Source organism: Vulpes lagopus, chromosome X (genome assembly GCF_018345385.1).
Source record: "Vulpes lagopus strain Blue_001 chromosome X, ASM1834538v1, whole genome shotgun sequence".
Taxonomy (NCBI): domain Eukaryota; kingdom Metazoa; phylum Chordata; class Mammalia; order Carnivora; family Canidae; genus Vulpes; species Vulpes lagopus.
In genome coordinates, this window is record NC_054848.1 from 52,635,895 (window position 1) to 52,780,073 (window position 144,179).

Here is a 144,179-nt window from a genome sequence, read left to right on the forward strand (position 1 = left end):
ACTGTCCATTGGAGGTGAGTGGGAAGGAGCCTTGTCTTGTCTAGGGCTGATCATCATCCTAACAGGGCCAAACAGAACAGACATCTGAGTCAACCCAGAGGTCCAGGCTAGAGAGAAAATGAGAGGTCAGTTATCATAACCTCCCCAGGAGACAAATGGCAAAACAGGGTCACAGAATAAGTTGTAAGCAGGGGTGGAAAGATTCTTGCAGACTCTTGGGACAAACCTCTGGATCAAACCACCAATGAGGAAAGTCCTCAAAGACCCCAGCTGGGGTCTCTGAACAGGAAGTGAGGCCAAGGGGAGTACGTTATTCTCGGCCTTGTGATGACACATACCCCCAGAGACTCACGCCTGGCCTTTTGCCATGGGGTTCCTAGGAGTCTTCTGGCTGCCAGCCACAGCACCCGGCCTGCTGAGGCTTGGGGGAGGGAAGAATCACTGCTTCTTAAGAGCTTCCTGCCCATAAAACCTCTAGAACTGCCTAGTGCTAACTTTATTTTTCCTGAAAGAACTGACTTCAGTGTTTCCAGGAGGTTAAAGCTCAGATTCCAGGCTAAACTTCTAGATCTGGAGGTTTCTGAGCATGGGAGTAGATAAAGGAGGAAAACATCATCTCCTCAGATGTCAGAAAAGGGCACACACCCGGGTTATCTGAGATGGAAGAGAGCTATGATGCCTTGAGGCATATCAATGAAATGGCCTTTGTGGGCTCAGATTCTCCTTGGAACATCACCTGACTTGTTACGGGCAGCACAGAAATTCTGAAAGGAGCTGTAATTGTTGTCCAGAATGTAGTTTCATCTAGATTTGTCCTGTACTTAACCCCTAATAGGAGTCATACAAAATACTTGAGACTTAGACACCTGTGACCCTGCCTTTCATTGCACAGAAAGGAAAACAGAGGTCCATAAAGGAAAAATGCCTCCCCAGGGTGCCAGAGTGATTCACTATTCTTAGCTTTAAAGTGGAGTTGGAGAGTGACCCAGTGATCAAGGGCCTAGAGTCTCATGTCTAAGAAAGTTTCCCAGGCTCATAGCTTTCTGCTTCCGCCAATTGCCTTCACACTTGCCTAGGTCCTGCCTGGGTTGAATGTTCTCCTCCTGGGCTCTTTTCCTGGCATTCTTTCCACAGCCCCTGTGTGGTCTTGATTATACCCAGAGGCCTCCACGGATCGCTGGTGTGTCATTCAGCAGGAGGCAAGAAGGCATGCATGCCAGCGTGCAGGTGGCAGACTGGTTGGTGAGCCAGCCGGCAGGCTGGACACTCCAAGCTTGGGAACTGTAATGTTCAAGGAATTTCAACTGTCATTGCTCTCTACTCCCAGCCAATTGCTTAACGATGCCGAGTTTGAATCAGTGACCCGCCTCCTGGTCCCTCCTCCTTAGCTAGCCTCTCTCTCCCTCCCTCCCTCCCTCCCTCCCTACTTTCCTCCCTAGGGCCCTCTGGGAGGCGCCTGAAGAGGAAGCAAGCTGAACTCAGGCCAACCACTGCTCTGTGTCTCTCTTCCCTTCGCTAGGATGGCTGATGGAGCACAGGGCCAGGGCTGATTCTCACAGAGGCCTGCATCCCCTCTAGTCTAGTCCCTAGGGAGAAGGAGGCCTGTGCCCAGCAGAACTCTGCTGGACTCTCCCAGCTCCCTGCACTTCTCCACCATGCCTCTGCTGGATGTTTTCTGGGCTTGCTTCAGAAAAGTAAAGGTAAGTGGCTGCCCAGACCCAGCCCACTCCACTGCTCAGAGGAGAAGAAGGCAGCTGGGGAACCACTGTGTGCCAGCTGGAAGGCAGGTGGGCTTCTGAGACTACTTTGGAGCTTGAAAGAATTGGATTCAAGTCTTGCTTTTGTCACTTAACCAGTTCTGTAAATGTATACTGCTTTCCCATAAAATTAAGTAGGCTAGCTGAGTATCATAAAAGTCTATTGCTTCCCAGGCCTTGCCACAAAAGCAAGATACTTAATTCCTTTGATCCTCAGTTTCCTCAGCTTTAAAATGAAAACAATAGTGGTACCAATCTCTATAAGGTGATGAAGTTGGTATTATTATTTATATACTGTGTGTTTGCAAATAAAAGAGATGTGTGTAAAGTTCCTAGCATGATGCCTTGCATATATATAGATAGATAGATATAGCATCCATATGAGAGGCAGTAACTATTATTATGATTACTCTTACTAATTTCTGTCAACATATATCAAGCTCTGTGCTAGGCACCATAGGAGTTACATGAAGACAAAAAGGAGCATGGCTTCTGTCCTCAAAAAGGTGGTAAAAAAAAGTGACAGGTCTTTATCAAGAACCTACTATATATGCTAGACAGTCAGTAAATGTTTTTAAAGATTTTTATTTATTTATTTATTCATAAGAGAAAGAGAGAGAGAGAGAGGCAGAGACACAGGCAGAGGGAGAAGCAGGCTCCACACAGGGAGCCCAACGTGGGACTTGATCCCAGGTCTCCAGGATCACGTCCTGGGCTCAAGGCGGCGCTAAACCGCTGGGCCACCGGGGCTGCCCAACAGTCAGCAAATTTTTGTTGAGTGCCTACTATATCCTGGACATGGAGAATACATGAGCACAACAGGACCCACAAGGATATGGAGGGCATAATTTCTGCTCTCAAGATCCCAGGAACTGATGGTTATTTGGTATCTGCCATGTACTGGACATAGGCACTTTCAATTCATTAACTGTGGTGGTAATCTTTGCCAAAACCCATTGTTTTCCTGTTTTTATAGGTGGTGAAGGAACACTGTAAAAGATTTGGGAAGGTCATTCAGGTATGCCTGACAGAGTTGGGGTCTGAACTCCTAAAGTCCCTACTTCTCTTGACACTGTGTGATGTCACACAATTTAATTCAGTAGGGAAAATTTTAAATAAGTAGCCTGACTGTAAAATAGGACAAAGGAAAGGCTGAGACCCTTGGAAAGAAAAATCACTTCCACCAGAAGGGACTTGGAAAAGTTTCACAGGAGGTCACATTTGGGCTGAGCCTGAGGCTTGAAGGAAGAGAAGACTTTGTCAGTCCTAAATTGGGGGAAGGGCATTCCAGGCATGCCTGGCAGAGGGAATTTTGTGAGCAAGAGTCTGGAGGCATTCAAATGGTGGCGAGTTGGGGGAGGGCTGGTTTTGTAGGGTGTCTCAAGTACAGGGTCTGAGGGGAGAAAAGCTAGATAAGTGGAATGGGGCTGCCTCCCATAGGGTTTAGAATTGATGCCTGGAGCTGTGGTCTTTACCTAGTGGGAGTCCTAAATGTGATTTTCACCTATCTGCAGTCAAATGGGAGAAAAGTGAGAGTGATGTAGTACAATTTTCAGAAAGCTAAATTAATTCAACTCAGAAGACTATTATTTATTTGGAGATTATTACGTCCTTCCAATGGGGTGGGGTTCAAGAGTGAGAAATTTTAAAAATATCTGTCCTCAGCAAAATAAAAAGTTTGCAGTTCTTACTCTTTCTTTCTTTCTTTCTTTCTTTCTTTCTTTCTTTCTTTCTTTCTTTCTTTCAAAATTGTCTTTCTCACCTATGATATTCCAAAGTCCAGAGACTGTTGTTTTAGGGGATCAGGAGGATTTCAGTAAAGTAGGGATATAATTCAATGGACACTTTTAAGAAATGCACTCCAGCAGCCCTTCCACTCCAGTTTAGAAGGGCCCAAGTGGTGACGCAGAGGCCAAGAAGATGGCAGCGATGGCAATGAGGCTAGGTGGCAAGGAGATGATAAAAAATGGATCTAATGATAAGGGCAAGGCAGAGGAGAAGCAAAAATGTCTGTGAGACTTGACACCTGATTGGCACCACTGTCCTCTACTCTCTGGTTAACCAATCTGGGTGATTGGCAGGGATTTATATCACTTTGTACTCATTACCTCAGTCTCAGACTCCCAGCAAACTCTCTGCTCATGTCAGTCTCTTAGAAATTGTTGGGGCAGGAGAGGCCCCTAAAAGACTTGGAGACCTCTATCACAGTCCCAGACACTAGCACACACACACATACACATCCACTCCTGCATGTCCACAAACATAGGATGTACACATATATATGTTATAGTTACACACTCATGCATAGACACACCATTCAAGTGTGCACACACATCCATATCAAAATAAATACATTCAAATGCACACACACACACAGAGTGCACATCCACAATCATGTAAACTCACACACATATGCCTGAATGCACATACAGAGATAGGCACACATGTACACAAATCAATACCTTCCCATGCATAAGCATGCAGACACACAGAGACCTAGGCACATAGACAAAGTCATGTAGACATACAAAAACACTCACATGGCACAAAGGTAGATATGCATGCATGCCCACACACAGGGCTATGGCAGATATGAATCAACACATGGTTGTATCTCAGGGCTAAGAGGCAGCCTGCCAGACCCACATACATGCTACTTTTGCAATGCTACTGCTTTGAGATCCTGGTCAGAGAGGCAGGCCTTCTGGGCTTCTAAGCCCAGTTAAGGGCATGGGCTTCTCTGAGCCACCTTCCCATTCTGAGCCAGGCCCCCTTATGAGCACTTGCCTGATTGTGGGAGAGCTGACTGCAGAGAGAGGCATGGCTGTAGTAGTCTGCCATAGCTGAAAGGGATCTTTTAGATCACCTCATTCAACCTTCTTGTGGTCCTAATGGAGACACCAAGCCCCCTACCATCCTATACCATATAGTGCTCTCTAACAGCTAAAGATATATGAGGAGGAGGGGAAGCAGAGAAACTTAGGTTTGAATTCCAACCCCCCCAACCTGATACACACACACACACACACACACACACACACACACACACACACTAGCTGCCTTTGAGCAAGTCCTTTCTGAGCCTCAGTTTTCTTATCTAAAAAATGATACTAATCAGTGCCTGCCTCACAGAGATGCTATGAGACTTTGGAGCGGTTGTGTCTTTAAGGTGTTCAGCATAGAGTAGGTGGTCAACACATGACTCGTTGAAAGCAGATTTCCAAACTGCATGCTGGGGGGCACCAAGGCAAAAAACAAGGGTTATTCTATATTTGGAAACTCCAGGGTTAAGATCTCAGGTCTTATTTTTTTAAGATTTTATTTATTCATTCATTAGAGACAGAGAGAGAGAGAGGCAGAGACACAGGCAGAGGGAGAAACAGGCTCCATGCAGGGAGCCCAACGTGGGACTCAATCCCGGGATTCCAGGATCATGTCCTGGGACAAAGGCAGGCACTAAACCACTGAGCCACCCAGGGATCCCCAAGATCTCAGGTCTTATCTGCTCCTTAGGCATATTACCTTCAGCACTCTACTCTGGCCCTGCCTGAGTTTGGGAGCTGAAGGGTGCCACCTCAGAAGCCAGAGATACTGGGAAGGTAGCAAGACAGCAGGCCAGGGCCCAGGACTGCTTGAGAAGCACTGGGGTTAGGGGCAGCCAAGGGACAAGACGTTTGGATGTGAGATGAACCCAGTATAAATAGTTCCATATGTGTCTCATGTGTCTTCCCTGGAGACCAGCAGGGGCCCGAAAGGTATCAATGGCCTCTCAGCACAATCGAGGATGCATATGAGTCCAGTCCCCACTCCAGCCTCACACTCACACATGCATGCACACAGGACTCTTTCTTTGATGTGTCGTTTTGCTTCTTTCCAGCACCTAACATGGTGTTATGCACATAACAAGTGACCAGAATTTGGATCCTCTCTCATGTAACTCACTTTGTATCAGGTGGACATATCTATTTCTGGAGGGCACTGACCTGGGAGGTGGAGAATCTGGCTGGAGCTCCATCTCAGCCATGACCTCTAGGTGACTCTGAGAGGGTAAATACTCCCTGCTGTCTCTCAATTATTTTCTCTTATAACAGGTAAATAGTCATACAATAATCAGAGATGGAAAGGTCTATGGAGGTCATCTGTTCCTCTCCCTTCCCTCCTTCTAAACTGTGGATGAGGCACAAAGATGGAAGGAGATGTGCCCAAGGTCACAGGGGGGCAGTCAGAACACAGCCAGGTCTATTACATAGACCATAATCTCTTTCCTCCCCCTGTGGCAAAATCCAAACACAATTTGTCTGTGGTAGAATCTAACGGCAATACTAAGTGGGACTTTTACACACATGTCACATATACATGTACAATAAGCACACATGGCAATATCCCTGTCTCACCTACTTGCAAAGCTTCTATGGGAGGCAAATTATGGACAGAAAAGTCCTTTGTAAACTGGAAAGCCTCAGAGAGTTTAGCCATCCAGTCATGGTCCAACAAGGGACATGACACTTGTCCCCAGTCACTGTACTCTCATACTTACTCGTATATAGGAGATCAAGGGCTTTCCTGAGTTCACTTGAGGATATATTCTCAAACACCCTCTCCTATGAATGCACTGCCACAATGTGCATGGGACTTGCATGTGGCAGTTCTTATACCTGGCTCCTTGGCGCCTGTTCATATGGGTGTGTGCTTCACACTCCCTCTGCCCCTTCATATTTATGTACATAATATACAGTCATGTGAGCACACATACTCATGTGTGCTTCTTCATACCTGGGGCTCTTTCTGTCCCCTGGCCAGCTCACCACTTCCTAGTTTTTGACCAGAATCAGTCTGGCAGGATGTGGGGTGAAAGTGTGACAGTAACTGGGTGATTTAGCAGCTGTATTCCTAGCTTCCAGGATGTATCTACTTTTCCAGGCCTTTGCCCTTATTGTTCCAAGCAAGACCAATTTGCCACATACAGTATGCATTCATTGTGGGAGGGGCAGGAGGAATTGTAGAGAATTCAGGATAGCATAGGAATTTATAGAAACTCTTAAATGCTTCTGGATGCCATTCCTACATTCCATGTAGGAGTCCTATCACATCTTGTCAAAAGGAGGGCCAGACATTGTTGCATACTTCTAATGATGCTCATGACCTCAAATATCCTGTTTCTTTTTTTTTCCCTAAGACTTATTTATTTATTTGAAGGGGGAAAGCGGGGCAGAGGGAAACAGAGTCCTAGAAAGACTCCTCACTGAGCATGGAGCCCAGTGCAGGGCTCAATCTCACAACTTTGAAATCATGACCTGAGCAGAAACCAAGAGTCAGATGCTTAACTGACTGTACACCCAGCTACCCCTCAAATAGCCTGTTTCATCTGAGGACACTGCCACAGGTCCCTTAGCCAATATGTGTGTGTGTGTGTGTGTGTGTGTGTGTGTGTGTGTGTGTGTAAGTGGAAGGTGTATACCTATACATCTGAGACTTATACCTACAGTTACCTCTCAATCACTGGATCCAAAGAAAGGAATTATTACATACTCCCAGGTCATGGGAAAACCACTTAGTGAGGATAGGACAAGATCTTATATCCCACTGAAGTAGTCTTCACCCTTAGGACCTCTCTTTGCATTTCCATAGCTTAATTGACTTGAGTGTCGGGTAGTGACTCCTGACATGGGTGAAAAATGCACACTATGGATTGTCTCTGTGTGGCTAATTGTAAGTTGCCTAGATGCTAACATATGTCACATATTTGTGAGGTTCTTGTCAATGTGTTGAAGTAAAAGAATAGGTATGCTAATGTTATTGACACACATGGACTTAAAGAGAGCGTGAGTTGGTTTCTGGGTGATCTAGGAACTTTCCTGGGAGGAATTTCCTGGCTCAGAACAGAAGGCAGCTTGGTGTGGCAGGAAGAACACTGGGCATGGAGTCAAACTGGCTTGGATGTAATGCCCACCTCTGCCACATTTAAGCTGAGTGGTCTTGGGCAAGCCACCTCTCCTCAGTGGATAAGACTTAATGGAATTTCCGATGAAATGACGTATATAAAAGCCTAACATATGATAGATATGCAGTTGGATCAGAATCTGATGAGATGATTTATGGAGAAAAAGAGTAGGGAGTCTTCTTCAAGGGAGAGTAAGGTTGGAGACAGAAGAAAGAGGAGGCACAGAGCCAGGGGACTTGCCTTGGATCTAGAAATGGGGTGCGAATGCTTATAGGAGCAGAGGTCAAAATGAGAGACTTGCAAATTTGTATGTGGGAGTTCGACTTTGCCAAGGGTACTCTTGATGCAGTGAAAAAAAAACAGGGTGTCCAAAGTAACAAAACATGAAGTTGAGGTGTTCACTCTCTGAGCCACAACTTGCTAGCTGTGTGACCTTGAGAAAATTACTTCACCCCTTTGAGCTTTAGTTTCCTGCTCTGTAAAATGGAGCTAATAATAGTACTCACTTCATATGAGACCTGAGTTACCATGTATCAAGCACTTAGAAAAGCACCAGGCACATAGTTAGTGAGCATTAACCATTTTTATTATTTATACACTGGGAAAAATTATAATTCCTACCTCCCAAGGTTGCAATGAGGATCACATGAAACAAGGATGGCAAGGCCTGTTGACATGTTCATTTATTATTATCTTGAAGAAAATGGGAGGTTTCCTTAAACTGGGAATAGCCTTGAGGAATTCATTCCTTCACTCATTACCAAGCAATATTTATTCAGGGCTAACTATGTGCCAGATGCTGTGTCAGGCTCTGAGGAGATGGGTAATGGTTAACAAAATAGCTGCAGGTCTCTAACCTCATGGAACTTACTGTCTTGCGGATTTAAAATGACAGATTTTCATACTCACCCCCAAGTGCCCCGTTGGTGTATATGACTGATTCAGTCCAGAAAATGCCAGGGAATGGAACTTAACAAATCTTATCTATCTAGCATCAGTGCATGGCAATCTCACTTAGTCTTCAAGGCAAGAGAATGACTAAATTGGAGTTCCCAGTATTTCCTGCAACAGCATTGCCAGAACAATCTTAACAGTTGGCCCAGCATGAAGGTGAAAATGGAGACCTCCAGAATTACCTGATCTGAACTCCTAACCATTGTGTCTCTTTTTCCCAGTTGCCCCATTTCAGCACAATTAGTGCTATTTGATCAAGTCATCAAGAGACTGAACAGTATTTGTCCTGGGAACTAGGAGAGATGGAGATGGGCACTGGGGAGGTGAGATGGGGAGTAGGAAGCAAAGCTTTGACTCTGACTTATGTCTTGGACATTAATTTTTACTTTACCTTTAGTTTCATTGGCACTGAAAGGAGTGTGAATGCGGGCTGCTGGGGGGGTGGGTGGAAGACATATCTGACAATATGGCTGGTGAAGGCAGAAGTAACTGGAAAAGTTTGCAGATTGGCAATGCCAGGTTTGTTTTCCCTCCAAAGTACTGCAGAAAGTTAAAACTAGTATTAGCTAACATTTATAGAGTACACATTATGTGGTAGACACTGTTCCATGCCCTTCACATATATTAACTCAGTTTATCATCACAGTAACTGCAAGGCTATTATTGCCATCATCCTCATTTTATGGAAACAGAGAAAAAAAGTTAGGAAACTTACCCAGTTAGGAAACCAGGAAACTCACACAGCTATTATTGGGATTTTAAACTCACGTAATCCAGGTCCAAAGTCCATGTTTTATATACTATGTTTATGTAATCTCCGCTCAGTTTCTCTATCTATAAAGTGACTATTTTAGACTGGTTTATCTCTGAGAGTCTTTCCAGCTCTGCCACTCTCATTATATTTCATATATAGTTCTTTGAACCTCCAAGCAAAGTGGGAAAAAACTGCTCCCCGAATGTCAGTGATTTCTATGCAAGGTCCCTGGGGAAGAGGAAGGGAACTCAGGCTCAGGAAAATGAGCCTGCCCTGGAGGTTGGTCCTCCCTACCGGGAGGTCCAGTAGGGCCTGAAAACAGCTGGAGGCTTGGCAAGCTCTGGGAGCCAGGGCCGGCCCTGCATTTCCAAGTCACTAGGAATAATAACAGGGAGCAGCAGCTCAAATGGCCTGTGCTGGGATGGGGGGTGGGGTTCACAGAGGTTTAAAGGAGTGGAGCTCCTTGACCCCACCTCTCTGGCCCACCCCTCAAGCTGCTGCTGCTGCAACAAGGGACCTTGAAGCCCAGTTCAACTGGTAGTTCCAAGGCCGAAGTTGCCAGGGGGCAGAAGAAAGGAAGCCCTACACTTGGGTAATGGGGCTTGAGGCCCTGGAAAGTAGTGTGGGCTAATTTTCCCTGGACTCTCCTCTGTCTTGGGCTGGGTCACCCTTGGATCTTGGGAGAAGAATATGATATAATGATATAATACAGTAGCTGCTGGAAACAGGGCACCAATCTGCTAGCCCAGGGTCAGCCTCTACTTCCCCTCTCTGAGCCCCAGTTTCCTCATGTACAACATATGGAGAATATTATTTACCTCATAACTGTTTGCAATGATGACATTTATAAAAGGGCCTACCACATAGTAGGTGCTCAGTAAATTTGAGCGAAATTTGAAGATAATTGCTTGGTTGCTCTAGGTGATCCTGGCTCCATGGTTTGTGCTCTCAGTTTCCTCATCTGAAAAATAAGATTTACCTGCCTGATGAGAGCCTGAACTTGGGAACATCCTCTGGAAGTTAAAAGACAGTAGGAAATACTGATGTTACTACCCTCAGGTTCAGGAAGTGGTTTTTTTTTTAAGGTGATTTCTTCATCTCCTGTCCCCACCCTTACTCCCACCCCTTGTTGGACTAGCCCAGAGTCTGGAAAAGAGGCTTTACTCCACTTTGGAACCACTGTCTCTCCCCTTCAGTCCCTCCGCGTCCTCACCCCATCCAAGGCCCTTCTCCTAGAACTCTCGAGCTCTGGGCAGGAAGGAAGGTCCCTGTTGGTTGGTGGGAAAGTCAGGCCTTAGGGATATGACATTCCTGAGATTATCCAAAGAAACCCTGGAGGCTGTAGCTACAAGCTTGCTCTCCTTCCTGGCCTGCTATCTTGCCTGCTGTGGAGGCAGAAGGACAGTAAAGGACAAAAGGCTGGGGGAAAGAGGCCCAAAAAGCAAAAGGCTGGTCCTGGAACAGCCCTGCTGGCCAGGTATGAAATGGGGAGCGGGACAGGAGGACAAGAGGCCTTTCCATAACTGGCAGAAAGGAATTAAGGTGAGAAGGGTTCAAGGTAGCAAGAATTTCTGTCGTGGGAGGAGTTATAAAATGATATGCAGATAAGCATTGCTGAGGCTACAGGTCAGGGTCAGGTACTCTTTTGGGGGGCAGGTGAGTAGATATGAGACCACCATATCTAGGGTTCTGGTGGCTAGGAGAAGACAGGCTTTCTGGGAGGCCCCACATCAAGCTAGCGTGGGATAGCTTGTACCCTCAAAGAGGAGACAAAAGAAGTAGATCCTCTGGGAATTCCTCAAAAAGCTGTCCCAGACTCTGGGACCTTCTAGAAGTCATGTCTTTCATTGCCCTTTCACTGCTTGGATTGTCCCTTACCCCCCTCCCTGTGATGGGACAATGAGAATTGTTAAGGACTTGCCTATCATTATAGGCAACAAAGAATTGGAGGACCAGCAAAGAATTGGTCAAAGGCACATGGTCAAGCCCAGAATGCCTGTGCTGGTCAGTCTTACTCAAATCAGGTCTCCTTTCCCCTTTCCAGGAAAGAGATTGACATCCCTCAGGCCTGTAGCATCCCCTGAGATTTCACACCCTGAACATGAGCACATGTTCCCAGTCCTCTGGAATGGGGTTTAAAAGTGGCATCATAACACCAGTGCTCCAATTTAGAACCTGGTGGCAGGATGATTCCAGACTCAGCCCACACAATGCCCTTCATATACCCATATGTCTCCATATTGGACTGTGAGCTCCTGTAAAGACCTAGCCTATGTCTTACCTACCTCTGTGTCCAGCCCCACACAGTACATATTCTAGGCCTAGACTAGAGGAAGTTAGCTGAGTGTATAAGACATACATGCATACTCAAGCACATACTAGTGGCCAGACCCAGTGTACCCCATCCCAGCAGAGAAACCCTAAGATGAAGAGAAGTCAGCTCTTGAGGAATCAGAAGAGCCTGCTTCCCACAGTGGCCTCATTCTGTGTTGGCAAATCACCAGCTGGGGCTGGGTGTGGAGGTGGTGAATGCCCACTCTGGAGGCTGAGAGGGTCATGCTGTGAATATGGCTCTGTGTGGCCTAGCTGATAGGGCTGGGGGAGGCTGGAATGTGAAGAACGTGCTCTTATGACTGGCTCTAGGCCTAGGTCTGTGGCACAGGGCAGGCCAGGGGATGAGGGCAAGCAGAGAAACCAGGCAAAGTTTGAAAAGTCTCCAGGCTTGCCCTGAGATAGCAGGGCAAGGGCTGGTCATAGTACTTGCTGACCCAGCAGAGAGAGAAGTTGCTATAGAGAGTGAGTTATACTGAGTGTCCTAACCAATTATGGCTGAGGACTCCTCGGGTCAGGACAAGCTCTGTCAGAAGCCTTTGCAGCTGGTCTCCAAACCACCCTGCTCAGACTTCCTACCTTCTCACACGGCAACCAGCTTTCTGCTCCCATCCCCTTTTTAGCTCCTGTTCTCTCTTTTTCACACTTTCTTTTCTTTTTCTTAGATTTTATTTATTTATTCATAAAAGATACACAGAGAGGGCAGAGATATAGGTAGAGGGAAAAGCAGGTTCCCCATAGGGAGCCTAATGTGGGACTTGATTCTAGGACCCCAGGATCACAACATGAGCCAAGGCAGGCATTCAACCTCTGAGCCATCCAGTCGTCCCTCTTTTTCACACTTTGAACATGATCCCCTGTTTCTCTCAAAAACTCCTGATATTTGTCTTTTTATGTGGGCTACTCTATTGCCCACTAGACTGCAAGTTCCTCAAGTGCAGGGACCATATCTGTTTCTGTGTGATTTTTCTGTGTAAGTCTACTACAGTGCCTTCTGGACAGCTCCAAGTGGATTCTCCACAGACTCCTCAAATCCAACAGGTTCAAAACCGTATTCATGACAAAAGGAAGATTCCCCTCGCCCCTCCCCCCAACCATGCCTTTTTCTCCATTCCCAGCCTCAGTTACTAGCCCTATTATCCACCCGGTTGCATAGTCCAGAAACTGGATTCATCCTTGACTTCTTTTTTAGGCTCTCACAATCCTATTGCTGACTTTGGTTTTACCACGTAAATAGTGCATATATCGGTCCTCTCTTTTTCTGTCCCAAAGGCCAATGCTCCAATCTGGCCTGTTTCTAGTTTTATCCAACCTCCCCCAGTCCCATTCCCAATCTATTTTTCACTCAATAGACATAATATTTTGAAATATAAATCTGACCTATGGTAGGCTTCTGTTTAAGCTCCTTCAATGGCTCCCCACTGGGCTCAGGATAAAGTCCAAGTTCCTTAACATGACCTACAAGGTCTTTTGTAATCTGGCCCCTACTCCTTGTTCCAGACTCATTTCTTACCCTACTCTTCAGCCAGACTATGCACTTCCACAAACCACATGCTTTTATACCTCCTTGCCCTTTTCTATGCTCTTCTCTCTACCTGCCATGCTCTTTGCCTTCTTGTCTGCCTTATGAACAACTATTTATCCTTTAAGACCTGTTCCAAATGCTGCTTCCTTCATAAAGGCCCTCATGACAATGCATCTGCACTCCCAGCAACTAATTACTCCATTTGCTCAGTTCCACAGGGTTTTATACTTTCCAATAGCACGTACATGGAATTGTGATGATTTGTACACATGGTTTCCCCTCCCACCCACTTGGCTGTGAATTATTCAAGGGCAGGGAATGTGTCTGATTTGTTTGAATCCCTGAGTACTTAGGACAGGGTTGGCCCTGAGGAGGCTTGTAGGGAGTGAATGAATGAATGAACAAATGATGGGAAGACTGTCACCACTAATCCTGGTCCTTTGTAGCCGTCTCTGTAACTGCTGGACTCCTGGGTTCAGAATACTCCCAAGTGTGAGGAATATATTCTACAACAGGAAACAAAAGGAGCCTCCACTCTGAAGCAGAGGTCTCTAATGTAGAAGTTTATACCTCACTTTTCCCTGTAAGGTTCTCAGCTATGAAGATCAGGGTCCAAAGTGGAATGGGACTCATAGTTCTGGCCCAGCCAAAGTTATCCTGGACCCCAGGAAAAAAGAATAGGATGCAATAAAATTGGGAGCTCCATAGGCCCAAAGTATAAATTTGGTTCTGACATTTTCTAGTTGTGTGACCTTGGGTAAGTCATTTCACTTCTCTGGACCTCATTTTCCTCATGTGCTACGTGAGGATAAAACAAAACAAAACAAAAAAACCTACCATGTGGAATGCGTCTGACAAACAAGGTCACTTATTTGTAACCTGTAAATCCCTATGTAAAATTAAAGACTAATTAGCTCCTGAACTATCTTTAATTCTGTTATACCCACGATGGGTTGGAGAATAGAGTGGGAGAAGAGGGAATTTAATGTGAATAGAATAGCAGAGTAACAGTCTGTTCCACACATCAGTTTATCTCCTAATTTCCCAGAATGGTCACATTTAGGACCTCACAGGGGACTGCTTCCACCCTCTGTCCCACTCCCTTATCCTTTTCTTTTACTCCTCTCTTGTCCACCACTAAGAATTTTATTGACTTGCTTAATCATAGGCCCCTTTGTAGCTTATAGAGGAATTCTGTATCGCTTTTGATTAGACTTTCTCCTCTTTTTACACCTATCTCATTCTATGATTTGCCATCTCTCTCATACTAGCATCCCTCAAGGTCCTTGTCAATGAACACTCAGGGGAACACCTCCCACCCTTCCTCTCTCCTGTGGCCAATTGTGGGTTGAAGATTCACCAGATTGTCTTGTAGTCTACCAGGGTGGAGCTGAACTTTACCATTTTAAAGTGATCTAAGGCTGAAACTAACCCCCTAAGACTAGAAATCATTGTAGTCAAATGTTTGCACCTGGTGTGGCAATCATTTCCAGGGGATAAGAAAGATGACAAATACTATGGCAATTCCTTTCTCAGTAAGATTTTGATTGGTTGCATAAGAGAAACCCTTCTTTCTTTTCTTCCTAACTTTCAAATTAACATCTTGACATTGCCTTCCTGAACTACTGCAAAAGCCTCCTAAAAGGTCTCCCTGCTTCCACTCTAGCTCCACAATTCATTCCCCACATAGCAACCAGAGAGTGATTTTTTAAAGGTGAAAATCAGATATTGTCATTCTTCTCTACACCCTCCAATGGCTTCCTAATGTAATTTAAATCAAAGTCCACATTATCCCCCTGGCCTTTAAAGCCCTTGCCTCTCTCTTCAACCTCTGCCTGGAATATTCTGCACCCAGATTGTCACATTACTGGCTCTGTCTTATGCAGTCCTCTGTTCAAAGTTCAGGTCCTCTGTATAATAATAAGGAGACAATCCAACAAGAAGATATAACAATTATAAATATTTATGCACTCAATATAGGACCACCAAAATACATAAAACAGTTAAAAACAAACATAAAGGTACTAATCAATAAAATACAATAATAGTAGGGGACTTGAACACCCCATTTACATCAATGGACAGATAGATCATCTAAGCAGAAAATCAATAAGGAAACAATAGCTCTGAATGACATACTGGAACAGATGGATTTAACAGATATACTCAGAACATTCCATCCTAAAACAGAAGAATACACGTTCTTTTCAAGTGCACATGATCATTCTCTAGAATAGATCACATATTAGTCCACAAAGCAATCATTAAATGCATCTTTTTTGACACAATGCTATGAAACTAGAAGTCAACCACAGGAAAATATCTGGAAAGACCACAAATACATGCAGCTTAAATAACGTGCTACCAAATGATAAAGGAAGAAATAAAAGTATGTGGAAACAAATGAAAACAAAAACACAATGGTCCAAAACCTTTGGGATGCAGCAAAAGCAGTTCTAAGAGGGAAGTATATAGCAATGCAGGTCTACCTCGAGAAGCAAGAAAAACCTCAAATAAACAACCTAAGCTTACACCTAAAGGAGCTGGAAAAAGAACAAGAAACAAAACCTAAAACCAGCAGAAGGAAGGAAATAATAAAGGCTAGAGCAGAAATAAATGATATAGAAACTAAAACAAAACAAAACAAAAACCCCACAGTAGAACAGATCAATGAAACCAGGAGCTGATTCTCTGAAAATAAAAAAAAAAAATAGTAAAACTGAAAAATGTCTACCCAGACTTATAAAGGAAAAAAGAGAAAAGACTCAAATAAATAAAATCACAAACAGGAAAGTAGAAATAAGAATCAACACCATGGAAATACAAACAATTATAAGAAAATATTATGAAAAACTATATGGCAACAAATTGGAAAACCTACAAGAAATAGATAAATTCCTAGAAATGTATAAATTACCAAAACTGAGGCAGGAAGAAATAGAAAACTTGAACAGACTAATAATCAGCAAAGAAATTGAATCTGTAATCAAACTACGCCCAACAAATCAAAGTCCATGGCCAGATGGCTTCACAAGCCAATTCTACCAAATATTTAAAGAAGAGTTAATACCTATTCTTCTGAAACTGTTCCAAAAAACAGAAAAGGAAGGAAAATTTCCATATTCTTTCCATGATGCTAGCATTACCTCATACTAAAACCAGATAAAGACTCCACTAAAAAAGAGAACTACAGGCCAATATCCCTGATGAACATGGATGCAAACATTCTCGATAAAATACTAGTATACCAAATTCAACAGTACATTAAAAAAAATCATTCACCACAGTCAAGTGGGATTTATTCCTGAATTGCAAGGGTCGTTCAATATTTGCAAATCAATAAATGTGATACATCGCATCAATAAAATAAAGGATAAAAACCATATGATCATTTCAATAGATGCAGAAAGAGCATTTAACAAAGTCCACAAAGCAAACCATGCATGATAAAAAACCCTCAACAAAGTAGGTTTAGAGGTAACATACTTCAATGTAATAAAGGCCATCTATGAAAAATCCACAGCTAACATCATCCTTAATGGGCAAAAACTGTAAGTTTTTCCCCTAAGGTCAGGAATAAGACAAGGATGTCCAGTCTCCAGTCTCATCACATTTATTCAACATAGTACTGGAAGCCCTAACCACAGCAATCAGACAACAAAAAGAAATACAATGGGATATTACTCAGTCATTAGAAATGACGAATACCCACCATTTGCTTTGGCATGGATGGAACTGGAAGGTATTATGCTGAGTGAAGTAAATCAATCGGAGAAGGACAATCATTATTTGGTTTCACTCATACGGGGAATATAAGAAATAATGAAAGGGATTACAGGGGAAAGGAGAGAAAATGAGTTGGAAAGATCAGAGAGGATGACAAAACACGAGACTCCTAACTCTGGGAAACAAACAAGGGGTAGTGGAAGGGGAGGTGGGTGGGGAGATGGGGTGACTGGGTGACGGGCACTGAGGGGGGAACTTGATGGGATGAACACTGGGTGTTATACTATATGTTGGCAAATCAAACTTTAATAATATATATATACATATATGAAATAAAAGGCATCCAAATCAGTAAGGAAGAAGTAAAACTTTCACTATTTGCGCATGACATGATACTCTATATAGAAAAACCTGAAAGACTCCACCAAAAACTAAGAGCTGATACATGAATTCAGTAAAGTTGCAAGATACAAAGTCAATGTACAGAAATTTGTTGCCTTTCTATACACCAATAATGAGGCAGCAGAGGAAGAAATCAGGAAAACAATCCGGTGTACAATTGCACCCAACATAATAAGATACCTAGGAATAAATCTAACTAAAGATGTGAAACATCTGTACTCTTATCTATAAAACATTGACGAAAGAAATTGAAGATGACATAAAGACATGGAAAGGCATCCCATGCTCATGGATTGGAAGAAGAAATGTTTTTAAAATGTCTATACTGCCCAAATCAATCTACAATTTTAATGCAATCCCTATCAAAATACTACCAGCATTTTTCTTTTTTTTTTTTTTAAATATTTTTTTTTAATTTTTATTCATTTATGATAGTCACACAGAGAGAGAGAGAGAGAGAGAGGCAGAGACACAGGCAGAGGGAGAAGCAGGCTCCATGCACCGGGAGCCCGACGTGGGATTCGATCCCGGGTCTCCAGGATCGCGCCCTGGGCCAAAGACAGGCGCTAAACCGCTGCGCCACCCAGGGATCCCACTACCAGCATTTTTCACATAGCTAGAACAATCTTAAAATTTGTATGGAACCACAAAGACCCTGAATAGCCAAAGCAATCTTCAAAAGGAAAAGCACAGCTGGAGGCATCACAATTTCAGACTTCAAGTTATATTACAAAGCAGCAGTAATCAAAACAGTATGGTACAGGCACAAAAATAGACACATAGATCAGTAGTACAAAATAGAAAACCCAGAAATAAACCCGCAACTATATGATTAATTAATCCTTGACAAAGCAAGAAAGAATACCTAATGGAAAAAAGGCAGTCTCTTAGACAAATGGTGTTTGGAAAGCTGGAGAGCAATATGCAAAAAAATTTAAGTAGAACACTGTCTTACACTATATACAAAAAAAAATTCAGAATGGATTAAAGATCTAAATGTGAGAGCTGAAACCATCAAAATTCTGGAAGAAAGCACGACAAGTAACCTCTTTGACATCATAGAATGTCAAAGCCATAGGAACTTAGTAAAATATGTCCCCTGAGGCAAGGGATGAAAAAGCAAAAATACTATTGGGACTTCATTAAGACAAAACATTTCCGCACAGAGAAGGAAACAATCAACAAAACTAAAAGGTGACTTGCAGAATGGGGGAAGATATTTGTAAATGATATACCTGATAAAGAGTTAGTTTAAAAAATACTTTAAAAACTTGTAAAACTCAACTCCCAAAAAACAAATAATCCAATGAAAATATGAGCAGAAGACATGAGCAGCCATTTCTCTAAAGAAGACATCCAGATGGCCAACAGACACATGAAAAGATGTTCATCATCACTTAGCATCAGGGAAATGCTAATCAAAAGTATAGTAAGATATCACCTCACACTTGTCAGAATGGCTTAAATGAACAACACAAGAAACAACAGGTGTTGGCGAGGTTGTGGAGAAAAAGGAACCCTCACATACTGTTGGTGGGAATGTAAACTGGTACAGCCACCCTGGAAAACAGTAAGGAAGTTTCTCAAAAAGTAAAAATAGAACTACCCTATGATCTAGCCATTCTACTGCTGGGTATTTACAAAAGCATACAAAACCACTAATTCAAAAGGACACATATACCCCTATGTTTATAGCAGCATTATTTATAACAACCAAATTATGGAAGCAGCCCAAGTATACATTAACATATGAATGGATAAAGAAGATATGGTATACATAAGTGTGTGTATATATATGTATATTCTATTGTGTATATACAGTAGAATATGTATATTCTATTGTGTATGTACATTCATCCATAAATAAAAATGAAGTCTTTCCATTTGTAATGACATGGATGGAGCTAGAGAGTATTATGCTAAATGAAATAAGTCAGTCAAAGAAAGACAAAAACCATGTGATTTTACTTATGTGGAATTTAAGAAACAAAACAAATGAGAAAAGGGAGGAAAGAGAGAGAGAGGAGAGAGAGAGAGAGAGACCAAGAAACAGACTCTTAATTATAGAGAACTAGCTGATGGTTACCAGATGGGAGAGGGATAGAGGGGTGATGGGGATTAAGAAGTACACTTGTGATGAGCACAGAGTGATGTATGGCATTGATGAATCACTATATTGTACACATGAAACTAATATGTTAACTAACTGGGATGAAATAAAAACTTAAAAAAAAAGTTCAGGTTCTCTGAGACACCCTCTCTGCCCACCTTTTCTAAAGCAATTATCCCTATTTTTCCTACCCTACTATTCCCTATCTCATCCTGGTCTTTTTTTAGTTTCTCCTTCTTGGTTCTTAGTGATGTCTGAACTTTCCTTCCTTATTTATTTGTTTACCTATTCATTCTCCCTGCTCCATGAGAATAGGGACCTTATTTGTTTCAATGACTGCTACAGCTTTTAGCATAGTGCATGGCATTCTATATTGTACTGGTGCCCTATAAATATTTATTGAATGAATGAATTTATAATGTGTTTTATCATTTTAAAAAGTGCTTTCATGTAAGTTGATTTCTCACAAAACCTGTGAGGTTGGGATTATTACTACCATAGTCTTGGGATATAAAAACTGAGGCTCGAGAAGGTATGTTCAATGTTACATAAGGTAGTCCTGAACTTGAGCTTTCCAAATCTAAATACTGCCCTTCCCACCAACATATCTTGCTTCTAATCAAGGACGGTATGTGCCAAGAAAACGTTAACTGATTCTTTGATAATCCTTACTGTCCCTTCTCAGAACAGCACTGTGAGCTATGCAGACTGTCTCCAATCTCCTGAGTTAAGGAAACTCCCCAATCCATGAGAGTGAAGTGAACCAGAGGAGTGAGCCAGTGGAGTGGAAGAAAGTATTATGGATCAGGCAGTTAGGAGCCCAGGCTTCTAGGCTCTACTTGGCTTCCTATTGTACTTAATTTTCCTTTTCTGTGAGCCTCTGTGTATCTTTCTGTAAAATGAGTAGATTGAACTTGTTGACTTCAAAAGATTCCTTCCAGTTCTGACGTTGCTTTGGTCTCTGCAAAGTATTGATTTCTTCTCTGTTTCCTTTGCAGTGCTTCCCATTGTGGCAGAGGAGGAAGAATATCGGTAAGCGGTAAGCGTGTGAGGTGGGGTCACAAGGTCACACAGTGGGGCTGAGCTTCTCAGTTGTCTTCATGGGCTGGCTGATCTTGTTCCTGACCAATGGCCTAGACGCAAAATCTGGAAACATCCTCTCTGTCTCCCTCCAGTGAGCATTTCCTAACGTCTTCGAGACTTTCCTTTTGGGACGAAGTGAACATGTAGAACTTCTTTATTTCTCAGATGGAGAGTTTTCTCTGGTCAGAGAGCCAGGGGAGGATTCCCCTAAAGAACCATTAGCAAATGGCAGCCATCCAATATGCTTCCCTTGTTTTTAGGTGCTACTTTCCACTGGAAGTAAATTACAGGTGGGAGGTATGTTGGTAAAAGGAGTAAGTAAGTGGAAGGTAAAGGAAAGAAGCATGATATTTAGGATTCAGTGTCTGTGATATTCCCAACACTTGCTTTATCTGAAAGGGGTTATTTAGGACTGAGGGAATACATATAGCCTTGAGGGGAAAAAATTCCCTCCTTTTTCTAACAAGTTTCTTTGAGCCTGACTACATATTTCCCTTCTGCCTCAGGTGTCCTACTTGGGTGTGGGCAAGTTAGTGGCATTCTGGACACAGCTTTTTCACTGAGGAGGACACAGTTGTCTAGAGGGGGATATCTGGTTCGGGGAGGAAGAGAAAGAAGGATACTGGCCAGGAATGAATTTGCTGCCAGAGTCTGAACTCCTGGCATCCGCTGAGCTTTGCTGAGGTCATTTAGGCTATCCTCTTGGCTCTAGCCTGACTTTAGCCATTCCCACTGGCTACAGTTTTTCTTCAGGATGAGCTCATGACTTGATTTAACATGGGCTGAGGGTCACAGAAACAGAAAGGAATCAATGAACAAGTGACATGATAAGGGCCTGTGTGAAGCGTCTTAGGGAGACATTGGAAGAGATGATCTGATCTCTGGCTCTTGAAGACCACTTCAAGTAGTTGGAACCAGTTTGGGCACAGTTTTACCTGAAGACAGAGAGGGGATCTGGTGACCTCCTAAGTACTTTCTTACCTCGGGATCTTGAGTTCTTGGGTGGTGGCTGTTAGAAAGGAAGAAGAGTTGGCCGGGCGAAGTGTTTATTTGCATTCCATGACAGCAGACAAGAGGGGACCTATTTTAAAGTAGGAACACTGCGTTGATCAGCATACAGCATACATCTGCTCTTCCACTCCCCACCTCCTCCCCCATAACCATTCCAGCACTTCTTGCTGAGCACAGTTCCTGCTTTGAAAAGAGGCTCCTGGGGGTACAAGATCTGCAGGCTGCCCATACTGGGAGAAGGACAAACTTCTCCATTTCAGAGATACCAGCTGCAGAGGCTAAAAAGAAACCCCTCAGACCCTGAAATAGTGACCCCCCCCCCTCAGATTAATGCACTTGCAACTGCCAAGTTGCCTCATTAGAATGTCTGTGCCAAGCTCGGTCAATGGGGCTGAATCCTGGAAGGGTAGGCACCAGATGGCTGAGAGGTCTGTGGCTTCCTGAGGAAAGAGGAGTGTCCCTTTAGCGGGTGGAGCCAGGCAGAAAAAGTTGCCACCTACAAAGCTGAACTGGGACTGGAGCTTATTGCATGGGGCTCTTGTATGCATCATACAAGATAATACATTAAGATATTAAAGTGCTGAACAAATATTATTTCGAGATCTAGCTCAGGGAAGGAGCAGAACTCTCTGGTTTGTTATTCATTTATTTTTGGAATATGTCTTGATATGTCTCAAACTTCAAGAGATATAAAAATAAAGTCTTCCCACCCCCGTCTCTCAACCACCCAACAATCTTCTTGGAGGAGACCAATGTTACCAGCTTCTTGAGCCCTTGATGAGTTTAGGAGGTCTAAAGTGAGTTTACTAGACAAGACGTCAGTGAAGATGGCTGCCTGATTTGGAGTGGGGACACAACTGAGGGAATGCGTGAAAAAGGCAATGGAGAAGCAATTGTGGAGCAGGAAATGTGGGGGCAGAGATGGAATAAGCATTAGCTTGGACATCAGGAGGCCTGGGATCCATCCAGTCTTGACTGTTTCACTCATGGTTGAATTGTCTTAAGAACCTTCCCCTCTCTGACCCTCAATGTTCCATTAAAACTTTTATGTTCTCATATGCCATTCTGACCAATTCCACCAGAGTAGAACATATATGGTGGAGGAGAGGACCAATCAGGGAAATTTTAGAGAAGAAAAAGCCAAGAAATTGACTCAAAGCTGACAATTGAATAGGATTTACATATGTAATCTTCTTCATATTAAGATCAGTCAACCAGTTTCTCTGACATACTACTGCTTTTGTTCTGGTGGTCTCACTGACAGAGGAAACCCTTGGCATTGTCCTCATAGGAGAACATTAGGAATGTCCAACTTACTTCAACATACGTAGTGCTGCCCAGGCCCAAGAGGATGGGCTGAAGGGCCTTTGACAGCTATGCTATAATGGTCTGAGAATCCACTAGCACAATATTTTACATATTTGTGAATCAACTTCACTTCATCCAGTGATAGTTCATACTTATTTTTTTTCTTTAAGCCAATCTGATTTTAAACAATAACCTTACTTGAAGCCATAAAATCTATGAAATTAGTGTTTGCGGTACTAATTACATCTTTCCTAATACATACTGAATTCAATATATATCATGATTCAAAATGTCAGTGTATCACTCCAAATGATCCTGTGCATATATATATAAGCATTGGAAAACACAGAGGTAGTAGTAACACAAACCAGTAGGTCAGAAGGAGGTTCAGGACTTCAGGGCTCATTCCAGGACTCGCTAGGTACTCTTTGGGCTCCCTGAAACACTTAATATTCCTTCCAAGTACTGCTACCATGTTATACAAGTATGAATTGCTCCCTGAGATAGAAGTAGGTTCTGGACCTTAAAAGGAGCTCCTTCCCTTCAAACAAAATCCAAAATTCTGAATGGCCTCACAGGTTAGTTGACTAAGGAACCAGAAACTCCGGGTTCCAGTTTTGGTTTTGCCATTTGCCAGCTGTGTGACCTTGGGCCTGTCCCATTCCCTCTCTGTGCCTTAGTGTCCCCCAACTATAAAATGAATGATTTGGTCTAATGACCTCAAAGTATCTTGCTGCTCTGTCATTCAATGACTCCTTCACTTGTTGACCTCACACCTCTGCTTAACCCATTGGCTCCCAGCAGCTTGCAGAGATGAGGAGGCTTCTGAGCTGACCTCTGCTACCTCTGTACCAAATCCTCCTTGAGGGCCCTTGCTCCCAGTGCACAAAGCTCCTTTTGTTGCCTGAAACCATTCAGAGCTTCTTTCCAGGCTCCTGTAGAAGTGGCGGAAGTGACCTGGGGGTGTGGGGTAATAGTTGGCTTGTAACAAGAGCCTGGTTCCCCAACTCAACTGGCTTTGGCCTGATTGCAGGCTTGGCCTTAGCACCAGACTCTGTGTATCAGCTGCCCCAGACCGCCCCCTCCAGCTCTGAGGGGTCAGGAAGACCAGTTTAAAAGGGAAAAAATAGAAACAAATATATTAATTTAAGTGTGTTTATTTAAGTTGCTGTTTGGTATCACTTCTAAATCTTAGGAGAGCAAGAGACTGAAATAATGAGCCAAAGAAAATAAACATCATGATAATAATTCAATTACTTCCTTTCTTTTAAAAATGATCAAATCATTCTTGTAATTATTTCTTGATAGATTTGGCCATTTAACATTTACTATTTCATGAAGAATATTTGCAGGGTATAGCTTATCCAGTATTTGACTAATAGTTTATCTAGCAACTTGGACTAGTATAAAGATCTATGTAGTTAGAGGATATCTGGAATTGATTATGATTTGAGACAGGAAATCTTTCTATCATGATCTACAATGAATTCAGCCAAGGGAAAATACTGGACTGTGCGTTGAGAATTCTAAGATCTAGTCCCAGGTCTGACATTATCTCTTTCTGTGACTTTGACTTAGTTGTTTCCTTTCTCTAGACTTCAACTTTCTTGTCTGAAAAATGAAAAGATTGAAATAGAAGGTCCCAAAGTCCTCTGCACTCTGATTCTTTATCATCCTTGACCCTCCACCCCTGCCAGAATCAGACTGAAAGGAAGGAGTCAGTGGAAAGGGCAATTTCAAGATGTTCTTTGGGATGGGACAAGGATTTTCAGACCTGGAGAGGAGTGTAATAGCTTCCTTTCGGATCAAAAGAGGCTGGGAAGCCCAGGTTCCCAATGCCTGTTATCAGGAATGCAAAACAGAAAGTCAGGCCCAGGCTTACAGATGCAGGTCAGGCAAAAGGCCTGAGGCACAGCCTAGTGGGACATTTTTACAGATAGGACCAGTCCAGAATATCAAAGCAAGGGCTGGATGGCATAGGATAACTACCCAGGGGTTAGGAAGGCAACGGGAATTACAAGAGGAATGACAGGCCTGGAAAAGACCTGGGAACATCCCATAAATCCTTCAAACTCAACACTAAAAATCTATTCTTCATCATTCTCCTGGAAACCTTCTCCTTCTACAGGACTTTCTTTCTTGATTAATGTACCATCACCCACCCAGTCAAGTAAGAATCATGGGAATCATCTTCCTTCTCTCACATTTGCTGTCATCCAGTTACCAAATCATGGCCATGAAACTTTTTGTAGTGTTTCCTACTTCTGCCTCTTCTTTTCCACCCACACGAGGATAGCCCTCCCTTAGCAGCTTTGGCATGGATGCTTGCTACAACTTCTTAACTGGTCTTCCTGCCACCATGCTTTCCATTCCAGTCCATTTTCCATACTACTGCCAGAGTTCACTATTTTTTATACGATTTTATTTATTTATTCGTGAATGACACACACACACACACACACACACACACACACACACACACAGAGGCAGAGACATAGGCAGAAGGAGAAGCAGGCTCTATGCAGGAAGCCTGATGTGGGACTCGATCCCAGAACTGATTTATATAGAACCTGAGCCGAAGGCAGGTGCTCAACCTCTGAGCCACCGAGGCATCCCCAGAGTTCACTCTTTAAGAGAACAATTTGGTTGTGCTCAAAAACTTTTTTGATTGTTCCTTACCTTTGACCATAGTCCAAATTCTTTGCATTGGCATTCAAGGTATTTCACAACTTAAACAACCTATCTTTCTTTCATCTCCCTCCACATCTTCACATTTCTGAGCTCCATGGGACAACTCTCTTATTTCCTATACATACAATTAACTCTCATATTGGACTCTTCACTGGGAGTGTCTGTGCCAGCACCCAGACACACAAACACTTGGCCTGTTAATCCATCCTTTATACTCCCTTTCCATCAGATCCACATCTCTATTATACACATGATACTCTTCCTCATTTGCCTCCTTTCATTCCTGTGTCTCCCAAAGACCATGAGTGTATGAAAGCTACATCTGACTGACTCCTATAGTCCCAGAACTAAGCACAGAGCCTCACATAAACAATGACTCTGGAAAGGACTGTCTTCTATTTTTGAAGGCATAGCAAAAGAACTGCTGGCGATCAGGCTAGTGACTTCTTCCTCTCAGCAGACTTTCTTCTCTCTCATTTCACCTCTGCACAAATTGTCACACAGACCCCACTGTCTCCAGATGACAAATTGTCTTGAGGTGGGGCCTTGAAGTTCCTGTAGTTCCATCTAATGGTGCAGATCCATGTAAAACACATTTCTACCAAACCCTGAAAACTTTGAGATTGCCTTAGATATCAAGTCAGGAAGGGCACTTAAGGACCTTATTAAGCAGTGGTTTTCAAACCAAATACTGAGGAACTCTAGAGCTCTCAGAGATTCACTGGGTACGTGAAAGAAGGACAGAGTTGAGGGGGGCTTAATTCAACCAAATTTATTTTACCTTTTGGGGATTTCATGAATATTTCATTTGAAGACTGGAGTTGACCCTGTAAAAGCAGATGTTGGAGATCGCTGCTCTAGTCCAGTGCTTAATTGCTAATAACCTCCCTTTTACACCATTCCTGCTATTTATCCACTTGGGCTTGGACCAAATTCTCCAGGTATGATCAAGTATCCTTTTTCATTCTATACTCAGTTGAAAGTTCTGATTTATATAGAACCAGAATCTCCCTTACAACTTTCACCCACCTGTCCTATTTTCACCCCTTGAAGTCTCATGGAAGTCGTTCCTTCTTCTCAGGACCAATCTACTAGCATTGAGAATTTCCCGATGTCTTTGATGGAAGTGACTTTGTAGTTCATACAGTTCAATGCTTTCATTGTAGTTGGAGAGCTCAAAGCCCAGAGAAGGAAAGTGATCTACACAACAGCAGACAACACATCTGTGGTAAAACTGAGACTAGAAACCAAGTTCCCACTCACCCATAATGTCCTCCCCTGAATCTGTCTTTCCCCAGAGTAAATAGCTCCAACACCCAAAATGATTTCTCACTATTCCAATGACAATTCCCTGAACTTCCTCCTGATTGGCAGCAACCAATGGCCAAAGATCAGCAGCTCAGCTGGTGAGAGCTCTATGGTACCCAGGCTTTGGTTGGCCCAGAATAAGGACAAAGGCAAAGGAAAGCAAACTGGCATCAAAAACCAGAGCTGTTCCTCATCACAGCCTGGATGCTATTCTCCTCCTCCTCCTCCTTCCACAGGACTAAATTCTATTCAAACAGTGCTCCTCTCATGGCAGGGCAGCCAAGGGGCAGCTCTCAGAGGCCCCTTCTGACCTATTTGCTAGAGGGTCCCTGCTGTGTGACCTTCCACATCCCAAACCCAGAAACAGGAAGAGCTGGTTTGGTTTACATTTTGAGAAGAAAAATGAAAACATAGGAAGTGAGGCTCCTGAGAACAGAGGCTTCCAACTTTGTGTCCATGTGCTCCTAGAACAGGTATTTCAGAGAATACATTCCACAAGAGAAGGGAACGTCCTCCTTATTAAAAACAAAACACAAAGCCCTTCAAGGTTTGGAAAGAGAATAAGACCAAAAGGAGAGTCTTAAGGAGGGAAGGGCAACTGTTTCGGAATCTACAACTCTTCTTCCCCATCCACCACTTGAAACTGTCGTACTTTGATCTTACTTCTGTTATCACCACATCTGGCCCCCAGAGATTCCCTGCTTCCTTTAACCTATGGCCCAGAAGAAGGTCCAAGCCCCTTTCCCTGTTTATCTGAGGATCAACAAAGTAGGCTGTCACTCAGAACCTTCCTTTAAAGCCAAGAAAAAGCAGACATTAATTATAGAACCCACAAATAGAACAGCATTCAGGCTTTACTATGTAAATGTCTCTTGTCTTAAAGACAGCAAAAGAAGGGAAGCACTTTGTCAGTGCCCAAATATCCCTCAGAGTAACTACTTCATTGCCTCACATGAGCTGCTATAAGTTTGCCTGGCTTTCTCCCCTCTCAGCTCTCTGTCACTGAGAGGTGGGTACCATATTGTTTCCCAACCACAATTACCAAAAGAGACAATGCAAAAGGTTCTTAAAAAAAAAGAAGTTCCACCCTTCCTCTTTGCTCTTCTGTTTTGTTTCTTAAGTTCTACATATGAGTGGAATCATATGATAATTGTCTTTCTCTGATTGACTTATTTGGCTTAGCATAATACCCTCTATTTCCACCCACATCATTGCAAATGGCAAGATTTCAATTTCTGATGGCTGAGTAATGTTTCATTGTATATATTAAAATAAGATGAAAACAGAGAGGGAGATAAACCATAGGAGACTTTTAACCATAGCAAACAAACTGAGAGTTGCTAGAGGCGAGGGGTGTAGGGGCATGGGGTAACTGGGTGACAGGCATTAAGGAGGGCACGTGATGGAATGAGTACTTGGTGTTATATGCAATTGATAAATCACTGAACTCTGAAACTCATAATGCAGCCTGTGTTAATTGAATGTAAAAAATAGAAAATAAAAAAGGAAAAAGAACCCTTTGGGCCTTTCCCAGTTCTGGTTTTGGCATTGAGGAACATGATTAGTTCACAGGTAGTTGACAGGGTAAAAGTGTGGATCATCTGGGTGCCAAAGAAACATGGCCCCACAGAGAAACAGTTTTGGTCACCTCTGGAGCTTCTATAGGCACACATGACCATGTGCTACATGCATGTGTGTGTGCACACACATACTCACACAGCATCTTTACCAAAAATCTTAGTCTTACAGAGTAACAGTTCTTTCGGAACACAAAAATATACTACTGTCTTTAGCTTCTAAGACTATGTGTTCCTTTGGGCCAGTGGCAAGCAGAACCTCTTCTTGGAAGATGCTTCCAAGAAAATCTGCTTGGAATTAATGGCTCATTCTCCTTAAAAGATATGGGCAGAGGAAGCATTATTTTTATATTAAAACAAACACAGAGGGATGCTTGGGTGGCTCAGCAGTTGAGTGTCTGCCTTTGGCTCAAGGCGTGATCCTGCCTTTGGTTCAGGGCATGATCCTGGAGTTCTGGGATCATGTCCTGCATCAGGCTCCTGCAGGGAGCCTGCCTGCTTCTCCCTCTGCCTCTTTCTCTATGTCTTTCATGAATAAATAAATAAATCTTGGGATCCCTGGGTGGCGCAGCGGTTTGGCGCCTGCCTTTGGCCCAGGGCGCGATCCTGGAGACCCGGGATCGAATCCCACGTCGGGCTCCCGGTGCATGGAGCCTGCTTCTCCCTCTGCCTGTGTTTCTGCCTCTCTCTCTCTCTCTGTATGACTATCATAAATAAATAATAAAAAAAGAAAAAAAAAAGAAAAAAAAAAAGAAAAAAAAAATAAATCTTAAAAAAATAAAACAAGCACATAAATGTTATGGAATAGCATGCAAAATTCATGTGAATCTGTGGGATGAAAATGGAGACTTTGAAGAAATTTCATACTTGAGGCCGACTACATGGGCATCTCCAGCTCCTTGGGGCTGTGTGGGGAATGAGTTCATTCTGGTCAACCAATTGGTTTTTTGGTGCAAAAGTTTGAGAAGCACTCACTGAAATGGTGGGCTTCCTGAGGGTAGAAACTTTGTCTCACTCCTCTCTGTATCTTCATGCCCAATACAGAGCAAGCCGCAGACAGGATGTGCTCAAGAACAATTATTTTGTCTTTCCATCCACCCATGTGCCCATTTGTCTTTGTCGAGGAACAAGCCAAAAAGATAGCCTTAAAGTGGTGGAAAGAAATCAGTTTCTGGAGAATTCATACAACTCTGGATTGAATTCTGACTCTGTCACTTATTAGCTGTATGATCATCTCTCCGAGCCTCAGTTTTAAAATGAGGATCAAAATACCCATCTTCTGGGTTGTTGTGGGAACTAAGTGTGGCAGTGTAAGAGTGCTCTATAAGCTCCCAGACAATATACAAATAATAGTTATTAAGATTATAAAATGACCACCATGACTAGCCCAGGCAGTAGGGGGAAGGAAAGAAAAGATATTTTCTGCAGCCCAGAAGTCTGAACTGAGATTAAGAAAACAGAAGCTGTGGCCTTAGGAATGAGCCCCTGGGCCTCTGAGATGGGGAGAGCCAATGTGGAATCTTGGCTTTAGGGCCCCACCCCCACTTCAGGAAAGCAGTGTGCAGGCCAGAGGGCAACTTCTTCCAGTAGAGTGATAGAAAGATCAGATGTTGCCTGGTATACCTTGGGCCTCCAAAGACCAGATCTGCTTGCTTTCTCCTGTCTGCCAATGAGCTCCGAGGTGGCCTAGCTCATGGCAAGGGTCATTTGTCAGTAGGGGCTAAAGTATAACCAGGCATGATGATTTTACTGCTAACAAACTCTGTGACCTTGGGCAAGTCTTTTCTCCTCCTGGACCCGGACTTATTCACCATTAAAATGAAGGGATTGGAGAGAGTGGATTCTAAAGCCCTCTATCTCCTACACACTATGGTTATGTGGCCCTTAACCAAAAAGGTATTCAATCTTAGTTTTCCAAAAAAGAAGTGATCAATCTTATCACCTGATAGTTTGATACTGGACTCCAGTAAAAAAAAAAGTAAAAAGCAGTGTGGGGCAGCTGGGCTGGAACCCTCTTCTGTTTGTAAGTCTGCTGGTCCTTCTGCCTCTGTCTGGCTGGATTGGCAATCTGGGATCACAATCCAGGTGAGGGGTGGGTGGATGAAGCAGGTGTTTCCCAAGCCGTGGGCTCAGACCCAGGTACCTCACAATAGAAAATGAGAAAAGGGAAGAAAACAGGAAATCCTTTCCACTGTATGTGCCTAATTGTTCAGGAAGAATTCCTTCTAGGCTGGCTCGTTGTCTCAGAAGTCAGCAACAGCTGCTGAGCTGGAAAGCTGACTGCTACAGTCTCTGGGATTCTGGGACTCCCCACCCCCATCTCAGTCTGTTTAGAACTTTGCCATTTTTCAAAGCTCTTTTCAAAATACTGTAATCTCCCGCTTCAGTCCCCAGCATACTGTGTATCAGTCTCCTAGCATGGACCATATTCTGCCTCATGTTGGAGCAATTTCCTTTCACATGTGAATTAGAAATAAAATACATTCTCCAAGGAAAACATTCAACCTGTATATGGATATAAAACAGAGAACCAAAGTCCTATAATCCCTCATTATGAAAAACTAACCACTGTTTGGAGGTTTCTTGGTAGCTTCCTAGAAAGCTTCTGTTGGTCAAAGCTATTGAAAAGACAAGAGCATGATGCTTTGGATAGAGTCTTGGCTCTGGAGACAAAACACTTGGGCTTGTGCCTCAGGTCTCCATTTGCTGGTCAGATTAGCTTTGGTGAACTCGGTCTCCTCTTTGATTCTCAGTCCTCTGCTCTGTAAAATGGGATGATTCCTCTCCTGCTATCTCACAGGACTGTTGTAAAGACCAAATGAGATGAGAAATAAAAGCATTTTTGGAAACTGTAAAGGGTGCTTTCTTTCGTTCCATGCTTATATCTGCAACTTGAATGTAAGACCCTGAGAACAGAACCTGTGGTCCCTCTGGGCCTGAGTTTCCATTGCCTTTAGCCCAGACGACTTGTCTAGAACAGACAGGTGGTGAACGATAGGATATATGGAACCAAATCCCAGAGGGTGGGCTATACCTAGAGGGATTGGTGCTTTATTCCTGTCCTACCTCTGGGCACATAGTTCTTGACTTTCCTTTGGAGACAACCCCAGCTGAGAGGCCCATTCCTCTAAAGTTTCTTGGCTTTCAAAATGACATCTGACTTTGAAAATCCTGCAATTAATTGCTCTTTCCAGCCTCTACCTCCCTCAGCTCCCTAGTTCCCCAGATTCTGGTCCAGCTAATGCTTTTGGAGTTCCCCATGTGTGTGCATGTGGATGTAGATATAGATACAAATATAGGTAGGAGAGAGAGAGATGGCTAAGAAGATTCAATTTTTTAAATGGGCCAGCTGTAAATGGTTGGAAACTAGAGCTGGAAAGCTCCTCAGGTATCATTTAGTCCAATCACTATCTAACCTTTAACAGCTGGGGAAACAGAGACCCAGAAATGGGAAGGGATTTTCCCAGGGAGCTACTGGCTCTGACAGCCAAGTTAAGGAGGGGAAAAGTGAGCCTCTGGGCTAAGGGCACTCATGTTAAAGGAACTGGCCTGGAGAAAGTGGGTGAGGGCCAAAAGAGATGAAAATGGGCAGAGAGGGGAGGATCAATCAGTTGGGGCCATCTGAAAAATTCCCCTGGAAAGTGGGAATATAAGAAACATGAGGGTCGTGGTTTAACAAGTTATTGTGAGTCTTGCTGAGCAAGGAGAGGAAGGAGAGCGGAAGAGAAAAATAGTCGGGGCCAGAAAAGGGGAAAAAAGGAAGAAGGAAGGTTAAACCAGGCAGATGGAGAATATTCAGAGTTGTAGGCTCAGTAAGGGCTGAACATAGCAAGTCAGCAGTGTCTCATAGCATGCAGGACATCTAGCTACCTTCTAAGTTCCCACCAGCTATGCTGTCCAGTTTCTTTTAGACTCTGCACATGCGAGCCAGTCCTTCTTAGCAGATGCAGTATTTTTCCACCTCATTGTTTGGGGAAGTGGCCCTGGACAGTAGGCTTTGCCTCAGATTTTGGCACATGAGGGCACCATACGGCCTGGACTGGTTGTCAGAGTGGGAATGCACTTGCTCTCCAGCCATGATCCAATTTTAGGTACATGGTCACATTGTGAGGTGAACTCAGCCCATTTTATGTACGAGGGCTAATATCACTTGCCAATGAAAATAATAACAACCAAAAGAATAATACAGATAGCTACGTATGTATCAAGAACACATAGTTTGCGCTGATGAACAACGGGGCCCCAGGGCCCAACCGCCTATATTCAAATCCCTGTTGCACCTCTCATCAGTGGTGTGATCCTGGGCAAGTTGCTTAACTTCTCTGTCAGTGTCCTTACCTGTAAAGTGGGGATGATGATAATACCTTCTTGATAAGATTTATAAGGATCAGGTGAGTTTACCCAGGCAGAGCCTTGGAACAATTCCTGGCATGTAGTTTTCAACAAATAGTAGCTACAATTGACTTCAGCATTATGGGCTGGGCACTGCTCTAAATGTTTTATTTGTATCACAGTGGTGTATAACGATCACTCAGAAGGCAACTGTGAGACCCAGGTGCAAGAAGAACATAGTCCATTATCCTTGACATTTTTCTTAGATGCAGAGCCTTTCCTCCAGCCCAGACTGAATTCAATGTAGAACTCCCATATATGGAACAGAGAAAAAGTAACATGGCTCTGATTGCACCAATGTTGGGTAGGAGTGGGGGTCTAGAGCCTCCTGGTTCAGCCTTTATGTATTCTCCCCTTGCCCAACATCCCCAAGGTAGGCCTTGAAGGTCTTCTCTGGTCACAGTGAGGAGTGATCTGCAAGCCTGCTGATGTAATCCCTCCAACCTTTTTATGCTCAGATGAAGGTATCATGAACCCAAAAGGGCGAGTAACATGCCCAAGGTTGGCCAGCTAGTCAAAGGCAGAGGGGGGTGCAGGTGGCATCACTAGACATGGAGGGCATAACTTAGTGGAGGAGAAAAGCCTCCTTGGTTAAGCTGGAACACAGAACATGCTAGGCTTGGGCAGAGAACAGCTAGGAAAGGAAGGTGAGCAGGTGGGAAGGGGAGGCTGAGCCAGAAGCCCTGGCCCTCAGTCTTGTGTGTGAGCCAGACCCTGTGAACCCTCCTATCCTACTGGAGCCACCCTAGACTTCAAGACAATAGGACAATGCCCTACTGTTGTGGGACCTCTCACTGCACAGGGGTTGGGGTTCTGTTTTGACAAGGGGTAGTCCCCTGTCCCTAAGGGTTCCAGTCTGGGGAATGCATCTGACCTGAGGCTAAATTTGCCATTCTGGCCTTCTGATTGAACTCTCAGCCTTAACTGGGCATTTTTTAAGAAGGCTTCTTTGCCTCTGGGATTCTGGGATGGCAGCCAGGCTTCCAGCCCATTGTTGTCAGGGAAGTGCGGGGAACGGCCTGATGCTCTGCCCCTGGTCCAGCTCTGCATGTGGGCACCCCTATCCATTCAAGGTGTGCTGCTCTTTAATCTAAGAAGCTATGTTTTGCCAGCTTTTATTTCCAGGCTTTAGCATGGGTTACCTGAGGACATCACATGGAGGAAAAAGTACAGGAGAAATTCCTCCTAGAGAGCCTTGGGACTTCTCTGGAATCCCTTCTTCTGACCTAATCACTTGATCAGCCCAGGCCCCATGAGAGCTCTAGAAGACTGTATTTTCCAGAGGCAAATACGGGTGGGCAAAGCATGGTTGCAGTTGACTCTGAGTTGCTTGCCCATCCCTGGATAGGCCTCAAGATTTTCATCTGGACCATGATGGGGTGGAGCAGATGCTCTCTGAGGGCCCACCAACTCCAGGGCGGTCTTCCATGGAAGTCCCGCACCACTTGGGTGCTCTCTCATGCACTGGTCTAGAATCCCGTAGGAACATACCAGCTGATGGATGGAAATAAAGCCTGCCCACGGCCATGGTTTGCTGGCCCTTTGGACCATTCACAAGAGGGTGGGGATGCAGGAGGCAGATTAAGGACTCCTAACCTGCAAACTACTCCTCTGACATAAAAGCAGCTTTTGCTCATAGCAAGACCAGTTGCTCAAATAGACAGAGCCCTGATCCACTAAGCCATAGTGCAAGATGCATGTTACTGTGGGCTGGGTGCTGCACCCTGCCAGATGATGGGAAGTGGAGGAGGGGCTTTCTGAGAGTTCACCAGGGTAAAGGTGCATGTACTAATGCTAGGGAGTGGGGATGGGGGGATGGCTGGGGGTGGAGCCAGATAAAGGCAGAAAGAGTCAATGAAGATTCGAACTATACAGCATACATGATTCAGGGGCGGCAAGAAAGAAGTAAAGCAGGGTGAAGGGCTAAGGGGCAATCTTGTCATTGATAAAGGCATCTCACCGATACTTTTACCTCTGATCCATATAACATCTTAGGGAGGTAGGTGTTTTTGTCTCCATTTAACAAGTGAGGAAACTGAGGCCCAGAGAGGTGATATGACATGTCATCAAGTGTTAAAGCTGGTGTCCAGCGGGCGCCTGGGTGGCTCAGTCTGTTGAGGATCTGCCTTTGGCTCAGGTTATGATCCTGGGGTCCTGAGATCGAGCCCTGTGTGCTTGGGGCTCCCTGCTCAGTGGAGAGTCTGTTTCTCCCTCTGCCTCTGCCCCTCCCCCACACTCTTGTGAACACTCATGCTCTCTCTCTCTCAAATAAATAAAATCTTTTTTTTTTTTTTAAAGCTGGTGTTCAAACCCAAGGATGCTTTGAGAGTTGCAGTGCAGTGCTCAGGGATTCCTTTCCTCTCTCTGGAGCTGATAAAATCCATACATGGATACACTACTGCTTCCCATCCAGCATCCCTCTTACTAAGCCTTGGCTGCAAGGGCCTAGGAATTATCTTTCCCATTTTATAAAGGCCCAGAAAAGGTGAATGATTGTTCTGGAGTCTCAGGCAGGGCGAGATAGGGGAGAGGCTGAGGTTTAGGCCCCTCACCTACCTGCCTTTACCTGAGAAGCTGCAGAATGCTGTAGCACTCTCACTGCCATTTTCTCTGCATCTCATCATTTTGCACTTACTTATCTCAAGTTGTGTTTGCAGGGTAGAAAAAAACTATTTCTATTTTCTAGGCTCTGTAACTTGCCAAAGGTCACACAGCTACTGAATGGTGGAACCAGGACTTTCAGACCAGAGTTGTGGCCAAACTCCCCTCTGCTTTCCCACAAAGTGCATTTGGCCAGTAAGAGGTGGATGAAGAAAGTTCATTGAAGCATAAATGTTGAGACTAAAAGCAGCAAACTCTAACCCCTTGGGATGACAGACCCTTCACTCTTTTCCATATGAACCTCTGAATTGCAGAGGCAGTCCTAGGGCCTTTGAGGGAGAAACACAGAATCCATTGAGTTCAATTCTCCAGAGCATACCCCAGAGCTGCCAGTTCCTGTGGCTCATGAGATGTCCCATCAACCCAAATGGCCTTGTGGTCAGGGTGCCAGGTTTAGTCTAACCACACAAATGGTAGGATGGTGGAAGAGAGGGCAGGGTTCTCTCTCTTCCCCTCTCACTACCTGTGGTTGCATTTCATGTTTGGTCATTGAGTCACCTTTCACGTTCCTCTATCCCAATGACATCAGGAAAAGAAAATCCAAAATTTCTCAGCAACCATTTGGCATGGTTGAGGCTGCTTTGGGGCCACTTGCTCACTCATTCTCTCAATTGTCATCAGTACTTTAGTGAATGTTCCTTAAGTGCCAACTCAATGCCAAACTCCTTCCTGAGCAACGGATATACCATGAGTAAACACAGCTTTCAGGCAATTCACACTCTTATTGGGCAGGAAGACATCTAGATAACTAAACTCAGTATAGAATGATTGCTGATATAACTGAGCTGTGGAAGCACTCAGATGGGGAATGGCTTATGGTATTCATCGGAAAGGCTACAGGGCTATGTAGGATGTTGCCAGGTGCAGGAGATAGGGCAAATAAGTTAGTCTCTTTGTACCTCTATCCTCTCATTGGTAAAATGGCACAGTCACAATACCTGCAGGGTTTCTGTAAGGAGTCCATGAATTAAAATGTGCAAACAGTTGAGAACAGTGCCGGGCACACAGAAAGCTCCATATAAGTGTTTGTGTTTGTAAAATAAGTCAAAAGAAATAAGAATGAGTGTTTTTGTGACAGAGGAGATCACATGTACCACGTTTGGAAGGTTAATGACATATTGGGTGTTCTGGGAATGCCAGCTGACTTGGCTGTGGGACCTTGTGCAGCGCTTTGAATGTCAATGTTAGAGGCATGGACTTGTCCCTGTGTATGATGTGCAGCCAGAGAAGCTGGACCTTTGCCAGAGAATGGCAGAGGATTCCCGTGTGAAACACTAGTGCTCTTTCTACCAGCCCAGCAGGTGCTAGGTCTAAGAGACTGCCACAAGCCAGGGCAGTCAGTTGCCACAGATGAATGGAAGACAAGCCCTACCTGCAGCCCAGACCCTGGCTTAGCATCATCTGGGAAAGGGTGAGTCAGTGGGAGAGACACTATGTACCTGCCCTCAAGGAGCTGCTCATCTAATTGGAGTAAGTCCTGCTTCTGCCGAGAATCAACTCAATCAGCCTGGTGGAAGGTGGAGATATGTGGGTAAGAGTCTCCTTCGTGGCCTGAGAGGCAGTATGTGTAGCGGTTACCAGCCAAGGCTGACAGGCTGTTGGGGTTTATTTTTTTTATTTTTTTTAAGATTATTTATTTATAAGAGACACAGAGAGAGAGAGAGAGAGAGAGAGAGAGAGAGAGAGAGAGGCAGAGACATAGGCAGAGGGAGAAGCGGGCTCCTCGCAGGGACCCCAATGTGGGACTCGATCCCGGTTCCCGGGATCATGCCCTGAGCAAAAGGCAGACGCTCAACCGCTGAGCCACTCAGGCGTCCTTGTTGGGGTTTAAAACCTAGTGGTCACTTATGAATTGTGTGACCTGGAGCTAATTGCTTAACCTCTCTGTGCTACAGTTCTCCCACTAGAAAATTAGGCAATGCTGATAATTTTACCTCCTCATAGGAGTGTCACAATGATTTAGTCATATGTGGAAAGTGCTCAGAATGTTGGCTCATAAGAAACACTTCATTAACATTAGCTGTTCTCAGTGACTAAGGGCCCACCATGTGCTAGGTATGTGGTACCCCTGGGGTAAAAGGCAGTGGCCTGGCACACACAAATGCCCAGGATCAATGTAGCCCATCTTCTTGGAGCATCAACTTTCCTCAAAGGCTTAAAGGAGAAAAGCCCCCATTTTAGAAGAAAACAACATGGATGTATACCGGAGTTAACCAGGAAATTCAAGTACATGTTTCAGATAAGAGGGACTTCAAAGACATCCTCTGCATAGAGACAAAGCTTCCCGTTATGTCTCCAGCTCCCTAATGGTTTCTATGCATTCTTCCCCCCAACCCTTAGGGACACTTGGGTACAAATGTTCCAGCCACACAGACACATGTGAGCTCAGAGAACTTTAACGATGGCTCATTCTCTGGGGTAAAGATGATCACCGTCAGGATATGGGTGAAAACTGAGGTTTGGGGTTCAAATTCTGCCACCGTCACTTATTAGCTGCGTGAACTTAGGCAAGTCACGTTACCTTTGTCATCCCTCAGTTTCTCCATCTGTGAAAAGAGGGTGATGGTGACGATGATGAGAATAGCAACAAGGAACCTACTTCAGAGGGTTGTGGTAAAAACTCAATAGCCGAATAACCACAAAGCACTTGGAACAAGGCTGGGCAGATAGTGCTCAGTGCACAATAGCTTTTATTAAATCTGTTCTCACATTCCCTCCCACAACAACACTGGCAGGTAGGTGTCCTTCTGTCAGTTTTATGAAGGAGGAAATTGAAGCTGTAAGAGGTTAGATCACATGCCCCCCTCCTCTTTGCTGATAGAGGGCATTCCTGCCCTGGGGGAAGGTGGGAATAAATGAGCTCTGAGGCCCTTTCCAGTAACAAGGTTCCGTGATTCAAGGTAAACTTAAGAGCCCTTTCGTACCACTGTTCTGGCTGGGGCTGAAGCAGCAGAACTCAGGAAAGGGAGGGACTAGCCAGGGAGGGAGATGCCTTAGCAGGGTAGGAAATGGCTGCTGCTGCCCTTCCTTCTAGGCTGCCGCTCTGAGAGGCTGGGTCCTTGCACTCCCACCCCACCAGAGAGCAAAAAGGAAACTCCTGTGCTTGGAGGAAGCTGACTGGGGCCTCCTCTTCCTCAGAGAGGAGCTTGCCCCTGGGGCAGAGGCAGTGCAGCAAGGCTGCTAGAAACTCAGAAGTCAAAGGCTTGGCACTACAAAGCTGAGCACAGACAGGGGCCTCCCAGTGGCTGCTTCTCCTGGCTGAGCTTATCCAGAGTGGGGATTGCCCATAGGCCAGAGGGTTCTGGGGGAGAAGAGTGAGCTCACCACTGATTCATGAACAAATGGGGGAAAAGAATCCATTAAGTAACACGGCCTTGTAGAAAGAGGAGTAGACAAGAGATCTATCGTGACTGTGAAACAGACTCACCATGCGATGAGCAAGTTCTCTTCCCTATGGGTAGAATACAGTCACTCAATGCTTTGTGAACACCTACCATGTGCCAGCACTGCCCTGTGGCCTAGGGTGACACACATGGAGATCGACATGTTAATTTCTCATTCCTTTCCAGCTTTGACATGGAGTCTATGAAAAGTGAGTGCAAATTTCATGCAAGTAAACACATGCCAATTCACAAACTCCTCTTCCTTTTCCTAGCCTGTCCCTCACAAATGGTGCTGCTTGGCCTTAGCTAGTGGCACAAGGTATGGAGATGGTAAAGGGAGGGGCTGTGACCTTCACCTGTGTATCTCTTTATCATTCTGATTGAGTCATGAGATTATTATTTTTTTTACATTTTTTATTTAAATTCAATTTGCCAACATATATAGTATAACACCCAGTGCTCATCCCATCAAGTGCCCCCGGCAGTGCCATCACCCAGTTACCCCATCCACCCACCCACCTCCCCCTTTGCAACCCTTTGTTTGTTTCCCAGAGTTAGGAGTCATGGGATTATTATCCTCATTTTACAGGTGAGGAAATGGAGGTTCAGAGAGGGCTCTGTCCAGTTAGTGCGGAGCCACTATTAGAATCTTGCCTTCTTACTGGCCACCACCAGGAGTGGAAGCGGCCAGGTCTGAGAACTGGTGACTTTCTGCCTTTCCCCCATTGTAAACAAAGGCATATAGAACTCCCCACGATCCCCAAATTGGGAAATGCAAGTTTATTTGCTGTGGGCGGAGGTTAGGGGTAAGGCAAAGAGTCATGTAATTTAGGGTCCTGGTCCAGGCTTTCTTTGTGGTAGATCTCCAGTGCTGAACCTTTGAGAGTAAAAGTTAATTTTTCTTTACGGAGACTGTACTCCGTGCCAAGCACCGTGCTCAACTACTTTAGAGCCTCATCGCAGGACTGCAACAGAGATAATTGTCCCACTGAGACAGTAACTAAGTCATTTACATTCTTGGGCCTCAGTTTTGCTTCTCTAAGGTAAGAGAGTCTCTAAGAAAGGAATGCTTCTGCTCCCAAGATCCAGGATATTCTTGGTACTAGAAGGATTTCCAGGTGTTGTTGCTGGAACCCAGGGTTCTACTGCTCTGGTGAGACACAAAATGGAGCTGGGAGAGTGGTAAGAAGCAGGGCATGGAGGAGGTTGTGGGTGAGCGAGTCAGTTAGTCCCCCAAGCTGGCCAGGGCCATGGTTCCCCTCTCCATCTGGCTGTTCCAGAATGTCTTCTGCCATGGAAGATGGCTGGTGAGATCTGGAGGAAACAGGAGGTGGAGGGGCTGACCTAGTGATAAGACCCTCACTATCTTGCACTGGCATGGGACCGCAAAAAGGAGTTGGCTCAGGGGTGAGAGACCCGCTGGAATAGGGGGCCAATATGGAAAAGGCCGGAGGGTCACTTCAATCCAGGGGAGGAGGCCCATGGCAACGGGAGAGGGCAGACTAGCGGCGCTAAACGACTTGAGGCCAGTGTAAGATAGAGAAGGGGGGCTTCCTGCTCCAGGTGGGGGCGTGGAACTTTCCAGTCGCCACTGAGGAGGCGGGGCAACCCTGACCGTCATTCCCTCAGCCCCTCCCTGCCTACCCCTGCGCCAGAGCCGCAGTCCTCCCTGCCTGTCGTTCTGTCTGGGTGCGACCCCCCCCCCCCCCCCCCCCCCCCCCCCCGCCCAGGAGCCAGTGCTCTGCTTCGGAGTCTCCGGTGGACGCATGGCCGAAGCGCGGGGCGGGGGACCAGCTTCGAGGCTCCCAAAGCCCTGGACGTGGATGCCGTGGAAGCCTAGGGCCGTGAAGGGCACCCGGTGGGACCCCCCGCACTGGAAGCCAGGTGAACAGAGCGGGGGCAGACCCCTGCGGGGGGGGGGAGTCAGGGCTGAGGAGCGCTGCCATCGGGCTAGGCGAAATGCGAGCCCCCTCGCCTCCGTGTCTTTGGTGGCAGTCTCATTTTCATCTCTGTCCTCTGTTCATTTTTGTCTGAATTTCACCCCTGGCTGGCACTCCGGTGTTTTCCGACCTGCCATCCTTGCACCCCTGCTTTCATCTAAGGCTTAGCCAGCTCTTGCTCTTTCTCAAGGTCTGTCCATCTGGATTCTCCTCACCCACCTCCTCTCCCTCTGCTTTCATCCTCCGCTCAAAGGAGGATGCTCGTGAACATGTAGTAGGCATTTAATTAGTGGTATGTCCCTTCCCCCCTAGTCCCCCAGCATTTTCTTTGTCTCTGCCTCTGGGGTCACACTTCCACCCTCCTGTCTATCTTCCTGTCCCGCTGTATGTCTGACCCTCCGCTTACATTTTTGCTTTGACCCACCCTCTCTGCCCTTCTATCCCTCTTTTTGTCTCCTCATCCTTGGGTCTTACTTCCTAGCTGGTAGCTCGCACACCCCCTATCACTCCAGGGGACCCTGACTGCTTCACTCTCTCCCCTTGTTGCATGACATGGCCCAGACACCCTGGCAGCACCTTTGGAGTCACCTTGAATTGCCTCAAAACTCCATCCCAAGGCCTCTTTCCATTCCACAGGTCTCCCAGACTACCTGGCACTTTGTCTTTTTAAAAACTGAAAAAATGTGTTTCTCTGAGCACTTAAAAAAAAATTCCAGGCCCTGATGCTTCCTTTCCCCCAGTAAGTTCTCCCTTGCTCCTGGCAGGTAGGAGACAGCAAAATGGGTTGAGTTTCTCAGCATGGGTTTGTCATGGAGCATAACCACACTTTAAAGGACAGGGCCCACAGAAATCCCTCAGAGCCGACACTCTGACTGTACACATGTGGACCCTGAAGCCCAGAGAGAGCCAGACTCTCAGCCAGGTCACACAGTTCCTCAGTGATAAAAGGAGGGTAGAAGCCAGAGCTGTAGGGTCCTGGTCCCTGATCCAAGAGCCACTTTCCTGGTGTTTCATAGGGGTCTGTTGATCCAGAGATATCAAGTATCCCACCTGGGAGCCTTACTGCCCCCTCTGTCCCTATCCCCTGGGACCTGACCTGGCTACCCACCTGCCTGGGTTGGGTATTCTCTATCTGGAGGCTGCTGTTGCCTCTTCCATTAGCATGAGAGCTCCATTGGCATGGGAGAGACCCTGACTGTTGGGCTTACCTGCTGTGTTCTCTACTCCAGCCTCCCCCACCAGTGCCTGGGTGCCCATGTGTACTGATGGGTTGATGCATATGTGTAGGGAACCCCTGGCTTTAGCTGAAGATCAACTCAGTTGTTATTCAGTGAGAATGTGTGTGTGTGTGTGTGTGTGTGTGTGTGTAGAAGTGTGTGTCTGTGTGGGTAGCTATGCTTGGAGAAGGGCACACTGAGAGGGGCTTCAAGAGCCCAGACCCTTAGTTGAGTGGCCCTCGAGCCTCACCACACATCCTGTGCCCTCTCTGATGCATCCAGGGGCCTCTGAGGGCTATTCTTCAGGGGAAATAGGGTGGGTGGCCAGGGGATGGTTCTATCTGCTTCAATTGAGATTACCAAGCCCTAGAGACCCATAATCATAGGGTTGGACTGGGCCAGACCCTGGAGAGACCTGTGGAAGCTAGTCCTCCTCCCCCACCTTCCACCAGCAGCCCTCCAACCACGTGGGCACCTAATCTGGTTGCATTACTGGGTCAGCCATAATGCATGGATGGGGCAGCCTGTTGAGTGGGAAGGAAGAGCCCACCCTTTCTAACTCCCGCATCCTCCTCCTCACTCTTTCTGTTTTGTCCCAGGAGTAGCTTCCCCTGAGAGACAAGTGGAAAGGTCCCAGGCAGGGGGACAGCATCCTGAGCTATGTTCAGAGGCTCTGTGTGTCCACTGCCACTAGGTGAGCTGGAGGTAATACTGGAGGCAGGAGCCAGATCTCTAGACTTCTGGGTGGTTTGACCTCAGCATCTGCCCCCTACCACCCATCTCTTTCTCTACCTTTTATCTCAGGCTTCCTCCTTCCTTCTTCTCACTTTCCTCTGCTCTTTCTCTTCATTCTCAGAGGACTCTTACACCCCCAAGTACTCCCTTCCTCTGCAAAAGCCCCACAGATGTTGGGCTTCTGGGAACCTTACCCCCCCCCCCCCCCGCCACAGGAACACACAGAGAAGCTCACAGAAGCAGAGAATGTTATGGAAAGAAGGTGCCCAGGGCACCTGGGTGGCTCACCTCATTAAGCATCTGACTGTTGATTTTGGTTCAGGTCATGATCTCAGGGTTGTGAGATTAAGCCCCTCCCTCGCTCCATCCCCACCCTTAAAAACAAAAGGAAAGAAAGATGTACCCAAGAAACCAGGACTCAGCTCTGTTTTTCCAGATGAGAAAACTGAGCTTGGCCAGGAAGGAGCAAGCTCAAGGGCTGAAACTAAGTCAGGCAGAGGGAAATGTTGTTGAGTGGTACAGGGAGGGTTCCTTTGGTCTCAGCTGCTTGTCACTGTGCGTGGGGTTAGAGTGAAGCAAAGCAATGGGGCTTGTGTTAGGAGTTGACTTGCTTTTGCTCATCTCCTCACTGCACCTTAACTGTCGTCTCTGAAGGGCAGGAATGGGGTGGGAGAATGGGAGTGGACATCCTGCTCTGGGTGTCTGTGCCAGGTTCACCAAGTGTTCAGTCCATCTGTTTGAACTGAGGCAGGAAGACCTCCCTGAGGAAAGGGAGGAGGTGCTCCATTTGCCTGCCCTCTTTGAGATTGGCCAGGGGCCCATCGGGTGTGAAATGGGGCCCACCACACTGTCACAGCTCAGTGGGTCTGTTGGGGGGCCAGCTCTCCATCCACTGACATTTTGCCTAGTGTCTGTTAGTGAGATGGAGGCAAGACTCTTGAGCGTCTGGGGAGGAGTGGGAGGCAGGGACTGGGTGGGCCTGGGTCCTCCATCTCTAGCTGCCTAGTTCAAGTGCATGAAGGTTCATCATGAGCTTCCCCAAATATTCCTTTCAATAGTTCTGGGAGGCAGGTGAGACAGAGTAAGTACATCCATGTCCTAGCTTGGGGTTGCAGGAGGTGGTGTCAGAGAGACTAAGTGATCCCTAAAACTCTGTGACTTGTGTCTGGCTCAGCCAGTACTCCAGCATTCCTCACAGCCAGTCCAGGTCTCCTAGCCCAGCACAGAGCTCCCCCTTTCGGGGTACTCCGGAGTGTGGGGGTGGCCACAGCCATAGTGGTCTCCTAGGCTGTGGGCTGAGAGGTGGTCTTTATGCTCCTCCTAGGACACAGCTCTGTCCCCCACTCCCACTTAGCAGTGCACAGTGGGGTGCCTGTTGCTCCTCACCTTTTCAAGCCCCTCCCACTACCAGATTCCTGCTTCCTACATCAGCCACTCTTACTGCAAATACCCTTGCCATGGCATGGCTTCTGAGACTTTTTTTTTTTAATGAACTGTAACTATTTCATGTTGTGGGGATCGGATCCATAGTTCCCTTTCATGAAGCTGGGTGGGGAACCCCAAACCTTTAAAGAGCAGGCCTTTACCCTCCCAAGCTTGACTGGTGGGCTTTCAATGTGGTATGCGGGAATGTGTGTGCAAGTGTGAGGGCATCTGTGGTCATGTGCTGTTCAGGGCCGGTCCAAGTCCATTTTCCCCTCATGGTTCCTACCTCCCACCCCCACTTCTTTCTTCTCAGCTGAGTTCCATGGAATTATTTGCTGCTGCTCCTTTAGCTCCATGGAAAAAGAAGAGTGGAAGCACCTGTTTCATTACCTGCAGCCATTCCCTAGTGGGGCTCTGGATCTGCCTGCAACAGCCTGAAGAATCCCCATTCCTAGGCAGGGAGAGGTGTGGGGGCCATTATGAGTCCAGGTAGGCACTCACTGGGACCCAAATGTCTTGAGGTATGGCTCAGTAACAGCATCTGGAATTTCTCTCTGCCACCTCCTAGAGGAGAGAGCTGATTGGCCTTGGAAAAAAGCTGAGCTGTCCAACACCTTCAGTGCCATCCCATCACCTGCCACCACCCTTTACAGCACACCCTCACACCCACCCATTTTGCCTGCTAGTGGTTATGCGCTAGCCTCATTTCACAGATGAAGAAACTGATTTTTGGAGTGGCACAATAACTTCCCCTTGGTGACACAGCCAGCAAGTGGTAGAACTGGGAGTAGTACCCAACTTGCCCACTTCCTGATCCAGGGCTTTTTTCCCCATGGCTCAGTGTGTCTGTCACCACATCTAACAGTTAGGAGCACTTATCCTGAGTTAGCCACCATCCTAAGTGCAATTTAGCCTAGTGGATCCACTTAACAGCCATATAAAGGTCAGGGCTGTGATTATCATCCACAATTCACGGGTGAGGAAACCGAGTCACAGAAAGTTGCAAAATAACTTGCCCAATGTCACACGACTAGTAAGTAGCAGAGTTGGGCTTGGTACATATGCCCTCTAACTTCAGAATCCATCATACTGCTCTTTGTATGACACAACTGGGCTTTGTTAGTGGCAGACAGAGGGAAGCCCCATGTCTAGGGCATAGAGATGCACACATGCACCCCAAGGCTTTTCCACCTGTCCTCAGACCACCCTCATGCACTCTACATTATCCTGCTTAGTGGCTGAACTGGCATCCATGGTAGTAGTAGCCGCAACAACACTGTAGGACACACAGGCAATAATGGGGCCTATGGGAAAAGGGACACCCAGGATCTAAAGGCTTCAGTTATTACCAGAGCCGCTCAGGATGCAACCCAGAAAGGAGATTGTGTAAAGGTACCTTTGCCTCATTTGTTCCAGGAACCCTTACTGTAGATCTGTTTCATGCAAGACTCTGGCTTAGGTCAGGGCCTGCAGCTAGATCAGGGAGCAAGGATAAAAGGGAATGAGCTATCTCCTTCTAAAGAGGCTGAGTTCTTGCTTTTCTGAAGTTCACGGGATAAGAGATGGAGATCAAGAAAGACCAAAAGAAATAGCCTAGACATTGCTTGGGCTATTTTATTTTATTTTATTTTATTTTATTTGGCCCATTTTGAAATGTCACAAGGTGGGGATCCCGGGGTGGCTCAGTGGTTTAGCTCTACCTTTGGCCCGGAGTGTGATCCTTGAGACCGGGGATCGAGTCCCACCTCGGGCTCCATGCATGGATGGGACTGCTTCTCCCTCTGCCTGCGCCTCTGCCATTCTCTCTCTGTGTCTCTCATGAATAAATAAATACAATCTTTAAAAAAAAATAAAATGTCACAACGTGCATGGCATATATTAGGATTGTCGCTTTCCCTGACTATTGTGTTCACTTAGTCCTTCAAAAGATGTTTTTATTGAGTACCTACTCTATGCCAGGCATTGTGAAGTTCTTGTTCTACTCATTTATAGCAATTGCTCTTTTGTAGGTTTTGTACTTTCTATAGTTTTTTCTTTTTTAGTTTTCTGGTTTGATTATTGTTTATTTTTTAAAGAACTGAGTGTCTCAGAATCCATCATCTCTGAGTCAGTTAAATCTATCTACTAAAAGGCTAGCGGGGTTTGGCCGTTATTTATATGATTGCAATTTCTTCATGGTTGTCCCTTGAATATCTTTAAACAGTACTGAGAAACTACTGTAGACACCGTTCTTGGCACGATGAAGTGGATGGAATTGGCTGACATGGTTTCTTTTTTTTTCTTTTTTTTCTTTTTATTCATGAGAGACAGAGAAAGGCAGAGACACAGGCAGACAGAGGAGAAGCAGGCTCCATCCCAGGAGCCCGATGTGGGACTCGATCCCAGAACTCCAGGATCATGCCCTGAGCTGAAGGCAGATGCTCAACCACTGAGCCACTCAGGGGCCCCTCTGACATGGTTTCTTTCCCTTAGGGAAGCTGTAAGGATCCTGCAGGAGCTGTGCTTTTATACCCTTTTAGGGTTTTCCAAAAGCAAGGTAAATTTGGCTCCAACTCAGGACCTTGGGGATGCTTACAAACATGACAGCCTAGCCTCAGGAAGGAGGTCGTCTACCTTCCCACCTGTTACAGGGGTTCCTGACTCTGGGTAGGATTTTGTTTCCAGAAGGGAGTTCTGGAGTATAGGTCTCGTCTACACCCAAGACCCACAGGGACATGGCTCATCTTGAATGAAATGCCAACTCCAATCTTGCCATTGAGAGAAAAGGGGGGAGGGTGCACACTGGAGCTAGCCTTGCTTCATCATTTCTCCTCTGATTCTCATCAGGGCCAGCAAGGAAGGAAGACCAGAAGGAGGGTGGTACCTGGGACTATGTCTGTCTTTGCCATTGCCTGGGTGACCTTAACAAAGCTGTTGTCCTAATAAACATGAAGTCTTGCTCTCATCTGTGTTGTGTGCTCTAGCAAACAAATGAGGTGGATGTGGGCCCTGCTTTCTAGGAGCTTCAGCTTCTTAACCGATGTGCAGGTATGATCCCTACCATGGATCTGGTGGGTTCACTTGAGAGAGTCATCTCTTCTTAGTTTCTGTATTTGTAAATGTGGAGGATGGTGAATGGATGGCATGTTGTCTGTAGTACTCCCAGTCCTGGCTAATAGGAGGTCCTCAATTCAACAATGAAGTCATCATGGTTTTGAACTTGTATTGGGACCCTTGTGAAGAAAGGCAAGAAAGAAATCAAATCTTAACACTATTTATTATTGAATATAAACCAGCTTTCTGATGGTATTTGCTGTCACACTCTTGGGAGCCCTCGCCTGTCATGATCCATGCATATGCCTCAAGTTTTGCTGGCATTTCTCTGCGGAGGTAGAGTTTAGACTTGAGGTAGAGAGCTGGGGGTAGTGGGAAAGTTGCAGAATGCTGGGGCCTGTGCAAAGTGGGAGTGGCAACTTCCTGCTCAAATATTTAATGTCCAAGATTCTCTCTTGGCTGTCCCCACTAATCAGAGATCTCACTTAAGTTGTCTTCTGAACTCCCCATAAATTATCCGCAGCAAGCCACTAAACCTTCACGTGCACATAGCACATGTATTTAAATCCCCCATACAGTGCGAGGCACATTCAGAGTCCAATGAATAATAGTCTGTGCGTGTGGCCAGCTCGCTCCTTCACCCACGGTCGCTAGTTCTGGCTGTGACTTCTCCCCGCCTACCCCCTCCCTACCAGCGGTGTGACCGGAGCAAGAGGCAGCAGCGCGGATATCAGAGGAGCTGGACGGCAGAGCCCCGCCCACCACGATCTGGGCCGCTTTCTGGGAAGTCCGGTGGGCCGGACTGTGCCCTCATTGGTCGAGGGGCCTGTAGGTGGGCGGGGCGTCCCTAGCGCCCGACTCGCCACGGCTTCCTCCCCACCTGTGCGGAAAGTGGCCTCTGGTTGACAACAGCTAAGCAGCCTCGCGCAGCTGCCCTTCTGACTGGCACCATTACCCTCGCCAGACCCCAGGCTCTGATCGTGTCCCGGACGGAGCAGTCCTTCCTGCACTCACTTCCTGCCCACTGGCCGCTGTGTCAGGGTCTCGAACCCAAAGTGGTGGACGGGGCCTCCAGGTAGGAGTTGGGGCGGCGTCAGGGAGAAATCCCGACCAACAGGGCAGGGCCTCTTGGGGCCCCTTGCCGGGCCTAGTCTCCGGCGCTCTCCAGCCCCCCCACCCCCTGCTCTTAGCGGTTGGGCCAGGCAGCGCACGCAGGAGACCCAGAAGAAGCCAGCCGAGCCACCTTTGCCCCCAGGATTTGGGGTCAGAGTCGCCGAAACTGGGGGCATCCCTGAGCCTGCTGGCAGCGCTTCTCCCCAGGGAAGCCCCGCGAGGAGGGTAGTAGAAGGCTTTCGGCCCGGCCCGTTATCCGGGGCCTGCGGGAGTCCAGAGCCATAGCTCTGGGTCTTTGGAGGGGGACTGGAACTGGGCAGGGATGGCGGCCCTTGGGGCTCTGCGCCACCTTGCCTACCCTCTTCCTTCGTCTGCTTTTGAGGGCATTTCCAGGAATCCCCGGCGGGCCGTATGGGCTTTCCCCTTGGCCATTGTCCTCCCTTCTGGGAACGGATGCAGACTTTCCTGGTGTTAAGGTAGCTGTGGGGATCAAGTGAAAACCTTTGAATAAGTCGCATCTTTCAGGGCTTAGTCTCCCCATGAAGTCCCAGTTGGGTTTGGATTACTGAAGCTCTGAAGGAAGGCTTCCTTTTAGTGGCAGCTTTTGGGATTTCCAAATTATGTAGCCTGGGGTTCTCTCCATTTCTCTTCTCCTAAGTCTCTTTAAAGTGGAGCACTGAATTAGGACTCAGGAAACTGGGGTTCAGTCATTAATTCATGTGACCTTGGGTGAGTCACGCTACTTCTGTGGGCCACAGTGTTTTCAACTGCACTTGTGCACATTCAGCCACACTCAAGTTCAGATGGTGGGCTGGATTTCAGTATCTAAAGGGCCAGTCTCTTCCATGACATTTTGACTTGACCCACAGGTCCAGGCTCCTAACCCATGGGGAAAAGGTTGTCTTTGAGATGCTTGGGGAGACAGGACCTATGCAGATGGAAAGCTTTGTGGTGATTATGCAGCCAAACCAGCTGGAAAACTAGTAGTGGTGAGAAGGGCAAGCAGGACAACAGCCAGACTGAAGGTGGGAAGGAGTGGGGCCAACTCAGAGCCTGGGACTCCAGAGGTTGGGCTGGAGAAGCCTGGCTGCTCTGTGTACCACTTGGAGTGCTGAGGTCTGCCGGCCTAGGAGAAGAGGGTGATGAATCACACCCAGGGCTATTTTCAAACCCTAACTCCTAGTGTGGGAGTTGTTCCCGCCCCCACTCTAAGGGTTCCTGTCTCCACCTACATCTTTTCTTCTTGCTCTCTGAATTTTCCCCCTCACTTCCATCTGCCTGGAATAAAGGATAGACGATTTCTATCTGGGGGATACGAAGGCTGACAGCCCGAGGGCATAGAGGAAGAGGCACCTCTGCAGGTGGTTTATGAATCGTTGATGGAGCAAATGGGTAAGAGTGTGATGGGAACAATGGTGTTGGGGGCTTGGGGGTTCTTTCACCCTAAAGCTATAGCTGCCATAGCACTGGACATTCTGGGCTTGGTCCTCATTTCTGGGATTTGACCTTTGTCCAGTTTTGTTGTGGATTTGGGGTTTGAAATTTCTGCTCCCAGGACCTTTGTAATTAGGGCTAGGAAACACCACGGACAGAATCCCATTTCCCCTCTTCCCTGGCCTTCTGTCCACCTCTTAAGCAACTCTTAGAGAAGTATGCTAAGCCTCACTGTGCATCTGCAGCTCCCCTCCCCCATCTGGAGAGGAGATAAGGTTGAGAGATTGGTATTTAGAGCAAGAAGAGGGGCAGAAGGCGAACAAAGGGGCTGTGTGTCTTGTGCAAGTGCTGGGGAGTGGGGCATGAGTTGTGCAGGGTGGTTGGAGGGGCCTTCCCTAATAAAGCACACCTTCTGAGTTTGAGTTTAGGAGCAAAGAAAGTGCCACAAGGAGGCCTGAACTTTGACCCTCTCTGCCTTCTTGAAGCTTTGAAATTCTGTTCTTAAGACTAGGAATTGGACAGGGAGCAGAGGGGACCGCTGGAGACAGCTACAAGAATACCCTGCAGCAACACAAAAGCAAGAAGGCTCCAGAGGAAGGAGAGGTTGGAGTCTCTAATCTGGATGCTGTCGCAGCTGCTGGTACTTTTCTGCTAGGACACTCTTGGAGTTCTCTGTTCCAGCCACAGGAAGTTCAGGGTCAGTGGATGGCAGTTTTAGTCAAAGCATAAAGCTTCTCTTTTTTGGAGAAGGTGGGGCAAGGGGTCTTTGGCTGGAAGAAGGGACCACCTCAGGCTTGAATAAAACAGAGAGAAGCTTTGGGTTTCAAGTTTGGGTTTCAAGTTTGGGTAAGATTAAGTGTCTTGGCCCTGAACCATGGGCCTTTGGGAGGCTATTATCAGATAAATAGAGACAAGAGATCTCAAAATCTGAGGGCTCTAGGATGGGAAGTGTGAGCTCCCCCATCCTACATCCCTGAACAAAATAGTTGAGCACAAGCTAGGCATACAGTTGTTGGCATCAAGTGTTCATTAAGGCTCTTTTCCTCTGTGACCCATGGTCTTGGTTTGTGTGTACGTGAGTAGGGGGTGAGTAATTGAATTAGTCTGTTACAGGTTTGAAATGCTGTGTTGTGTGCTCAGTCTCCTCTTGCCCAGCCCTCCACCTTGGGAACTCACATATCACTGGTTGCTGTCCCTGTTTACCCTGACCCTCAGGGTACTGATACAGCTAACTGGATGTTAAGTTCCTCAGGAGTGCAGGGTGATGTGGGGCAAAGCACAGGGGACTGGGAGCTGGACATATGGGAGGTTTAAATCCAGGCTCCGTTGCTCCCCTTGTGACCGCTCCGACTCTTGGTTTCTCCACACTGTTTCCACCTTCCTGGATTGGATGAGGGGATCTATGGCTAATGCTTTGTACATTACCAAGTACTGTACAGATTGTCATTAAATTCAGGCCTGCCAGGTCTTATGGAGGATGTAGAGTGTAACCCCCATCTTCAGGGAGGCTATCATCAAGTATGGGGGTTCGTGGTACGAATAATGCATGGCATACTAAGTCTTCACCTCAGCCAGCACTTTTTTTTTAAGATTTTTATTTATTTATTCATAGAGACAGAGAGAGAGAGAGAGGCAGAGACACAGGCAGAGGGAGAAGCAGGCATCATACAGAGAGCCTGACGTGGGACTCGATCCAGGGTCTCCAGGATCAAGCCCTGGGCTGCAGGCGGCACTAAACCGCTGCACCACCAGGGCTGCCCCAGCCAGCACCTTTTAAAAAAAAATGACTATGAAGCCTTTCAAACATATAGAAAAGTAGAGACAATTAGTGTAATAAGGCCCCAGTACTCATCACCCAACTTCAACAGCTGTTAGCTGTTGCCTGGCAGGTGGCCTCTCCTGCTAATTAACACCTCCATCTACTTCACCTTTCTTTGTTATTTTGAAACACATCCCCAGGGCAGCTTGTTTGATGTATATCTCTAAAAGATAAGAATTTGTAAAAAAAAAAAAAAAAAAAAAAAAAGCCATTGTACCATTAGTCCATCTAGAACAGCCCCTTAATATCATCGAATATCCTGACGGTGTTCATAGTTCTAATCATCCTTGTTTCGTTGAGGGGGCTGTTTGCCCCTGGGAGGCCTGACTAGGCAGCCATTGCTTTTGACTGAAGGGAAGGTGACTGATGGAGGGGAGGCAGTGAGTGACATTTGAGTTGAACCTTTGAAGAGAGGCCCAGGCAAAGTCAGAGCTGGATTAGGGAGCCCTAGCCCTTTATATTACATCAGTCGGCTCCTAGAGCCGAGGAAGCTGTGACTTGTAGAAGCTTCTTGTAGAGACTCCGTGCCTTGCTTCTCTAGCAGTAAAAGGGGTGAACTCTCCCACTTGCCTGCCCAGTCCCAGGGCCACCCAGGAGCTCCAGGTCAGCTGTCCCAAGAGAATCCCTGGGAGCCTCCTCTCCTCCTGGCCCCTCCCCTAACCACCCCCCCCCCCCCCCAGCCACTTTGGAGCAAAACAGGATGCATTCAGGATGAGCGTCTTTCCCACTTTGTCATCTAATCATGGAGGCCCAGCTTGGAGCTTCCTCTCTCATGATAAAAACCCTCACTGTTTCCCTTTCCCCTCCACCTCAGTAAGAGTGTGCTGACTTCCTCCACATCGGGGCCAGCCCTCCTCCACCACCATGTGGAGCTGGGGGAGAGCTTCCCTCATCCATGCCTCTCTTCTCACTGCCCAAGCAGGCTGTGAGAGGGACAGAAAAGCCCCATGAGTGCTCTCCCTGGCTACAGCCTCCTGCTGTCCTTGGGAAAGGAGTGGTTCCTTTCCAACAAGCCTAGGATTCTGCCACTGCTTGGTTAATGATTGAGCCACATAATTACCACCTTGAAAAGTCACCTCTGGGGATGGCCATTAACTAACTCCCTGTCTACTCCAGGCCTTAAGGGCATCCCATCTTAAACCTCACCCGCCCCCCCATGTTAACAAGCATTCCTTCATCTGAACTTCTGGGGCCAATTACACATCTGCCCCCTGTGTCTTGGTTTGGGCAAGCAGAAGCTGCTATTCATATTGCCAAAGGACATGCATTCACCTGGGTGGTTATTGAGAGGGTCAGGGAGTTGAGTTGCTAGGGATTCAGATGGGCAGTGGGGTAGGGGGATCTTTAGACACCAAAGTCGGAAGGGGCTGCGGGTGTTTCCAGGAACCCTTGACCCTCTAAGGTCAATTTGAAAGAGCGAGAAATACCCACCCAAAGGATCTGCTATTAGTGGGGCTGTGTGTGTGTGTGTGTGTGTGTGTGTGTGTTTTCTGTATAGCTGCCTTTCACGTCAGGCAGGGACATGAGCTATCAGCCACACTGCTGCTGCTGCTGTAAGGCTAATGCCTCCATCGTGGAGGAGAAGGAGACCTTTTTCCAAGAGCCTGTATCTTGACAAGCAGTAGTAATTGGGAAGGGTCAGGCCAGGTCCAATTTGGAAAGCTCTGGACCCCAAACAGTTTTCTGCAGTTTCAGTGAGAAGCAGCAGCATTTAGTGAACCATGTGGGCCTAATATAGAGTCAGGACACCTGGCTTCTTCTTGTGCCTCTCTGAGTGACTGTAGAGAAGACATTTCCTTCCTCTGGGCCTCAGTTTCCACATCTTTAAAACTGGCAGGGAAGGTGGCAGGGCTCAGTGGTCCCTTGGGTTCCATTCCAGCTGTAAAATTATGCATTCCCAGCCAAAATCTTGTGTTTGTCCACAAGGCAAAGGTCAGTTGGCTTAAATTCTGCCTGGCCTGGTCACTAAATATCATCAGTTGGCTGGTCAGGTCTGGCTCCCCAGACCTTGAACTGCCACAGCTTTGGTTTTCTTCACACATGGGTTTTTGTGTGGTTTGCTCTCTAGCCTCCCTCCCCACATTTACTTCTGTCCCAAGTGACCACCCTTTCTAACCCATTCAGCCACAAGTTAATGAGTGACCTGCTCTCCCTGGGCAATACCAGCCCAAGGTGCTCCTGGGATCCTGGGTCTCTGTGGAAAATGGTCAAGGGCTTAGCCAGCCCCAGTCGCTTTATGCTTTCTCCCACAATACCCTGGAGGTAGGAAGCCGGCAGAGCTCAAGGGAGAAGGGCCTTTAAAGGACACTCAGTCCAACTTTCTTTGTGAACCCAAGTATTTGTGTAGCTCCTGTTCCCCCATCTTCAGTACCTGGGAGCAGTGTTTCAGAGCACTTGCTTCCATTCATAGAATGTCCCAAAATGTTTGCTTATGTTGAACTGAACGCTGTATCCCTGTGGCTTCTACAACCCTAGCTCCTGGCTCTGCCCCACCCCCCCGGGACCACCTAGCCAATGTCTGTTCTCCCTGACTTCCAGAGGTGTGAGGATGGAACCCAAATCCCCCTGCTTCTTCTGGAGGCCAAACAGCCTCAGTTCCTCCAAGTACTTCTCCAGGGACTTGGGACTGGGCCCCTTCCCAGCCTCGTTACTGTCCTCTCTGCACATGCTACTATTTGTGGCCCTGAAAATGCAAAATGGGACTTGGGAAACCCCTCACTCTCCTGTTTATTTTTTTTCAACTGAGCTTTTTAAATAAGACTTCTCTCTTATATTTTTCTGGTGACTCCAGCAGGTATCTGAACCACCAGAGCCCTGGGCCCAGACACTTCATGCAACTCTCTGATTCATTAGTTGGGTCCAGCCAGCCCTCATGACTGAGCAAACCTTGGAGTCTGGGGCCTTCTTCTTGGCTAGGGCCTCGCACCAAGTCTGGTGAGAAGAGGTACTCACCTTTAATGAGCTGACTGCAGTATACTCTGTGGGGGCTGCCAGTGTATCCTGTTTTCCTGCCACATGCTTTCTTCCCTTGAGCTGGGGGAGGTGGAGGGAAGGGAATATTTTGAGGAGCACTGAAGCCAGATAAGAATATGAACCATGCCCACAGTGGGTCCTAGAGGGGTGAATCAGACAGGCAGAAACACCAACTCAGCTATTCCTCCTCTGCAGTTGATGACAATGATGAATCTTCCTATTTCTTCCCATTTCCAAGCCACTTTCACCCCCATGATTCCATTCTGTTTTCAGAGCAGCCCAGTAAGCAGTGTGATCCTTGCTGATGCCCACCTGTGGCCCAGATGGGGGAAGGCATGGGCTCTGAGGAGGGAGGATTTGGAGCCTAGGTCTCCTGATGCTCAGCCTCCCTGTTTCCCCCAAACCACATCTGGCAGCCAAGGAAGCTGGGGCTGACTCGGCAGCTTCCTCACCACAGAGGAACTTCTGCCCAGGCTGCAACTCTGTTCCCATGGTAGAGGAAGCAATCTCCAGGGTAGGCAGCCAAGGATTTCCTGTCCTTTATCTGGGGTGGCCAAAGGCTGGCCTGTCTGAGGTGTGAGATGCACACTTGTAGCCAGCTTTTCTGCTCCAAGGTCAAGTTAGGTTGGGGCTATATGCAGGCAGCTTAGGAAGTGCTTGGTCCCAGACATCTGACCTGAGCAGCCCCCACCTGAGCATGGCTTTCTATTTTTTTTTTTACTTAAAGATTTTTATTTATTTATTTGACAGAGACAGAGACAGAGAGAGAGTGAGTGCACACAAGTGGGGGAGCAGCAGAGGGAGAGGGAGGAGCAAGCCCCCACTGAGTGGGGAGCCCGATGTGGGGCTCAATCCCAGGACCTTGGGACCATGCCCTGAGCCTAAGGGAGATGGAACTCACTGACCCATCCAGGAGCCCCAGAGGAGAGCTTTCTAAATGTGAAAAACAAAGAGGGGCATGTAGGAAAGAGGCCAAAGTAGAGATGAAGCAAAACACATGCTGAGTTGCATACACGGAACTTGGGGCAGGGAAGTGTTAAGATGAGGAGCAGGGGTCCTGGGGTAAATAGCACTGGGCCTCCATTTTGTCAGCTATAAAGTGGAGATATGTACCTACCTTATGGGGTTTTGAGTATTAAATCCAATAATAGAAGCAGCATTCTCACTGTGACTGTTGTTTAATGGTCCTTTCTGCTACCTTCTGTCACTTTGCTATTTTTCACAGGCCGGGGGATATGCTCAAACATGCTGCATCCTGGGCATTAGGTCTGGACTTCTCTGTCCTTCAGATTCCACTTCCTCCAGAAAAGCTTTCCTTGGCCACACCCACCTGTAGGGAGGGATCCTTCTGGCCTCCTTGAGTGGCATTTATGGCCATGATACAAACAATAATAATAGTAAATTACTCTAAATTCTTGACACATTTGAACTTACTTAGCTCCCATGATAATTCTGTAAGGTCGGTACTGCTATCATCCCCATTTTCCATATGAAGGAATAGGCAAGGTGAGGTTAAATGAAGAATGTACTCAAGGTCACATAGCTCGGGAATGATGGAACTGGGATCAGGACCAAGTCTACCACCCCTCCCCCCCTTAGCAACGGTGCCATGCCTCTCCTTCCCCCTTTCTCTGGTGCCCAGCCAAGAGGCTAGAGTGGAGGCTTGGGTCTCCCTTCTGTCCCTGACTGCTTATTGTACCCACCAGTGATTAGTCACTCTTGGGCAAATAGCCCTGGGGTCCTTGCCTGCCCCCTCCCCACCAGGGTAGACAGATGGAGAAGAGAGAAAATCAAAGGGCTGGGTATCCATGCTCTAAAGCAGAGCTGTGCTGTTGGGGGAGGGTTTGTAGGAGGAAGCTGGGAAGATGGTTCTGACAGCATCAGGCCTGCCTGTTTAGAACCTTGCAGCATGAGGGCTGGAGAACAGGGTGCTGTGTGGCATCAGGGAAGAAGAGACATTATTATGAACTCTTTTGACACTGAGATTTCATTATTTAGAAGGTGTGGGTGGTTAGGGGCCACTGGCAGGAGGTGGGCCGGATTGACTTTTGTGCCCCCTCCAACAGGTGTGGCCCATGCTGGTATGGGGCATGTGGAAGGGTAAGTTTTTGTCCAGAAGCTTTAGCCCTCCTACAACGTTCCCACCTCAGGGCCCTTGGGAGCTACAGACTTCCTTCCCATAGGCTGTTCCAGGTGTCAGCTCCATTTTTTTCGAGCTCCTTCTCTGCCATCTTGCCTGTAAGCAGGGGCCAGGGAGTACTTCAGATGATGGCCTACATTAGCTTCAGCCACCCCGGGAAGTATGGGCCTGGTAGCGGCTCTGGCCAGGTGCTCCAGGGGAGTTTGGCTATTGTTCACTTTCAGACCTTGGTGCCTAACCCAGGATCCAGAGGCTAGTGGATTCAGAGAGGAGAGATCCCAGGGAGGCAACATGAGAACAAATCAATAGGATGGCTGTGGACATTTAGGTAGGCTCCTGGCTCCCATCTGTAGTCTAGTGGAAGCCACTTGACCTTTTGTAGCCTCATTTTCCCCATTTGTGCAGTGGACCTGCTTTGGACAGGGCTGTCCTGAAGACCACATGATATGTGGGATGGTCAAGTGTTTTCTCCATGGATGGAAGTTACTTCAGGCAAAGAGTTCATACTGCAAAACACCTGGTGTACGTTTCTTGTATCTATAGGGCCAAGGCTACTTCTATTTAATGAAGAGTATTGTAACTTGGTAGACTTGGAATACTGAATCTAGACCACCTTGATTTGTATCTTGACCTGCAACTTCCTAACTGCTGACTTTAGGCAAGTTACTCACTATCTCTGGGCCTTAGTTTTCTCATCTGTCAAATAAAAATATCCTAGCGCCTAACCCCCACAAGATTGTTGTCAAGATTCAGTGATGTAAACCACATCAAAAGTACCTTGCCTGGAACAAAAAAAATGACTCAGAACCCTTTGGCTGTTGTTATTATTATCATCTCATTTTATACTTATAAAAATCTCCTGTTGTCAGTGCTATAATCATAGCGCTATTTTACAGATAAGGACCCTGAAACACAGAGAAGTTAAGTCTTGCCCAGTATGATCTGTATCAAGTCTTTAGCTCAGGGCCTGGCACATAGTAAATACTCAGTAGATATTAGTGTTTGATATTAATTATTATTCATGATTATGTTCAATATCATAAGGATTATTATCAGTAATGAACATAGCCGCAGCTATGAAGTAAGTAGCAGAGCCAAGACTAAATACCACTTTCACGGATTGCTAGCCTGTTAGTGCACCCAAAAACCTGTTTCTAGATAATACACAGCTGTTAGGTCCCCATTTTGGATTCTTCTTGCCTTCACCCCACATGGCCTAAGCCTGCACCCTTCCCCCCCACTGTCCCCCGCCCCCCAATGCTCAAAATCCCAGCCCTCCCTTTGGCTGCAGGGCTCAGAGAGGGCTTGTGTCCACTGGTTTTCAAAGAGGGAACAGACCCTGCCTGAAGAGGCTACTTCTAGGCTGATTTTCTTTCTGTAAGAGACAATTTTTTCTGGATCTCAGGGTGGTGCCAGGCTTCTTCAAGGCATTTCCTGCCTGGGAGTATATATTTAGCATCAGCAAAAGGAAAAGGAAGTATGCAAGGAGTGGGGGTGGGATATAGAAGTGGTGGCACAGGGTCAAAATGGATGAGTGCCAAGACTTTACAGGCCAAGAGAGGAAGCAGGAGATGGCGTATGTCCCTTCTCATGCAGGCCAGGATGTCCTCAAAGGAGCTTGGGATAGAAGAGCTGAGTGTTCTTGAGGCTAGAGTGCCTACAGCTTTGGGCAGAGGTTATTTTCCCATTTTACGCCTCTGGGCCTTGGTTCCTGGCCCTGTGGTTTCTGCCCTGGGGCAAGGTGTTCTGCTGGTCATCTAGTTGGCTGAGTTGCAAGTGTGCCTTCTCAGTTCTGTGTCTTTGCTATAGTGATTCCAGAGGAATGGGTGGAGTCACAGGCCAGTACACTGTTTAGTTGGAAAACAGGACTTCCTGTCTAGGTGCTGCCAGAACATTCTGTAGCCCTTACCACACTGAAGTGGGGATACTGCGACCAATAGGACCCAATGCATTGGGACTCCAGTTGAACAGGGGAGACAGTCGCAAGCGCTGCTGAGAAGGTAGTGGAAATGTATAGAGGGTCACTTAATTTAAACGAGCCATTGGCAGGTAGGGGATTAGTGAGAAGTCAGGGAAGGAAGATTTCATGAGAGGGAATGTTTGACCTCCATACCGATGAATAACAGGAGTTTGCAGCTTCAAGGCAGGCTGGGTCTAAAGTGTGGAAGGTCTCAAGTGCCATGTGGAAAGCAGTCTGGTGTGTGCCCTGGGCAGTGGGCAGTGAGGAGCCTGCTAGGCTGAGAGTAGGAGAGTGGCTAGGTCAGAGCTGGGGTCTTATAGGAAGAAGCTGGCAGGACAAGCCATTGAGAGACTAGAGGCCGGGAACTTGGAGGGTTTAAGTAATCCAGGCTTGTCCACCTAGAGCATGGTTGGGTTTGGGAAACCATGACCCCTGGATGGAAAAATCGATAGAACTTGGTGACTATATACATGAGTTGAGAGAAGGCAGAATAGGATGGCTGGTGGTTTAAGCCTGGGTGTTCAGTGCCTTGGGAGGCAGGAAAGCAGTAGAGCCATATTGGGAAGGGAAGATGGGTTTGGTCTTGGACCCCACTGAACACCCTCACTGGAGTCTCCCAGAAGAAAATGTGCAGGAGGAAGACAGCTCCTTCTACTGAACCAGCCAGTGTGAATCACACATGCCTCCCACCCCCTCTCTGGGTCTAGGTTTTGGTGAGTGGCCATTAGAAGACAGGAAAACTGAGGCCCAGACAGAGTTAGTGGCTTGCCGAAGGTCACCCAACAAATTCCTAGTAGAGTTAAGGCTAGAATGTAGTTCTCCTGACCTTCAATCCAATCATCTTTTCACCTGTATCATAGTGGAGAGCAGTTGCCACAGGTCTAACATCTGCCCCAGACCAGTTAGGCTGGCACCTCTTGCTTCCAGGCTGGCCACTGGAGGTGAAGGAGTAGTATACAACTTATTAAAACACCTGTCCTTCCTTTTAACCATGACCTTGTCCGTGCACTTGGGACTGGGTTGGGGGCAGGATCCCCCGAGGGCAAGAAAGCTAATGGAGTGACTGAAGCAGAGGAGATGGAAGCTTTGACCTTCACTGTCATAGGGAAGCCCTGGGCTGGGCAAGAATGTCAACTGCCTGCTTTAAAACTGCTGTATCAAGTACCAGCCTAGGAGACCACAGACTGGACTCTGGACCCAGATTTTCAAGCAGACCCATGAGGCCAGAGGGAGGTCTGGTTTAGCTACAGCGCCCTCATGAGCCTCCCTCACTTAAAGCTGCATACCAGATCTCAGGCTACAGTTTCATGTGGGAGAGGGGCACAGTTGGGAGTTTCTTGTATAACTTCTGAATTTATAAAAACTCTAAACTAGAATTGCCACCTATCACTGGCTGACCTGGCCCTGCCTACAAAGGCTCGACAGGATCCACAAACAAGGGACCTCCACTGAGTCATGCATCCAGTCTTTGGCTCATCCCCCGGGACATCCTCAAGGAGGGGTGGGGATACCTGGAAGTGTAAGGTGGGCTGAGGCCCCCAGGTAAGGTAGAGGCCAGCCTCACGGTGTCACACTTCAAGTCTGGAGTCAGCCTTTCTTTTGTTGTGGGGATTGTCCTTCCTCTATACTGTAGCACATTTAGCAGCATCCCCGGGCTCTACTCAACAGATACTAGTAGCATGCCTCTCCAGTTGTGATGACCAAAAATGTTTCTAGACATTGCCAAAGGTCCCCTGGGGCATAGCATCCTTGGTTGAGAATCCCTGAGGCACTGTATCTTTGGTGTGGACATGGAGTGTTAAGAAGAGAGGGGTATTAGCATGGAGAGCCACACATGTGAACCTGCCACTAGCCAGCAAGAAGATTTAGTGGCTTCACTATAATGCCACCCAGTCCCATGGTACTGTCCCTTCCTGGGCTGTGTGCCTTGGTAGTGCCTCATTTCTGACAGACTCCAAAGGTGTTGCTTGCATGGGCCTGGGAGCTTGGCATCCAATTGTAGCTCTGGCTGAGATTGAGACTGGCATCCCAACAGGTGTAGTCGGGGCCCCAAGTCCTGCCTGTGACCTAACAAGCTAGAGGCCAGCCAATGACTAGCACTGCCAAGCTAGCTGCTTGAAATCCAACAGCCCTTGCCGTGACACCCCTCCTGTGACATTTGGAATGTGGGATGAGTGCTATTTTGGTCTTATCTCTTTCCTCTCTTTGTCCCCCACCCCTGTAAAAATCTAGTAAGAATTGTAATTACAGCTAAGAGCAGCAGTAGCAGAGAGACAAGTCTACCCAGTCTCCCAGAGGACAGGGTATTGCAGACTCCTCTGAATGTCCCATCCAAGGTCAGGAAGGGAAGTCTTGGCAGTCTTCAGATTCACAACAGCTGTTATGTATGAGCCCCTGTGAAGGCTCCTCTTCCTCTGTCCCTTGGGGGCAGGGGGCATAGCCAGACAGTCACCTGTTGCAGAATTTGTGCAAATTTGAACAAAGACCCATCTCTGAGAGATCCAAGGATGAAGGCTGGGTGGGCACATTTCTTGTGGCCTAGGCTCGTTAGATGTATCCTTATGGGAGAGTGAAAGGAGCTGCTAATAACCGCTTGGGGCCAAGTAAGATACAAACCCCCTGCCAGAAAGCCAACATCTCTTTCTTAAACAGAATCCCTCTCTAGGAGTGAAGCTGGGCAAAGGAAAAGGGCTTTGCATCCACCCAGAGAAATGATGTAGGAAGCTCTTTGCCAGGACCTAGCATTTCTCAGGTATAGGAGCAGGGCCGCTCATTGCTCTCTTGCTCCTTCACTTAGGCCTAGAAGGAACATGGACCAATGATTGGAATGGGCCTGAATCTGGCCTCTGGCTAGAATTTTTCCAGAGACCTATGCTGCGGCTCTTTCCTGGCTATGTTTGTTCAGGGCAGTGATTCTCTATCTTGCCTGTACTTTAGAATCATCTGGAAAGCACTCAAAAACAAATGAAAACTTTCCCAGAGATTCGAATATAATTTGTCATGACTGGGGCCCAGGCACCAGAATTTTTTTTAAAGTAGGTAGAAGTGGGGTCTGGGTGGCTCTCTCATAGCCCATTGAGTGACCACAAGGCGGAAGGACTCAAGTCCCCCAAGTGTGGTATGAAGAGGGTGAGGTTGGTGAGGCCTGACCTCCCTCAACTTAGTTGCCTTTTTCTTTTCCTTCTAGCTCATGCTCACTTTTTTTACAAGTAGGACGCAATCTGAACTGAGCCTTAAAGATTGTGAATGTGTGCCTACCAAGTTCAAGTAGTCTTTTTAAGTTTTATTTAAATTCCAGTTAACATACAGTGTGATATTAGTTTCAGGAGAGACAAAGAGAGAGAGGCCAAGTTCAAGTAGTCTTAACAAAAGTAGTGCTAATGATAACTTTCATATAGCCACTTTCAAAACCAGGCAAAACCTGACCAATTCCACACAATAACCACAGAGGAGGGCAGGAAAGTTGTTGGTCCTCACTATGTAGATCAAAATCCAAAGCTTAGGGAATGAAGCAAGTTGTCTAAAATGACTTAGGCAGTGAGTAGGGGAGCCAGCCTGATTGGAAAAATGCTCTTTCTTCAACTTAGTTATCATCTTTCAGCATTATTGCATTTCCTTGGTGGGAGACGTTGCAGCCCCTTTCTTGAGTACATAAACTACCCTTTTTCATAAGATGTTTCTCAGGAACAGAAGCCCTGAATTTTCTTCTCATTCCACCCTTCTCTGAAGTGAAAAAGCTCTGCACTAACAGGATCATGGTAACGTGGCCTGCATAAGTGTAGGTGCAGATTCTGTCATTGACCTCTGAAGTCATCTGCTGCTGCTCAGCCATTTCCCTTTGACATTCCCTCCAGCAGACCTGATTTGACTCTGGAGCTTTTGAGTATGTCCTTCCCTCAATTTTTATGGCTAAGATCAGCTGGGACCCTCCCCAGGGAGAGAGTCATCTGGGCTTAAATCTCAGTGGAATTCAGCTTGTGCCAGCTGAATGCCATCCCTGACCTGTCCCAGCATATCATCCTAGCCTCGGCCAGAGAATGGCCTGCGGAATATAGCAGTAGAAACTGCTGAAATCTGCATATCTGGACATATAAGCAGGATTAGGGGTCACAGACATTCCTTTTTTAAAAAATAATAAATTTATTTTTTATTGGTGTTCAATTTGCCAACATACAGAATAACACCCAGTGCTCATCCCGTCAAGTGCCCCGCTCAGTGCCCGTCACCCATTCACGCCCACCCCCCGCCCTCCTCCCCTTCCACCACCCCTAGTTTGTTTCCCAGAGTTAGGAGTCTTCATGTTCTGTCTCCCTTTCTGATATTTCCTACCCATTTCTTCTCCCTTCCCTTCTATTCCCTTTCACTATTATTTATATTCTCCAAATGAATGAGAACATATGTTTGTCCTTCTCCGAGTGACTCATTTCACTCAGCATAATACCCTTCAGGTCCATCCACGTTGAAGCAAATGGTGGGTATTTGTCGTTTCTAATGGCTGAGTAATATTCCATTGTATACATAAACCACATCTTCTTTATCCATTCATCTTTCGATGGACACCGAGGCTCCTTCCACAGTTTGGCTATTGTGGACATTGCTTCTATAAACATTGGGGTGCAGGTGTCCCGGAGTTTCACTGCATCTGTATCTTTGGGGTAAATCCCCAACAGTGCAATTGGTGGGTCGTAGGGCAGATCTATTTTTAACTCTTTGAGGAACCTCCACACAGTTTTCCAGAGTGGCTGCACCAGTTCACATTCCCACCAACAGTGTAAGAGGGTTCCCTTTTCTCCACATCCTCTCCAACATTTGTGGTTTCCTGTCTTGTTAATTTTCCCCATTCTCACTGGTGTGAGGTGGTATCTCATTGTGGTTTTGATTTGTATTTCCCTGATGGCAAGTGATGCAGAGCATTTTCTCATGTGCGTGTTGGCCATGTCTATGTCTTCCTCTTCACAGACATTCCTATATCACTTGCCTTAGCCTGCCCAGTGTCACTCTCCTGCCAGGCACATAAGACAATCCTCAGTCTGGGACACCTGGGCCCCAGCCTCAGATGAGTGGACTCAACTGGGAATGAGTGGTCACTTCTGGCCCCAGGCTGGGGCGGGTGGGAGGGATGAGCACAAAGCACTCTAGCTTTAGCTTTTAGTTTATGCTAAGTGAAATAAGTCCTTAATCACCAAGTCATATGTCTGATTGCTCCATCTGGGAGGGAGTCTCAGGGCCTCCCAGCCCTCCATGAGGTGCTGTATTGTTGGGATATGGTGTCCCTGACATTCTGTTGGGTAATAACCCATTACATTTTCCAGATTCCTGCCAGAGAGTCCTTGCTGGGGATTCAGTCCGCGGGCCTGCTTCAAACTCCTTGACTTCTTTGTCTTTTTGGAGCTATTGTGGCCTCTTTGCGACTTCTGCCTCCTAACAAACCTCTCTTTCCAGAGCCATTTATCTGCGAATTTGACAGTAAAGTGGCTGCAGCCACTTTCCAGAGTCAAAAGGAAATGCTCGCTGGGCCTTTTTTCTGTTTGTTCTTTTTTCTTGGGACCCTTCAATTAGTGGTTATACTGTGTCAGGGGCTTTTTTTCCTCTCCAGTATTTTATTTAATGCTCTCAGTAGCTATTCCAAGTAGACTCTATTACCTCCATTTTAAAGAGGGGGAAACTGAGTCTTGCTTATAGAGGTTAAATAACTTGCCCAAAGTCAGAGAGCTAGTGACTGGCAGCACCAGTATTTCAACTCAGGCTTGTAACTCCACTATATCAGAAGGGAAGAAAAAATTGGGGGCTGGGGCGTGGAGTTGGTTCCTTTGAGTCTAAATCCTTTGTTTACCTGGCATCTGAGGGCAAGTAGCATAATGCAATGGAAAACAGAACTGGACAGGAAATTAAAAAATCAGGGTCATACACAAAGAGACATTTCTCCAAAGAAGTCATACCGATGGCCAGCCAATGTATGAAAAGGTGCTCATCATCACTTACCATCAGGGAAGTGCAAACCAAAACTACAGTGAGGTATCACTTCACCTATTAGGAAAGGCTAAAGTCAACGATACAAGAAGCAACAGGTGTTGGCAAGGATATGGAGAAAATGGAACCTTCCTGCACTGTTGGTGGGAATATAAACCTTTGCAGCCACTATGGAAAACAGTGTGGAGGTCCCTCAAAAAGTTAAAAATAGAACTACCCTATGACCCAGCAGCAGTTTCACTATTGGGTATTTACCCAAAGAATACAAAAACACTAATTCAAAGGGATACATTCAATGTCTATAGATAGCAACATTATTTACAATAGGGAAGATATGGAAGCAGCCCAAGTGTCCTTCCACTAATGAATGGATAAAGAAAATGTGGTATACACACACACACACACACACACAATTGAAATGGAATATTACTTAGCCATAAATAGGAATTAAATCTTGCCATTTGAAATAACATAGATGAAGCTTGAGAGTTTATGCTAAGTGAAATAAGTCCGATAAAGACAATTTAGGAAACAAAACAAATGAGCAAAGGGAGAGAGAGAGACAGAGAGAGAGAGGACACACGAGCAAGAAACAGACTCTTAATTATAGGCAGAAATTGCTGGTTACCAGAGGAGAAGTGGGGGGGGGATGGATGAAATAGGGGATGGGGATAAAGGAGGGCACTTGTGATGAGCCTTGGGTGATATATGGAAGTGTTGAATCACTATATTGTATATTTGAAACTAAAATAACTATGTTAAGTAAATGGAATTAAAAACTTAAAGGAAAATAAAAGATCACGGTCATAGTCTCATCTGTGCCACATAACCCTGTAGGAGTTGAAGAATTCCCTTGGGTCTCAGTGTGTTCCATACTGTAGAATTTTTAAAGTGCTAATTTGGAGAGCCCTACCACAGACCAATTAAATCAGCCTCTGAGGATTGGGCCCCAGGAAATTGGGATTTTTAAGCTTCCTAGCTGATTTTCTTTTTTTTTAATAATAAATTTATTTTTTATTGGTGTTCAATTTGCCAACATACAGAATAACACCCAGTGCTCATCCCGTCAAGTGCCCCCCTCAGTGCCCGTCACCCATTCACCCCCACCCCCCGCCCTCCTCCCCTTCCACCACCCCTACTTCGTTTCCCAGAGTTAGGAGTCTTTATGTTCTGTCTCCCTTTCTGACATTTCCCACCCATTTCCTCTCCCTTCCCTTCTATTCCCTTTCACTATTATTTATATTCTCCAAATGAATGAGACCATATAATGTTTGTCCTTCTCCGATTGACTCATTTCACTCCCTAGCTGATTTTCATGTGTATCCAAGGGTGAGAATCTTTGAGCTAGGTAGGGTATATAGGCGAGTGCTTCTCAGACTTTAATGTGCATGCAAATCAACTCAGGATCTACTTAAATGTGAATTCTGATTCAGTAGGTCTGGTATTCTGCATTTCTTTCTTTTTTAAAAAAAATATTTATTCATTCATGAGAGACGGAGAGAGAGAGGGGGGGGCACACAGGCAGAGGGAGAAGCAGGCTCCATGCAGGGAGCCCGATGTGGGACTCCATCCCTGGTCTCCAGGATCAGGCCCTGGGCTGAAGGCGGCACTAAACCGCTGAGCCATCAGGGCTGCCCTGCATTTCTAACAAGGTCTCTGGTGATATCCATGCTGCTGGCCCAGGGATCACGCTTAGAAAAGCAGGGGGCTGGAGGGTCTAGGTGGCAGTGAGAGAACTTGTCCACCCAAGTGAGCTGGTTTCCTTTCCAACAACCCTAACTAGGGCCACTGCCAAGCATGAGAGGAGCAGGTAGCTCACCACTCTCCCATGGGCTCTGCCTCTGTGGCTCAGGTAGATGGTGCAGATATTTAAGATGTAGGACTTTATTACTGCACTTGCCCACCTCCTTCAGGCTTCAGAAGGAGCTTGGGAATAATGGGCAGGCAGGTGGCTCTCTCATTCCCTTTGCTCTTTGTTCTGCATCTAGCCATGAATGACTGAGGGCTGTGATGGACTTTGAGGGTATGTTCTTGGCATGCAAGATGATCTATGGGGATTGGCTTCCCTGCCTGAGGTGCCCATACTAGACTCATGGCCTTTTAGGGTTCACTGTTTCTTTCTGTGCCTGTCTCTCTGGAAACCCACCAGGTCCCCACTTTGGTACTTTCTCTTTGTCCTAATGATGGGATAGCAGAGCTAGCTGCTGGAAGGGGCTTTGAGGCTGGAGAGGGGCCTTCTCCTGGGAGTGTCAGACAGTCAGGAAACAGGAAAGTGGTTGTAGCAGATGGCTCAGGTGTCCTAACAGCAAAACCACGTCCCTCAAATGCTTCCTGGGCTGACATGAAGTCCCTTCCAGCAGCTCTTGTCACAGTTCTCCCAGACCACCTCTTGCCTAGAGACCTCTTATCCTCTCCCAGGCCTGCATTGCCCCCTGCCAGGGGGTCTGAGCTACTGTTGGCTGAGCTCTGTGGGAACAAACACTTACCAGGACCTCCCAGAAATCCTGATGATTCCTTGATCTTTGTCATAGGTTAGAAAGTTGCAGTAACCAAAAACCCATGCGCATACAGATTCAGGTGCATGCACAGACTGAAGGGCCTGTCTGTGTGTGTGTTCAGGTGCACCATCCCATGAGCAGACTTGGCTACAGCTGTGTGCAGAGACAACTGCTGGGGTGGCACTGACCTGATGTGCTCACTCTGCCCCACTCCTGTTTGTCCCCAAAACCCTCAGGGGCTCCAGAGCCTTCTCTTTCCCCTCCCCTGAAATCCTTATCAGTGTATGACCCTTGAGAAGCCTATTGTTTTTTTGGACTAACTTCTACCTTCCTGCACTCTTCCCTCCCTTGTCTCCCCACCTGGCATCCTCTCAAATACCATTTTGTCTTTTAACTTCTCAGGCCCAGCTGCTAGGATCTCATCCTGGATTTCCCTGTGGGAGAGCACTGGAGAGAAAGAGCTCTTCCTGTCTTCAGAGAAACCTCACAAGTCTCCTTGGAGTTCTCTGGTCATAGGTGCCAAGGAAATCAAGGAGATGTTGGGTGCTTGGCTTTGTGGCCAGAGTAGCTCTGCTGAGCCAGCAGCCTCCTCCACCCCCCAACCCCACAGTGCCTGGTCCCATAGTCCTAGCCCCACTGCTCTCTGGCAGCACGTGGGTATGAAATAAATTGCTGCCTGGGAAGTCCTAGGGCTTTGCTAATGGCATTCAGCCTACATTGGCCTCCTGTAGTCCAGCTGCCTGCCTCCACTGAGGATGGCAGGGGTGCTGGGCATTCCCAGAGCAGAGATGAGAGGCTAACCCAACCAGTGTCCTCCAAGATTCCCACAGGTCCATGTTGTGTCATTATGACAGTCAGCACTGGATTATACTGCATAGGCCTAGCTACAGGGGAGCACTGGAGCAGTCCTGGGAGGTTCCCTGGGGAGGGAGGGCTGGAAATCAATGAATGATAGGGGAGAGTGAGCACCAGGGAATCTGCCACCTCAGAAGCATAAGGAGTCCTGAGTGAGAGTCAGCTTGAGCTTGAACTCTGGCCCCAGCACTGCTACCTTGGTCAACCGTGAGACTGTGGGAAAGTCCTTTCTTTCTGAGCCTGTGTGGAGATCCATAAAACATAGTAAAACCTTCTTCACAGCCTATTACGTGTGTTAAGTGAGACTTGGTTATCAAAGGGCTAGGGAATGTTAGGCATGATGGTGGGAAAGAGAATGATAATTGCTGAACATTTTGTATCCCTAGCTGGACTAGGATGGTCTACCCAGGGCCATGGAAAGGGATCTTTCTCCCACAGGAGGGGAGGGTGAAGGCACAGCTCTGGCTTCATCCCTCAGTAGTATTCCTTGACTCCATTCCTGGGAGTTGCTGCTGGTGGGTTCTTGGGTGCCCAAGAACACTTGGGCAGGGGTGGGAGAGTGAGAGGGGTATTGAGACCAGCAGGGAGTAAGGTTCAAGAAAGGTGTGCCAGGACATACATAGGGTAGGGTTTGGGGAACTGAAGGTGAATCCTAGCTGGCTGTGATATGCAACAAATATGCCAACCCCTTCCCTGCTTTCCTTGCCATTTCCAGATCACGAGAACTAGAGGTGCTTCTCTGCCAGAGGTGAGGCAGTGTACACCCAGGGTGGCTCAGTGCCAGCACCTAACTAACCCTGTTTTTCCACCTGTTGCTTTCCCTCTGTTTTGTGTTAGAAGTTGAGGCCAAAAGAACATGTAAGTGGCTCCGAGCAACAGGATTCCCTCAGTATGCTCAGCTTTTTGAAGGTAAGACTACTCAGTTGCTTCCCCTTCCCTACCCTGAAATTTGCCTCATCCCTCTGTTTTTCATCTCTAAAATGGGGCACTCAGATCCTCTTTCCAACCACACAAGAAACTGTCTACCTTGGCCCCCTGCTCCTATAGTGACAGCATCATCTCTACAGGGTCATTCTCATCAGCTCTCATCAGCTCTGGTGTCACTCTTGTACTAAAGTGCCTTGTCTTGGGCAAGGCCCCTGCACTGTACCACTTGTGAGGATGCCATGTGTCTAGGTACAATGAGGAGGGTGCATCCTGGTGATCCTGACTTCATCTCAACTTCCCCATGGCCTCATTTCTCTGTTTCCCTTCATTTTTCTCTTTTTTCTTTAGAGTGGTTTATATTTACTGTTTCCCCTTTTCCTCTTCTTCTCACACCTCCCCACTGTACTCTGTCTTTGCCCCCACTTTGCCAAGAAAACAGTCCTTGTCCAGATCACCAGTGACCTTCATGTGATCAAATCCAGTGGCCATTCCCTAGTCTTTACTTCATGTCTCAACAGAATTCATGCAGGTGGCCACTCCCTTCAGCTTCTGGAACACTCACCTCTCTTGGCTGTCTCTCTCTGGATGCTGTTTTCTGTCTTCTTAGAGAAGACTCTGCTCTCTCAAACGGCTATCTAAATGTTGGGGTAGCCCAGAGTTCAGTCTTGGTCCCTTTTTCATCTCAACACTTCTTTCCCAGGAAAGCCCTCTCCAAGTACCAATTCTGGTGATTCCCAAATATCTCCCTGCCAGACCTTATTCCCAAGCTCCAGGTTCATCTATTCAACCACCAGTTGCATATCTCCTCATCTGTAGGGTGAGGCATCTCAAATTGAACAGATCTAAATCCACCTCCTGAGGGCACCACCATCCCCTTGAGCCCTGCATTCAGAAATCATCCTTGATTCCTCTTTCCTTTCTGAAAGTCCCTTGTCCCTGCACACTGTATCCTGGACTGATCCACTTCCTAGCACCTCCACTACCACCTCCTGTGTAAACTGCCATCTCCACTCACCTGCCACCTTAGCATGCCAGCCTCCTTCCTATACTCCCTCCTATGCTCTTCCATGTACAGTGAACCTCGGGCCTCACTCTCATTTCTTTGCTCTGTCGGTCTTCCGCTTGGTTTCCCCAGCATGCTCAGAATGAGGTAAGTTCCTATGTTTTGTTCCGGCTGGCAAGACTACATCACCTGACCACGTCTGTTGACTCCTCTTCTGTTTGCTCACGGCATTCCAGGCTCCTTTCTACCACTTGCTCACACCATGTCCTTTCCTTCCTCAGAGTCTTAGTGTTAGTCCTGCCTGGAATTGTCTTCCCAGGCTCCTGGCCCAGCCAGCCCTGTCTTATTCTGCAGGACTCTGCTCAGAAGTCATCACCTTGGAAAGGCCTCCACTAACCACATGTCTATGAGTGGCCCCCACCCCACCAGCCTCTTTTTATCCTATCACCCTGGCTACTGCCTTCCATGGCATTCAGGACAGTATTGTCTTGTTCCACATGTGCTTTATTGTCTGTTGTTCTCCTAAGAGTGTAAACTCCATGAAGGGATCATTTTTATCTCATTCACTGCTGTATCCCCAGCGCCTGGCACAAAGTAGGTGATCAGTTAATATGAGGTGCATGAGAAAATGGGTTTGTTTCACCAGCAATCCAGAGAGGGGTGGGATTTCCTGGCTTCTCTGTCCTCTTAGCCCACTCCTTCTTCTCTCCCCTCCCCTTCCTGCATTCCAGGGAGTGGACCCTGCCATTTTGAGTGGTAGGAAGAAATGAGGTATTGTTTGGCTGCCCACTGTCATCTGTTCTCACTCTTGCCCCGCTCCCTTCACTGCACCTCAGGGAGGAGGTTCCCTGTCTGAGTAGCCCAGGATTCAAAGGGGACTGAGGGGCACCAAGCTTGGCTCTTGGCAGCTGCCCAAGGCCTCAGGCCTGCCATCTCCCGGGGACCTGTCTTATCGTTTGGTCCTCTCATCCAGCTCAGCCCTCCTTTCCCTCAACCCTGGACTCACCTCCAGTGGTCAACCCGAGCTCCTGGAGCCCCTCCTTTTACTCCAGGCCTGCTCCTTCTGCTCAGCTTTTTTGCCTTCCTGCCTCCTCTCTCCCCGGCCTCCCCTTTCCAACTCAAGGGCTGCCGGCGCTGAGTTTCTGACCTACCTCCCTCGACTTACCTTGGCTTTTCTCTGCCATACAGAAGGTCTGTTTCCCCTGGATATTGGCTCTGTGAAGAAGGACCACAGTTTTCTGGATGAGGACTCTTTGGGGGCCCTGTGCAGGTAGGGACCACTGAGGGCAAGACCTGGGAGGTCAGGGCCTGGGCTGGGGCTTCCCGGTAAAAAGAAATAATCCCTTGTCCACACCAGCAGAGGAGGCCCAACCTGGTACACTGCTCATCTGTTGCAGTCACACTGCTCTCTGTGTCTCAGTCTGTGTCTCTGATATCTGATACCTCACCACTCAGACACTCTTGCTAGAGGACCAAGATCTGGCCTTGAGTCTTTTTCCCCCTTCAGTTAGATTCCCAGAGGAATCTGACTGGTCCCCTCTCTGCTTACACTGCTTTGGGCCTTGTCTCAGGCCAAACCACGACTTTTTGGATACATTACAGTGGCCCACTAACTGGCCTTCCTGCCTGTCCCCTTCTCACCCTGATCCAGCCTTTTTACAGCCACCGGATTCAGCTTCCAAGCAGGCACACCTCTACTTGGAGTGTACAACTGCCTGCAGAGAAAAGTAAAGCTATTTTAGCTCGAGGCACTCTTGTGGTCTGGCTTTGACTGGCCTTATCAGCCTCAGTTTCCCCCGTCACACTGGTGGTGGTCTGTTTGCTGACCGTTACCCTCTCTACCCTGTCACGGCCTCTTGTGGAAGCCTGGGAGAGGAGCCCCTGTTTTTACCTCCTCCAGAATCTCACTTCTGGGATGCCTGGGTGGCTCAGTGGTTGAGCATCTGCCATCGGCTCAGGGCATGATCCCAGGGTCCAGGGATCGAGTCCCACATCAGGCTCCCTTCAAGGAGCCTGCTTCTCCCTCTGCCTATATCTCTGCCTCTCTCTGTGTCTCTCATGAATAAATAAAATCTTAAAAAAAAAGAAGAAGAATCCCACTTCTGTCCTCCAGGAAGCCTTCTCTGACTGCCTAATGTCCCTTCACTGAAGTTCCTTGTCCTACCCTCTGTGTGCCTTCTGTGCCTCTGTCTGTGTCTCTGACATCTCACCACTCAGGCACTCTAGCTAGAGGGCCAAGATCTGGCCTTGAGTCTTTTTCCCCCTTCAGTTAGATTCCCAGAGGAATCTGACTGGTCCCCTCTCTGCTTACACTGTTCTTGACCTTGCCCCATCTCTGTAGTGGTTTATTCCACATATACAAGCTCCCAGAGGATGGAGGCCATAATCTCCTTAGCACCGTGTCTGGCACTGAAACCGTTATGAACACTGGGTCTTGGGAGACATTTTGATGGCTTGGGCATGTGACCTTAGTGGAGGGCATCTTGAGGCTGTCTTGGTAGGTTATGCCCTGTAGGCTTTGGTTGGGACTCTTAGGTGAGCGCTGCTTTCTTTCCTTACAGGAGGCTGATGACCTTGAACAACTGTGCCTTGATGAAACTGGAAATTCACTATCAATGCAAGCAGGTGAGTCATGGCAAGGGTGGGGTCTGGGGTCTTGTGGCACTGCGCTGAACCCAGAGCATACACAGTTTCCTTGCAAAACTCGCTTCAGTTTTCTGGGAGTCTGGGGTGTACAGAGTAATGCCTTGCTCCAGCGTGGGAATGAGGTGTAAGGGGTTCTGCCAGGTTCTGGCAAGCATAGCCTGGAGGTTGGATGAAAACAAGTACTCTGGCCCATCCTCACCCACCACCCTCAGCACACCTCTCCCCTACTGAGTTTACCAATAACTTGACCTAGTGGTGGCCCTTCCTCGGGGAAATTTCTCTGCCTCCACTACCTGCTTTGTGATGGCAATAATTCCTTGACTATAATCAGAGACAGAATAATGCAGTGGAAAAATCATGGCCTATATGATCTTAGGAGTCAAGATCCCCAACTGTTTCCCTATGAGGTTTTGTATCCCTAAGCCCCATTTTCCCCACCTCTACACTGATTTGGAGGGGGACATTAATAGCTTCATGAGGCCTTTCTAACTCTGCCAATCTGGGATTGCAGAAACCAAGAAGACTCTTAGTCTCCATGTAGCCCTGGAATGCTAGCGAGATGACCTCATCCTTCCATAGGGCCAGGCTTTGTGGATTTCTTCTGGGCCTTTCTCCACCAGAGGTCTGGAGCCAGGAGGGGCAGCTAGGCTGCCAGAGCCCTGGTCTGGGAAGCAGGAAGCCCCTGGAACCTGGTCCCACCTCTGCCACCAACTTCTCAGTGGCCTTGAGCCAGTATATTCCCCTCTCTAGGCCTTGGTTTCCCCACATTGCAAAATAGAAAATTAGAAAATCTAAAATCTCCTTCCAGTTCTGGCATTCTGTGATTCTAATCTAAGACGATAGCCTAGAGACTTGGGAGGCTGCTGAGCACAGGAGGTCAGAACACCTAGATTCTTTTTTTTTTTAATTTTTATTTATTTATGAGAGAGAGAGAGAGAGAGAGAGAGAGTGAGAGAGAGGCAGAGACACAGGCAGAGGGAGAAGCAGGCTCCATGCAGGGAGCCCGATGTGGGACTCGATCCCAGGTCTCCAGGATTGCGCCCTGGGCCAAAGGCAGGTGCTAAACTGCTGCGCCACCCAGGGATCCCAGAACACCTAGATTCTAATGATGGTTCTGTCAATGACTTGCTATGTGACACTGTATGACCTTAGGCAAGTGGCTTCTCATTTGTGGGTCTGGGTTTCACTATCTGTGAAATGAGGAGGGATTAGATGAATGAGATGACTAGTACTATCTGTCTGGGCTCCGTCTCAGACTCCTGGCTTATTCTGGTACTCCCAGAGCCAGCTCCGCATCTAGGACATGTCCTCAGTCAGAAAGTGGGGCTGTTTACCTCATTGTTACTCCAAGAGTTTGGAGGCAGAGGGTGGAATACAAACAAGGAGTTGTGGACTAGACTTCTCTAACCTGACCCCGTGGCTCCCTCCCCAGAATGAAGACTCAGAAGAAGAAGAGCAGTGTACCATCAGCAACCACTGGGCCTTCCAGCAAGAAAGTAAATGCTGGTCTCATGTGGACTCCTCTGACCTGCTGGCCCCACCAAGCCCTGGCCTGCCAGTGACCTCCAGCTGTGAGAGCATCCTCACTGAGCTTAGCACCACTTCCCTGCCAGCCATCACTGTAAGCCTATCGCCAGAGGCGGAGCCAATGGACCTGCCCACACCCTGCCACGTCCCCAGCCTGAGTAACCAGCCCCTCCTTAGCCCCACCCAGGGCCATGAGGGTCCCCGGGACAAAGCTAAGAAGCGCCATTCTCGTAGCTTCCTTAAGCATCTTGATTCTCTGAGGTGGAAGGAAAAGGGTGGCAGTCGGCAAGCTGGGCCCGACTGTGGCCCAGCCACCTTAGAAAAGGCCATTAAAGCCTCCTCTTTTCGTAGTCACCGTGGCTTCCTCTCAGCTGGATTCTACAGGGCCAAGAATAGGGCAGCCGCCTCAGCCCGCAACAGTGGCACCGAGACTCCAAGGGCCTGGGAGGCCTGGCCTGTGGCCATGTTTCGGCACCCTCAGCAGGTGCACCAGGGTGACTGCCTCGTGCACGTGCCCAGGGACCACAAACCAGGCACATTCCCTCGCTCTCTGTCTATTGAGAGCCTGTTCCCCGAGGATGGACACTGCCTGGCAGATTGGCAGCCAGGTAGACCCTGGGGCTGCGAAGGGCGCCGGGGCTCCTGTGGCTCCACGGGCAGCCATGCCAGCATCTATGACAACATGTCTGAGCTGTACCCATCTGAGCCAGTACTGGTCAGGGCTAAAGCTGAAGATGAGGAAGGTACAGGCAGCTATGCCCACGTAGATGACATCCTCCAGCATGTATGGGGGCTGCAGCAACGGGTAGAGCTCTGGTCTCAGGCCATCTACCCAGACCTGCAGACTAGAGATAAGGAAAAGGAAGAAGAGGAAGAAGAGGAGATTGCTTCGTCAGTAGAAATAGCCACAGTTGAGGTTGGAGGGCAGGCTGAGACTCTGGCCCAGATAGAGGCTCCAGCCTGCAGAGAGTCCTCAGCCCCAGACCAGGCTGATGTTCAGCAAGTAATCCCAGCTCAGGTTGAGTATCAGGCTCAGGCTGAGCCCCTGGCCCAGGCCCAGGCCCAGGCCCAGGTTGAGGCCGAGGCCCTAGACCTGGGCCAAGGTCATGGGCAGGAGGTGAATTCAGGTGGGGAACCCACCTCGGCCTCCAGCGTATCTGTGGAAGAAGGACACTCCATTTCTGACACTGTGGCCTCCTCCAGTGAACTGGGCAGTAGTGGAAACTCCATGAATGAGGCTGAGGTCATGGGCTCGCCAGCTGGACTTCAAGCATCCAGACTACGTGAACGACGAGATTCAGGCGTTGGGGCCTCACTTACCAGACCCTGCAGGTGGGAGTTTTGTGTAGGGGTGGGGACATCTCTCTCTCTGTCTCTCCCCCTCCTTCATCGTCCTTCTCTTCCTTCCCCTCTCTCCCCCACACAACTAAGTCTCTCAAGCCAATTTCTTAGTCCTGAGGGCCAGGGGTAGGTTCTTGATTGCCTCCAGGTTAAGTTCAGGGTCTGCCTCTACTATGGCCTTGAACAAATTCTGGCTCCTCTTCGGGCCTTGGTTTCCCCATGTGTAAACCAAAGATATTAGAGGAGGTGGTCTCTGGATCCACAGCTTTGCCATTCTGGGTTCTTGGATCAGCCCCTCCATTGCGGCTGCTCGTTGGCAATAGATGGGCCTCAGCTCTGTGCCACCCTCCCTGAAAACAGCTTGGCCACTGGGCAGCCCTGGAGACTAATATGAGGTTTCTCCACCATCGGGCCCAGTAGCAAGGCTGACTGCTCACATCTCTCTGCATTTGCTTTCTTTTGGGGAGAATAAAGGAACCAGAAGAGCTCAACATTTCCTAAGGTTTACTCCAAACCTGCTCCTCTGGCCTTCTCTGCTCCTCACCTTTCACCAGGAAGCTCCGCTGGCACAGCTTCCAGAACTCCCACCGGCCCAGCCTCAATTCAGAGTCACTGGAGATCAATTGGCAGTTTGCTGGCCAGATCCACCTCCTGCATAAGGGCTCACTGCTGCGGCTCACTGCCTTCATGGAGAAGTACACTGTGCCACACAAACCAGGGTGGGTCTGGTGAGTGCTCCTGGGCCATAGTGGGTGGGGAGCTTCTCACCCAGGCCTTGGTTCCCTTCCTGTCTCCACTCCAGGACCCTGGGGTGGGGGTCAGCCCCAGAAGGTAGGTATAAGCAGGAGGAGCCCAGAAGCCAAGTAGTGCTAGGTTGGGCCAGGAAGCTGGAGAGGCCATGTCCTGAGAGGTCAGCATGGCTTGCATATGTCTGTGGGGGATGCTCATGGGACACGTGTGAGTATGTGTGCCATATGTGAGGAGGAGTGGGAGGGGGGTACCATAAGTCCTTGAGCAGTACTGTCTCCATCCCAACCTCCAGGCTGCCACCAGTGAGATTGTCTTAAAAGGCAGCCTTGGTTGCTGCTCTCCTGCTAGACACCCTTCAGTGCCACCACCAGCCTGCCCCACACCAGGGCCAAAGAAGGTCCAGCTTCCTCCCCATCATGATCCATTCATGTTCTGGTCCTGCCCCAGCTGTTGGTTTCTTTAGCCTGCCACTGTAGAGCCCAGCAAATTTGTTGCCCTTCCCTGAATGTGCCATACTCTTTGTTCTGCCTCTTTGCCTTTGTCTGTGCTATTCTCTCTGCCTGGAACGCCTTTTCCCCATTTCTCCTCTGGAACAACACCTACCTATCTTTCAAGAGCCTGCTGAATTTCCACATCCTCCCTGAAGCCTTCTCTGATCCCCTAGGTATAATTCCCCTTCCTCATGGGTCTTCCCCTAAGTTCTTGCTTGGTCCACTCCTGACCACATATGTTGTCATTGCCTGTAACCGCCAACTGAGAGCTCCCTGTATTCCTCTGTGACTCCCTAGGGCCCGGCCCAGAGCAGGTGCTCAAGGAATGTTGACTCTGGGGATGTGGTGTGTTTCTTACCCCCATCACCCCTGCCTGAGACCCCCAAGACTGCAGAGTCTCCAAGCTGCGTCTGAGCCTATCCCGTACCCCTCACAGAACTCTTGTCACTCCCCCAAACAGGTCAGTGCCCAAGTTCATGAAAAGGAATAAGACTCCGGATTACCGAGGCCAGCAGGTTTTTGGGGTGCCACCCCTTATCCACATGCAGCGCACAGGCCAGCCACTGCCACAGAGCATTCAGCAAGCCATGCGCTACCTGCGCAGCCAGTGCCTGGACCAGGTGAGCCCTGCTGAGGAAGACAGATGGCACTGGGGAAGAAATCCAGGGCTGAGGAATTGGGGAGGGGAGCTGCGAGGACCTCTCTGACCCACTGGAGACCTTTCTGAGCCTTAGGAAGGCCCTGCAAGCATGGAGGTGAAGCTCCCCTCTGCTGGGTTCTCTGCCAGCTTCTTTCTAGCCCAGGCACCATAGGCTCCATCTTTAGGAGCCTACCTTAGCCTAGGTCACTCTTTTCCTACTCATTCCCATTGAAGCCATCTTTCCCCTTGACCCTAGGGCTATAAAAACCCTTCTCTTTGGTCTTGCCATCTTTCTCCTTCCCTGCCTAGCAGGAAGCCTGCCAGGCTTAGAAGTCTCTGGGGTGGCCTATACTCCTGACACCCAGTCCGGGGCTGGCCTCATAACATTCCTCCCCACCCCACCCCTGTCCTGCATGTCTCCGTCTGTCCCTTCCCTGCCTGGGCCAGGTGGGCATCTTCCGCAAGTCTGGGGTGAAGTCCAGGATCCAGAACCTGCGGCAAATGAATGAGGCCAACCCAGACCATGTTTGCTACGAGGGCCAGTCGGCCTATGATGTGGCAGACCTGCTGAAGCAGTATTTCCGGGACCTACCAGAGCCTATCTTTACCAGCAAGCTCACGACCACTTTCCTGCAGATCTACCAGCGTGAGTCACCCACACTGATCCCCTACAACCTGCCCCATTCTCAATCTCCCTGAATTCCTGGGGCTTGTGAGAGATAAATCTGGTGCTCACTGGAAAATTTGCTATCCAGAGTTGGAAAGGCCCTTGGAGGGAGACCACACTCCATTCCCCAAACCCGTCATATGGAAAGATGGGCTGAGGCCCCGAGGAAAGGCAGGCGCCTACTTAAGGTTATACGGTACATGAGAGTAGGGCTGAGTCCAGTACCCAGAGACCTCCCAGAGCCCATCTTTACCCTTTCCTCTCACTGACCTCCTTTGGGACCCCTGTGCCCTCTGCATTCCTAGAAGCAGGAGACTTGCTGCCAGAAGCTCTAGGGGAATAAAAAAGCCGTTCTTCCATTCCTTCCTCACAGTCCTCCCCAAGGATCAGTGGTTGGCAGCAGCTCAGGCTGCCACCTTGCTGCTCCCGGATGAGAACCGAGAGGTCCTACAGACTCTGCTCTACTTCCTAAGTGACATTGCCTCTGCTGAAGAAAACCAGATGACAGCTGGCAACCTAGCTGTGTGTCTGGCACCTTCCATCTTCCATCTCAACGTCTCTAAGAAGGATGGCCCCTCTCCGAGGTGAAACAGGGCAGGATATGGCAAGGCCAGGCAGGGAGGGTTTGGGTTCCCCTTGGACTGCGGACCCTTGATGGCTGGTCCTGCAGTTCCCAGGTGTCACCACCAGGGGTCAGCCTGACTCTTCAGGGACCTGGGACCAGTTGGATGTTTTGAAGCAAGACCTTCTAATGGGCAGCAGGTGGTTTTTGTGATGGGGATGGGGGGGGTGGTGCTAGAAGCCAGCCAGTGATCCATCTTGTCTTGTGCCCATGTGCCATCATCTTCTCCTGGCTCTTCCCTCTAGGATCAGGAGCAAACGCAGCCTGGTTGGCCGGCCAGGCCCTAGGGACCTGAGTGAGAACATGGCTGCCACCCAGGGCCTATCACACATGATCAGTGACTGCAAGAAACTTTTTCAAGTGAGTCACTCTAGGCCCAGATCCAGGGAAACCATCAGGCCAGAGCTATGCCCCCCAAGTCAGGGATAGGGCCCACTTGACACATACCCCCTTAATTTCCAACTCTTTTTCTATAAGGTTTCTCATCTACCTCACTGCCAGTAGCTAGGCCTCTGTACCCCTTGACATGGACCTGAGAGATCCCGTGGACCCCTGACTGCCTGTTGCTCCTTATGGCCATAGTGTCTGTGTGTGTGTGCTCTCCCAGGTCCCTCAGGACATGGTGCTACAGCTGTGTGGCTCCTACAACGCAGCTGAGCTCAGCCCTCCCTGCCCAGCCTTGGCTGAGCTGCGGCAGGCCCAAGCAGCCGGCATGAGCCTGAGCCTCTACATGGAAGAGAGTGTCCAGGAGCTGCTGCGTGATGCTGCCGAGCGTTTCAAGGGTTGGATGAGTATGCCGGGGCCCCAACACACAGAGCTGGCTTGTAGAAAGGTAAGTAGCACACCACCTATGGCTGCCATGGAGCTGAAAGAGTTCAAGGGGTGCAGGCAGGAGGTCAAGGATGCTCAGGGAAGGAGCTGTCCTACCAGTCACACTGTGCCTCAGCTTGATCTTGGAGGACGTCAGCCAGCAGAGCAAGTACCTAAAGAAATTGAGAACCAGATGAGATGGGGGGCTCTCTGTTGTTGGGGATCGCCTGCCAGAATTTCTGTACCGGAGCCCCACTGTAGGCAGGTCACTGTATGTGGAGCCTAGCCTCCTGTACCTTTCTGCACCACAGTGGTGCTGAGCTCCCCACCTGTGTGCCTCTGCCCCTGCTGTCCTTCTGCCTAGACTGACCTGCCCGAAGTGTTGCATGTCCCAAGTTACAGGAAGCCTCAACTTGATATGCTCTCTCCTTCATTCAGAGCCTCCTGTCATGTCCCAAACTGGAGGTGACTCCTCTATCCTCTTGGCCTTAGCCACCTTTTTTCTTGGTTCCAATTACAAGTAACACCACAAGCCCGATCTTGTGTAAAGCAAGGCATAGTAAAACTTCCCTTTACGGGCTTGGGATGAGAAGCTCGCACAAGTGCCTGGTATGTGCAAAAGACTCATGAAGTAGCAGCTTTGATTGCTGTGCACGTGTCCTGCTTCCAATGCTAGATGGTGAGCTCCTTGATGATGGGCCCCCTCTTCTCTTCCTGTTCACTTTCAGAAATTCCAAGCATGGCATCCATTTCATGGTAGAGCCTAATAGGCCCCAGAGAATTCGTGTCTCGTCATCTCTTTGTGCTTTTGACTAGGTGGAAAAGCATACATCTAGAGAGGAGGGAGAGGACAGGGAGCAAAGGGATGGCCTGTCTGGACCAGTACCCCTGCAGCCTTCCCTTTTCAGGGGGCTGAAGTGAAAGCAGGCTGGAACTGGGGTGGGGGCAGCAGTGCAGTGGGTGTTCTCTGGCTCTGATGGCTGGCCCCTGTCCCCACTCTCATGGCTCTCAGGCACCAGATGGGCACCCCCTGCGTGTGTGGAAGGTGTCCACTGAGGTGGCAGCCCCTCCACCTGTCGTGTTACACCGTGTTCTGCGGGAGAGGGCCCTCTGGGATGAGGACCTGCTGCGGGCCCAGGTGTTGGAAGCCCTGATGCCAGGTGTGGAGCTGTACCACTATGTCACCGACAGCATGGCACCCCATCCCTGCCGTGACTTCGTGGTGCTCCGGTGAGGAGTTCTAGCTCTTATCCTGCTATCCTTGGGGGGCCAGGGAGGTGGACTGGGAACAGACACCAGGAACCAGAATGTGTGTGTCGTACCCTCCACCCAATAGGATGTGGCGCTCTGACCTGCCCCGTGGTGGTTGTCTGCTCATCTCCCAGTCCCTGGATCCTGAGCAACCTGTGCCAGAATCAGGGGTGCGGGCCATGATGCTCACTTCCCAGTACCTCATGGAGCCTTGTGGCCTGGGTCGCTCCCGGCTCACTCACATCTGCCGTGCTGATCTCAGGTACCAGGCCCCCTTAGGCCGGGCAGTCTCCCTATCTCTGTCCTGTGACACTGATCCCTGAGGGCTGGGGGCAAGTCTTTTCTTCCTTCCTCCTGGCAAGGGATCCAGGGAAGAACCCATGGCTCATACCTGCCTGCTTCTACCTCCATAGGGGCCGTTCTCCTGACTGGTACAACAAAGTCTTTGGGCACCTGTGTGCCATGGAAGTGGCGAAGATCCGGGACTCCTTCCCCACCCTGCAGGCAGCTGGCCCTGAGACAAAATTGTGAGCCTCAGCTCGGTGCCAGGGTGAAACCACCTGGGCCCCTTGGTGCCAAGAGAGTAAGGGGGAGAAGAGAGGAGAGCATCCCCCACATGTTGCTTCCAGGGGCAGAGCCAGGCCCTTGCAGATCCAGCAGTCTGTCCCCTTTACTTCCTGAAGCTCCTCCACACATCCAGGGGAGGAAACGAAAATGTCAGTGGCCCATCTCTACTCCACCTCCACCCATAAGCCTGTGTTCTGTCCTCCTGAGAGAGAGGAGTCATTTTCAGAAGACTGCTACTTCCCCCCAGGCCCACCGAGGCACCAGCAGTCTGAAGCCTCACCAGCTCCCCCACCTGCAGGAGGGAGGAGGGAGGGAGCAGCATGTGCTTCCAGCTCTCTGCCACTTGGAGAAGCCAAGCTATCCTTTTTTCGTGCTAGGGTCCCTTTGAGGTTGGCAGGAGCCTCTGGTCCTGCCTTGGGGCTTAGTATTGGCCCTGAACTGACTTTTCCAGGGAAATTGGACAAGGGAGGATGAGCACAGGTCAGCTGCAACCAGCATGAGCTGTTTTCTTTGTGTAAATACAATGCTGATTTTTATGAGGCTGATTTAAAGAACGGGCACTACCTAGGCAACATGAGTATTTGGGGCAGCTTGGGATATGGTAGTGGGGGGAGAGGGCCTCCTTTCTCAGGACTCAGGAGACCAATGAACCAGTCTCCCTGACTTGGGCCTCATACTTTATCTGCCACTCCCTGGTGTCCTGTGCACCCTTTGGTCACATACTCATGTCTGGAGAGCAAACAGGCTCACTCCCACCTCACAGGCCAAGCAAAAGCAGATGGTAGTAAAGAGGCATACCTGTGTCAGCATCCCTTCTCCTCTTCTCCCTGCCTATGCTAACAGGCTGACAAAACAGCCCCTTCATCAAGCAGAAACCTGACTTCAGGCAGCTAGCCAGCCAGATGGAGGGGCCTAGTGTCATCTCAGCCAGCTGGGGCTTGATCCAAACCTGATCCATCCCACCCAGCAGTCATCTTGGCTTATGTGGAATTCCAAATGACATTCAAATGCCAACTGGTGCTTTATTTTTCTTTTAGCTCAATAAGATGGAATGGGATGGGTCCCAGCCAATACTGTAATTTTTAAGCCTATTTTATTTGTACCTATAAATACTGTACAGACAGAATATATATATGTATTTGTATATATAGATACATATATATGCACATCTGTATAAGCACACATATTCTATCATGAGTATATTATAACCTGTGGGTGCAAGCAGGGGTCTGGAAAGCCCGAGGGTGCAGGGCACTGAAAGTGAGGGAGGTGGAGAGCTGGAACCATGTGACCCCTCAGCAGAACAATAAAGCATTACTAGAGATGCCCTCTGGTTGTGTGACTGTCTTCACTGGGATGATGGGTTAGGAACTGAGGGCAGGTTATGATGTGGGCTTAGTGTTAGCTGCAGAAATTGTGAACATTGCTGGTGTAGGGTTCAGGTAGAGGCCACAGTAGGGATGGGGAAGGCCTCAGCCCTTCTCTTTGAGAGGTGATTTGAGGGTGGGGGAGGCTGGACTGCACAGAAGCTGCACACCCCGATTCCCTGATCTGGCCAGGGGCCCCAATCCCCAATCTGAGTGGCCCACAAGCATGACCTCAGGTATCCTGACAGTAGCCCTAGGGAGAGATGGCCCTGGCTAGGCTTTCCTTCCTTCACCTACTACACACAGCCCAGACTTAAGGATGAAGAGTGGAAACCCAGCCCCTAGAGGTTTAGAGACCCTGTTTTCCCCATAAATCAGCACAAGAGCGGTCAGAGTGCCTGAAGACAGCCCCTGATCTGGCTCCAGTGGCCAGCAAAGTCCAGGGGGGCTAGGAAGACCCCTTCATCTTTAATTCCCCACAGGAAAAGGCTTTCTTTGCCATACTACTGTAGCCATAAAGTTCCCAGGCTCCTGGGGGCAGCTAGAGAGGAAGTATAGGCTTTGGGATCCAATCTGTGTACCCATTGAGTGCATTGGGTAGCGTACAGCAAACAAGTCTTGCTGTTTCTTCCTCTGTCTGAACCTGAGCCTCCTCGTGGGTCAGACAGGTCAGTGACACCTCAGCACAAGCCTGGCTCAGTAAGCACTCAGTTTGGCCTGCCCCACTCTGCCTGACCGGGCAGGGTTATCTGTCAAGTCCCACTTCTCCATCACCTTTCATTCTCTTTGGGTTCAGCTGTGCCTACATACCTATGGCCTTTCTTCACTGATGCTGCCTGGGGATCTCAGTTAATCTTGGAAGGGAGCAAGATGGAGCAGAAGTCCTGGTAGCCCTCTGCCTTTGGGATAACAGTGGAGGCACCCCGCATGTGTGTATGGGTGATGGGAGATGGCTCAGGCAGTGTCGGTGTTAAGGGACACCAGTGTGAAGCTCAAGCCAGTAGTTTGAGGCAGGCATCCAGGGGACCTTCTGGCACAAGCACCGCCTGACCTGGTCATGGAAGGAGGCTGTGGTGATGGCACAGAGGATAGGGATGAGCATGCTGTCAATGGGTGACACAAAAGAACCACTGAGGTGATGGTTGCTAAGAGACAAAGTTGTGTATGAGAGAAATTCTTAGAAGATACAAAGAATTCCTACAAACCTTCAGCTCCAAACTCTTGCCCAGCACCAGCTACCCAGTGTGGTTCCCCATCTCTGGCATTCTGGGAGAGTTAGTGGCAAGTAAGGGAGCTTCTCTGGACCTTAGTGTCATTCCCCTCCAGAAAGCAAAAGCTCCCACGGCTGCCTCTCGCCTGGCCCACTGTGCAGTCAATGGGTGGACCATCATGGCCTGTAAGTGTGGGAGTGGGTGTCACAATGATGGTGCCTCTCAGTTCCACACACATGGCAAGCACTGCCTGTGACCATTTCTAGCCATATTCCTTGGCCTCCCCTGACTTGATCTCTTCTGTTCCCTGATGCTAGACAATTCTCACCTCCAAATTCCCAACCCTGTTGCCTATGCTTTCTCCTGACCCAGTGCCTCAAAGAAACCAGACAGTGAGTGAATCTCATGTGGAAATTGGACAATCTCTCTCAGAGCTTTAGTCTGTTTTTAGTCTCTGGTGACCTATTGCCAGAGTGACTGAGAGTAGATGGTAGACCCAGGTTCAGATGGGTACACCATTTCCTGGCTGTGATCTTAAGTGACACATTTAACCTTTCTAATTTCTTTTTCCTCACGGAAGATAAGGCTAATGATTTATTTATACACTACAATTGTTGTCATTAGGGTTGAATGAGCCAATGGCTGTGAATGTGGCTGCACAGTGCCTAGCACATGGTGGACATGAATAAATGGTGGTATCCCCTACCCTGCCTCCTACCTGCCTCCCTCTTACCAGTGAGCCTCTGCTTGGAGGGCTCGGGCTTCCACAGATATACACATTATGTATATCTCCTTGGCTCAGACCCCTGTAGCCTTAGCTGCCACCATTCAGGACACACCTACCTCCTCATCAGACTCAAAACACCCCAGGGACCTTTTTGTACCCTCACTATGGAGTTTTGTTTTTATTTTAATATTTTATCAGCTCATCATTTACTGAAAAAGTGCATTCTTGCTGGATATATAAAAAATTCTTTTCCAAAGAGTTTTTTTTTCTGAAAGGTAATTAAAATATTTTATTTTTTATTTAAATTCAATTTGCCAACATATAGTATAACTACCCAGTGCTCGTCCCATCAAGTGCCCTCCTTAGTGCCCAGTTACCCCATCCACCCACCCACCTCCCCTTCATCAATACTTTACTTCCTAGAGTTAGGAGTCTCTCATGGTCTGTCTTCCTCTCTAATTTTTCCCACTCAGTTCCCCTCCTTCCCCCTTACAATCCCTTTCACTATTTCTTATACTCCATGTATTAGTGAAATTATATGATGATTGTCCTTGTCCGACTGACTTATTTCACTTAGCAGAACACCCTCCAGTTCCATCCATGTTGAAGCAAATGGTGGGCATTCATCCTTTCTGATGCCTGAGTAATATTCCATTGTGTGTGTGTGTGTGTGTGTATAAGATATATATATATATATATATATATATATATATATATATATATATATATTCTTTATCCATTCATCTGTTCAAGGACATAGTGGCTCCTTCCACAGTTTGGCTATTGTGGACATCACTGCTATGAACTGCTGATTGATTTTCACTCCCCTTCCTCCCTGAGAATTTGGCTCCATTGCCTTATCTTCCGTCTTGAAGCCCTCCCTCCTCCACTCAGGGAGAGCTCTTCCCACTTCTTTGGCCACAACTCTTGACCCATTCTCCTTGTCCCTTTCACTTCTCTTCACCCTGTGTCCCACCTCAACCTGGGTCATTCCTCCAAGTTCTTCCTTCTCCCTGCCTCACCTTGCTCATCAGGGACCTCACCAATGTCCATGGTCCCAGTTTATGCTTCTGGACAGATGCCCCCTAGCACTTCCAGAGCCCTATCGCTTCCTTGAGCTCAGGTCAGTAGTTTCTGCTGTGAGTGGGCCTCTCTACCTGGAGGCCCCAACTTCATGTCACCAAACTCGTCATCTTCCCACATGGAGTCTGCTCCCTGTCACCTGCTCTATCTGGTGGTTAGCACCATTATCTTCCTGGCTTGGATCTCCAGATGAGCCAGAACTCCTTCCTCTCACCTTCTCTCATCACCAATGCATATAGGCATCCATCCATCAATCCAAACACTCATACTTTCTGTTATTCAACAAGGAGTTGCAGAATGTCTGGCATCTATGCCAGACTCGAGGCACAGAGAATACAGCAGTGACCAAGAGCAACAAGGTTCCTATGTGGCTTTAGCACACATCCTAGTAGATGGATGGGTGGAGGGAGGTAGATGATAAACACACACACAAGCCAACTTGAGCTATGAGAAGGGTGATGAAGGCAATCAAGCAGGGTAAAGCAGTGGTGACTGAGCACTTACTTTAATAGGATGTCCTCTCTGGGGAGGTGACATGTGAGCCAAGACTAGAGGGAGGAGAAGGAATCAGCCACGCAGAGATCTAAGAGGAGGAGTTCTGGGCAGAGGAAATCGCAGGTGCAAAGCACCTGGGGTGGAGACAAAGTTGGCATTTTCTGGGGGTGAGCAGCTGCTTAGTGTGGCTGGAATGCAGGTAGTAAGGGGAGGGTAGAAGGATATGGCATGGGAGAGGCCTAGATCATGTGGGACTAAAGGGGAGCTAGCTGACTGCTGTCAGATCTTCCTCCACGGTGTTTCCTGTATCTAGCCCAGTGTCTAAGGCACCCTGTTCACACTGCATGCCTTTTCACCCAGCCATTAGGAAGAGGCACTCACTTCATCTCTCTCTTCTCTCATCCATTGCCACCTATACTTAGCACCAGGTGAATCATTCAAATGTCAAGTATCATCCTAGGTTTCTCAGATTGTGACATTCGGGACCCCACAATGTGGCCTTGACTTGTCCACCAAATTTCTTCTTGTCACTTCCCATCTGCAGTCCTCAGCCAGGTGCCTGACAGGCTCCTTTTGTTACTTGTGCCATGAGCAGACACAGAACTGTCTTGGATTTAGAGGACCCAGACTTGAGTCTCAGCTCTGCCCCTTCTTAGTTTGTGGGACTGTACGCAAGTTATTTAACCTTCTGGGAGCCCGACTTCCCCATACATGAAATGAGGCTTGGAGAGATGTGTGGATTACTTAGCAATGTCGTCTAATTATGACAAAGTGCTGTTACCCGCAAACTTCATCAGTCTGGCACCACCCAACTCTGGTATATCCCCACCATGAAACTGTCCCTGAAGTTTCCAGTGAGGTTTCTTGACTCTTCTGAGTTATCATTGCCCTTTGCATCTGTCTCTATGCTTCCATTCTACTTCTGTTTCCTCTTAGTGTTCTCTGGGTACCAGTCACATGACCCCCATTTGCCTGGGAGCACCTGGGATCAGGATCTTAGTGAGGTTCACCTCTGAGTCCTTTATAGCATCCAGCCCAGAACTGCAGGAAGGACTGGTGGAGGGCATCTGGAGACACACAGAAGTGGGTTCAAGTCCTGGATCTGCCACTTCTTAGCAGTGTGATCTTGAGCAAGTCACTTTGCTCTCTGAGCCTCAGCTTTCTCAGCTGTAAAATGGGTGTTGAGAGAGCCCACATGGAAAGAGCACCTGGCACCATTTATTTTGTTGGCTTATTTATGCCAAGCCCTTTCTCTACAAGGTTCCCTCTGCCTGGCTTGCCCTCATTTATCTCCACTACCAGTTCACAGCCTGGCAGCTTCATCCAGCCTTTTCTAACCAACCCACCTCCTGAGCTCCTGAAGCCCTTTTTGAGTGGATCACTCAAAAAGCACTTTTTGTTCCACAAAACTAACCTCAAATAGATAAGGCCGTCTCTTTGCCTAGGCATCAAGGACAGGGAGCAAGTGAGAGTCATCTCTTTAACTCCAGTGTCCCCTGCACAGGGTCTCAGGGAGTGTGTGCTGAATACAGGTACATATTTGTGTGTGGCAGCAGGGAGACATGAGAGAGCATGAGGCAGGAAGTGGGAGGGTGGGTACACTGGAGCCCAAAGGAGCCTTATAGAGTGGGTGAGAACTGCATCCAACCCTTCTACTGCCTAAGATGGAACACATGGATATTGAATGGTCTACTGTATAGCAGGTACCATGCCATACATTTCCCCCTACAGGAACCTCAAAAGTCTCCTGTGAGATGTTAGCACTCCCCCTTATTCTAGACAGAGATTTCAGAGTCTGAGAAAAAAGGTGAATTGCCCTGGAGTACATGGCAAGTAAGGGACTGAATGGGGGCTTTTGGCCAGACCGCTAAGCCTGTCTTCTTTCTACTGGAGCCCAGTACAAAAGGAGAGGACACCCCTACCTTCCACTGCTGGTTTCAGTATGTGTGGGGGGAGGGGAACAGTGAGAAGTGAACTGGGAGTAGTACGTATGAGAGTTGTTGGACAAAGGAGGAAGTGTGTTTGAGGAGCACTGGTGGAAAAGCAGTCAGGCCAGGAGAGAGGGAAGAGGGCCAGAGATGGTAGGATGAACAGTTAGGTAGAGGCTGCCTTCGTCTGCCCCAGCCCAACATCACTGCCTGCTGGGAGATGGCCTGCTTTGCCCTGTCCTGCCTCCTGGATTCCAGCAGTGCTCCAGAGGGCCCTTAGGGTGGTGGCCTTGGACTGCTGCTGCACCTCTAAGATAAGCCAATGGTGCCTCAATCGATGGGGAAGGCCTGGGATTGAGCAGAGACCAAGGCTGCAGCTGGACTTTCATTGGCCTTCCTTTATAAACAATATTTACAATGATATTTTAAAATATTATTTGGGCTGCACTATTGATTATATTTCATGTTATTATACTCCTTTTTTCTTCTGATGTTAAATTAAGATTAAAACATTTTCATGGGCCCTAGATGCTGGGCCTAATATGCATAATGACAAGTTGGCCCTGGCAGAGGGCACCACAGAGCCTGTATGAAAGTTAAAACATTGCTGCTCAGTGGGAGAAAGGCACTTGGGCCCGGGCAGCTGGATACCTGTCTCTACACTTCAGGTGATCTAGCATGTGTGGCTGTAGGGGCACCCCCTGCCTACCTTGTTGGAGGGTAGACAGCTCTAATCATTTTCTTTTTCTTTTTTCATGAGAGACATAGAGAGGCAGAGACATAGGCAAGGGAGAAGAAGCAGGCTCCCTGCAGGGAGCCCAATGCAGGACTTGATCCTGCGACCCCAGGATCAGGATCTGAGCCAAAGACAGATGCTCAACCACTGAGCCATCAGGTGCCCCTGAATTCATTTGCTAACCCCATCCAGGTATGTTTCCTTGTCCAGGGAGGCACGCAGATTTCTGTGAGGGTCTCTAACTGGCTTCTAATGGCCTTGGACAAGTTCTTTGTTGCCAAATGAGAGCAACATAGCCCAGGGCTCATGACTAGGAGGCACAACCCTGGGGGTTCCCAGCCTTCTCTCCTCTGAATCAGCAGCTGAATCAGTGGTTCTAGCTTGTCCATGGAGCAACCTCCTGTCTGTGGAAGACACATTGTCCAGGTCACAAACAAATGCCAGCATGAACAAGTGCAAAGTTAAATGACCATGTCCTGGCCTGTGACAGCTTTATGAGGAGAAAAGCAAGAGGAGGTGGGAGGAGGGTAAGTGAGATGGGGGGTACGGGGGCAGGGAGCTAAGAAGGGAGGTGGGCCCCAGAGCCTATTGCAAAGGAGGAAGAACCACAGAAATAAAAACCAACCAGTGTGGTTGACAAAGGTCGCATTCCTTTTTTCTCATTAGCTACTCACAAAACCCTGAAGGTAGTTATAATTTTAAGATTTTTTAAATTTATTCATAGACAGAGGGGGGGGGCAGAGGGAGAAGCAGGCTCCACGCAGGGAGCCCAACGTGGGACTCGATCCCGGGTCTCCAGGATCACACCACAGGCTGCAGGCGGCGCCAAGCCGCTGCGCCGCCACCGGGACTGCCCGGTAGGTATAATTTTGATCCCCATTTTAGAGGTGCAAAAACGAAGGCCAAGAGAGGTGAAGGAAGATACTTCCGCAACGTTATACTCGGCTAGTTAGGACCGGAGCTAGATTTGAACACATTGGGTCTGTGTGACTCAGTGTTGGGTGAGTGGGAAAAGATTAGTTAGTGAGGTGGGTGGGGAGAATGAGCGAGGCAGGATTCCTTTTTCTTGTGGTTTCACTTGTCTGGGGGGCCAGGTCAGTATCCTTACTACCTCCAGTAAAGTACACTTGATTTACTGCCAAAAGATCTTCAGGGGGGATATCACCATAACAGTAGCTAACATTTATTCAGTGCCTACTGTATGCCAAGCACTGCTTACACAGTTTACTATGCCTTTCCTCCCCTAATGCGTAGTGTGCAATTATGATGCCAGGCAGTGTTGAGCACTTTATGTGCATTAGCTCATTCACTTTTCACAACAATCCTATGATTAATAGCCCCATTTCATGGTTGAGAACAACTGCAACCCTAAGAGGTAAAGGGACCTACCTGAGGTCACAGGGCTGGCAAGTAAGGGAGCCTGAATTTGAAGCTTGGGCAGTCAGACTCCAAAGACCAAAGAAAGGCTGTGGTCAGGCCCCATGGGATAAGCTTGGTGAGTGAGAGGGCTGAAAGTGGAGCTCAGCCAGAGAAGAAGCAACACATGACCAAGACATTCTTCACCCAAAGGGTGACAAATCATTTCCTTGTCCATGGAGGAAAGAGAGGAAGTATACTGGTCTAGGGGAATAACTGGAGAGACTGGAGTTGGATGGTAAGGAGCATTTCCTCATTCTGTGGGTCACTAAAGTACTACTTATCTGGCAGCATCTTACTTGGAGACAGAGGTTGTCTAAAATGACTCCCATGAGAGCTGGAGGTTGAACCAGAGTTTGGGGATTAAAAGAATTGTCTGGCAAACAGCAGGGCTGAGTTCCTTTTTGGAGGCCAGCTCACAGGGACAGGTGGGAGGAACATAAATGGGCCTGAGCCCCAAGCACCATATTTCTCCCACCACCTGCCCCCTCCCAGGTCAGGTCTGCTCCTGGTAGTATATTTGATTATTTACACCTGAGTGGCAAACTTACTTCCTACTCCGAGGATGAGAGACCCAGCCTCCTGGAAGGAGAAGGATTTGAGCACCCCATCCCTCCCACAAGATGGGGAGCTGAAGGACAATGCACAGTACTGTAGCATCATTGAATAAGGGGAGCCACTAGCTGAGGCCTCAGGTCACTGGGGATGGCATGATGAAGGGTAACAGGGGAGCACTGTCAAACACCTTCATGCTACACAGATTACTTTGATCTCATTTCCACAGCAGGCCCATGTGCTGAAGGCTTAGAGACCCATTTTATAGGCCATGGAAGCTGAGACTAAGAGAATGCTAGGACGTGAGAGGAAACATGGGAGATGTGCCAAGGGGCCAAGGTTTAGAGAAAGCAGTAGCATTTGAAAGAAGCTAGAAGATTAGAGTGATTTTGGGAGGATGGGAGGAGGAGATACCATGGAGGAGAGAATAATGTGAGCTAGCCTTGGCAGCTGGGAGACCACAGGGCCCACCTAGTGAACTTAGGGTATTGAGTTGGCATGTAAGTGCAGTGGAGGCAGGGAGAGAAGGGGGATGGGTCTGGAGAAGAGGCTCCCCAGAGGGAGACTTTGAATTGAATTCCCTAGGGCCTAGGCCATGGGGAGCCATTGAAAGTTTTTGAGCAGGAGAGGAGTATGATGAAAACTCTGCTTAAGGAAGATAAACCTGGCAGCATAGTGGGGTGAGGTTAGAAGGAGAAGCAGGAAACCCAAGGAGAAAGCTGTTTCTAAGACTCCTGGAAAGAGAAGTTAAGAGTTATGATGTTCGGCCATGGTGAGCAGGACAGGTAAGGAAGGTCTTAAAAAGGTCTTAAAAAGACCCAGCTAGGCTCTAAAAGGAAAGCAGCACATTGCCCTAAGGCTTGGCCTTGCAAACAAATGTCATTTCACTATTAATATACTGGCAAGTCCCTGTGTCCTCCCCTAGCCACTGTCCCCTTCCCACCCTACCAGCTCTCATCTCCATCTACTTCCAAGTCCTCCCAACTTGTATGGATGAAGTGCTTAAGCCTAGCTCACAAGAATTGGCTCCTGGAGTTTGGTGTCCTGGGTTTTAGTGCCAGGCAGGCAAGGGGCCAGGCATGAAGAGAGCCTCATAGAGGTATGGTGAGCTTTGGAGCTTGTCTAGCTCATAGCCACACCACAGCCTTCCCAGGAAAGGGAGGCAGAGCCAAAATAGTTGCCTTCAGCCTAACCCAATGGTTCTCAACTAAAAGCAATTTTTCTTCCCAAGGGACATTTGACAATGCCTGGAAATGTTTGTGGGTTTTTTTTCTGTCACAACTGGGGGACAGTGGGGGAAAATGTGGTAGTGGCATGCCAAATGCCATGTAAAGGCTAAGGATACTGCTGCTCAGGACATAGGACAGGCTCCACAACAAAGAATTTCCCTGCCCCAAATGTAAATAGTGTCAATGTTGAGAAATGCTGATCTAACCTAAATCCTTCCATTTGCAATTGGGGTTAACCAGCAAAGGCTATTGGTATAGAAGTCTGTAAACCCAGAAAATCAAAGCTGAGAAGATAAAGGAAGATGGAAAGAAGGGCTGCAGGGAGCTTCTTCTAAAGGTAGGCCTTGCCAGGCTCTCAGCCTTGCTTTGTTCTGGTTCATTCAAACACAAGGGATGACTGCCAGCAACCAAAGCATGAACTAGTCTCACTGTTTTACTGTTCATGAGTCAAACATGACTCATGAACATGAGTTGAGGCTGTGCAGTCAAGGCGAAAGGTGCCACCCAGGGAAGAGACCAGTATATGATTTGAGGTCATTGAGAATAGACCACACACACACACACACACACACACACACAAGGGTCAAGTGGCATAACTCTTACTTACAGCAGGAAAGGAGAAAGTGCACAATATCCAGCTCCTTTCAGAGTGTTGGATCCCTCATGCTAGAGGATCTGTTTTGCAGCTGTCAGGTGCCCTCATTTCATGCTTCAGTAGAAGGACATGCTCCTTCCCCTTGTGTGTCTGAAATGCAGAAAGCTGGGGGCATGCCTGAGGGCCACTGATGTGGGAGCTTATGCAGAACACATGAGTATACATCAAGCCCAGAATAGGGAGAAATAATCCCTCACAAGGCTATAAACCCAGCACAATGTTCTAGGACCAAGGCCCAATGAAGGTGGGAGATTGGAGGGTGGGGGGATGGGATGGAAGACTGTAGGAGACTGCCTTTCCCAACACTCACTGAGCCTTTTTTGGACTCCTTTCCATCTCCTTCTCACTCCTATAAGGAAAGAAGCTACTCACAGACACTGCAGGAAAAGGTCCTGAAAGACCAAGGGAGGGGGGCACCACGAGGTCCCCAAAGGACAGAGCAGTGTCAGGGGCAAGGGCAGACAGGGCCTGGGGCTTACCTGGGTAGTTGGCATGCTGAAGAGTCAAGGAGGACTGACTTGAGTCAAAAATCAAGCACCTAAGAGTGAATCTAATGTAGGTGAGGAATACATGGTGAATTCCTAGTTGGCCATGAAAGGCACAGGTGTTTTTCTCTGGTGGGTCTTCCCATGGAAGACTAATTTTTCTAAAGGTGACTTTTGCCCTAAGAGGTATACTAATGGGATGCCTGGGTGGCTCAGCTGTTGAGTGTCTGCCTTCAGCTCAGGGCATGATCCCAGGATCCTGGATCAAATCTCACATTAGTCTCCCTGTGAGGAGTCTGCTTCTCCCTCTGCCTATGTCTGCTTCTCTCTCTCTCTCTGTCTCTCATGAATAAATAAATAAAATCTTTTTTTTAAGATTTTATTTATTCATAAGACACAGAGAGAGGGGCAGAGATGACTGCAGAGATGACTGTCCTGGGTGACTGCAGGAGGCTCTCACTGTCCTTCCTATTTCCACCCTAGCCTCCTACAATTCACTCTCGATATAGAAACCAGAAAGACCCTTTACTCAAAACTCCAATGGCATCAGATTTGCTCAAGTGTTTGTGAAGGTCTAAAAGGCCCTACCCAAATTTGCCCCCTTGTTACCTCTCTAACCAGATCTTCTACTAATTCTCCCTCATTTTATCTGAATTGGCCACATTGACCTCCTTGCTCTCCCTTGTCAGGCATACTCCTGCCTTGGTGTCCTTACATTGCCCATCTCCCCAGATATCAGCAAAGCTCTCTCATTTACCTCCTTGGAGTTCTTACTCAAATGTCAGTGAAGCTTTCTGTGACCACTTATTGGAGATGGCAGTGTATACCCTCACCCCTGGCCCAAAATTCCCTATGTCATTTCCCAGCTTTACCACCATCTGACACACTATGTCATTTATATATTTCATATATCATCTGTCCCTCCCCATTCAGCAGAACCCCCACTAAGAGCAGAGATATTCGGCAGATTTGGTCTCTGCTATTATCACTAGAATCAGAACAGTAGCTAGTATAGACTCAATGAATAAGCATTGAATGAATTAGCAGTGAAACCCTTCAAATCAAGCTAGGAAACCCTACCCTTCTTCAGTTGGATTGGTGCCCAGTGGAAGCATCAACATAGGGTTATGAGTACAACGGACCAAGGACTATGTCCACCTAATGCAGGATCTGGCACTTTGTATGTACCCAGGGCTTGTTAAAAGAACAGATACTAGGGCAAATTGATAGGCAAATATGAATTGACTGAATACTGGTTTCTCCTCTTTGATAATATATTTGAATTTCAATGGAGTGCTCTCAAAACACAATGCTTCAACACCAAGGGTGGAAACTCAGGCCCTGCAACCACCTCAGAGTCACTCTTTTGGAAAAAGTGAGGCTTGAAGTACTCCTTGAATTTCACTCCAGCCCCAAGCCTATATCCCCTGGCCTACATTCACTTATTTAACAAATATTCCTTTAGTACTTATTTTATATCAGGTTCTAGGAGGGCTAGGGTTCTGCCCACAAAGAAGCCCATCCAAACCTTAACCTTAGCCTTTCTTTCTAGTATCTTTCTTTTCCCCATTTCCAAATTCTGAGCCTCAGAAGGAAGGAGAAGGAAATGGATCCAGAGAGACAAGAGATACACCACCTCCACGGAGGCCAGGATGCCCCAGTGCCCTTCTGTGGAGAAGGGAGAATCCTCAGGCCTTTCCTCTCATAGAGGCACTACAGCGGCCTGTGAGCAAGGCCCCAGTGGAGTAGAACCTAACACTGACACATGCTGCTTGAGGGCCAAATGGGGGTTACCTGACCAGGGGGATGGCCCTCGTGAGCTTTTTAGCAGACATTGTTTTTTTCAAATTGAACACAGCTGAATTAGTAAGATGTACTTGACCAACATATGGGCTTCACTGTTGTGTGTGAGCTACAGCATCACTGGATACCAAAGCTGCATAGAGTAACTTATATAATGCCCTGCTGTTCAATTTGAAGTCCATTAGCTTGACACATAGAACCTGGAGCATTCTAAAGGCTTCCTAACAAAAGTTTCCATGTAGTTGACATTTGAACATATGGGGATTAGGGGCATTGATCCCCCACATAGTTGAAAATTCATGTATATCTTTTGACTCCCCCAAAACTTTACTAATAGCCACTGTTGAGTGGAAGCCTTGCTGATAATATGTACAGTTAATTAACATATTTTATATGTTATATGTATTATATACTATGTATTCTTACAGTAAAGTAAGCTGGTGAAGAGAAAATGTTATTAAAAATCATATGGGGGAACCCTGGGTGGCGCAGCGGTTTGGCGCCTGTCTTTGGCCCAGGGCGCGATCCTGGAGACCCGGGATCGAATCCCACGTCGGGCTCCCGGTGCATGGAGCCTGCTTCTCCCTCTGCCTGTATCTCTGCCTCTCTCTCTCTCTCTGTGTGACTATCATAAATAAATTTAAAAAAATTTATAAAAATCATATGGAAGAGGGGCACCTAGGTGGCCCAGTGGTCGAGCATCTTTGGCTCAGGTTGTGATCCTGGGGTCCTGGGATCGAGTCCCGCATCGGGTTCTCTGCAGGGAGCCTGTTTCTCTTTCTGCCTATGTCTTTGCCTCTCTCTGTGTCTCTCATGAATAAATAAATAAAATATTTTTTAAAAATCATAAGGAGAAAATACATTCACAGTATTATACTGTAAAAAAAATTCACATATAAGTGGACCAATGCAGTTCAAATCCACGTTGTTCAAGGATAAACTGTGCTTGTTCTTGCTCCCTCATTCCCTCTTTCTAAGGTCTCTCTCTCCTTCTTTCTCTGTTCTTTTTGTCCCATCTCTCCATCCAGCATTCACTGAGAACTGGCAGGCCCTGTGCCGGGCTTTGGGCCCAGAGTTAAATAAAGCTGAGACTCTTCCTAGAAGGAGCTAAAAATCTCATGCAGGAAAGAAATATAGAAATCATTTCAATACACGGCCATTACTGACAAAGCAGAGATAGCCACAGTCTGGAGAGTGAGTGATGGGTAGTGGATGGGGGTAGCCATGATAGATTTCCTAGAGGAGACACTATACTGTGGTGGACTATAAAGTGTGGAGGAGTGTGTGGAGGACTATAAAGTCCTCAAAGATAAGTAGGAGTTAGTCAGGCAATGGAAGGGCCAAAGAAGGCATTCCAGTTGAAGGGACAACATTAGTGAACACACAGGGGCTGAAAGTGCAGACAGGCCCCAGGTCTCAGAGATCTGTCAAGCCAGTGTTTCCCAAACTGGGTTCTGCTGAACACAATGTCCTGTGAGAAAAATAAGGTAGAGGAGGGTTTTGCTGAGCCTCAGTACATATTATCATAGTACGGGTACTGATCTGTCCTGCAGTAAAGACACCTGCTTTGCTTTGTTGAGCCCAGCATTCTTTTAACTTATTTATCCTTGGAGCCCTTTTTGTCACAAGATCTCAATGATCATCCCAGGCCACAGAGTTTGAGAAATGCTGCCATGGACATTAGGGAACCAGCAGAAGGTTTCAGTCTGGGGGTGATGAGACTGAGCCTGTTTCAGAAGGCTCACTCTGGAGACTATGTGGGTCATGGACTGGAGAGGGAGAGAACTGCTGAGAGATCAGAAGAGACCACTGCAATCACCCAGGCAAGAGAATTGCAAGTCCATCCATAGCAAGGGAGCAGCAGCGAGGATGGATGGCACTGAAGCCTATATCATCTTTGAATCTGGCCCAGTCTGTGTGCCCTAAAGCTTGCCCACAGATTGACAGAGGTCCCCCCAATAAGCCTAGTCCCACTGTAAGTCTGTCTGCACTTTTCCCACCTGGGCCTAGTCACCTTTCCAGCCCCAACTCCACTAGACTGCCAAGGATACTGGTGTCCTGGCAGTTAAGAAGGTCAGGTTCCTGGCTTCTCTCCACCCTAAAACCTTAAAAGGTTGGTGTCTCAAAAGACCTATAGTCCTCAATTCCATTTCTCCCTAATGGGATTTGCAGCCTGAGCATATCTGGCACCAACCTCACTTCTCTTTTATGAAGCATTTTAAGACTTTGAACTGGAGGTACTTTTTTAGGAAGGCAAGCTGGACTGATGGCAGCAATGAAAGAGTGAAGAGGGGGTGCACATAGCAGCTCTTCCCCCCATATATCAGCCTTACTTCCCCGCCCCCCCCAGGCCAAATGCAAATTCAAGATCACAGATGGAAACACTCTGTCAGACTATTTCTGGTGATAGACACCTTTGCCCACATGGACACACACTATGTACACCAAACTAGGCCCCCAGGCCTAAAGGCACTAGGGCTAACCCAAATGTTCATAAAAGGAAGCATGTAGCCAGTGACCCTTATTTACTGACACAGAAGCACTCTCTCCCTCTACCACCCCCTACACACACACATACACACACACACACACACACACACACACACGGGTATATGACATTTTAACCTGGTTGCTTTGATGCATCCATTTGGACACCAGGAGCGTTTTGTTCTGACTGCTTTAATGCAAGTGGATTTGATATAAAGATTTTTTAAAGGACCTAAAATTAAACCAATAAGCCTTCAGCTTTTAAAAAATATTATTATCAAGTATTATTTGAAAAGGACATCTGTGTAATTTGGTAATGGTGGAGAATAATTCACTTAAACTGTAGTTTAAAAGTTAAAAAATTAGTGTAGTAAAAATTACTAATCTGTTATTAGTTACACCATATAAAAGCATGTAACGTTTAACAGCAATAACCTAAAATGTTAAGGGGAGAGAAGTAAAAGTGTAAACTTTAGAGGCATTAGTTAAGTAGTTATCAATTTAAAATAGGAAGTTACAATTCTAAGATATTTTATGTAAGCCTCATGATAACCACAAGGGAAAAACCTGCAGCAAAAGAACATGATAAAGAATTCATTATACAAAAGAATATGATAAAGAATTCAAAGTATATTAACACCAAAAGACACAAAAACATGAAAAAAGACAGGAGGACTTCTAATTGAAAGACATAGAAAGGCTGAATAGACTTTAATAAAAAATAAAAGGTCTAAAGAAGTGCTTCTGGCAAGAAACTCACCTTTGCCTTAAAGATACACGTAGCCTGAGACTGAAGAGATGGGAAAAGTCACTTCAAGAAAATGGAACAACAATAAAATCTAAACAGAGGTAGATATATCAGAAAAAAATGGACTTTAAAAATGATAAAAAGAGGGGAAAGGACCATTATGTAATAATAAAGGTATCAATACATCAAGAACATAAAAACAATTATAAATATTTATGAACTCAACATCAAAGCATCCAAATATAGAAAGCAAAAACTAGCAGAGCTAAAAGGAGAAATAAATACTAAAACAATAATAGTTGGAGATTTTAATACCACATTCTCAACATGGATAATCCAGACAAAGAATTAATAAGGAAACAGTGGATTTGAACGCACTATAGATCATATGGACCTAACGGATCTATACAAAACATTCTATACAGAAACAGCAGAATACGCATTCTTCTCGAGTGCACGTGGGACGTTACCTAGTACAGACCATACATTAGGCCACAAAACAAACAGGTCTTAGTAAATTCAAAAAGATAGGAATTATATCAGGTAGCTTCTCTGACCACAATGGCACGAAACTAGAAATCAATAATAAGAGGGAAACTAGAAAATTTATGAATACCTGAAAACTAAGCAACATTCTTCTGAACGACCAATGGGCCAAAAAAGAAATTAAAGAGGAAATAAAAAAGTTTCTTGAGACAAATGAAAATGGCAATACAACATACCAGAAATTATGGAATGTAGCAAAAGCAGTTCCAAGAGGAAAGTTCAGAGTATCAACACCTATATTAAGAAGCAAGAAAGATCTCCCCAAAACAACCTAACTCTATCTGTTAAGGAATTCAGAAAAGAACAAATTGAGCCCAAGTTAGCAGAAGAATGAAAAGAATAAAGATTAGAGCAGAAATAAATAAAATAGAAAAAAACAATAAAGATTAAACAAGCTAACAGCTGGCTCTTTGAAAAGATGAACAAAATTGACAAACTCTTAGCTAGACTAACCAAGGGAAAAAGAGAAAATCCAAATCAACAAAATTTTAAATGAAAAAGGACACATTACAATTGATACCACTGAAATATAATGGATCATAAGAGAATACTATGAACAAATATATGTCAACAAACTGGAAAACCTAAAAGAAATGAAAAAATTCTTAGAAACATGTAACTTACAGGGTATCCCTGGGTGGCTCAGCGGTTTAGCGCCTGCCTTCAGCTCGGGGTGTGGTCCTGGAGTAACGGGATCGAGTCCCGCATCGGGCTCCTGGCATGGAGCCTGCTTCTCCCTCTGCCTGTGTCTCTGCCTCTCTTTCTCTGTGTCTCTCATGAATAAATAAATAAAATCTTTTAAAAAAATAAACATGTAACTTACAAAGACTGAATCAGGAAGAAATAGAAAATCTGAATAGGCCAATTACTAGTAAGGAGATTGAATCAGTAATAAAATATCTCCCAACAAAGAAGAACCCAGGACCAGATAGCCTTACTGGTGAACTTTACAAACATTTAAAGAATTAACACCAAATCTCAAACTCTTGCAAAAAATCAAAGAGGAGGAAACTCTCCCAAACTCATTTTACAAGGCCAGCATTACCCTGATTCCAAAACCAGAAGATAAAACTACTAGAAAAAAAAAACACAATAAAACAACAAAACAGCAACCAAAACAAAACAAAAAACAATTATAGGCCAATATCCCTAAGGAATATAAATGCAGAAATTCTCAACAAAATACTAGCAAACTAAATTCAACTTAATTAAAAGAATCATTGACCATGATCAACTTGGATTTATCCCTGGATGCAGCTTATGTAAATCAATTAATCACATTAATAGAATAAAAAAATCCATAGGATCATCTCAGTAGATACAGAAAAAGCATTTGACAAAATTCAACATCCATTCATATAAAAACTCTTCACCTGGGTGCCTGGATGACTCAGTCAGTTAAGCATCTGCCTTTAGTTCAGGTCATGATCCCAGGGTACTGGAATCCAGCCCCACATCCAGCTCAGCAGGAAGTCTGCTTCTCCCTCTCCCTCTGCTCCTCCCCTCTACACTTGCTCTCTCTCTCTCTCACTCTCTCTCTTTCTCTCTCTCAAATAAATTAATTAATGTTTTTTAAAAAACCTCTTCACCAATTAGTCGTGGAAGGAACATATATTAACATAATAAAGGCCATATGTGACAAGCCCACAGCTAACATCATACTCAATAGTGAAAGTTTGAAAGCTTTTCCTCTAAGATCAGGTATAAGACAAAGGTGCTCTTACCACTCCTATTCAACATAGTACTGGAAGTCTTAGCTAGAGCAATCAGTCAAGAAAAATGAATAAAAAGTATCAGAATAGGAAAGGAAGAAGTAACATTGTCTCTATTTGCAGATGACATACTTTTATATATAGAAAATCCTTAAAGACTAAACCAAAAAACCCTACAAACTGTTAGATCTAATAAATGAATTCAGTAAAATTGTAGGATATAAAATTAACTTCAAAAGTCAGTAGCATTTCTGTACACTAGCAACATTTCTAAAAATGAAAAAAATTGACCCATTTACAATAGCATAAAAACCATAAAATACAAATAAATCCAGCCAAGGAGGTGAAAGATCTCTACTCTGAAAACTACAACACATTGATGAAAGAAATCAGAGAAGACACAAATAAATGGAAAGATATCCTGTGTTCATGGAATGGAAGAATTAATATTGTTAAAATGTCAATACTACCAAAAGCCATCTATAGATCCAATGCAATTTCTATCAAGTTTTCAATGGCATTTTTTACATAGATACCGCACTCCTAAAATGTATATGGAACCATAAAAGATCCCCCAAACCAAAGAAATCTTAAGAAAGAAGAACAAAGCTAGAGGCATCGCCATTTCCTGATTTAAAGCTGTAGTCATCAAAATAGTGTGGTATGGCATAAAAACAAACAAATGGACCAATAGAACAGAATCAAGATCCCAGAAATCAACCTAAGCATGCACAGCCAACTAATATCTGACAAGAACCAAAAATACTCAATGGAGAAAAGAAAATCTTTTCAATAAATGGTGCTAGAATAATTAGATATTCATATATTTAAAAAAATTAAACTGGACCTTTATCTTACACCACTCATGAAAAGTAACTTGAAGTGGATTAAAGAAGTAAATGTAAGATCTGAAACCATGAAAGTCCTAGAAGAAAACTTAAGGCTCCTTGACATGGATCTTGGTGATGATTTTTTGGATATGACACCTAAAGCACAAGAAACAAAATAAAAAATAAACATGTGGGACTACATCAAACTAAAAAGTTTCTGCACAGCAAGAAACCATCAAAAAAGTAAAATGACATTTGAATGGAATGGAAAAACAATATTTGCAAACCATATATCTGATAAAGGGTGAATATCCAAAATATATAAACTAATACAGAGCACTGAGTAATGTATAGAATTGTTGAATCACTATATGGTACACCTGAAAATAATATAACACTGTATGTTAACTATACTGGAATTAAAATTTTAAAAATTAAATTGAACTAAAAAAGAACTCATTCAACTCAATAGCTAAAAAAAAAACAACTAAACAATGGGTAATGGATGTGAACAGACAATTTTTCAAAGAAGACATTAAAAAAGGCTAACAGGTACATGAAACAATGCTCAACATCACTAGTCATTAGGGAAATGCAAATTAAAACCACAGTGACATATCACCTCATGCTTGTTAGAATGGCCATCATCAAAAGGCAAGAGATAACAAATGCTGGCATAGATATTAAGCAAAGGGAACCATTGTGCACTATTGGTGCAGTCACTATGGAAAATAGTATGGAAGTTCCTCCATACTATTTTACAATAAATACAATTAAAAATAGAACTACCATATCATCCATCAATTCCACTTCTGGGAACATATCTAAAGGAAATAAAAACACTAACTCAAAAAAGTATCTGCACCTCCATGCTCATAGCAGCATTACTTACAACTGCCAAGACATAGAAACAACCTAAGTGTCCATCAACAGATGAATGGATAAAGAAGGTGTGGTATATATAGCTGCAATAGAACATCATTCAGCCACAAAAAAATGAAAAAATCCTATCATCTGTGACAATACGAATGGACCTTGAAGGCATTATGCTAAGTGAAGTACATCAGACAAGGAAAGACAAATATCGTAGGATCTCATTTATATAGAGAATCTAAAAAAAAACCTCATAAAAAAGAGATCAGACTTGCAATTAGACTAGCAGTAACCAGAGGTGGGGGTAGGGGAGGGGCAAGTAGAAGAATGTGGTCAAAATGTACAGATATAACAAGGTTGCATTGTACGAACTTGTAATATGTTGGCCATAGCTAACACTGCCCTATGATATACAGGAAAGTTGTTAAGAGAGTTAATCCTAAGAGTTCTCATTACAAGGAAGGACATCCTCACCTCAGACCACTTCACCTTACTCCAATGATGACACTGGCTCTGATGGGGATTGATTGATTGATAGAGGAATTCACAGGTAAAGGGAGACTCAGGGATGTTGGAGAAGTTCATTATCTGGTCATAAATTCATGGTGATTTTGTCTTGTAAATCTGGGTATAGTATGTTAATGGCTCTAGTAGAATGGCCCTCAAAATATTCAGTGTTAGGATATACTGACTATGCTGATGCATGGAGATGCAGGGTACACAGGCATATGTGCACACAGTGGCACAGAAGAACAATCCCAGGCACAAAGACACACAGGTGCCTGCACAAACACACAGGAGTCTCTAACACACATCATTTCCCTTTCTCATTTACTTATTAATGCAACTCTGGGTTGTAGTGTGTCTTGGTGACACAACCTCTGATGCAGACAGGGTATGTGGTTGGCACATAGTCATAGGGTAAGAGCAGAGGCATGCAGGCATTTGTCGCCCTTCAAAATGTGAGTACTATATGAACTTCTTATCCAGGAGCTTGTGGGGCTGAAGGAGTGCTGGAGACCCAAGACTGGTTGCAGCCATTGACCACCCTATAGTCTTCCCCCAGGGATGAATCACACACATGTTCAGCCCCATCAACAGAGGTGACAGGGCATATGTAGGGTGCTGCTCTGTATGCCCCTTGTAGGTTCCTGGAAATGTCTTTGTCCTCAGACACCTGCCCTGTAAGGAAAGATGAGGGCCTGTTTGGGAGAGAGAAGGGAGGGATCCTGGTCCTCTAACCAGCTGGAGGCTGTGGAAAGGAAGGAATTAAGAGGGCTATGATCTCCAGGTTGAAATGGGATACTGGTCCAGACAGCTCCCAGGCCAGGCCTTCTAAGCAGAACTGCATTAGCAGAGGACAGGGCTAGGGGTAAGCTTTTAGCCTCATTCGGGCCAGGCCTACCTAGATTATATGGATGGGGTTCTCTTCCTGAAATTCAAAAGTCTTCATACAAGACCCTTCCATAGCCATTTTTCTACCCACAGGCCAAACTGGCTCTGCAGCTGGTGGGGATTGACCTGGTATAGGTACAATCTCTCATTCCTCTGAACATACGTGCACACACACACACACACACACACAGGTATCAATAACATCAGTCCAGCCAGAAACTTATGTTTCAAAGGGAGTGTCATACTGCCCCTGACCCTTCATGCTTATGAGAACTCTGTTCAGGTTTGGGTTGATTGCTGGCCTTATCAGTGTTATTTAAGAGGATTATGTAGCTCCTTATACCCAGACATCATAGAGTTGTTGTGAGTGTTAAATGAGTTAATATTTAGTTACTTAGAACAGTGCCTGGCATATAGTAAGAGCTTTATGTGTGAAAGAAATAAAACAAAATAGCTACTGTGTATCAAGTACTTTGTAGGTGCCTGATACTTTATATATATTATTTTATTTAATCTTAACTGTATTCCAAGATTGGTACTAAGTATCCGCATTTTATAGATAAAGAAACTGAGGCCAAGAGAGGTCTAGGAAGTTGTCCAAGGTCACTTGTATCAAGTGGCAGAACAGGATTTCCAACCCAGGCAATCTGGCTCCAGAGCCCAGGTGTTTTATCGCTAGGCCATTCTGCCAAGTCAGCTGGATATGCAACTCTCAAGGGCACAGGCCTAGTTGGACCACTCACCCTCTCTGCCTGGGGACCAAAGTTAAAGGTCCATGAAATTGGTTCTTAAATGGCTCTCTCAGGCCTTCAGGATAAAAATCTCAGATTCCTGGAATGACATACCAGGCTTTCCACAACACACCCCTACCTATGTACCTTATTCCTCCACCACTACATTCCCTTACATTCTTTGCTCTGGCCACATTCAACCTCTTGCAGTTACCGGAATATGTCATGCTTTTATTTTCTTCCTAGACTTTGAATATGCAGGTTCCTTTGTCTGGAATGCCATTCCTTTTCCTTTGGTTAACTCTAATTCCTTCTTTAGGTCTCAAGTCAGACTTCCATGTCTTCCTGCAAACTTTCCTTGGTCTTCCTCCTCAATCCCAGTGTGTGATAGGTGTCTCTGTATTTACTTTACATGACACTGGCAATACTGCATTTTCATCACCTGTGTGTGTGCTCTCATCTCAACTAACTGTGGATCATCGGAAGGCAAGAACTATGACTCAATTCCTCAGAGACTCCAGCACTTTGCCTGGATTTGGCCTGAGCAGAGGTTAGCCCGTGCTTTTGAGCAAATGACTGGGAATATCATCTATACAAGGCATAGATGTGACCCTGGAAGAAGGGGTAGAAACCAACCATTTGATCTGGGCTGTCCATTGAGGGAAGGAAAAGATACTAGGGAAAGCTTTGCCACCCCAGCTTTGGAAAGACTACCAGAAAGCACAAGTAGAAATGATGCTGTGCTTGTGGGTGGAAGGTGAGAAACAAAGTAGTTACTGAGGAGAGAGGTGATAATGAGGAGAAGGACAAAGGAGGGAGAGAGAGGAAAGAAATGTAAGAACTTCTCTTCCATCTACCAAATGGATATTCTTGTGGGTGTGAATAATGGTTAGTTATCATGTTCCATTTTGGCACTCGATGTGTGGGCATGCTTTCTCCTAGAGAGAAGACATTTCCGAGGTCATTGACATGGGGAAGAGGCAGATCCTGATACAGAAACCTGAACTGAGAGAAGTGGCTATTTGGCAGGACAGAACTTCTTTAGCCTATTGGAACACTGGGCTAGACATGGGTTTCTGGGTGGCACCTGCATCGTGGCAGCAGGCCAGAAGCTGATGTGTGACCGGCATGGGCCTCAGAGATGGGCTTTGTTGTAAGCTGGGTGGTATAGTTTTTTGTCATTTCCCTGCTATTATCCATGCACCTATAGGGGAGCTTTGGCTATACAATTCCATACTAAGGGCAGGGAATGAAGGGAAATGCCCTAGGTCCTCCCCCAGGTCAAAAGTATTAAGTGGGTCCGGTCAATGTTTGTATGGAGTTGGGGAGAAGTGAGATAGCAGTAATAACTGAGAGGTCTTCAAGTTGAGTCTCCCTCCACGATTAAAGATGGGCCCGCTAAGCTGTCTTTGATTAAGAATGCCAAGGATGGGGCAGCCCTGGTGGCTCAGGGGTTTAGCGCCGCCTTTGGCTCAGGGTGTGATCCTGGGGACCCAGGATCGAGTCACACGTTGGGCTCCCTGCATGGAGCCTGCTTCTCCCTCTGCCTCTCTCTCTCTCTCTCTCTCTCTCTCTGTGTGTGTGTGTGTGTCTGAATAAATAAATATTTTTTTTAAAAAAAAGAATGCCAAGGATGCAGCAGTGGCGGCAGGTCTCATTTTGCAAACACACCACCATATACCTTTTAAGATGCACTCCACCTCTGCTGGGGACCAAACACTGTCCACAATAAGCAAAAAGAACCTCTGCAGAAAACTGGACTAAAGGATAAAGAGGCCAAGACTCAACAGCAGAGCATACACAACACAAATAGCAGACACTCCCAGAAGTGCCAGATCCTGGGGAACAAGGGACACTGCACTTTGGGGCAGTATAGGACCTTTTCTACATGAGACTATTATCATTGAGAGCAAGAGAAGTAGCTGATTTTCCTAACACACAGAAACAGACACAGAAAGTCAGACAAAATGAAGAGACAGAGAAATATGTCCCAAATGAAAGAACAGGACCAAGCTACAGCAAGAGACATAAGAAAAATAGATATAAGTAATATGCCTGATAGAGGATTTAAAGTAATGATCATAAAGATACTCACTGGACTTGAGAAGAATGGAGGACACCAGTGAGACCTTAAACACAGAGATAAAAAAGAACAAATCACAGATGAAAAACACAATAAATGAAATTAAAAATACACCTGATGGAATAAATAGCAGACTAAATGAAGTAGAGGAATGAATTAATAATCTGGAAGACAGAGTAGTGGAAAGTAAACAAGCTGGGGAAAAGAGAAGAAATAAAATTATGCAAATTGGGGGCACCTGGGTGGTTCAATTGGTTAGTGTCTGCCTTTGGTTCAGGTCATGATCCCAGGGATTTAGGATCAAGCCCCATGTCAGGCTCCCTGCTCAATGAGGAGCCTGCTTCTCCCTTGTCTTCCCTTTAGTGCTCTCTCTCACTATCTCTGTCTCTCTCTCTAATAAATAAATAAGTAAAATCTTAAAAAAAAGAAAATTTGCAAATTGAGAATACTTTCAGGAAACTCAGTGACTCCATCAAGCATAATAACATTCACACTATAGGGATCTCAGAAGAAGGAGAAAGAGAAAAGAGGCCAGAAAATTTATTTAAAGAAGTAATAGATTAAAACATCCCTAAATCTGGAGAAGGAAATAGATATCTACATCCAAGAGGCAGAGTTCCCCACAAAAATTCAACCCAAGGAGGTCCACACCAAGATATATAGTAATAAAATGGCAAAAAGTAGTGATAAAGAAAATGTTTTAAAAGCAGCAAGAGAAAAGAAGATAGTTTCATACAAGGGAAACCTCATACAGCAATGGGCATATTTTTCAGCAGAAACTTGGTAAGCCAGAAAGGAAAAGCATGATATAGTCAAAGTGCTGAATGAGAAAAATTTGCAGCCAATAATACTCTATCCAGCAACACTATCATTTAGAATAGAAACAGAGATAGAGAGTTTCTCAGACAAACAAAAACTAGAGGAGTTTATGACCATTAGGCAAGCCCACAAGAAATATTAAGGGAGACTCTTTCAGTGGAAAGGAAAGATCATAAGTGAGAGTGTGAAAAATAGATGCAGTGAAACGCCGGGACACCTGCACCCCAATGTTTATAGCAGCAATGTCCACAATAGCCAAACTGTGGAAGGAGCCTCGGTGTCCATCAAAAGATGAATGGATAAAGAAGATGTGGTATATGTATACAATGGAGTATTATTACTCAGCCATTAGAAACAACAAATACCCACCATTTGCTTCGATGTGCATGGAACTGGAGGGTATTATGCTGAGTGAAATAAGTCAATCAGAGAAGCACAAAAATTATATGGTCTCATTCATTTGGGGAATATAAAAATAGTGAAAGAGAATAAAGGGGAAAGGAGAAAAACAATAATTACTTTGAATGTAAATTGACTAAATGCTCTAATCAAAGCACCTAAGGTGGCTAAATAGATAAAGTGATGGGGCATCCCGGGTGGCTCAATGGTTTAGTGCTTCCTTCAGCCCAGGGCATGATCCTGGGGGCCCGGGATTGAGTCCCACATTGGGCTCCCTGCACGGAGCCTGCTTCTCCCTCTGCCTGTGTCTCTGCCTCTCTCTCTCTCGTGTCTCTCATGAATAAATAAATAAAATCTTTTTTGAAAAAGTAAAAATATAAAGTGATAGAGTGGATAAAAAAAACAAGACTCATTGATATACATGAAACTAATATATCACTGTATGCTAACTGGAAATTTAAATAAAACCTTAAAAACAAGGCCTATCTTTATGCTGCCTACTAGAAATCCATTTCAGACAGGAAGACACCTGCAGATTGAAAGTGAGGGGATGGAGAAACATTTATCATGCAAATCGATGTTAAAAGAAAGCCAGAGTACCAATACTTATATTGGACACAATAGATTTTTTTAAGTAAGCTCCACACTCAGTGTGAAGCCAAACATGGGGCTTGAACTCACAACCCTGAGATTGTGACCTGAGCTGAGATCAAAAGTTGGACACTTAACAGACTAAGCCACTCATGCACCCCATGACAAAATAGATTTTAAAACAAAGACTAAGGAGAGACAAAGAAGGACACTATATAATATTAGAAGGAACAATCCAACAAGAAGATATAACAACTATAAATATTAATGCACTCAACATAAAATAGTTAATAACAGAAAGGAAGCAAGTAATAGTTAATACAATAATAGTAGGGGACTTAACACCTTATTTGTATCAATGGACAGACTATCCAGACAGAAAATCAGCAAGGGGAAACAGTAGTTTTGAATGACACACTGGAATAGATGGATTTAACAAACATATTCAGAACATTCCATTCTAAAACAGAATACACATTCTTTTCAAGTGCACATGGAACATTCTCCAGAATAGATCACATATTAGGCAACAAAACAAGCCTCAACAAATTCAAAAAGTCTAAGTCATACCATGCATTTTTTCTGACCACAAATCTATGATACAAGAAAGTCAACCACACACACACACACACACACACACACACACACACACACACACAAATCTTAAAGGGCTTGAATACACAGAGGTTAAGTAACATGCTACTAAACAATAAATGGGTCAACCAGGAAATCAAGGAAGAAGAAATTAAAAAGTACATGGAAGTGGGGCAGGGCAAGATGGTGGAAGAGTAGGGGTCCTCAAGTCATGGTCCCACCAGCTTTTTAAAGAGAGAACAGTCCGAATGCTACAAAGAGAAAACTTTTCACTTCTAGCAAAGTAGGAAGATGGAAATAACTAAGAATAAAGTCTGGGAGGGGCACCGCGAGGAGCCAGGCTAAAGTGTAGCATCAAAAGCCTCCAGGACAGGAAAGCCCAGCCCTGGAGAAGCAGGAACGTTAAAAATCGACACCAGGGGATCCCTGGGTGGCTCAGTGGTTTGGCGCCTGCCTTTGGCCCAGGGCGCGATCCTGGGGTCCCGGGATCAAGTCCCGCATCGGGCTCCCGGCATGGAGCCTGCTTCTCCCTCTGCCTGTGTCCCTGCCTCTCTCTGTCTGTCTGTCTGTCTATCATGAATAAATAAATAAATAAATCTTTAAAAGAAAAATCGACACCAGATTTTTCCTAGATGGAAAAGTGCTTAGCAGGGAAATCTGGCAGAATCTCAGGAGTGGCAGTGAAGCCTCCAGATTCACAGAGTCACTATTAGAGGAAGTATGCCCCAGGTAAAGTGCACCACAAACGGTGGACAGATCTGAGGAAAGGACTGGAGTGCTACAGCCTTCAGGGCATTTGGGACAAGCCAGTTGGTTGCATGGGCCAGCTCTGAATGGAGGTGTCTGCACCCTGTTGCCTTCGGGAACCACGGCCCCTGGGAGCGCAGTTCCAGCAGCACAGAGCCCAGGATCACTGGGCACCCAAGCGGACAAAGCTGGCGACCCTGCATTCCCCCGGGACAGGCGGAAATGGGGAGGGCACAGGGCAGCAAGAACTCTCCTGCCGCTGGGCGCACCACAAGCTGTGCAAATCAGTGCTCCCTCGCCAGTCCGGGGAACATCTAGGCCAGTGCAGAGTAGGAGATTGCGGTTAGTTACTAGCAGGGAGCTGACTCCAGATCTGGATATCTGGCTGCTGCCATTGTTGTTTTTCCTCCTTGTTTCACCTTATGCCTGGGGAGAGGCAGGGCTGCCAGGGAACAAAGGCATAAATAGCTCACACTGAGTCCAGGACCTGGCAGGGGTCGGGGCATCTTCCCCAGTCACACACATCTGAGAATCAGCACAGCAGGCCCCTCCTTCAGAAGAACTGCTAGAAGAACAGGAGAAGAGCAAGTTCTTGACCAAGAAGTGCTGGACCAAAGGAAAATCGAGGGAATATAGTATATAGAACTAGAAGGTCCCCCACTTTTTCTTTTTTAAATTATTTTTTCATTTTCCATTACAACTCATTTTTATATCAGACTAAGTATTTCCAATATTTCCAATATTTTGTGCCTTTTCCCACCTTAACTACAATATTTTATAAGCTCTTCAGTTTTAAGTTTCTTCCTTTTTGACTTTCATATTTCTACAATTACATGTCTTAGATATATTTTTAACTTCTGGATTCCCTTCAACTCACCAAATTTAATTTTGGGAGATATATGATATTTGGGTTTTTGTTTTGTGGTTTTTGTTTTCTCTGCCTCATTTTGTTCTGCAATGGTGGAAGTTAATACCTCCTAAACCATGACCAGCATACACCCAAAACCAAGTGGAATACCATGTTGGTTCATTCTGTGAGATTATATTCTCTCTTCCTTCCCATTTGCCCCCCTCTTTTATCTTGTTTTGTTTTGGTGGTCAATGTTGGGGCCCTCTACAAGTATTTCTGGTTTATATAATTTTGGGACTGAGCATCTTCTAACATACATAATTTAATACACCCAGAACCAAGATTATCACCCTCTAGGATCCCTCAGGTAGACTACATTCTCCCTCCACTACAACTTTTTCAATACCACCATTTCTCCCAGTCTTCCCCCTTTATAAGTTTTATTTCCTTTTTTTCTCTTTTTACTCCTTTGTTTTCTTCTTTTTTTTCTTCTACTTTGGGATTTTTAGCTTTTTATTTTTTACTACTTTGTTCTGGTATTTTTTTCACTTTTGTTTTATATTGTTCTGACATTCTTTTTCATTTTCTGGTATCTGACCTCGTCAGAATCATCTAGGGTGGAATTTACATAGGTCACGGTTGATATTCTTGACTCAGCCCACTCATACAGCCACTCTGCACTGAACAAAATGACTAGAAGGAATAATTCACCACAAAAGAAAATATCAGAAACAGTATTCTTTGCCACAGAGTTACAGAATATAGATTTCAATTTGATGTCAGAAAGCCAACTCACAAGCACAATTATAAAGCTAATGCTAGCTCTGGAAAAAAAAAATTTAAAACTCCAGAGACTTTGTTACTGCAGAATTGAGATCTAATCAGGCCGAAAATAAAAATAAATTAAATGAGATGCAATCCAAACTGTATGTCCTACCGGCTAAGGTTAATGAGAGGGAAGAAAGAGTGAGTAACATGGAAGACAAGCTGATGGTAAGGAAGGAAGCTGAAAAAGAAAGAGAAAAACAATTAAGAGACCATGAGGAAAGGCTAAGGGAAATAAATGATAGCCTGAGAAGGAAGAATCTACATATAATAGGGGTTCCAGAAGATGCCGAGAGAGACAGAAGGCCAAAAGCATATTTGAACAAATCATAGCTGAGAACTTCCCTAACTTGGGAAGGGAAACAGGCATTCAGATCCAGGAGATAGAGAGGATCCCCCCCCCCAAATTGATAAAAACCGTTCAACATCTCGACATTTAATAGTGAAATTGCAGATTCCAAAGATAAAGAGAAAATCCTTAAAGCAGCAAGAGACAAGAGATTCTTAACTTATAGGGGGAGAAATATGAGATTAACAGCAGACCTCTCCACAGAGACCTGGCAGATCAGAAAGGGCTGACATGATACTTTCAGGGTACCAAATGAGAACATGCAGCCAAGAATACTTTATCCAGCAAGGTTCTCATTCAGAATAGGAGAGATAAAGAGCTTCCAAGATAGGCAGAAACTGAAAGAATATGTGACCACCAAGCCACTTCTGCAAGAAATATTAAGGGGGACCCTGTAAAAGAAAGAGGACACCCAAAGAAATAATCTACAAAAACAGTGACTGAATAGGTATTACGAGGACACTAAATTCATATCTTTCACTAGTTCCTCTGAAACTGAATGGGATAAATGATCCCATCAAAAGACACAGAGTATTGGACTAGATAAAAAAGCAAGATCCATCTATTTGCTGTCTACAAGAGACTCATTTTAGACTTAAGGACACCTCCCACCTGAACATGAAAGGTTGGAAAACCATTTACCATTCAAATGGTCCTCAAAAGAAAGTTGGGTAGCAATCCTCATATCATATAAAAAGTTTATCCCAAAGACTGTAGTAAGAGATGAAGAGGGACACTTTATCATACTTAAAGGCTCTATCCAACAAGAAGACCTAACAATAATGAATATTTATGCCCCCAATGTAGGAGCTGCTAAGTATATCAATCAATTAACAACCAAAGTAAAGACATACTTAGATAATAATACACTAAGACTGGGAGACTTCAATACGGCACTTTCTGCAAAGGACAGATATTCTAAGCAGAACATCTCCAAAGAAACAAGGGCCTTAAATGATACACTGGACCAGATGGATTTTACAAATATACAGAACTTTCCATATGAATACAACTGAATACACATTCTTCTCAAGTGCACATGGAATTTTCTCCAGAACAGACCACATACAGAGTCACAAATCACTTCTCGATGGATACCAAAAGATTGGGATTGTCCCCTGCATATTTTCATACCACAAAATTTTGAAACTAGAACTCAATTACAAGAAGAAATTTGGAAGAAACTCAAACATGTCGAATGGGTCAACCAGGAAATTAGAGAATTAAAAAGATTCCTTGAAACTAATGAAAATGAAGATACAGCCATTCAAAATCTTTGGGATACAGCAAAAGCAGTCCTAAGAGGGAAATACATCACAATAGAAGGCTCCCTCCAAAAATTTGAAAAAACTCAAATACACAAGCTCACCTTGCACCTAAAGGAACTGGAGAAAGAATAGCAAGTAAAACCTACACCAAGCAGAAGAAGACATATAAGAAAGATGTGAGTAGAACTCAATGGAATAGAGACAAGAAGAACTGTAGAACAGATCAATAAAACCAGGAGTTGTTTCTTTGAAAGAGTTAATAGGATAGATAAAACCCTAGCCAGGCTTATTAAAAATAAAAGAGAAAAGACTCAAATTAATAAAATCATAAATGAAAGAGGAGAGAACACCACCAATACCAAGGAAATTCAAATGATTTTAAAAACTTATCATATGCCAAAAAATTAGGCAATCTAGGAGAAATGGATGCATTTCTGGAAAGCCACAAACAACCAAAACTGGAACTGGAAGAAATAGAAAACCTGAACAGGTCAATAACCAGGAAGGAAATTGAAGCAGTCATCAAAAACCTCCCAAGACACAAAAGTCCAAGGCCAGATGGCTTCGGAGGGGATGTCTATCAAACGTTTAAATAAGAAATTATACCTATTCTTCTAAAGCTGTTTCAGAGGATAGAAAGGGACAGAATACTTCCAAACTCATTTTATGAGGCCAGCATCACCTTGATTCTAAAACCAGACAAAGACCCCACCAAAAAGGAAAAATGTAGACCAATTTCCCTAGTGAACTTGGATGCAAAAATTCTCAACACGATACTAGCCAATAGGATCCAATAGTACACTAAAAAGATTATTCACCATGACCAAGTGGCATTTATCCCCAGGATGCAAGGATGGTTCCACACTCCTAAAACAATCAACAAGATAGATCACATCAACAAGAGAAAAAATAAGAACGTATGATTGTCTCAATAGATGCAGAGAAAGCATTTGACAAAATACAGCATCACACCCCCAGGGCCCTTCTCTCAGTCTCAGGAGGATCACTCCAGTCCCTACACACTCTGGCACACTTGTTCACAGTTACCACCCTGGCAGCCAAACTCCAGGCCATAACAGGCCCAGGCGCCACTGTGCCTTTGTCTGTACTCTGCTCTCAGCCTGCCAGGCCCAGGAGGAAATAAAAGCACCCCAGTTTCTGCTCTCTCTCTAAAAAAAAAAATACAGCATCCATTCCTTTTTTTTTTCTTTCCAAGTTTTATTACCAACACAGAGAGGGACGTGCGTGCATGTCCACAATGACTGATTGTCATTACAAGACTCAACTGGACAGAGACGGCAGGGCCCCAAGCTGGAGCCCGCCCTAGTCTGTCTACCAGATGAGGGCAGCTGGGCACAGGCACAAGGCCCAGGAGCCACCAAGCCCACGGTTCCCCTTCTATTTCTCCTTCCCTTTATGATCTTTTTCTTTCTTCTTCCACTCCATTTCGCTTCTTCCTCCTCGTGGTTCTTGATCAGCTGCTACACTTCCTTCTGCTTCAGGACCCTGATGACCATCTTCCTGTTCTCTCTCATCAGGGAAGCGATTTCCACTTTTTCATCAGAGAGTTCACTCATATCCATGGTCTTGTTTAGGATTTTGATAGCTAAAGCAAGTGCAGACTTCAGAGTCATTTCTCCTTTGTAATCTTCTTTTAACATTGGACACAGCTGCAGCTCTATTGTTTCCAATGCACGTGGCCTCCATCCTCCATAATACTCTGATAGAGCATATACTCTGACAGGGCTGAAAGTCATAGTGCTTATCCCAGCCTATGTAAAGCAATGAAACAACAAAGGGACATTTTCCTCCAAACTGTGTATAGGCTTGTTTGATATCACACAGTGCTGTGACCAACTGCTCACAAGGAATTGGTTCCTGATACTGTAAAAAATACTTTTGAGCAATGAGTCTCAGTTCATTTGTGAGAAGGTTAACATCAGAAGTTATATCCGCCATGCTGCAAGCCATGTCCTCATTCAGTTTATAAATTTTTTCAGGAAAAAAAGGCTTCTTCAAGAAGCTTGTGGATGTTGCATCTTTCTGCTGCAAGCAAAACACCATCATTTGCTGGAATTCTCAAGCAGGTGCCTGCATTTCCAATGGCTTCCATGGCATCTTCAACTTGGTACAAGTGACCTTCTGGAGAAAATATGGTGGTTGGTCCTGGAGTCATACCTTCGAGATATGTTTTCTGAGCTTTATAAAATTCCTGCGGGACACACGGAAGAGGAGAGACTGACACAGAGACGTTTCTCGCAGAAGAAACCTCATGGCTACTACTGTTAAGCAGCCGCTACCAATATGGCGCCCACGCATGCTTACAGGATCCATTCCTTATCTAAACTCTTCAGAGTGTAGGGATAGAGGGAACATTCCTCAACATCTTAAAAGCCATCTACAAAAAGCCCACAGCAAATATCTTTCTCAGTGGGGAAACACTGGGAGACTTTCCCCTAAGATCAGGAAGATTACACGGATGTCCACTCTCACCACTGCTATTCAACAGAGTACTAGAAGGGTAGCCTCAGAAATCAGGCAACAAAAAGAAATAAAAGGCATTCAAATTGGCAAAGAAGAAGTCAAACTCTCCCTCTTCACAGATGACATGATACTGTCCATAGAAAACCCCAAAGACTCCACCCCAAGATTGCTAGAACTCATGCAGCAATTCGGCAGTGTGGCAGGATACAAAATCAATGCCCATTTCTATTCACTAACAATGAGACTGAAGAAAGAGAAATTAAGGAGTCAATCCCATTTACAATTGCACCCAAAAGCATATGATACCCAGGAATAAATGTAACCAAAGAACCAGATAAAGACAACACAAAAAAACGAGAACTACAGGCCAATATATATCATAAAGGTAGATGCACAAATCTTCAGCAAAATGTTAGCAAGCCGGGCAGCCCAGGTGGCTCAGTGGTTTAGCACTGCCTTCAGCCCAGGGCCTGTTCCGGGAGATCCAGGATCGAGTCCCATGTCGGGCATCCTGCATGGAGCCTGCTTCTTCCTCTCCCTGTGTCTCTGCCTCTCTCTCTGTGTGTCTGTCATGAATAAATAAATAGAATCTTTAAATATATATATTAGCAAGCCAAACCCAACAATACATTTAAAAAACCAGACACATTTGGGGCACCTGGCTGGCTTATCAGTGTAGCATGTGACTCTTGATCTCAGGGTCATGAGTTCCAGCCCCACATTAGGCATGGAGCCTACTCAAAAAAAAATAATAATAAATAAACTATACACTAAGATCAAGGGGGATTTATTCCTGGGATGCAAAGGAATAAATTCAATATTAGATAACAATCCGTGTGATACATCACATCAATAAGAGAAAGGATAAAAATCATATGATCATTTCAATAGATAAAGAAAAGGCATTTGACAAAGTACAAGATCCATTCATGATAAAAACCCTCTGCACAGTAGGGCTAGAGGAAAAATACCTGAACATAATAAAGGCCTTATCTGAAAAACCCACAGCCAACATCATACCTACTGGTGAAAAACTGAGAGCTTTCCCCCTAAGGTGAAGAAGTAGACAAGGATGTTCATTTTCCACTTTTATTCAACATAGTAATGAAGTTCTAGCCATAGCAATCAAGCAATAAAAAGAATTTGGATCCTCAAAAGGCATCCAAATTTGTAAGGAAGAAGTAAAATTCTTTGCAAGTGATATGATAATGTATATAGAAAAGCCTAAAGACTCCACCAAAAAACTACTGCTAATAATAAATGCATTCAGTAACGTTGCAGGATACAAAATCAATGTACAGAAATCTATTGCATTCCTATATGCTAATAATGAATCATCAGAAACTGAAATTTAGAAAACAATCCCATTTATAATTGTACAAAAATAATAAAATATCTAGGAATAAACTAAACCTAAGAGGTGAAAGAAAACTATACTCTGAAAACTATACTCTGAAAACTATAAAATACTGATGAAAGAAATTCAAGATGATGCAAAGAAATGGAAAGATGTTCCATGCTCATGGGTTAGAAGAACAAATATTTCTCAAATGTCTATACTACCTAAAGCAATATGCATATTTAATGAAATCCCTATCAAAATACTAAGAGCATTTTTCACAGAACTAGAATAAACAACCCTAAAATTTGTTTGGAACCAAAAAGATCTTGAATAGCAAAGTAACCTTTAAAACAAAACTGGAGATATCACAATTCTAGATTTCAAATTATATTATAAAGCTGTAGTAATTAAAAGTATGGCTGTAGCACAAAAAATGACACATATGTCAGTGGATTATAACAGAAAACCCAGAAATAACCCACAATTTTCTGGTCAATTAATCTTCAAACAAGGAGGAGAGAATATGAAATGGGAAAAAGACAGTCTCTTCAACAAATGATGTTGGGAAAATTGGATAGCCATATGCAAAAGAATGAAACTGGACCACTTTCTTTCACCATACACAAAAATAAACTTAAAAGGGATTAAGACCTACATATGAGGCCTGAAACTACAAATCTTTGAAGAGAGCATAGGCAGTAATCTCTTTCTCATCAGCCATAGCGACATTTTTCTAGATGTCTCCTGAGGCAAGGGAAATAAAAACAAAAATAAACTATTAGGACTACATCAAAATAAAGTATTTCTGCATAGTGAAGGAAACAATAAGACTAAAAGGCAACATATACAATGGGAGAAGATATGTGTAACTGTCATATCTGATAAAAGGTTAGTGTCTAAAAAATACAAAGAACTGACTGATATAATCCAATACCCTCCTCCAAAACAAATAATCCAATTAAAAATGGGCAGAAGACATGAGCAAACATTTCTCCAATGAAGACTTACAGATGGCTAATAGAGAACATCAAAAGATGTTTGTCATCACTTATAATCAGGGAAATGCAAATTAAAACTACAATGAAATATCATCTCATACTTGTCAGAATGACTAAAATAGAAAAGACAAGAAACAAGTGTTGGCAAGGATGTGGAGAAAAAGGAATCCCCTTGCTCTGTTGGTGGGAATGCGGATTGGTGCAGCTACTGTGGTAAACAGAATGGGAAATCCTCAAAAAATTAAAAATAGGGAATCCTAGGTGGTTCAGTGGTTGAACGTCTGCCTTTGGCTCAGGTCATGATCCCAGGGTCCTGGGATCGAGTCCCACATTAGGCTCCACACAGGGAGCCTGCTTCTCCCTCTGCCTATGTCTCTGCCTGTCTCTGTGTGTCTCTCATGAATAAATAAAATCTTTTTTAAAAAATTAAAAATAGAACTACCCTATAATCCAGTAATCACACTACCCCAAAAATACAAAAACACTAATTCAAAGGGTACATACACCCCTGTTTATTGCAGCACTTTCTACAATAGCCAAACTATGGAAGTAACCCAAGTTTTCCTCGAGAGAGGAAAGGATAAAGATGTGATGTGCACACACACACACACACACACACATGCACACACACACAATGGAATATTACTTAGCCAACAAAAAGAATTAAATCTTGCCGTTTGCAGCCACAAGGATAAAGGCAGAAAGTAGAATGCTAAGTGAAACAAGTTAGAGAAAGATAAATACCATATGATCTCATTCATATGTGGAGTTTTAGAACACAACAAAAGGACACAGGAAAGAAGAAATGGGTTGAGAGAGAGAGAGAGAGAGAGAGAGAGAGACCAAGAAACAGACTCTTTTCGTTCCAGACATAAGTACAAGCGCAACAAACAGTATTTTATTCCAACCTGCCCCTTGGAACAATGACTTACAGAAGGAAGAACATATGACCCTAGAGAGCTCATTAGAGTTGTCATCTTTTTTTTAATAATTTTTTTATTAGAGTTCAATTTGCCAACATATAGCATAACACCCAGTGCTCAACCTGCCAAGTGTCCCCTTCAGTGCCCGTCACCCAGTCACCCCAACCCCCCGCCCACCTCCCCTTCCACTACCCCTTGCTAATTTCCCAGAGTTAGGTGTCTCTCATGTTTTGTCACCCTCACTGATATTTGAGTCTTTTCTCTCTTCTTTTTAATAAGGCTGGCTAATGGTTTATCTATCTTATTAATTCTTTCAAAGAACCAACTCCTGGTTTTGTTGATCTGTTCCACAGTTCTTCTGGTCTCGATTTCGTTGAGTTCTGCTCGAATCTTTATTAACTCTCTTCTTCTGCCGGGTATAGGATCTATTTGCTGTTTTGTTTTTTTTTTCTCCAGCTTCTTTAGGTGCAAGGGTAGCTTTTGTATTTGAGTTCTTTCCAGTTTTTGGATGGATGTTTGTATTGCGATGTATTTCCCCCTCAGGACTGCTTTTGCTGTATCCCAAAGATTTTGAACGATTGTATCTTCATTCTCATTAGATTCCATGAATCTTTTTAACTCTTCCCTAATTTCCTGGTTGACCCTTTCATCTTTGAGCAGGATGGTCTTTAACCTCCATGTGTTTGAAATCCTTCCAAACTTCTTGTGATTTAGTTCTAGTTTCAAAGCATTATGGTCTGAAAATATGCAGGTATGATCCCAATCTTTTGGTATTGGTTAAAATCTGATTTGTGACCCGGTATGTGATCTATTCTGGAGAAAGTTCCATGTGCACTTGAGAAGAGTATGTATTCAGTTGCATTTGAACGTAAAGTTTTGTAAATATCTGTGAAATCCTTCTCGTCCAGTGTATCATTTAAAGCTCTTGTTTCTACGGAGATGTGCTTAGAAGATCTGTCTATTGTAGAAAGCGCTATGTTCAAGTCACCAAGTATAAGTGTATTATTATCTAAGTATGTCTTTACTTTGGTTATTAAGTGATTGATATACTTGACAGCTCCCACATTAGGTGCATAAATATTCATGACTGTTAGGTCCTCTTGTTGAATAGATCCTTTAAGTATGATATAGTGTCCCTCTTCATCTCTTACTACAGTCTTCAGGATAAACTTTAATTTATCTGATATGAGGATTACTACCCCTGCTTTCTTTTGAGGACCATCTGAATGGTAAATGGTTCCCCAACCTTTTATTTTCAGGCTGTAGGTGTCCTTTGGTCTAAAATGTGTCTCTTGTATACAGCAAATAGATGGGTCTTGCTTTTTTATCCAGTCTGAAACCCTGCGCCTTTTGATGGGGTCATTAAGCCCTTTCACGTTCAGAGTTACTATTGAAAGATATGAATTTAGTGTCATCATGATACCTCTTCATTCCTGTCTTTGTGGATTATTTCTTTGGACTTCCTCTTTCTTTTACAGAGTCCCCCTTAATATTTCTTGGAGAGCTGGTTTGGTGGTCACATATTCTTTCAGTTTCTGCCTATCTTGGAAGCCTTTATCTCTCCTTCTATTCTGAATGAGAACCCTGCTGGATAAATTATTCTTGGCTGCATGTTCTTCTCATTTAGGACTCTGAATATATCCTGCCAGCCCTTTCTGGCCTGCCAGGTCTCTGTGGAGAGGTCTGCTGTTACCCTAATACTTCTCCTCCTAAAGGTTAAGGATCTCTTGTCTCTTGCTGCTTTAAGGATCTTCTCTTTATCTTTGGAATTTGCAAGTTTCACTATTAAATGTCAAGGTGCTGAGTGGTTTTTATTGATTTTAGGGAGGGATCTCTGTATCTCCTGGATCTGAATGCCTGTTTCCCTTCCCAAGTTAGGGAAGTTGTCAGCTATGATTTGTTCAAACACACTTTCTGGTCCTCTGTCTCTTTCGGCGCCCTCTGGAACCCCAATTAAACATAGATTTTTCTTTCTGAGGCTGTCATTTATTTCCCTTAGCCTATCCTCATGATCTTTTAATTGTTTTTCTCTTTTTTCCTCAGCTTCCTTCCTTGCCATCAATTTGTCTTCTATGTCACTCACTCATTCTTCTACCTCGTTAACCCTCGTCGTTAGGACCGCCAGTTTGGATTGCAACTCATTTAATTGGTTTTTAATTTCGGCCTGATTAGATCTAAATTCTGCATTCATGAAGTCTCTTCAATCATTTATGCCTTTTTCTAGAGCCACCAGTAGCTTTATAATTTTGCTTCTCAATTTGCTTTCTGACATTGAATTGTAATCCAAATTTTGTAACTCTGTGGGAGAGAGGATTGTTTCTGATTCTTTCTTTTGGTGAGTTTTCCCTTCTAGTCATTTTGCTCAGTGCAGAGTGGCCAAAAACAAGTTGTACTTGATAGAAGCGCGAACTCTTCTCTCTGTAGCGTTCCAGCTGTTTTCTCTTTAAATCTCAGGCCGAATTCATAGGTTTTCAGGATGCTTTGTAAGTTATCTTGTTCTCCTTATTCTTCAACCATGATTGGAAACAAACATCAACAGGTGAGTCTGTACTTGTTCCAGTGGTGAAATCCTATCAAAAGGATCTTAGCTCTGCAAGGTTTTTGCAGTTGTAGCTTGCTCCTCTCTTGTTTTTGTTGTATCATTTTGCAAAGAAGACTCTCCAAGAGCAGCATCTGACAAATGTTGACTTTCTATATGATTTCTTTCACTTAGAGATAGAATGGCCTCCACCGAAACAGGGTGTGCTCTGCCCCCCACCGCTGCTGCTGTCCTGACCCCAGGGGACACGGTGACAAGGACCCTCCCACCTCGACCAAAGGCACCCACGGCGAGGCCCCTGTGGCTGGACCATCTCCAGCGCTGGGCGGGCTCTGCCGGGCTTCCCCGAAGTGGTGGCCCTGCTCTGCGCCGGCTGGGGCTTCAGTCAAGAAACAGACTCTTTACCATAGAGAGTAAGATGATGGTTACCAGAAGGGAGGTTGGTGGGGCAGATGTGTTAAATAGGGAATGAGCACTAAAGACTACACCTACCATGATGAAATATAATAAAAATGATAAAATATTTTTAAAAATCTTTTAAATGTAGAATGGCTGGACTAGATTATTAAGCTGTCACACACAACTCATCTAGCTCTAAAATACTTTTGTCCTATGATTTTGCAGCATCCAGGGATTTCAAGAGACAGAAGTAATGTCATTCTCCCATAAACAAGATGTCTAAGAGATTTAGTGCCATTGAAGTAATATGTAATCTTGCCACAGATGGCCTCCAAGAATTTCCCAAATGACCTGGGTTGTTTAGTGAGTCTAGGTGTTCCTGGGCTTGAGTAACAGATGTTATGCTAAAAAAAAAAAAAAGCATGCAAATTAAACATGGCCTCACAGAGTTATGCTCCAAATACAGGAGTGAGTAGGGGTAAAGGGTCATTTGATGCCAAAGAATCTTATAGCAAGCCCCTTCCTAGAATATAGTTACCTCCTAACTGTGTTGTATGGGATTCCATTTTCACATCAGGTCTGGAAAGCTCTGGAAAGGGTCCCTGCCTCTGACATAAAATAGTACCCAGCTCTGTGAAAGAGCTACTGTGAAGCCACAGAAGAAGTACAGCTTCAGGACACCTGGATGGCTCCAAGGTTGAGCATCTGCCTTTCACTCAGGGTGTAGTCCCGGAGTCCCATGATTGAGTCCCACATTGGGCTCCCTGCATGGAGCCTGCTTCTCCCTCTGCCTATGTCTCTGACTCTCTCTCTTTCTGTGTCTCTCATGAATAAATAAATAAAATCTTAAAAAAAAATAAGTACAGCTTCATATAGTGGGAAAAGAGGAGATGAGAAAGAGATCAATGGTCATTTTCAAATTAATAAACAATGATACATTTGAAAGTCAAAATCAAAGGTTGTATAAATTCACTAAGAATCCAACACTTCAGAGTAGTTCTGGCCTATAGTCATGCAGTGGTCATCCTCAGATTTCCAGGACTAGGTCTGTAGTCTCCTCTGCCATCTAAGCCTTATGGGAGCCCTGGGTCCAGGCACCTGATGAATAGTACACTGGTGCCAGAAAGAAAACACACAGGAGTCTCCACACTCTGGATGCTACTCAGCCACAGACCCACAGGGTTTAGATGTTGAGGGAGGGGCCTGACTACAAGGGAGCATTTTGGGGGTAATGGAGCTGTTCTATATCTTGTGTAATTGAGGTACTGCATATTAAAACTACAATTTTTAAAAAAGGATGCCAAAAATGGCTTTTACAAAGGACAGAGGAGAGGACCCAGGAAAAAAGAGAAAGGGGGAGAAAGATTGAGAGAAAGTGAAGGAGAAGAGCAGAGTGTTATAAATACCTCCAAAGCTCTTGGAATCCAGATCCTGGGATCTGGGTGTTAAACAAATAATGTCTCTTTAATTAATAACCAGCCCAGAAGAAGTCTTGGCAATCAGAAGCTAATAACAACTTTGCATTAGGCTGCCTGGAAATTCTATTCATGGTTATTGAGAGTCAAATTAAGAGGCTGGACTACCTAGTTGATTCTGGATGATGGGGCTGAGCAAATCTCTGAAAAGTTAGTGATGAGGTGGGGAAGAAAGAGGAGAGAAGAGAAAGAGAGATTGATGGATTGACTTGGAGAACAGAACTACCTTTTTATAAAACCCAAATTAGAACCATGCCCTAGTAGCTGGAGCTTAAAGAGATCTGTGACCCAGGCCCTGGTAGATGGTTTCATAAAGGGCATCTTTGATTCTACTGTGGAAATGACTCTTCCCTTTCTATGGGTCAATATCTCTTAGGTTCCTAGAATGACCCAGTTTTCCTTGGCTCTCCTTCTTATTGTACTCACTGTACAATTGACCCAGCTCAGGCTACTCAGTGATATAGTAATAGAGGAGGTGCCAGATGCCAAAAATCCAGACGCCTTCCTTCAAAACGTTTTTGCTCTACCAAGGGGGGAAAAGTCTCTCTTTTAGGGGTGGAGAGGTAGAAGCCCTCAACTATTACAGATTTACCATAGTCTTATGACTGGATGCATCAACAGCCCAGCAAAATGGCAGAACAGGTATTATTTCCTATCTTTACAAACCAATCTACTGAGGCCAACAATGAATAGTGAATGACTTACCGAGTGACCATAGCAGAGTAGTGATAGAGTCAGGATTTGAACAGATCTCCTGATTCCAAATTCTGGGACTGCCAATGTGGAAGGAACTCTATGTCTTGGAGGAAATGGGTGACAGGTTATTAGGGTATTAGATTTGTCCAGAGAAACAGAACAAATAGGATAAATAGATAAATAGGTCAATTTATTATAAGGAATTAACTCACACAATAATGGAGGCTGAAAAGTCTCAAGATCTGCCATCAGCAAGCTGGAAACCCAAGAGAGCCCATGTGTAGTTCTAGTTCAAGTTTAAAGGTCTGAGAACAAGGAGAGCTTATGATATATGTTCCAGTCCAAAAGCTGGCAGGCTTGAGACTCAAGAAGAGCCAATGTTTCAGTTTAAGGATAAAGGCTGGAAAAGACCGATATCCCAGGTTACACACAGTCAAGCAGGAGTTCCCTCTTACTCCTGGGAAGGTCAGCCTTTTTGTTCTATTCAGGCCTTCACCCGATTGGATAGATTGCCCTCCCACATCAGGGAGGGCAATCTTCTTTATGCAGTCTTCTATTCAAATGTTAATCTTATCTAAAAACACCCTGACAGACACTCACAGAATAATGTTTGATCAAACATCTGGGCACCTCATGGCTCAGTCAGGTTGACACATAAAATTAACTAATACACCCAGGGAGAGAGTGAAGGTGAACTTATGGCTCCCTTCCTGTTGATAGCTATTCACTTAATGGCTGGCCCTCTTTAACCCACTTTCATACTTATTTCACTTTTTGAATCAAGTCTAGACCCATACAATAATGTTCACTGGGAAGGAGACAGGAGAGAAGAGAGCTGGGGCAAGGGGAATGGACAGGCAGATCCTCTTTGCCTCCGCAGTGTAAGGGTTCTCATGTGCCAAGAGGCTCCATGGAACTGGCACTTGACTGGGGACTTGGTGAACAGAAACTTGAATGTTCTCTGTTGATACCACCCTGGGAGGAGGTGGAACTGAACCAGCATGAGTTTGCTCTCTGGTGAGTCACAGATATACCAGGTGGAGTTGTTATACAAAGTAAACTTTATTTGCAGCAAAGAAGGAGCTCACTGGAAATAACTTCCAAAGTCATGACATTCCAAGCAAGGGTGAATGGGTTCCTTTTATTTAGGGTTAGGATGAATAGTGAAGACTCGTTATCATATGTAGGAGTGGGCATGAGGCCTTGTAAGTGCCTTAAGCAAACATGCCTATACATACATTGTGTGTTATGTAAATGAAGCCTGTACTCCTCCTTGGGTGCAGATTTTAGTATTATAATGAGTTAAAGGTACTTGTTAGTCATTCTAGAGGTCACTCCATGGTCCATTTGTGTAAGTCAAGAATTACACTCAAACTGGTCTGGGTGTTCTGGGCTGGCAGGATGTTTTATCAGGGTAGTTGCTCTTGCTTGAGGGGTAGTTTTGGTTTCCATTTGCCTGAGTTAAGAGATAACCTGGAAAGAAGAGTTTAAGGAAAACTGTGGTACAAAGATCAGTAGTTTCAAGCAGATGGTCAGTAAAGGTCAGGTCTTGGGCCTAGCTGATGACCTAAGGAAACCCAGTAGGTCACTCATTTGGAACCTAAACACCCAAGGCATCTGAATAACAAAAGACTTGTTATAAGGGGTTATTTTAAATGGACATCAATTTTTCTTAAGAAACAAAATCATAATAATGCAATGATGATTTTTTGAGCACCATAGCTCATCACAAGATGATGGTATATAACGTTGGTTGAGGTCACAGTGGCCCAATTCATGCAATATGGATAGAATGGTGGGGATGGCACCAGAGTCCAGTAATACCACAATGACATTCTCACTGGTAATACATATTTAGTAATAACAGTGACAAGTTATTTATTTGTCTTCATGGTTAACAGAAATTATGCATATATAAATACATTTTTTTTCACAAAGCATTAAAAAATTATTGCTCTATTTTGAGGTAAACATTCCAAACTTTGGAAATATTATGAATGCAGAAAGTGAAGGATCAGCTACTGTAGATAAAAAATCTTTTACAATATTATCCCCATTTTTAGAGAGATTAGGGAACTGGCCTGCAATTATACAGCTGCTAAGTAGGGGAAGTGGGATTTATTTTGCTCCATGCAGGGTGCCTGATGGGGGACTCGATCCCGGTTCTCCAGGACCATGACCTGGGCCGAAGGTGGCACTAAACTGCTGAGCCACCCGGGCTGCCTGGAAGTGGGATTTAAACTCTATATCTGCCTGACTCCCCAGTTGTCATGTGCCTGATGAGGAGCCAGGGACCAAGAAAAGGGAGGTGATAGATTTGTGTGGTGAAGGCAGACCACTCCTACTTCTCTCCTCACCCTTAGAACCCGCCTCTTGTGTATAGTACCCCCTTGGTAGTACTGAACTTTAGTGTATAGTACTGGTAGTATTGGTAGTAGTATTGGTAGACAGGATCAATTCTTGTGATATGATGATATGATGAGATGTGTCTCTGGGAAGGCAGCTTTTGGGGTAGAGACAGAGTGAGAATGGAGGAGGAGTCCTCTGAGAAGGAATAAGGATAGCCTATGTGTCAGGTGCCAGGAAGCTAATGGGAGGCCATGGAAAGCCAAAAGTTAAGTATGTTTGAATGCTTAGAGTGGGGCCACCAGGGGTTTCTGGAGTGAGTGAGTTGCCTAAGAAAGTGGAGAAATAGGAAGATAAGATTCACCACAACACTTCTCATCAGTACCAGTTGGCACACCCCAGCTCACCACTGCAGCATAGGAGCTGGGGGAGGCATCCACAGGAAAATTGGCCCAGGGAACAGGGCAGATGGGGGGTACCTCCACTAAAACTGGAATGGATCAGCAAGGAATCTGCCCAAGGGAAGCACAGGGTATATATTCGCTTCTTAGGGCTGCTGTAATAAATTACTACAAACTCAGTTGTTTAAACCAACAAGATATATTCACTGGAGGGAAGAAGTCTGAAGTCAAAGTGTTGGTAGTGCCACACTCTCTCTTGAGGCTCTAGGGGAGAATTGTTCCATGCCTCTACCCTAGCTTCTGGTGATTTCTAGGCAATCGTTTCCATTCTTTGGCTTGCAGTTGCATCAGTTCAATCTCTGTCTCTGTCTTCACATTGCCTTCTCCTTTGTGTATCTCCCAAAACCTTTCTCTTATACATGTGATTGCACTTACAGCCTACATGGATAAGCCAGGGTAATCACCTCATCTTAAAATCCTTAACTTACTTACATATGCAAAGACTCCTTTTCTAATGATTAGGACTTGATACCTGTGGATAGCCATTACTACAGGGGATGAGGATGTGTGTCAAGATGAATACAGGATTTACTTCCCTGTGGTTCCTCCCTGATCCATATGATGGCTTCAATCTGAGTCTGGTTCCAAGATGGCTGCCACTACTCTGGATATACTTTCCAGCTGAATAACATCCCACAAAAGATGGGAGATACCATCTATTAGATGATCTACTAGATCTACTAGAAAGCAAGGGAAACTTTCCCAGAAGGGCAACCAGTAAGATTCCCCAAGTATCTCATTAGTCTGAACTGTGTCACATGCCCATGCCTAAGCCAATCACAGGCCAGGCATCAATGGCTCTACAATAGTTTTAAATCAATCAGGACTCATCTTTTGAATCACATGACCATGCAGAGGAAGGTGGATACCTGAACAAAATCAGGGTTCCAAGAAGAAAGGGAAAGGCATGAGGGAGCTCTAGTTTTCATACTTTGAATTGGATATAACCAGATTGATTAGCTAGAGAATGCTATTTACATCTTTGAGTTGCTATTGGTTATCAGGCTAAGCTTTGAGTGTATAGAAAATTGTTGCTCGTGTGACAGAAGGCCACATGATACTAGATCTGAGGAGCTAAATGTTCATATGGCATGTCTTCTATTTATGGATGCTGTGATCTTTAATTTTTTTATTGAGGTGGAATTCACACAACATACAATGAAATATTTTAAAGTATACAATTCAGTGGCATTTAGTGCATGCACAATGTTGTGCAACCACTACCTCTCCCTAGTTTCAAAACTTTCTCACACCCCCAGAAGTACACCCCATATGTATTAAGCAGTCACTCCTCAATCACCCCTCCTCCATTCCCTGGCAACCATTAATCTGCTTTTTGTCCCTATGGATATGCCTATTTTGGATAGTTCACATAAAAGGAATCATACATTATTATGAATTCATATTTGATGTATGGGTAAACCACAATTTGTTTATTCATTCATTTGTTTATAGACATTTGGGTTGTTTCCACCTTTTAGCTATTATGGGTCCTGTTGGCTATGAACATTTGTGAACAAGAATTTATTTGAGTACCTATTTCAATTCTTCTGGGTATATATCTGGAGCCAAATTGCTGGGTCATATGTTAACTAATTTTTTGAGGCAGTTCCGAAGTGTTTTCTTTTTTAAAGATTTTGTTTATTTATTTATTTTTTTTTATATTTGATTTTGTTTATTTATTTATGAAAGACACACACAGAGAGAGGCAGAGATATAGGAAAGGGAGAAGCAGGCTCCATGCAGGAAGCCCGACGTGGGACTCTATCCCAGGACTCCAGGATCATGCCCTGAGTCAAAGGCAGACACTCAACCGCTGAGCCACCCAGGCATCCCTCCAAAGTGTTTTCTATAGAAACTACACCATTTTACATTCCCACCAGCACTGTATGAGGGTTCTTATTTCTCCACATCCTTGTCAACGCTTGGTGTTTTCTTTTTTAAATATATATATAATATGTTATATATATATATATATATATATATATATATATATATATATAGCCATTCTAGTGGGTGTGAAGTTATATCTCACTGTAATTTTGATTTACATTTCCTTAATGGTCAATGATGTTGACTGACATTTTATGTGCTTGTTGGCCATTTGTATCTCTTCTTTGGGGAGATATCTGTTCAAGTCCTTTGCCCATTTTTTGAATTGGGTTGTGTGACTGTTTGTCATTGAGTTGTAGGAGTTGTAACAGGTCTGTTCTAAATATTAAATCCTTATCAGATATATGATTTGCAAGTATTTTTTCCCATTCTATAGGGTATCTGTTAATTTATTTAATAATGTTCTTTGATGCATGAAGATTTTAAATTTTGATGAAGTCCAATTTACCTGTCCACAGATTATTTATTTGTCCCCAAATGCTCAGGGATCCTGACTCTTATCCATCACAAGAGAGATATCTTCAAGTGCCCAAACCATTGCAGAGTTCAGCCCAGGCCCCCTTCAGGGACTAAGTTTGATATATTTTTTTTTAAGTTTGAGTTTTTTCCCTCAGTCTCACCTTGCTTCACCCTCTATTCTAGTCATATTCTACCCAGATAATTGTTGCTCTTTAAGAAATCCCTGGTTTTTGAATGCTCCCTGCTCTCCCAATCCACTTCTTTTAGAACACACAGTGTGGCAAGCTCTTCTTTTCTTCCTTACCTTCCTCTTTTCTTTCCTTCTGTCATTCCCCCCCCCCAATTTCATAAAATAGACTGAAGATGAAGGAATAGAAGTCTGAGGTGAGGGAGGCCTGGCATGGTGAAAATGACCCTCAGACAGCTTTGGGAACCCTGAATCCTAGACTTCAGACAGCTGTGGCCCGAGCTCCTGTTCTGTCATTGACTGTATGTGACCAAGGCACATCTCTTCTCTCTTCCAAGCCTCAATTTCCTTGTATCTGTAATATGAAAACATTGGAACCATCTGTGGTTTCTGCATTTAAAAGTAATTTTAAAATTCTATGTTCCAATGAAATCTAACTCAGAAAAAATATATGAAACAAATAAAAGACTGGCTCTGGTGAAAAGAGTATCCACTTAGCTCAGCCAGTTTGCCTCTCAATAGCTGCTCTATAGGCATGTTCTTAGGACCTGAAAACTTGGCATTACTCATTTATTGAACAAATATTTTTGGAGAGTCTACTATGGTTAAGCTTAATGTTTCTATTCTGTAGCTTTCTGTGACACTGGATATTAAAGGGATTATGTTACAGGTTTAGGCACTGGCATTTGTGCCAGCGTCTCTGGCTCCGTGTCTCTGATGCCTGCCCTGTGGGGGGAATACTCCATTGCCCACTCAGTACCTTGGACCTACCCCTTCTTTTCCTGCTTCCTATTTCTTGCTTCTTTCCCTCTACACTCAATCTCTTGCCCAACATGATCTCTTCCAAGGCAGGAAGGGAAAGCTATCATTCAGAGCTCTATTCCAGGGATCCCTGGGTGGCTCAGCAGTTTAGCGCTTGCCTTCGGCCCAGGGTGTGATCCTGGAGTCCTGGGATCGAGTCCCACGTCAGGCTCCCTGCATGGAGCCTGCTTCTCCCTCTGCCTATGTCTCTGCCTCTCTCTCTAATAAATTAAGGAAATCTTCTTTTAAAAAAAAGGAGCTCCCTTATTTTTCTGCCTGGATCATTCTGGATTTTGCGGCCACTAAAAAAAAAGTGAAGGGGGGCATCCCCTAGGGCTGAGGCTCATTTACACTTAGGGTTGAAGTTTTGAGTGTCTGTTTGTTGCTCAATACACATGCTAACTATAACAGTCCAGGGCAAATGGCTCTATGAAAGGCCTCCAACTCCAACTTTTCATCTAGAACCTGCACACAGTTTCCCCTGAGGCTCATCTCTGTGGGTAGGAAGAAAAGGAGCAGGAGGGAATTATCCACATGCTGGGAATCCTGTTCCTAAGTCTAGTCAGAAAGAAGGTCATCTAGATTTTTAGGTAGAGCCCAGAAATGTGTAGGTTTAACAAGTACCCCAGGTGGTTCTTACCATCAGGGATGTTTAAGAAACCTTGAATTGGTAGTCATCAGACCTTGCTGTATTTTTTACTCTTTTCCAGGAGATTTTAATGTGTAGGCAGAGCGGAGAACCACTATCCTAGATGGCCGTGAACCCCCTTCCAGTACTAAATTCCATGGCATTGAGACTGTGTGCAGCTGATAAGGCTCCTGATGAAGGGTAGAGGACACTGCAGGGGGAGAGGAGCAGGCCTCTCTGGAAAGGCAGTATGTTGAAGTGGAGAGACCACTGAAGTGTCTCTGGCCACCTGCTGAGAGGGTGGAGGAGGGGGGTGGCAGTGATGCCTGCCTGTGCACAGGCAAAGTCCAAATACCCAGCTCAAAAGCCCAAGGTCTGGAGTGATCAGTGACTCAGATGAAGTCCCAAGAGAAGAAAAAGCTAATGTGGGAGTCTGATGGATTTTGCTCGGGGTTCCATCCCCTGGAACTCTCATCCTCTAATGAAGCCCATGCCCTGATGTCCACACCTCCAGCAGACAAGGACCCAGGCAGAGAGAAGAGCTCTGTGGAGGCTAACATCTTCCTAAGCACTGCATGTACTAGCTACCCCCCACCAATAAAATGCATCTATGGCTTCTCTTCACCTTCAAAACCAAGCTGGAGTTATAGGTCCTTCACCATCTGGTCTCAGCATATCTTTACAGCCTCTTCTCTCACTCTCTTTCCTTCCTCACTGTTGGTTGGCAGAACACAGCCACACTAGATTACCTCTGGATTTCTCTCAAATTCCGGGTTTTTTCAGGCCAACACTCCTTTGCTCCCACTGTGCTCTGCCAGTGCTGCTCTCCTACCCCAGACTCTGCCTGGAAACTTTTCACCTTCCTTCAGGCCAGGTCAAACATCACCTCTTCTGAGAAGCTTTTTCTAATATACACCAGTGAGAATGGGGAAAATTAACAAGGCAGGAAACAACAAATGTTGGAGAGGATGCGGAGAAAAGGGAACCCTCTTACACTGTTGGTGGGAATGTGAACTGGTGCAGCCACTCTGGAAAACTGTGTGGAGGTTCCTCAAAGAGTTAAAAATAGACCTGCCCTACGACCCAGCAATTGCACTATTGGGGATTTACCCCAAAGATTCAGATGCAATGAAACGCCGGGACACCTGCACCCCGATGTTTATAGCAGAAATATCCACAATAGCCAAACTGTGGAAGGAGCCTCGGTGTCCAGTGAAAGATGAATGGATAAAGAAGATGTGGTTTATGTATACAATGGAATATTACTCAGCCATTAGAAACGACAAATACCCACCATTTGCTTCGACGTGGATGAAACTGGAGGGTATTATGCTGAGTGAAATAAGTCAGTCGGAGAAGGACAAACAGTGTATGTTCTCATTCATTTGGGGAATATAAATAATAGTGAAAGGGAATATAAGGGAAGGGAGAAGAAATGTTGGGAAATATCAGGAAGGGAGACAGAACATAAAGACTCCTAACTCTGGGAAACGAACTAGAGGTGGTGGAAGGGGAGGAGGGCGGAGGGTGGGGGGGAATGGGTGATGGGCACTGAGGGGGACACTTGACGGGATGAGCACTGGGTGTTTTTCTGTATGTTGGTAAATTGAACACCAATAAAAATTAATTTATTTTAAAAATAATAATAATATACACCACCCTCAATTCAGGCCCAATTGCTTAGGCACTTTGTCCTGGCTGCTCTCACACCCCACCTTCAGAACTGTATGCAGCAGGGTAATGCCAAGCCACATCAGAGCCTGGGACAAAAGGAAAAATCAGCAATACCCAGCCTGCCTTCTTATACAATTCTGACATGTTTTATCATGGATTTATTGCGTTCATTCTGATTTTTTAAATATTATGCTAAAATACATAAAAATTACTGAGTTTTTTTCGATAACTCCTTGATTTTCAGTCCAAGGCAACTGCCTCACTCCCTTAACACTGCAGCTGACTTTCTTACTTCATTCATGTTTCAGCTATGACATAAATGGATTCATGAGTGAACATGGACACTCACAAAAAAAGGCTCTCGCTGAGATTCAATGGAGGAAAGGACAGACTTTTCAGTAAATGGTGCTAGAGCAATTAGCTATCTGTATGGGAGATTTGTGTACCTGTATTCTATGTACATTATACCTCACAAGGAAAAAAAGATAAAAATATTAGCTCTATATAAAGCCATCTGGGACCATCCTGTTTAAAACAGCACACCCATCACTCTGAGCAAATGACCCTACCTCACCTTTCATCAAAGTACTTATCACAACCTAACACAGTGTTAACCATTCACTGGTTTACTGTCCATCTCCCACACTAGACTTGAAGCCCATTAGGGCACGGATTTTATCTTGTTCACTGCTTAGAAGAGTGCCTAGAAAAGAGTAGAAGCTTGATTACTTACTTGTTGAGAGCCCTTAGTACAGCTGTCCCGTGTGATGGCAAGAGGTGTGGGAGCAAGCATACAGGCTCTGGAATCGTATTATCTGAGTTCATATTCAGGTTCTGTTGCCTAGTAGCCTCAGGCAAGTTTTTTCACCTTATTGTGCCTAAGTCTTCCCATCTCTAAAATGAACAAAACCCCAGTTCTGACCTAGCTGCAACCCAGAGCAAGGAGCTGCACCCTGCCATCCCTCTCATGAGAGGGCAGTGGGCTCATATGGCCTGGGACTCATTCTGCAAGCAGCTCCCTGCCCCACTTCATACCTTCTCTCAGGAGGCCTCTGATATCCTTCAGCCCTCTGAAAGGGAAGAACATATCGTGCACAATGCTGTTTCCCAACCACTGCTTCTAAAGTATATATCTCAGGCAGACTGTCTGCAGTTTGTAAGACAGCTGGTTAAAGCTCCTTGGTTTCCCCTGGCAGCATTTCCTTTTTCTCCAAATTGTTCTATGCCGGGATAAAAAGACCCATCCGAGAGCCTACAGTTGCTCTCAGCTCACTTGGGCTTTAGACACTTCACCCTAGCTTCAGATGCAGGTGCCCAAAGAAGGCAAGGAAGTTACCCTAGGTCTCATGGCAGACCAGGAATAGAAGGGAATTTCTGTCTCCCAGTCCAGTATTCTTTTGATTATGAAATCTCATTCCCTTTCCCATCTAAACCCTCTCCCCTAAACCCAGGTAGAGCTTCAAATCATAGTGAGTGATATATTTCTCAGAAAGACTCAAAGGCAAGCTGGAAGAAAAATGGTTATGGCAAGATGGAATTGGCTGTGAGGCCCTGCCTGGAGGCCCTGCCTCGGCTTTGTGTAGAGGAACTGGATTTTCAGTAAAAGCACAAGTATGTATCTTTGGGGCTGGCTCAAAGCAAGCTACATGTCGCTCCTCCCGGCTGTTTTCTGCCCAGACACTGCAGCTTCCATAGATCCTTCCACCCAAGAATGCAGATGCATATATATGTTCTAGATCAAAAGGTTCCCTATCATGGTAGCTGGGTGGCTCAGATGGGTTAAGCATCTGCCCTCAGCTCAGGTCATGATCCCAGGGCCCTAGAATCAAGCCCTGCATCAGGCTTTTTGCTCAGCAGGGCATCTGCTTCTCCCTCTCCCTCTCTCTCTTCGCCTCCCCCTGCTCATGCTTGCAAGCTCTCTCTTTCTGAAATAAATAAATAACATCTAATAAAAATAAAGTTAAAAAACCAAATTGTTCCCTATCAAATGTTCAAGTTTCTGCATACTTCAAATTTAGGTATGCACGGAAATGTGGGTCTATATAAAGACATTCATTCCTCTAGTCAACAACCATGTTTCCCTGCAAGGCAGACCCTGGGAGCTACTGTGAGCATTATTACTGTATCTTACCATACTCAGATTTACCTGGTGATTTATTGTTTTAGAGATACTGCCTCATTCATTTTATGATTTCTTCTTTATAAAACCCACTTGAGGCCTACCAGGTGATACCTGGTGATTTCACTGTTATAAGTGGGAAAACTGAGGCTCAAAAGCCAGAATATTCTTTCTGAAGATGAGAGTTAGTGGCAAAACCTAGAAGCCAGGTTTCCTGACTCCTGGTTCTGTGTGAATTCCATAGCACCAGGCCACCGCATCTAGTAGGCATAGGCTCCTACACCCTCTCATGGGCAAGTGTTTTAGTGTTTGAATAACTCACCTTCCTTAAATGTCTGATCCCAAACTCTGCAGCTGGCATATGCAGCTCCTCTGGTTCTGTCACCATGTAACATCTGAGATTTCAGAGTGTTTTGCCAAGAGAGGCCCAGGGTTTTCCCTGAAAGTATAGAAGAAAGAAGTAGGTGGGGAAGAGAATGGAATGGTCTAGAAAGGACTTCAGTGCTGGTGCAGCAAAGAGAAAATGAATGTACTTGCTGTATCTGTATCCTCACCTCTCTGGCTGGCATTCTATGGGTTTGCTAAGATCTCTAGATGTTTTTATTCAGACAGAGAGAGAGCAATCCCTATGGAGCTCCACAGTCCCCACTCAGATGATCTGGTCTGATCACTCCAGAATATTCAATTCTCAGAAACAGTTTTTTTTTTTAATTTTTATTTATTTATGATAGTCAGAGAGAGAGAGAGAGAGAGAGAGAGAGAGAGAGAGAGAGAGAGAGGCAGAGACACAGGCAGAGGGAAAAGCAGGCTCCATGCACCGGGAACCCGATGTGGGATTCGATCCCGGGTCTCCAGGATCGCGCCCTGGGCCAAAGGCAGGCGCCAAACCGCTGCGCCACCCAGGGATCCCCCCCCCTTTTTTTTCTCAGAAACAGTTGAGGCCCAGCCTACCCTGATGGAAGGAGCTGTCCACCCAATTTCACAGCTCCACCTACCTTCCTGGATGTCCTCCACTCTGCAAAGTGACCAGAAATTTCCTCAAGAAAAATATAACTTCAGTGTCTCGTTTATTGACCTCTACGTAACCTTGACCAGAGATAAGCCAAAGGCACACCCTTTTGTTTTTGTTCAGCCCCCCCCCCCCAATTTGAACCTGACTGCTAGCCCTCGGAGGCTGGGCTCTCTAACCTTTCCTCACTTCTTCCAGAGGGCCTTCCTTGGTTAGCTCCCTTTTGCCATTCACTCCCTCCCCCAGCTTCATTTTTTCCCCTCTCTCTACCCTGCTCTTTACCCCATGTGGGCATGAGGCAGCTGATCCTTAGGAACAGGTTCACTTGGCTATCCTTGCCCTCTGTCTTCCTATTCATTCAATGGGAGGTACCTGAAAAGGTTGGGGGAAATAGAGAAAAATCAAGATGTTTCTTTTATACACTTCCCCAGGTGCCCCATGGTAACACCTACTTCTGATAGAACTACACTTCCTGTTGGTGGCCACCTTTCTATAGCTAAAACTCTCTGTGACAGCAAACAGATCAGCCTCTCACCCATCCATCTGCCCCCCTGGGGACCACCTCTTCTGGGGTTGTGGACTAGGGAAACCACTCTCTGCTTCCCTGGGAGGGAAGGAAAGCAGAAGGGAACAAGCAGGCTGTTATTGGTTAAGGCTTAGAAGAGGGCTGTGAGCAGACAGGAGGTGCTCCTGAGGTTGTTGTGACTAGGAGGGCAAGCATAGGGAGAAGAAAACCTCTGGCAGAACTTGCTCATCTCCAAGGGCCCTTGAATGGCTGAGGTAGACTCTACTCTCTCTTTTCTCCCTCTCTTCCTTCCTTTCTCCCTTACCCTCCTGCCCACCTCCCTCCCTCCCAACTCCCTTGATCTCACATAGTCACACATGTACTCATTCACATAGTATATCACACACACACACACACACACACACAGAGAGAGAGAGAGAGAGAGAGAGACAGAGACAGAGACAGAGACAGAGACAGAGAAAGAGAGAGTCTGGCTCCCGCCATGCACTGGCACTCACATAAACACATTCACATGCAGCTGCCAACACCATATGGCACATGCTCATACTCCCTTTCCCTTCAGCCTCATCCTTGAACCTCAGAGACACAAGAATTCACACAGAGATACACAGGGGATGATGCACAGACTCACAATTACAGTCTCTTTTCCTGTGTCACACACACATACATGCAATCAGCAGCCAGCCCTATCTGAATTGCTCTAAAAGTCCAGTTTTCTTCCTCTGTCCCCCTCCAGGTAGTCCTAACTACCTCTCCAGCCTGGAGAAGAACTTGGGAGGTCAGGCCTGGCTATGGCCCCATAGTCTCAGTTGCACCTCAGTACACTGCCAGCTTATTCATTCCCTGGAAAGTCAGGAAATAGTTACTCCTGAGAGAGAGAAAGAGGTGTTAGAGGGCTTTCCTGTCCTCAAGTGCCAGGCACTCACCTTGTCTTCCCCAGGACTCAGCAGGCAGGATAAAGTCAAATAGCTGGAAAGGGCTTGGCTGGCTCAGCTATCATCTGGCCCCCTGACTCCCCAGCCTGACCTCACTAGGAGAGTTAGAGGTAGGAGGTCACTTTTTTCATCCAATAAATATTTTTTGAGCTGAGAGGCCAAACAGGATGGTGAGGCAGCCCACAGTTTAATAGCAGGAGGAGGCCACTGTCTCCCTTAGGCTAGAGGAACAATAAGAAGAGGTAATGTTGCTGGGTCCCAGAAGCTGGGTAATTCAATAGGAACTAGAACCACAGAGAATTGCCTGGTGAGATGGAGCACAGAGGAGACACAGCTGCTGCCAGAGCCAGCCCCCAAAGCAGGACCAGAGATGGAGAAAGACTTCCCCTTACCTTCCAATCTTCCACCAGAGCCTCCTATTAGCCAAAACTTAAAATCATAATAGTATACATTTATACGGTTAAAAATCAAGGAGCAGAAGTGTTTATTATAATAACCAGCAGTCTCTTGCTCCATCTGTCCCATGTCAGACCCTCTCTTCTTTTGTTTCTCCTGATAGTTTCCTCATTTATTCCTAATAATATGCATAAGCTGCTATTTCTTGATCTATCAATTTAACACACAACCCCTCTACTTTTATCTTTGCAATATGCATGCTATCTTTGTATATCATACTCCTATCTATGTGCTCCCATCCTTCAATGGACACCACACCATTTTACACCCCTCTGGCAATGTATAAGAGCTTCAATCACCCCCTTGCTTTTTTGTGTAGCTTTAGACAATATACTTGTACCTGTATTTCTTGTTTTATCAACACTAGATAGTATTCCTTGACCCATTCTGTGAGATATTAGTGGCCCTGCTTTTCCTTAATGCTCTCCTCTCCTTTCTACATCCCATTTTCTGTCATCTGTATTTTTAATTTTGCATTGTCAAGATTGATAATATTTGCATTCTGTTCTATAAGCATAATTAAATCTTCCATGCTTTCTCTATAGGTTGATTCCAAATAAATAATGGTTGCATTAATTATTGTGACTTGTACATTTTGTTCCTTTTATAGCTAAGTAGTTTAGTGCCCCCATTTCCCTTTCTTGTATAGCTTTTTTTGTATTCTACTGTTGCTGGGTGGAAGATTCTGTATATGTCTGTTAAATCCAGTTGGTTTACAGTGGTAAATCATTTGTCATTTAGGTTCTCTATCTTCTCATTGATCTTTTGTCTGGTTATTCTATCTATTATTTAAAGTGGGATATTAGAATCTCCAAAAATTATTGTAAAATCATTTATTACTCCCTTTAATTCTGTCAGTTTTTGCTTCATATATTTGGGGATCTGATGCCATTCAGGATGGTCTCAATACCACATTACTATCTCAAGGCTATATCTTTGGGACAGCTTCTAAGAGCAGGAAAGGCAAACAGTATCCACATTCCAAGGACAGAGGAGTGGGTGAGGAACCTCTGATTGCCCTGGTCCAGCTCACCAGTCAATTGGTGGTTATGTTCTCTTCCTGACATCCCCTAATAATAACCTTGTATTTGGTAATGGATTCTCATATATGACACCAAAACATAAGAAAAACAATTCAAATAGATAAATTTTAATTCATCAAATTGTTTAAACTTATTAACTTGTTTATAGCAGCATTATTCATAATAGCCAAATGGTGGAAATGACCCAAATACCTATCAACTGATGAATATATATATCTATATAGTGAAAATTTATTTCACAATAAAAGGAAATAAAATTCAGGTACATGTTACATCACAGATACACCTTGAAAACATTAAGTGAAAAAAGCCAGTCACACGGCCATGTATTGTATGATCCCAGTTATATGAAACATAGTAGGCAAGCCCACAGATAGTTCTGGTTGTCAGGAGTTAAAGAAAAAGAGGAAGGAGGGATTACTGCTAATACAGGTACAGGATTTCTTTTTGAGGTGTTGAAAATGTTCTAAAGTTCACTGTAGTGATAGTTGCACGTACAATAAAAACCATTGCATTGTATACTCAGTAATGGATCAATTATATAGTATGTGAATTATATAACAACAAAGTTCTTTTTTTTTTTTAAGCTCCACTTAGACCATTAAAAAAAAACTGTAATCCACTCAGGCCAGCCAAGTTAGTGGAGATTTCATATACAGAGCTATAAGGAAATAAATATGGGACTTGAAGAGATAGAACCCTAGAATGATCTGGCCTCGTGGAAGCTGGAGCTGGATTCTAAGCTACTCCAGAGATCCCAGCAGTGAGAGTTTACTCACTCTTACCCCCTTTTTTCATTCTTTCAGATCCAACTTTCATGCTGACTGCCTAATGATTTTTCTAGTTCCCATATCAGAATTTCTTTTGCATAGAATTTTCTACTGAACCACCTTTAAGGCACCACCTTAAAAAAAGGTGGACTGCCCTTTGGTTAGATAGCCAACTCAATTTACCTAACCATGCACACCCTACCCCACCTCAGCTGTTTCAATTACTTCTCTTCTCCTCCTTGCTCCCAAGAGCACTCTGAGTCTCTATTATACTCCTGAGTCTCTTGGATTCTGGCCGGTAAATATACGTTTTCTCTCCCAGAAACCTGGCCTAATTATTCCTTGCTTTTCCCACAGCATCTGGCACAGCCGAGCACAATACTAAGTAGTTAAGTACTAAGTCAAAATGCATTCAACACAAATGATAATAGCATTTATTAAGTGTTTACAATATGGCAGGCATTGAGACCTTTTCATGCATTAACTCATTTAATCCTCACATCAACCTTATAAAGTAAATACTGTTATTATTCCCATAATAGTGATGAGGAAACTGTGACTTTAGAGCAGTTAAGTAGCTTGCCCAAGATCACACAGCTACTAAGTGGCAGAGCTAAGAATTAAACCCAGCAACCTATGTCTTGAGACTTTGCAAATTACATGAAATTCAGAGGACTGGTAGTGATGACAGTGAATCAAGCATTAGAGTTCTTTGAAGGCTGGAATAATGAGTTGAGATGGACAAGGTGAAATATTATAGCGCCAAATGTGACCTGTAACTAGCCCCACCCCTCACCCCCCAGTTCAACTGCACAAGTCTAAGAAAGGGAAGATGGGTCTTAGCAGCAGTGATTTGAGAAGCACTTTGAGCTTGCTCCTTTCCCTCGCTAATCAACCATTTGCCAAGTAAGGCTGCAGTCATTTCCACCTATGCCCTCCTCTCCATTCTCACACACTCTTCCTTAGTCTAAGACACTAATATCCCTTCCCTAGATGACAGCAGAAGTCTCTTATATGACCTTGCCTCAAGCCACCCCTTTTTCACACCAAGGGTGAATCTAAAAACCCTACCTGGCAGACTTCCCCGTTAAGACTCCCTATCTCTCCCTCTTACTAAAATGTGAGCCTTTGAGGTAGAGGCCAGACCTTGTTTATCTTTTTATTTCTCCCTACCATCACCACAAAGGAAATACGCGCGTGCGCGCGCGCGCGCGCACACACACACACACACACACACACACACACACACTGTACTCAGTGCAGTGCCTGGTGTGACAAAGGCTTCTTAAATATCCTGGGTCTACCAAAGAGAAATTCCAATTTCTTCACTAAAGATGGTATGCAAGTGAGGAGAAAATCCTATATCATCCCACCCTCACATACTTCTGTGCCCCCATGACCCTGGGCACCTCTCCATTATCAGCTGATGAGGCAGTATACTTTCCTTCCTTGCCATGGGCCACCAGCAGCTCTCTCTCTCTGACGTATGTAGACCCATCTAATCACCAATTAAGTGAAACCACTCAAAGGTTTATCTGAGGTCCAGTCATGTGGATGGCTAGAGGAACTTGGATGTTTCTACCTCTTAGCAAAGAGTGAATGAGGGTAGCATCCACCAAAGATTTTTACATCTTTCCTTAAGCTTTTGACATCATTTTCATCCTTAAGAGTCCTGAAAAGGAGGTAGGGCAGGAGCTTCATATTTCCAATTGGGGAACCGAGGTTCAGAGAAGGAATAGGGACTTCCCAGAGTCAGTGAGGCTGCATGTGGAATTCCAAGTCCAACATGCACATATAGTACACAGAGCACATTGTGGATACATTTGTGATGGTGTCTTACTCATATTCATTCCTGTCATCCTGATAAATGCAGGGACCTGATATAACACATACAACCTGCATTGGTTAATCAGACTTGTTAGTTCTAAAGTTTCCGTTTCAGCTAAAAAGAAGTAGCCACTAAGAAGCAGTTCTGTACTGTGAGGGTTGAGGTGGTATTACTATGTGTATGTGTGGTGAGGGGTGGGAGTACTGTACCGGGAAATGTGAAGAGATGAGAATGCAGGTACCATGGAATACCAGGCTCACACCAATCTCCAGGGTGCTCACTTAGGTCTCTAGCTCCTCACTGTGGCTTCTACTTATAGGCCTGGTAGGGAGCTCACCTCTCCCTGGCCTTGGCCTTCCACTGCATAATATCCCCCTTCAAGAGAGGCTTCTTACCTCCTGCAGGCCTTTGACCTCCCTACTTGTAATTGGAACATACACCCCCTCTAGCAACTTCTTAGTTCCCTTTGATCCTTACGTTTTCTTCCAACATTTTATACATTTTATTTATTTTGTTCATTGTCTGTCTCCCTTCACAAATATGAGCTCCATGAAGGAAGGGATTTTCATATGTTTTTGCCTCTCATAGTCACTGCTGTGTTCCTCAGCATCAAGAAGAGTGCCTGGTACATCATGGGCGCTCAGTAAATATTTGTGGGATGGATAGGGTTTCACAGTCCAAATCTTCCACTATCAGCCATCCAGCCTACAAAACATTGTAGTATGTACAACATGCTACAAGCCCATGAAGTATGGAATGGACAGTGTGATTACAGACAACTGCTTGGTTCATTTGAAGGGCTAAAGCTAGTATATTTTCTTCTGGTTTCCATGTCATGGCATGCATCTCACATCCATCCCTGCAGCCTGGACAGACTTCCCCTTCTCTCAACTTTCCTAGCCCTTCCTAGCAGAATCCCCAGGTTCAGCCAAAACTGCCTGACGACCTCAAACTCTGCCCCAATCCTATCCACTTTCATTGACATCTATATCTACCACCTCTTTCCTGGATAGTAATGCAATCCAATAAACATTGGCTTGCCATATGAGATACCAGACTATTCCCAGAATGTTCATTAAACACGCAATTATTAAATACCTACAAGATGTCATATGAGGACAAATAAGTCTTGATCCCTATCCTCAAATTGATGCCAGTTGAGTAGGGGAGTCTAAAATGTAACTAGATTCATACTAATTAGTATGAGCAGTTTTGTGACAAAGAGAAGCCAGAGGTTGTGGGAGCCCAGAAAGGGAACTTCCAACCAAGACTGGCTTTCAAAAAAAGAAGTTGTGTAAGCTGAGGCTAAAAGGGTGAGGAGTTTGCCAAGTGATGAAGTAGGAAGAAAGATGTTTCAGGCAGAGGAATAAGTGTGTGCCAAAGTCTGGAGATGGGCAAGAGTGGTTTATAAGATAGAAGTGTTGCCATCTACTAGGAAGTGGGAGAGATGAAGCTGGGAAAAAAGCATGTGTCAGACTGTGGGGGGTCTTGTAGGCCATGGTGAGGAGTTTGGATTTTATCTAAATAGCAATGGGGAACCAATGAAAGATATTTCAGAGATGTGGAGCAAGGGTTGGAGAGGGAGGAGTGAACTCAGGAAATCAGTTAGGAGGCACGATGGTATTCCAGGTGAGTGATGAAAGATGATGATGACCTTGTGGTAGTAGTGCAGATATAGAGGACGGGGCAGACTCAAACTTGAGATGTAGGGAGGAGACAACAACAACAAGAACAACAACACTGGACTTAGAGACTGGTTCACTGGAGGATCTGATTCAGGAGGAGAGAGATGCTGAGTTGGGTTGGGGCCAACCAAAGCCATGGTGGCTTTGAGTTGCTAGTGAGACTCCCAAGGGAAGAAGTCCAGTAGGCAGATAGATATAAGTGCTAACATTTTTTTCTCAAATAGCTCAGTCCTGGCCATCTTTGGATTCTCCATTCTCTTCATGATTTTCATCCCTTTGCCTTGTCATTTTTACTAGATCTGTATGTCCATAACTCTCTTCAATCTTCTTTCTGAGGCCATCAGTTTGTCTGCTCACTTCCATCCCATTGTGTTCTTCTCTGTTCCATCCCAACTAAATATCCCTAAGTACATCTGAATATAGCTGCATATCTCTGATTAATGCATTATTCTATTTTCCATCAGTCAATTTCTTTCCCATAGTGAATTTTTAATTGCAGATATATACATTAACTCTTGACATAGCATCATCTGATCAGAGGCTTTTGAACTACTAAATAGAAATACCCTTATAATGTGAAGCCAAGAGAGGGTAAGTGAGTTGTCAAGAAGGTCATACAGTGAGTTCATACTTGTTAGGAGAATCTGGTACCTCTGCACCCCAGGCTGGTGCTTTAGTGCATACAGTGGATTCTTCCTAGCACAAAAAGGGCTGCTTAAGATATTGAGCAAACAGAGAGGGTGCTTACTTGCCATGAAGACATAAAATGAAGCTATGAAATTCCCCTTTCAAACTCTCTCAGCAGAGTTGTTATTCAATTGGCTGGTTTTTCTGCTTCAGATAGAGGTTTTACTAGACTGACTTCTGCCCCATATACATTTTCACTGGGTTGAATATAACCTAACAAGTAGTAAGTAAGCTATTGGGACCAGTCCATGGGGAGATAATGGAGACAGATATTTCTACTCCAACAGTACCCCCATTACAGCAGAGATCTAGGTGCCTTATTGGCCAATCCAGAGATCATCCAGAGATGACACACTTGTTAAAACAGTGGCTTCTGAGAGCTGAGAGCCCAATGGAGAACAATAAAGGCAAAATACCTACAAGAATGAGGGTCCATCTCTTCCAGACCTTCCTTAGGGAGAAGGAAAATGTCATGATGAGAGTAAGGGACCCTCTGAGGCCTTCAACCCACTTGGTGGCCTCCTTGTGACCTGAAATTTGTGCCAGCATCCATCCAACTTACACAGAATGACCTATAATTATCACTGAGGGACAGGAGACCTAAAAATCCAATCTCTTTTCCACTACTCAGTAGCTATGCAATCTTAAACAAATAACTTAATCTCTCTGAGCTCCAACTGTCAATTCTGTAAAATAGTAGTAATTAGTATCCACCTCACAGTGTTGTAAGATGCTGGAAGCGTGTGAATATAAAAGAACTCTATAAACTGTAAACCAGTGGACAAATAAGAGGAAGTTTTATTGCCAGGAATTCTTCCTGCTGTCTGACCAGCAATCCCACCTCTAGCAATTGTCTGTCTCTCCTCTTGCTGTAGTGTCAGCCCATTCTTCAAAGATGGATGAGATAACTTCCAAAGACTACAGCTGGTTTCCTGAATCTTGTGGAGGCCCCCACTCTCGTTTTACTTAAAAATAGAGTTTCAAGGGTACATGATCTCTGGCTTCAGAACT

The 144,179-nt window shown here is 45.5% G+C and overlaps 1 protein-coding gene and 1 pseudogene across 7 annotated transcripts; one reads left to right on the plus strand and one right to left on the minus strand.

The window, feature by feature from the left end:
* Positions 1 to 1,543: 1,543 nt before the first annotated feature.
* Positions 1,544 to 82,595, plus strand: STARD8 (StAR related lipid transfer domain containing 8). 7 transcript variants are annotated; one of them, XM_041741134.1, is made up of 15 exons: positions 1,544 to 1,700; positions 20,499 to 20,532; positions 68,864 to 68,935; positions 71,145 to 71,226; positions 72,518 to 72,581; positions 74,035 to 75,461; positions 76,025 to 76,198; positions 77,172 to 77,331; positions 77,799 to 77,997; positions 78,392 to 78,602; positions 78,886 to 79,000; positions 79,248 to 79,472; positions 80,463 to 80,680; positions 80,787 to 80,963; positions 81,115 to 82,595. In XM_041741134.1, the coding sequence occupies exons 1-15, from the start codon at positions 1,656 to 1,658 to the stop codon at positions 81,230 to 81,232; spliced, it is 3,321 nt and encodes a 1,106-aa protein (XP_041597068.1). In that variant the 5' UTR covers positions 1,544 to 1,655; the 3' UTR covers positions 81,233 to 82,595. The 7 variants fall into 7 exon arrangements, with proteins under 7 accessions (XP_041597068.1, XP_041597072.1, XP_041597073.1 ...); XM_041741138.1 differs by lacking the exons at positions 1,544 to 1,700; positions 20,499 to 20,532 and adding an exon at positions 48,146 to 48,339; XM_041741139.1 differs by lacking the exons at positions 1,544 to 1,700; positions 20,499 to 20,532 and adding an exon at positions 48,146 to 48,339 and having other exon boundaries at positions 68,867 to 68,935.
* Positions 82,596 to 114,203: 31,608 nt separating this feature from the next.
* On the minus strand, positions 114,204 to 115,124 carry LOC121482535 (annotated as a pseudogene).
* Between the last annotated feature and the right edge of the window lie 29,055 nt (positions 115,125 to 144,179).

Coding starts and splice junctions, on each gene's coding strand:
- STARD8 (XM_041741134.1), top strand. CDS start 1,656: ATGCCTCTGCTGGATGTTTTCTGGGCTTGCTTCAGAAAAGTAAAG. Junction 76,199..77,171: donor CACAAACCAGGGTGGGTCTG/GTGAGTGCTCCT, acceptor TCCCCCAAACAG/GTCAGTGCCCAAGTTCATGA. Junction 79,001..79,247: donor ACTGCAAGAAACTTTTTCAA/GTGAGTCACTCT, acceptor GTGCTCTCCCAG/GTCCCTCAGGACATGGTGCT.